The sequence below is a fragment of the Colias philodice genome, chromosome 30 (assembly GCF_061535455.1).
Source record: "Colias philodice isolate Cphi_HAF_F1 chromosome 30, ilColPhil1 Martin Lab GWU primary, whole genome shotgun sequence".
Lineage (NCBI taxonomy): Eukaryota > Metazoa > Arthropoda > Insecta > Lepidoptera > Pieridae > Colias > Colias philodice.
The window spans coordinates 4,081,698-4,203,369 of record NC_143115.1 but is presented as its reverse complement, the minus strand read 5'-3'; the positions used below and the strand labels follow the sequence as shown (position 1 = coordinate 4,203,369).

At 34.5% G+C, this 121,672-nt stretch overlaps 4 protein-coding genes across 6 annotated transcripts; 2 read left to right on the top strand and 2 right to left on the bottom strand.

Moving 5' to 3' along the window:
* The first annotated feature begins 31,659 nt into the window (after positions 1-31,659).
* LOC149475490 (scavenger receptor class B member 1-like) lies at positions 31,660-121,143 on the top strand. Of its 3 annotated transcripts, none has more exons than XM_089713380.1 (11): positions 31,660-31,840; positions 41,137-41,263; positions 103,787-103,878; positions 105,930-106,093; positions 108,166-108,310; positions 114,655-114,855; positions 115,411-115,638; positions 116,252-116,366; positions 117,102-117,252; positions 117,952-118,093; positions 118,623-121,143. In XM_089713380.1, exons 2-11 carry the CDS (start codon positions 41,245-41,247, stop codon positions 119,175-119,177), a joined length of 1,812 nt encoding a protein of 603 aa, XP_089569506.1. In that variant the 5' UTR covers positions 31,660-31,840; positions 41,137-41,244; the 3' UTR covers positions 119,178-121,143. The 3 variants fall into 3 exon arrangements, with proteins under 3 accessions (XP_089569506.1, XP_089569504.1, XP_089569503.1); XM_089713378.1 differs by lacking the exon at positions 31,660-31,840 and adding an exon at positions 37,074-37,159; XM_089713377.1 differs by lacking the exons at positions 31,660-31,840; positions 41,137-41,263 and adding an exon at positions 57,028-57,599.
* Positions 49,847-52,981, top strand: LOC149475493 (uncharacterized). The gene is made up of 4 exons (XM_089713215.1): positions 49,847-49,862; positions 51,710-51,932; positions 52,059-52,120; positions 52,195-52,981. Exons 1-4 carry the CDS (start codon positions 49,847-49,849, stop codon positions 52,233-52,235), a joined length of 342 nt encoding a protein of 113 aa, XP_089569341.1. The 3' UTR covers positions 52,236-52,981.
* On the bottom strand, positions 89,177-91,013 carry LOC149475492 (carcinine transporter-like). Its single transcript, XM_089713235.1, has one exon. The coding sequence runs from the start codon at positions 90,922-90,924 to the stop codon at positions 89,272-89,274; it is 1,653 nt and encodes a 550-aa protein (XP_089569361.1). The 5' UTR covers positions 90,925-91,013; the 3' UTR covers positions 89,177-89,271.
* On the bottom strand, positions 94,100-95,894 carry LOC149475491 (carcinine transporter-like). Its single transcript, XM_089713234.1, has one exon. It carries the CDS (start codon positions 95,801-95,803, stop codon positions 94,151-94,153), a length of 1,653 nt encoding a protein of 550 aa, XP_089569360.1. The 5' UTR covers positions 95,804-95,894; the 3' UTR covers positions 94,100-94,150.
* Positions 121,144-121,672: the final 529 nt, after the last annotated feature.

The window sequence follows — 121,672 nt, the reverse complement described above, 5'->3', positions numbered from 1 at the left end:
ACAGATTTTTTGAAAATATGATAATAGTCTGGAAAAAGGGATGAAAGGAAGATTTGTAAATAAGTAGATCTTGAAATTGAATTAAAATTCTTTATTGCAATTTGATAAATACATACAAATATTACAATACATAACAGGAAGTCTTATAACTGGTTTTTCTTAATTTACATTTCATGAAAATTGGTTCAGACGTTTTGTCCCGTACCTAATAGACTACATGCCCATATACGGCCCAGTGACGGCATAGTGCTGAATCTTATTATTTTATGCTCTTATATCGTTCTAGATAGGTCACCTGGTGGTTCAAATGACCCATAACTTTTTCAACATGGGCCTGTAGTCTATAATTACAAAACATACAATATACTACCGGAATACATTTATTCATTCCTCTTACTTCATTCTCTTACAATATTTTTATGAAAGAAATATATATAGCTATGAGTAGGTACTAAGAAAGGATTAGTCAGAGATTAGTCATTAGTCAAAGGTCAGCCCAAATACGTTCCCACTGCTGGTACACGAGCCTCCTTTAAGGGGAGGCTCCCTAAATTTTATGTGAATTTGCATTAATATTCTGAAACAGGCACACATACAATCAAAATGGAACTTTAGTATATGATTTATTGGGTCTTTTTCTTTCGATGTACAAGACAGTTACGTAATTGTAACATTTTCGCTCGATTCATTTTTTATTCAAAAATTATGCCTTTTTTAAGGATTATTACATTTTTTTAAAGATTTACTTGGACTTTATGTATAAAGTAAATGTTAACAGTAAGAAAATAGAGTTTACTATCGAATCCTAAGATATTTTTTCTCTAGATCAATTATTACTTCACTACATAGTATAAAACAAAGTCGCTTTCCCTGTCCCTATGTCCCTATGTCCCTATGTCCCTTTGTACGCTTAAATCTTTGAAACTACGCAATGGATTTTGATGCGGTTTTTTTTAATAGATAGAGTGATTCAAGAGAAAGGTTTATATGTATAATAAGATCCATTAAGTAGTGGAGAAGTACTGTTATTTTTGAGGTTTCTAATGTGATGTCGTAAAAAATTACATTTATTCCGCTTACATTGCAAACGCAGGCTGAACCCTACGAGTTTTATCAAAATAATGTACTAAGTATTATACACATTGAAAAGGTCTACAGAAAAGTCCGCGATGGTATATGTCTATCTCTTATGGATAACCCACAATAACTTTTTTTTGTCATTTACTTTTTACGACAAATAATGGCTAATTTTCGAAGCGATTTTAACCAATACAGCATTAATCCTTAACCAATTAAATACCATGGATACATTGTTCATTTAATATAGATCTATATGGCCCTTTACACCGTATGATTTAAGTGAATATTTTCGAAGATATTACAGATTTAAAAATTGCGGGACGTAGCGTTTGCGGCCGCCCGGCTATGTAGGTATTTTATACCCGTGCGATGCCGGAGCGGGCCGCTATATTTTTATACCTATACAACGTTCACAATTTTTCTGTAGTGTATTTAGTATCAGCATTGCACCCGTGCGAAGCCGGGGCGGGTCGCTAGTTAGTTATAAACGAAATAAGAATTGAGACTTACTTTTCGAGCTCGAACGCGATCAAAGAGCGCACGCGATATTCAACTTTATTACGGCTGTGTTAGCGTCTAGTACCGTAACCGGTCTCTCAGTGCCAGAAATTATGTTAGGGAGCCTCCTCTTAAGAGGGCGTATAAAGCCAGATAATTCTACGATTAAGCCTCGCCCATTACGCGCCATGCCGCGCGCCCTCACAATACCCTCATACACCCAGCTCATCCAACGTACGTAAAGTTCATCGCACGCTAAATTATACACAATATTCTTCGCTCGTTCAACGCGTATTTTCGGTAGTTAGTAGGTATGTTGTCTAAAATAATTGTATAAAACAGTGAAGTTGAAATCATCACAAATTATGTAATATGTCTTTTTATTATTATTTGTTTATAATTATTAATGATAATCTATACATATTATAAAACAGTAAAAAAACTGTCTGTATGTAATATATAAAAAAAAACAATATTAGGGAAACAGTATAGAGCACGAATCCGTAAAAAAAGTCTGTCGAAATAGCGAGTATAGTTAGATACTATTTTTAAATAAACATACGCAGTCGACGACACAAATTCCCTCCAGAACTTTATTTTGATTAATTTGGTTATAGTCCATTGAATGAGTCCCTCCAAGGGGGGTCTAGAGTGCGTGAGTTAGTAACGTAAGATGTTTCTTCGGAAACATGTCAAGAGTCCCTAGGTAATAAACATACTAAAACCCCGGGACACTAGGAGGAGCCCCGGAGTGGGGGGAGGGGGGAAATGGGTCCATTTTTTCATTTTTCGCTTAAATCTCAAAAACGGTACATGTTTGAGAAAAACTTTCAAGGAAAAATTGAAAGGCCATAAAATTATCTACAAGTTGTACTTGAATCATTTTTTCCTATATCCTACCGTTTCTGAGTTATACGCAGTAAAACATGATTTTGGCTCAAACAATTTCAACATCAATCGATCAAAAAATATTTCTTTCTTCCAAAAAACTCAAATGTGCAACTTGTGACCAGTACTGATAGATTGCTCTTAATTAGGTCTATAATTGGTAAAATAAACACATTCCTCCATGGAAGCCTTTAGGAGGAATTGATTGTCAAAATATTATATTAGGGCAGTTTGAGTTACTGAACTTGATCTTTTTATTTTTTTCTTCCAAAAAACTCAAAAGTGCAACTTTTGACCGGTACAGATAGATTGCTCATAATTAAATAAATAAATAAATAAATCATTTATTCCACTTAAAACATTTTACAAATAAGAGCGACCCAGGCTCCTAAGATAGTAAGAACTGTTTTTCAGGAGCCTGTGTCTTCCATTTACAGTTACATGACACGAAAAAAATCAGAGACAAATTAAATAAAATCAAAAATAAATTAAAAATTCACATGCAATTAAAACTATTAAAAAAAAATCAATAACAAATAAGTACATACAGCAAAACAAAAAACAAAATGTGTCTACTTAGGTATCTAATTACAAATAAAGCACGTCCAAAACAAATTTCGAAAATTATATCATCATTTAAATAAATTCATCTAAAATTAAATAAGTTAGTAATTATAAAATAAATTGAGCAACATATATTAAATCAGCAAAAAATCAATATTAAATCGAAACAATGCAACACTATTATTATAAGTTGTTACAATCAACATAATAATAAAATGTAAGTTAGTAGTACCTAAGTTATTATAGCTAAATATTACAAATTACAATTTCCAATCAATTAAAATTACAATTAAAAGGTAAAATTAAGATTCATGATAAGTATATTAAAATGTAAAAATCAAGAAATGGAAATTAATATTTTAAAAATTAAAATTAATAAAAAGAAAAAAAAAAAAAAATCAATAAGTCCAATAAAATAATCGTAACTACCCTAATAAAATTCAATTCCCCGTAAACGCCTCCGTGGTGGAATCTAGTATTTTTATCAATGATAGACCTAATTATGAGCAATCTATCTGTACCGGTCACAAGTTGCACTTTTGAGTTTTTTGGAAGAAAAAAATAAAAAGATCAAGTTCAGTAACTCAAACTACCCTAATATAGTATTTTGACAATCGATTCCTCCTAAAGGCTTCCATGGAGGAATGTGTTTATTTTACCAATTATAGACCTAATTAAAAGCAATCTAACAGTACCAGTCACAAGTTGCACTTTTGAGTTTTTTGGAAGAAAGAAATATTTTTTGATCGATTGATGTGGAAATTGTTTGAGCCAAAATCATGTTTTACTGCGTATAACTCAGAAACGGTAGGATATAGGAAAAAATGATTCAGGTACAACTTGTAGATAATTTTATGGCCTTTCAACTTTTCCTTGAAAGTTTTTCTCTAACATGTACCGTTTTTGAGATTTAAGCGAAAAATGAAAAAATGGACCCATTTTCCCCCTCCCCCCACTCCGGGGCTCCTCCTAGTGGCCCGGGGTTTTAGTATGTTTATTACCTAGGGACTCTTGACATGTTTCCGAAGAAACATCTTACGTTACTAACTCACGCACTCTAGAACTTTTTATTCAATGGACTATTAGATTGTACGACATTTTTCGACTCAGCAATTATTATTCTAAAAATAAAAATAAAAATTATCCTTTATAAAATATTACAAAGTTCTTCGAAATTTAGAAATTTATAATATATATAAATAAACTATATTTATGTATAGATATGTACTACATATTACTATGTAATACAGATTATGAATATATTATATATATACATATACAGGGTGACTGGTAATTCGACGTGATCCTTCAAAGGGGTTATACTAGAGGTCATTTTCAACAAATTAAGTCCAGTTAACCGGGGGTCAAAAATGGATGGTTATTGAGCTATGACGGATTTTGATATGAAAATTTTCTGCCTTTTTACCAAAAACAATTAATTATGAAAAAACTACTACACTATTAACATTCAATTGATATTTTTTTGAAAGCCGAAGAATGAGCGATCAGTTTAAAAAAAAACTTGCCCAAAACTTGCATCACCTCAAAAAGAAAAGGATCATAGCTCAATAACCATCCATTTTTGACACCTGGTTAACTGGACTTAATTTGTTGCAAATGACCTCTAGTATAACCCCTTTGAAGGATCACGTCGAATTACCAGTCACCCTGTATACATATGTATATTATAAAAAAATACCTATTCAATGTAAGTACAGTTTTGACTTTCGTACGAATTTGTTATACCTATGTATAGATGTTATGTATGATTATCTAATACAGATTGTAAATATAATATATATGTACTATTCACAACCGGTTTACATATTATTTATATTATTATTTACTGGAGCGAACATAGGATCTGCCTATAGTAATAATAATAATATAAATCTTTCTTGACTTGATTGATTGCACCGCGACTGTAAGAATTAGGTACCACTATGAATTTTATTTACCTATCTATAGTTGCTGCTGCTATCGCGTCAATACTCAGCCCGCGGAAATTATTTTACAGAAACTAAACTTTCTCAAATAGGTAAATCAAGACTTATCTTTTTATATTATAATTATTATTTATTAATATTATAACAATACTATTATAACTTAACTTCGACATTTAGTTATCTTTTCAATTTGAATCTTCTTTAGTTCTCGTTTCTTAAGTCTTTTCATTTTGATGTTTACCATTTTCAACAAATCAATATTCGGCGTAATTATAAAACACGGCGCAGCAATTTTAGCGTGGTCTACTCGTCTCAACGGAGCGATAGCGTCTGATGTATGAAATAGAATTATGTTTTTAGCTCCCGGAACGTGCGATGGAAGATGATTTCTTGCGTAATTAAAAATATAGTAAGCGCCAAAAGTGTTTTATCGTGATTAAACCAAAACTAAAAGTAATTACACAAAATGCTCTGACAAATATCTTGCAAATGTTTTAATATAATTGTTTATGAAAAAAAAATCATAATAAGTATTACCATGTCCAGTAAAAAACGTAAAAGTGTGAAATTTAGAGGTAACTTCGTGAATTTTTTCTATCGAGTCAATTTCAATATTTTATGTTTTTGATCTGACAATATAATCGAAAATATCATCAAGTTTTACATATATTTTATTTTTTATATTTGGTCTTGAATATTACACGTATCAACTAAAAGTTGATTGGTGATTTGACTTTATACGCGCCATTAAGGGTTTGAAGATGCTAGATGTTCCACCATTTAGGTAGTTGACCTGAAATAAAAGATACATAAAACATGAAAAACTTTTGAAGTACACTATTTAAAATATAATAGAGTATTAATTTATAAAGAATAGAAAAAAATCGATCACTCAGCGGGACTCGAACCCTCATCCTTTCGCGCCATTCCAGGGCGGATGCCTGACCAACTCGGCCACTCGTGACCCGCCAGAGCGGGTTCGAGTCCTGCCTCGTGATAGATTTTTTTCTATTCTTTATAAATTTATATTTATAAACCATTTTAATGCCATAAAACCAAAAAATATCAAATTCAACATATAATAGAGTCATGATAATATATCATAGCATAATATGTAAATCTAGATTAAATTATTTATTTATTTATTTTTAAGGAAAACGACCAATTCATTAATATAGTGTAGAACACTATATTAATGAATTGGTCTATATAATACTAGCTGGCACTATATAAATGTTAAATTAATATTATATAATGTGTATTAGATAAACTATTTGCCTATTGAACCCGCTATCTCGTGGACTAGTAACTTACGACCTGTGTGGCGACACCTTGCAGGGTTGCTTGTTGAGATATATCTAGATTTAAATTTTAAATTAGTTTATATTGAGTTAAGGAAATGTATGGGATTTTTGTATGATGGGAATGGTATATCTATACCAATATTATAAAGCTTTTGTTTGTTTGTTTGTTTGAACGCGCTAATCTCGGGAACTACTGGTCCGATTTGAAATATTCTTTCGGTGTTAGATAGCCCATTTATCGAGGAAGTTTATAGGCTATATATCATCACGCTACGACCAACAGGGGTGGAGCCACGGGGGTGAAACCGCGCGGAACACCTAGTAAATATAAGTACCTATGTAAATATAATGAGACTGCTAATATAGACTTTTTCAAAAGGGGTCATTAATCAATTCTTGGTTATAATCCCACTTCCAATCCCATCCTATCCTACTAATATTATAAATGCGAAAGTTTGTGAGGATGTGTATGTGTGTGTATGTTACTCTTTCACGCAAATACTACAGCCCCCCTAGTCAAGTGGCTTTCTGTTAGCGTAGCGTTCAATAGAATAGACTACGAATGTTTGAGATTGACGTAGGCTGTAGATAAACGTATCTAGATAAACGTATCTACAGCCTACGTCAATCTCATACATTCGTAGTCTATTCTATTGAACGCTACGCTAACAGAAAGCCACTTGACTAGGGGGGCTGAACTGATTACAATGAAATTTAGCACACATATAGAGGGTATATATAATCGTAATTTGGATCTGAATAAAAGGCTTTTTATTTTATTTTATAGTAACTAGCTTTGCGCCTGCGGCTTCGCCCGCGTTTTTAAAGAAAATCCCGCATAGTTCCCGTTTCTGTGAGATTCAAACTCAAACTCAAACCTTTATTTATTCAATTAGACTTATTTTAGAAGCACTTCCGAATCGTCATTAATTTTATTTTCGGGATAAAAAGTAGCCTATTCTGGGTTTTACATACCAAATTTAAATAATTTTCAAGTAATAAACATCTACCCTCAAAAACTTTCGCATTTATAATATTATTGTAGGATGATATAATAACTTTTTATTACATGAACCAATTTTAATGATTCTTTTTTGTCTATGCGCATGTGGTTCCATTTAAACTTGACCCAAATATAGTTTCGGTGTTATCTACACTAATAATGTCATTGAAATCGGTTCAAACGTTTCAAAGATTCATCTGGACATACAGAAAGACACATATTATTGAAGTGAAACTTCTTTAGGTGCGTCGAGAGTAACATTTAAAGGTCGTTTCATGGCAAGACCGTAACGTCATGGAGTAAGGGAACGATTTTGGTATCTTTGAATTTTGCCAAAGAAGTTTCATTTCTGACACGTGTGCTCGGCATATACGCTCTTTTTATTTATGCATATTTCGTTTGAAAAATATAATGTTACTAGCGGTCCGCCCCGGCTTCGCCCGTGGTACCTAAATGTTTAAACTATCCTAAATCCTAATATCTCTCAAGTTGGATCGAACTGCACATGGTGTGCGAATTTTATTATAATCGGTTTAGTGGTTTAGGAGTCCATTGAGGACAAACATTGTGACACGAGATTTATAATATTATATATTAGAAGATTTTAACATATTTTGTATCAGCACAGATAATAATTATAATACTTTTTTTTATTTACCATGCTATTCGGATTACCATAAGATTCGTAAGTAGAATAACAATATTTTTTTTTGTTGTCAAATAAAGAATTTATTATTTATTATTATAACAAACTTAATATTAACTAGCTTTCCGCCCGCGGCTTCGCCCGTGCAGTCTAAGAAAAACCCACATAGTTCCTGTTCCCGTGGGATTTCCGGGATAAAACCTATCCTATGTCCTTTCCCAGGTCTCAAGCTATCTCTGTACCATGCACTACTTTTTGAGATAAGCCTGGACATACATACAGACAAACAGACAAAATTTCTAAAAACTATATTTTTGGGTTGTAGTATCTATTATAGATCACGCCTCAAGTAGGTATTCTTTAAAAAAATATTCAATGTACTGTTTTGACTTTCCTACGATTTTATTATACCTAATACTAGCAAATCGGGCGAACTCCGTTTCGCCACCAGAGAAACCTTTTCTTTGCTATAAACCTCACGGAGCCCGAGACCTTTCCAACGAATGCAAAGCCGTGGAAATCGGTTCATGCGTTCTGGAGTTATAGCGTCAGGAAGGAAAACCCGACTTATTTTTATATAGTAGATGTATTTGTGTATCATTGATGTATAGACAGATATTAGTAGGCAATTAATGATAATTTTATAGCCTACTTAATAGGTCTACAAAAAACCCACTTTACTTTTGTAAAAAAAATTGTTGTTGTAGTTTCCAAGGTTAAAAGTTTCCCCTGTCTTTTAGTCACTTATTTTACTTATAATTTCATTCGGTCAAGTGCGAGTTGCGTTTACGAAACAGAATTCTACCAAAAAATTTTTTTATATTAAATTGATCTAGTTAAATTAATGACATTAGATAACACAAACGCTTCTATACCTACATAACTTCCGGGTATCATCAAAATTCGTTCAGCATTTTTCGTGTGAAAGAGTAACAAACATCCATCCATTCTTACAAGTTTTCGAGTTTATATCTAATATTAAAGGGACAATAAATATTTTTTCTTTGTAATGTTTGACTTTCAGTCATATGAATTACTAGCTGCGCTCCTGTTGGTCTTAGCGTGATGATATCGAAGAAGGCTTATAGGCTATACCTATAGCCTTCTTCGATAAATGGGCTATCCAACACCGACAGAATTTTTTCAAATCGGACCAGTAGTTCTTGAGATTAGCGCGTTCAAACAAACTAATAAACAAACATACAAACAAACAAACTCTTCAGCTTTATAATATTAGTATAGATTTACGGAACCCTTCAATATCAACATTCTTATTTTTGTTTCTTATACTATTTGCATTCTACGCACAATCACTTGCATTGAGTCATATTATCTATCTCACTCTTAGGGCATGCACCCGGGTTTACCCGGTTCCGAAAAACCCGGGTAAACCCGGGTTTTTTGATGATCTTGAGAACCGGGTCTGAATAGTATGAAACCCGGTTCTCCCGGTTCCGACCAGAATATTAAAATATAATTAATTAATAATTCATTTATTTATTGTAACATCCTTGGTCCACTTGTTAGTAACAATATTCTTATCCTAGGTTAGTAACAATACATAAATTTTTATTCTAGTTAATATGTCAGTACTTATTATGAATTATATTAATTTTCATTAGATAAAATATTTTTTTTTTTCATTAACATCAAGAACATAAAAAAATTAAAAACATAATACTACTCATATATAAAATTTTATTCATATTTTGCTGCATTATTTTAACAAATTTATTCTATCTGGCAACGTCGGACTCACGTGCATCGCGAATTTTCGTACCACGTCTCAAGCTTGGCTCTGATTGGTTGTCTAACCTTAGATGCTATAAGTTTCCTACGGTTGTAAATTACCAAAAAAAAATTTGGCTTCGAAAATTACAAAAATTAGGCTACTGAAATATTTTTATTAGATTTGTCGTGAATTTGAAAAGATTTGATTTAACTGTTTCATATATTATGATCCAGTCATGTTTTTGTTTTTGGTATCAAGCTGAAATTTATATATACTGAATACTCAAGTCTTCGGTCCCTTGATGCTGTGAAAAAGTCAAACTCACCAACGAATCAAAAGATACAGCCGTAAATGCTGAAAATTTTCGAAAATTTCGACATTCGCATTGGACTCAAAATCTACAGGGTACTTCTCATATACACAGAGCCTTTAAATTTGGTAACAGTAACGTCTTATAACACAGATAAAGGAAAATTTAGAAACATAAATTTTAAAGTTACAACATTATAAAAAATAGTGCCCTCGGAGCGCGAGTCCGACTCGCACTTGGCTGGTTTTTTGCTTTACAGTTTGCAGTTAATGAATAAGGTTAAAGTTTATATGTGATATTATGATAACAAGGTACTTTGATAAATAAAGGGAGGAAGGTATTGAAATTTTGTTTCTTTATTAATTTAATAAAATAAGACACAAGCCGCGTAAAATAAAATGCCCATTAGGTACTTTAACAGTTACTTTTGTTTAATTTCGTATTTTTTTCCGAGGTATTATAAAAGAACCGGGTAACCCGGTTCAACCCGGTTCTGAGGTCGATTTGGAACCGGGTTTCAGAAACTTGGAACCGGACTCGGCTCTGCATGCCCTACTCACTCTCACCGAAGAAACTGGGAAGCCCCGGAATAAAGAAATAACTAATAATAATACAGCAGTTTGGCAACATACAATAATATACATATGTACATAGACTTATACAAAACATAAATATCTATTGAAGCTAAAGCAAAAAATAAACTGTGTTCTTATCTTATTCTTAATACTGCGATTCCGTCCGCGCGGAAAAATTAAGAAAAATTAAGATTTTTTTTCTACGTATTTTTCCGGGACAATAAGTATCCTATGTTATGCCCAGGATAATAAGGTATAATTATACCAAGTTTCATCGAAATCGAACCGTTAGTTTTCACGTGATGTCTACACATACAGACAGACAGACAATTTTTTTTTAATCACATAGGTATTTGGTATGCAGTAACACCCCCTGCTATTTATTTTTTCAATATTTTCAATGTACAGAATTGACCCTTCTACAGATTTATTATATGTATCTATAGATTACCTACCTACTGTAGGAAAAAACTCCAAAAACAAAAATTATTGACAGCAAAATTCCGTCGCTTATTTAAAAACAAAAAACATTCCAAAACAGATAAATGTAAAGCAATATTTTATTGCATTGTCTTTTATTAAAAAATAAAATACTTAATACCTGTCACCACAGACTAATAATAATATACTACGTATACAACTGTCACATTGACAGAATTAATTTAATAACCGATTCTGTTTATTTATTTAAAAAAAAACATGCAAAACTATTATGCTATTAATCATAAATATCCATTGTTTATTCAAAAACCAAATAAAACCAAGGTCAAGTGCGGACTCGGAGTGTCGGACTCGGGCACGAAGGGTTCCGTCCTATGGGGAATAATTAATATTTTACTTTTTTTAATTTTTAGTATTTGTTGTTATAGCGGCAACGGAAATACATCATTTGTGAAAATTTCAGCTTCCTAGCTATCACGGTTTATGAGATATAGCCTGGAAACAAACAGACAATGAAGTCTCAGTAATAGGGTCCCGTTTTACCCTTTGGGTACGGAACCCATAAAAAAACACTTCAAAATAGTTACAAGACATTTTAATTTTTAACGTCTTCAAATCGCAACGAATAAATCTTGTTAAAAACCCGTTAAAATGAAATAGCATGTGATATTAAAAACGTGACTGTTATCAGTCAATGACCCAGATACTATATATTAAGATAAAACACGATTTCTGTAAAACGCAATCGTTACATAAATGAAAATAAATAACACTACGTAATTTTTATTTATTTTATTATTTACTAGCTGTGCACCGCGGTTTTACCTGCATTGCTCCGCTCCTGTTGGTCTTAGCGTGATAATATAATATAGCCTAGCCTTCCTCGATAAATGGGCTATCTAACACCGAAAGAATTTTTCAAATCGGACTAGTAGTTCCTGAGATTATCGCGTTCAAACAAACAAACAAACTCTTCAGCTTTATAATATTAAGTTATAGATTTGCCAGTCAGTTCAATTCACGGCATAAACTGACTAGGAGTAGGAATGAGAAGTTATAAATACGGCCTCAGTATGTGTATTTAACCGATTCCTTTTTTAGACTCAATTTTGATCTACTTTAAACATATTTAATTCAAACTTTGTACACTTATCAAGGATCGGTGACAATGCAATAATTTCATGAGTTTAAGCGTGTTATTCATTTATTATGAATTATCCTATCCTATCCTACCTTATCCTATCCTACTAACCCATTGACCACCGAGCGGCCCGATCGGGCCGAGACACAATAGATTTTCTATTGTGTCTGTGATCCGAGGACTGACGGATCCTATCCTACTATCCTACTTAATAATATTATAAATGCGAAAGTTTGTGAGGATGGATGTATGTTACTCTTTCACGAAAATACTACTGAACCGATTACAATGAAATTAAGCACACAAATAGAGGGTACCTTGGATTGACACAAAGGATAGGTTTTATCCCGGAAACCGCAGGCGAAGCCGCGGGCGGAAAGCTAGTTTTATATTTATATATATCTGTATACACAACACGCATTTTTTAAAACGTGTTTTATAACGTGACCCGGCTTATTTTTGTTATATTTATCAATTATCATTTAAATGTTGTATGTTTAGTTAAATCGAGTTGACGATAATATTAAATAATAATTCATTCATATGAATATGAATATTTATTAATTAAATATATTGATTTTAAACGATCGTCTGCAAATATGTCCGAATTATAGATATGAATAAATAATTCAAATTCAAAGTTTATTTATTTTTTCACAATTTTTTACATAATAACAATTATCCATACTAATATTATAACTTATGCAAAAGTTCGTAACAGGCTTACGAACTTTCAGTTTACACTTTCACTACTAAATTGCAGTACCGAATTAGATGAATTTTGGAATAAAAATAGTTCAAGAACCAAAGAAACATAAGAATTTTTTTCCTAAATTTTTATCCTTTAAGGTTTGATATAGCTAGGTTATTGCCCATGGATTTTTCTGCGCGCATAGCTAGTTATATTTTATACTTAATCATTTATTTTTCTACCTTCGCAAATCCGGGTTTTTATAATAAGATTAAAATTCATTCCTCAAATATTAATTTGCATTTTATCATCTAGATCTGAGCGTGAAATATCCAAAAAAATCAATACATATTAATTTTTAAAACATAGATATATTTTTATAGCTTAGAGAATATAGAAGATTTAGAAGTATTATCCTTGTGAAATGTTTACAAATCTTTTTAAGTTCATTCATAGTGAATATGAAAAAATATTTAAAATTAAATCTTTAACTATTACCAAGGATTTACCATTCAGCCAATGGGCAACTCCTAGTATACACAGATGCAGGAACGTTCTTTACGAGTTATATGGTATGAAACAATATAACAAAGACTTGTCATTTCTTAGTTATGTTAGAAATTATTCAAAAACATTTAAAAAAGTTTGTCTCACTGCCAAGAGTTTGTATGTCAGAGATAAAATACGCAACTCTGACAATAAAGTTAAAACGGTTTGGACAATTATTAATGGTGAATTGGGCAAAAGCCAATCGAATGATAGTACCATAAAACTTGTCAATTCTGGTAGGGTCATTGACAAAAGTGCTGATGTTGCGCTTGCTTTTGAAGATTTCTTTAGTAATATCCCTGCTAGTATAACTAAGAATTTAAATTCGTCTTCAGCGCTTGCAGAGTCTTTATTGAGGGATCATGTTGCTGAGTGTAACAAATTATTTGAATTGCGACACGTGACTGCTGATGAAATTGTTAAAACTTTTAAAACATTAAATTTAAAAAAAACATGTGATCTCTGGGGTATGTCTGTAAATTTAGTAAATAATATCATAGAAAACATTGCCAATCAACTGGCGTTTATATTTAATCAGTGTTGTGACTGTGGTATATTCCCTGATTTACTAAAATTTAGCAAAGTTATTCCTTTATTTAAAAGTGGTGACCAAGAAGACAGTAATAACTATAGGCCAATTTCCATATTACCAACTTTGAGCAAAGTCTTCGAGAAACTAATTTTAAACCAATTAAGTAGTCATTTTGCATCAAATGGTTTACTGCACGCCAAACAGTATGGTTTCACAAAGGGGCGCTCTACCACTGATGCCGGAGTAGCTCTTTTGTCACATATATACAAAGCATGGGAAAATTCAAAGAATGCTTTGGGGATATTCTGTGACCTTTCTAAGGCTTTTGACTGTGTAGAACATTCCACTCTATTACGGAAACTAAATTTTTATGGTATCAAAGGTTTAGCTCAGGATCTCATAGCTTCATATCTTCAGAACAGGGTACAAACCGTTGTCGTTAATGGAGAGAAATCTCGCGGTGCGCCGATTAATGACCTACCTTATTATTTGGAGGATATGTGTGAAATAGTACTGTTTGCAGATGACACCTCATTAATTTTTAATGTGGATAGACATGACACAAATGTTGACGAAGTAAACTCTGCTCTTTTACGCATATCCAATTGGTTTAATACTAATAATTTACTATTAAATACAAAAAAAACAAATTGTGTAGAATTTATCCTCCCAAATGTAAAAAAGGTGAAAAGGAATATTATTTTAAACGGGGAGGTATTATACCCTGTGGAATCGACTGTTTTTCTTGGTTTGACATTAGATGAGAAGCTTCAATGGGGGGCCCATGTTACCACCACCGCTGCTAAGCTCAGCTCAGCTGCATATGCAGTTAGAAGAATAAGGCATCTCACCGATGAAGAAACGGCTAGATTGGTTTACTTTAGCTACTTTCATAGCATAATGTCCTATGGAATTCTGCTATGGGGCAGGGCTGCAGATATAGAAACTATATTTATATTACAGAAAAGAGCCATACGCTCTATATATAATTTGCGTGCTCGAGACTCACTAAGAGATCTCTTTAAGAATACTGGTATCCTTACTGTACCGTCGCAGTATATATTTAATAATATTTTATATGTACACAATAACGCTTACTTACACACAAAAGTCGGAGATAGACATTGTTATGACACAAGAAACAGAAATAAAATTGAAATGCCATTTTTCCGGCTAGCTAAAGTTAAAAATTCATTTATGGGTCAAGGTATACGCTTTTACAACAGAATTCCTCATAATATTAAAGAGTTTAGTTGTTCTAAATTTAAAACTTATATAAAAAATGTACTATTCAGAGAGCCTATTACAGTATTAAGGAATATATGGACGATAAAAACCCATGGAGGGTTGTCGCGTAAAAACCACAGGACAGTTCTTTGGCATATTATGTTAATATAATTATTATGATGTTACATATGTAATTTGTAAAATTGTAAAACTGATATGATTAAAAAGAGCAACTATGGAGTTTCTTGCCGATTCTTCTCCGTAGATACTGCTTTCCGAATCGGTGGTAAATGTTAAAAATATGTACCTAATGACGTTTCAAAAGTGCTTCTAGAAGAAGTCTAATTGAATAAATAAATGTTTGAGTTTGAGTTTGAATTAAAGCATAGATTTCTCACATATAAAGAACTAGCATTCCACCCGCGGCTTCGCCCGCGCAGTCAAAGAAACACCCGCATAGTTCCCGCTCCCGTGGGATTTCCGGGATAAAACCTATCCTATGTCCCGGGGTAAAAAGGAGCCTATGTCCATTCTCGGGTATCAAAATATCTCTATACCAAATTTCATGCAAATTGGTTCAGTAGTTAAGGCGTGATTGAGTAACAGACAGACAGACAGAGTTACTTTCGCATTTATAATATTAGTATGGATTTAATAAAACTGTTATTAAATAAACAAAAATAATAATTAATAAATATTTATTAAAAAAAATTATGAGGCGTGCACTTTTGGATTTTCCAAACTATTTAAAAATATATTATTAGTTAACGTTAAAACAAGTTTTTTGACACCTAGTTAGAACTAGTTGTAACAAAATGCATTCTGAAAAAAAAAATATTTTTAAAATCTGGGGGCACGGTAGTGCCCCCGCCAAGACGAGCCAAGCGAAAGCGAAGCGCACGGGCACTACCTACCTTTTCTCGAAGCGCTTCGACGTTTTTTTGAACCCTCATAACTTGGGTTTGGATTATGCTAGATCAACAAAATTTTCGGTATATATTGTCAATAGTGGACTTATTGAAAATATTAAGTTTTAATTACATTAGCTTTTATACTTCAGATTTTATTTATATCTAAAAAACGCAAATTTCGTCACTGACTCACTGATGATCATCAAAATTCTTAAGGTATTTCCTAATGTCCTAGAAAGCTGAAATTTTGTATGCAAGCTAGTATTAGCACACAAACAACAAAAAAATTATAAAACTTGTTACTTTCATCCCCCAACCCCTTAAACTAGGGGATGGGAGTTTGTATGAGACCTGTAATTTTAAATTAAATTTTGATTACGCTAGAGGTCTAATCTAATAATCTAAAACTTGGTTGGTTCCCCTTGGTAATATATAGGGGAACTATATATTTTTAATATATATGTTTGTTAAAAAAAAAAAAAAAAAAAAAAAAAAAATTATCGACATATATTGAGACATACTTCAGATCAGATCATATAAATATGAATGAATAGAAGTGTTGCGAACGTCTCCTGCCTCTGACGTCCACTCAGTAGCTAAAAATAAAAAAAAAATTGTCCTTGACAGCGAGCGCGTCGATTGTCGATTGTCTTGCTACTGATTTAAAAGTGAACATGGATTGTGAAATAGTTTCACTTGAAGTAAATCTTGGACCTTGCCATCATCATGTGTCAGCGAACAGCGAACAGCGAACAGCGAACAGCGAACAGCGAACAGCGAACAGCGAACAGCGAACAGCGAACAGCAAACAGCGAACAGCGAACAGCGAACAGCGAACAGCGATAGCGAACAGCGAACAGCGAAAAGCGAAAAGCGAACAGCGAACAGCGAACAGCGAACAGCGAACAGCGAACAGCGAACAGCGAACAGCGAACAGCGAACAGCGAACAGCGAACAGCGAACAGCGAACAGCGAACAGCGAACAGCGAACAGCGAACAGCGAACAGCGAACAGCGAACAGCGAACAGCGAACAGCGAACAGCGAACAGCGAACAGCGAACAGCGAACAGCGAACAGCGAACAGCGAACAGCGAACAGCGAACAGCGAACAGCGAACAGCGAACAGCGAACAGCGAAAAGCGAACAGCGAACAGCGAACAGCGAACAGCGAACAGCGAACAGCGAACAGCGAACAGCCGATTGTCTTGCTACTGATTTAAAAGTGAACATGGATTGTGAAATAGTTTCACTTGAAGTAAATCTTGGACGTTGCCATCATCATGTGTCAGCGAACAGCGAACAGCGAACAGCGAACAGCGAACAGCGAACAGCGAACAGCGAACAGCGAACAGCGAACAGCGAACAGCCGATTGTCTTGCTACTGATTTAAAAGTGAACATGGATTGTGAAATAGTTTCACTTGAAGTAAATCTTGGACGTTGCCATCATCATGTGTCAGCGAAACATGCGCGCGAACAGCAAACAGCGAACAGCGAACAGCGAACAGCGAACAGCGAACAGCGAACAGCGAACAGCGAACAGCGAACAGCGAACAGCGAACAGCGAACAGCGAACAGCGAACAGCGACAGCGAACAGCGAACAGCGAACAGCGAACAGCGAACAGCGAACAGCGAACAGCGAACAGCGAACAGCGAACAGCGAACAGCGAACAGCGAACAGCGAACAGTGAACAGCGAACAGCGAACAGGGAACAGCGATAGCGACAGCGAACAGTGAACAGCGAACAGCGAACAGCGAACAGCGAACAGCGAACAGCGAACAGCGAACAGCGAACAGCGAACAGCGAACAGCGAACAGCGAACAGCGAACAGCGAACCGCGAACAGCGAACAGCGAACAGCGAACAGCGAACAGCGAACAGCTAACAGCGAACAGCGAACAGCGAACAGCGAACAGCGAACAGCGAACAGCGAACAGCGAACAGCGAACAGCGAACAGCGAACAGCGAACAGCGAACAGCGAACAGCGAACAGCGAACAGCGAACAGCGAACAGCGAACAGCGAACAGCGAACAGCGAACAGCGAACAGCGAACAGCGAACAGCGAACAGCGAACAGCGAACAGCGAACAGCGAACAGCGAACAGCGAACAGCGAACAGCTAACAGCGAACAGCGAACAGCGAACAGCGAACAGCGAACAGCGAACAGCGAACAGCGAACAGCGAACAGCGAACAGCGAACAGCGAACAGCGAACAGCGAACAGCGAACAGCTAACAGCGAACAGCGAACAGCGAACAGCGAACAGCGAACAGCGAACAGCGAACAGCGAACAGCGAACAGCGAAAAGCGAACAGCGAACAGCGAACAGCGAACAGCGAACAGCGAACAGCCGATTGTCTTGCTACTGATTTAAAAGTGAACATGGATTGTGAAATAGTTTCACTTGAAGTAAATCTTGGACGTTGCCATCATCATGTGTCAGCGAACAGCGAACAGCGAACAGCGAACAGCGAACAGCGAACAGCGAACAGCGAACAGCGAACAGCGAACAGCGAACAGCGAACAGCGAACAGCCGATTGTCTTGCTACTGATTTAAAAGTGAACATGGATTGTGAAATAGTTTCACTTGAAGTAAATCTTGGACGTTGCCATCATCATGTGTCAGCGAAACATGCGCGCGAACAGCGAACAGCGAACAGCGAACAGCGAACAGCGAACAGCGAACAGCGAACAGCGAACAGCGAACAGCGAACAGCGAACAGCGAACAGCGAACAGCGAACAGCGAACAGCGAACAGCGAACAGCGAACAGCGAACAGCGAACAGCAAACAGCGACAGCGAACAGCGAACAGCGAACAGCGAACAGCGAACAGCGAACAGCGAACAGCGAACAGCGAACAGCGAACAGCGAACAGCGAACAGCGAACAGCGAACAGTGAACAGCGAACAGCGAACAGGGAACAGCGATAGCGACAGCGAACAGTGAACAGCGAACAGCGAACAGCGAACAGCGAACAGCGAACAGCGAACAGCGAACAGCGAACAGCGAACAGCGAACAGCGAACAGCGAACAGCGAAAAGCGAACAGCGAACAGCGAACAGCTAACAGCGAACAGCGAACAGCGAACAGCGAACAGCGAACAGCGAACAGCGAACAGCGAACAGCGAACAGCGAACAGCGAACAGCGAACAGCGAACAGCGAACAGCGAACAGTGAACAGCGAACAGCGAACAGGGAACAGCGATAGCGACAGCGAACAGTGAACAGCGAACAGCGAACAGCGAACAGCGAACAGCGAACAGCGAACAGCGAACAGCGAACAGCGAACAGCGAACAGCGAACAGCGAACAGCGAACAGCGAACAGCGAACAGCGAACAGCGAACAGCGAACAGCGACAGCGAACAGCGAACAGCGAACAGCGAACAGCGAACAGCGAACAGCGAACAGCGAACAGCGAACAGCGAACAGCGAACAGCGAACAGCGAACAGCGAACAGCGAACAGCGAACAGCGAACAGCGAACAGCGAACAGCGAACAGCGAACAGCGAACAGCGAACAGCGAACAGCGAACAGCGAACAGCGAACAGCGAACAGCGAACAGCGAACAGCGAACAGCGAACAGCGAACAGCGAACAGCGAACAGCGAACAGCGAACAGCGAACAGCGAACAGCGAACAGCGAACAGCGAACAGCGAACAGCGAACAGCGAACAGCGAACAGCGAACAGCGAACAGCGAACAGCGAACAGCGAACAGCGAACAGCGAACAGCGAACAGCGAACAATGTGAATGTGAATGTGAATGTGAATGTGAATGTGAATGTGAATGTGAATGTGAATGTGAATGTGAATGTGAATGTGAATGTGAATGTGAATGTGAATGTGAATGTGAATGTGAATGTGAATGTGAATGTGAATGTGAATGTGAATGTGAATGTGAATGTGAATGTGAATGTGAATGTGAATGTGAATGTGAATGTGAATGTGAATATGAATGTGAATGTGAATGTGAATGTGAACATACACAAACACAAACACAAACACGAACACAAAAACGAACAACGAACAGCGAACAGCCAACAGCGAACAGCGACCAGCGAACAGCGAACAGCGAACAGCTAACAGCGAACAGCGAACAGCGAACAGCGAACAGCGAACAGCGAAAAGCCGATTGTCTTGCTACTGATTTAAAAGTGAACATGGATTGTGAAATAGTTTCACTTGAAGTAAATCTTGGACGTTGCCATCATCATGTGTCAGCGAACAGCGAACAGCGAACAGCGAACAGCGAACAGCGAACAGCGAACAGCGAACAGCGAACAGCGAACAGCGAACAGCGAACAGCGAACAGCCGATTGTCTTGCTACTGATTTAAAAGTGAACATGGATTGTGAAATAGTTTCACTTGAAGTAAATCTTGGACGTTGCCATCATCATGTGTCAGCGAACAGCGAACAGCGAACAGCGAACAGCGAACAGCGAACAGCGAACAGCGAACAGCGAACAGCAAACAGCGAACAGCGAACAGCGAACAGCGACAGCGACAGCGAACAGCGAACAGCGAACAGCGAACAGCGAACAGCGAACAGCGAACAGTGAACAGCGAACAGCGAACAGCGAACAGCGAACAGCGAACAGCGAACAGCGAACAGCGAACAGTGAACAGCGAACAGCGAACAGGGAACAGCGATAGCGACAGCGAACAGTGAACAGCGAACAGCGAACAGCGAACAGCGAACAGCGAACAGCGAACAGCGAACAGCGAACAGCGAACAGCGAACAGCGAACAGCGAACAGCGAACAGCGAACAGCGAACAGCGAACAGCGAACAGCGAACAGCGAACAGCTAACAGCGAACAGCGAACAGCGAACAGCGAACAGCGAACAGCGAACAGCGAACAGCGAACAGCGAACAGCGAACAGCGAACAGCGAACAGCGAACAGCGAACAGCGAACAGCGAACAGCGAACAGCGAACAGCGAACAGCGAACAGCGAACAGCGAACAGCGAACAGCGAACAGCGAACAGCGAACAGCGAACAGCGAACAGCGAACAGCGAACAGCGAACAGCGAACAGCGAACAGCGAACAGCGAACAGCTAACAGCGAACAGCGAACAGCGAACAGCGAACAGCGAACAGCGAACAGCGAACAGCGAACAGCGAACAGCGAACAGCGAACAGCGAACAGCGAACAGCGAACAGCGAACAGCGAACAGCTAACAGCGAACAGCGAACAGCGAACAGCGAACAGCGAACAGCGAACAGCGAACAGCGAACAGCGAACAGCGAAAAGCGAACAGCGAACAGCGAACAGCGAACAGCGAACAGCGAACAGCCGATTGTCTTGCTACTGATTTAAAAGTGAACATGGATTGTGAAATAGTTTCACTTGAAGTAAATCTTGGACGTTGCCATCATCATGTGTCAGCGAACAGCGAACAGCGAACAGCGAACAGCGAACAGCGAACAGCGAACAGCGAACAGCGAACAGCGAACAGCGAACAGCGAACAGCGAACAGCCGATTGTCTTGCTACTGATTTAAAAGTGAACATGGATTGTGAAATAGTTTCACTTGAAGTAAATCTTGGACGTTGCCATCATCATGTGTCAGCGAAACATGCGCGCGAACAGCGAACAGCGAACAGCGAACAGCGAACAGCGAACAGCGAACAGCGAACAGCGAACAGCGAACAGCGAACAGCGAACAGCGAACAGCGAACAGCGAACAGCGAACAGCGAACAGCGAACAGCGAACAGCGACAGCGAACAGCGAACAGCGAACAGCGAACAGCGAACAGCGAACAGCGAACAGCGAACAGCGAACAGCGAACAGCGAACAGCGAACAGCGAACAGCGAACAGTGAACAGCGAACAGCGAACAGGGAACAGCGATAGCGACAGCGAACAGTGAACAGCGAACAGCGAACAGCGAACAGCGAACAGCGAACAGCGAACAGCGAACAGCGAACAGCGAACAGCGAACAGCGAACAGCGAACAGCGAACAGCGAACAGCGAACAGCGAACAGCGAACAGCGAACAGCGAACAGCGAACAGCGAACAGCGAACAGCGAACAGCGAACAGCGAACAGCGAACAGCGAACAGCGAACAGCGAACAGCGAACAGCGAACAGCGAACAGCGAACAGTGAACAGCGAACAGCGAACAGGGAACAGCGATAGCGACAGCGAACAGTGAACAGCGAACAGCGAACAGCGAACAGCGAACAGCGAACAGCGAACAGCGAACAGCGAACAGCGAACAGCGAACAGCGAACAGCGAACAGCGAACAGCGAACAGCGAACAGCGAACAGCGACAGCGAACAGCGAACAGCGAACAGCGAACAGCGAACAGCGAACAGCGAACAGCGAACAGCGAACAGCGAACAGCGAACAGCGAACAGCGAACAGCGAACAGCGAACAGCGAACAGCGAACAGCGAACAGCGAACAGCGAACAGCGAACAGCGAACAGCGAACAGCGAACAGCGAACAGCGAACAGCGAACAGCGAACAGCGAACAGCGAACAGCGAACAGCGAACAGCGAACAGCGAACAGCGAACAGCGAACAGCGAACAGCGAACAGCGAACAGCGAACAGCGAACAGCGAACAGCGAACAGCGAACAGCGAACAGCGAACAGCGAACAGCGAACAGCGAACAGCGAACAATGTGAATGTGAATGTGAATGTGAATGTGAATGTGAATGTGAATGTGAATGTGAATGTGAATGTGAATGTGAATGTGAATGTGAATGTGAATGTGAATGTGAATGTGAATGTGAATGTGAATGTGAATGTGAATGTGAATGTGAATGTGAATGTGAATGTGAATGTGAATGTGAATGTGAATGTGAATGTGAATGTGAATGTGAATGTGAATGTGAATGTGAATGTGAATGTGAATGTGAATGTGAATATGAATGTGAATGTGAATGTGAATGTGAACATACACAAACACAAACACAAACACGAACACAAAAACGAACAACGAACAGCGAACAGCCAACAGCGAACAGCGACCAGCGAACAGCGAACAGCGAACAGCTAACAGCGAACAGCGAACAGCGAACAGCGAACAGCGAACAGCGAAAAGCCGATTGTCTTGCTACTGATTTAAAAGTGAACATGGATTGTGAAATAGTTTCACTTGAAGTAAATCTTGGACGTTGCCATCATCATGTGTCAGCGAACAGCGAACAGCGAACAGCGAACAGCGAACAGCGAACAGCGAACAGCGAACAGCGAACAGCGAACAGCGAACAGCGAACAGCGAACAGCCGATTGTCTTGCTACTGATTTAAAAGTGAACATGGATTGTGAAATAGTTTCACTTGAAGTAAATCTTGGACGTTGCCATCATCATGTGTCAGCGAACAGCGAACAGCGAACAGCGAACAGCGAACAGCGAACAGCGAACAGCGAACAGCGAACAGCAAACAGCGAACAGCGAACAGCGAACAGCGACAGCGACAGCGAACAGCGAACAGCGAACAGCGAACAGCGAACAGCGAACAGCGAACAGTGAACAGCGAACAGCGAACAGCGAACAGCGAACAGCGAACAGCGAACAGCGAACAGCGACCAGCGAACAGCGAACAGCGAACAGCGAACAGCGAACAGCGAACAGCGAACAGCGAACAGCTAACAGCGAACAGCGAACAGCGAACAGCGAACAGCGAACAGCGAACAGCGAACAGCGAACAGCGAACAGCGAACAGCGAACAGCGAACAGCGACAGCGAACAGCGAACAGCGAACAGCGAACAGCGAACAGCGAACAGCGACAGCGACAGCGAACAGCGAACAGCGAACAGCGAACAGCGAACAGCGAACAGCGAACAGCGAACAGCGAACAGCGAACAGCGAACAGCGAACAGCGAACAGCGAACAGCGAACAGCGAACAGCGAACAGCGAACAGCGAACAGCGAACAGCGAACAGCGAACAGCGAACAGCGAACAGCGAACAGCGAACAGCGAACAGCGAACAGCGAACAGCGAACAGCGAACAGCGAACAGCGAACAGCGAACAACGAACAACGAACAACGAACAACGAACAATGTGAATGTGAATGTGAATGTGAATGTGAATGTGAATGTGAATGTGAATGTGAATGTGAATGTGAATGTGAATGTGAATGTGAATGTGAATGTGAATGTGAATGTGAATGTGAATGTGAATGTGAATGTGAATGTGAATGTGAATGTGAATGTGAATGTGAATGTGAATGTGAATGTGAATGTGAATGTGAATGTGAATGTGAATGTGAATGTGAATGTGAATGTGAATGTGAATGTGAATATGAATGTGAATGTGAATGTGAACATACACAAACACAAACACAAACACGAACACAAAAACGAACAACGAACAGCGAACAGCCAACAGCGAACAGCGACCAGCGAACAGCGAACAGCGAACAGCTAACAGCGAACAGCGAACAGCGAACAGCGAACAGCGAACAGCCGATTGTCTTGCTACTGATTTAAAAGTGAACATGGATTGTGAAATAGTTTCACTTGAAGTAAATCTTGGACGTTGCCATCATCATGTGTCAGCGAACAGCGAACAGCGAACAGCGAACAGCGAACAGCGAACAGCGAACAGCGAACAGCGAACAGCAAACAGCGAACAGCGAACAGCGAACAGCGACAGCGACAGCGAACAGCGAACAGCGAACAGCGAACAGCGAACAGCGAACAGCGAACAGTGAACAGCGAACAGCGAACAGCGAACAGCGACAGCGAACAGCGAACAGCGAACAGCGAACAGCGAACAGCGAACAGCGAACAGCGAACAGCGAACAGCGAACAGCGAACAGCGAACAGCGAACAGCGAACAGCGAACAGCGAACAGCGAACAGCGAACAGCGAACAGCGAACAGTGAACAGCGAACAGCGAACAGGGAACAGCGATAGCGACAGCGAACAGTGAACAGCGAACAGCGAACAGCGAACAGCGAACAGCGAACAGCGAACAGCGAACAGCGAACAGCGAACAGCGAACAGCGAACAGCGAACAGCGAACAGCGAACAGCGAACAGCGAACAGCGAACAGCGACAGCGAACAGCGAACAGTGAACAGCGAACAGCGAACAGCGAACAGCGAACAGCGAACAGCGACAGCGAACAGCGAACAGCGAACAGCGAACAGCGAACAGCGAACAGCGAACAGCGAACAGTGAACAGCGAACAGCGAACAGAGAACAGCGATAGCGACAGCGAACAGTGAACAGCGAACAGCGAACAGCGAACAGCGAACAGCGAACAGCGAACAGCGAACAGCGAACAGCGAACAGCGAACAGCGAACAGCGAACAGCGAACAGCGAACAGCGAACAGCGAACAGCGAACAGCGACAGCGAACAGCGAACAGCGAACAGCGAACAGCGAACAGCGAACAGCGAACAGCGAACAGCGAACAGCGAACAGCGAACAGCGAACAGCGAACAGCGAACAGTGAACAGCGAACAGCGAACAGGGAACAGCGATAGCGACAGCGAACAGTGAACAGCGAACAGCGAACAGCGAACAGCGAACAGCGAACAGCGAACAGCGAACAGCGAACAGCGAACAGCGAACAGCGAACAGCGAACAGCGAACAGCGAACAGCGAACAGCGAACAGCGAACAGCGAACAGCGAACAGCGAACAGCGAACAGCGAACAGCGAACAGCGAACAGCGAACAGCGAACAGCGAACAGCGAACAGCGAACAGCGAACAGCGAACAGCGAACAGCGAACAGCGAACAGCGAACAGCGAACAGCGAACAGCGAACAGCGAACAGCGAACAGCGAACAGCGAACAGCGAACAGCGAACAGCGAACAGCGAACAGCGAACAGCGAACAGCGAACAGCGAACAGCGAACAGCGAACAGCGAACAGCGAACAGCGAACAGCGAACAGCGAACAGCGAACAGCGAACAGCGAACAGCGAACAGCGAACAGCGAACAGCGAACAGCGAACAGCGAACAGCGAACAGCGAACAGCGAACAGCGAACAGCGAACAGCGAACAGCGAACAGCGAACAGCGAACAGCGACAGCGAACAGCGAACAGCGAACAGCGAACAGCGAACAGCGAACAGCGAACAGCGAACAGTGAACAGCGAACAGCGAACAGAGAACAGCGATAGCGACAGCGAACAGTGAACAGCGAACAGCGAACAGCGAACAGCGAACAGCGAACAGCGAACAGCGAACAGCGAACAGCGAACAGCGAACAGCGAACAGCGAACAGCGAACAGCGAACAGCGACAGCGAACAGCGAACAGCGAACAGCGAACAGCGAACAGCGAACAGCGAACAGCGAACAGCGAACAGCGAACAGCGAACAGCGAACAGCGAACAGCGAACAGCGAACAGCGAACAGCGAACAGCGAACAGCGAACAGCGAACAGCGAACAGCGAACAGCGAACAGCGAACAGCGAACAGCGAACAGCTAACAGCGAACAGCGAACAGCGAACAGCGAACAGCGAACAGCGAACAGCGAACAGCGAACAGCGAACAGATCATTACTTATTTATTTATTTATTTTGGTAATCCAACAGCTTTACATTTAACAAGACCACTTTTTTGCTGATGAACTGAACAAATAGCCAATAAGGATTACAACATAATATCATTCTCAAGAATAGACTATAAACTAGTAACAATAATATTAATAAAAAACATAACATAATGAGTGTGTGTGTGTGTGTGTGTGTGTGTGTGAGAGTGTGTGTGTGTGTGCGTGTGCGTGTGCGTGCGTGTAGGTGTGTGCGTGTGTGCTAGTGCTTGTTTAAAAAACCATTTTTTTTACATATTTCATTAGCAAAGCGTTGTTTAGAGAGTAGGAAAATGTCAGCACTTGTGTACTCTGCGTTGTATACACGCATAATGCGATTTAACACACCGTTTCGTGCATAATTAGTATTAACTTTAGGGATGTAAAATAAGTTAGTCTGACGCGTACGAAAACCTGGTACATTCAATTGCATCGATTCAAGCAATTCTGAGCAGTCAATGTGGTTATTCCATAATGCGTGAAGTAACATTAGATCACTTCGTTTACGTCGTATTTCTAGCGGTTCTATTTCGTAGCGGACACAAGCTTCATCATAGCTGTCAAAATAAGTAAAGTTTTTAAAGCTTAAAAACCTGAGAAACCTTTTTTGTATTGATTCTATTCTATCTATGTATACGGCGTAGCTGGGAGACCAAATACTCGACGTGTAGTCGAGTATGCTTCGAATATAGGCCGAATATAGAGATTTTATACAATTTATGCTGTTAAAATCTTTACATGATCGCTTTATGAAACCAAGTTGTTTATAGGCTTTATTTACAATGATGTCAATATGTTCCGACGTAATCAATTTTGAATCTAGCGATACGCCTAGATCACGTACACAGTTCACTTCTTTTATCAAAACATCGTTTATTTTATATTCAAATTTTATTGGATATTTTTTCCTACTAAAAGTGATTTTTTGGCATTTATTAACATTTACACTTATACGATTCTTAATATAATATGCTGCCAGTCTATCTAAGTCACTTTGAATTAGGCGGCAGTGTTCGACGGATTCAATTCCGTAGTAAATTTTTTTATCATCGGCGTACATTAAGTAGCGCACGTGTTGTATGCAGGTAAATATGTCAAATAAGTAGGCATTGTACAGCAATGGCCCGAGAATAGATCCTTGGGGTACCCCAGATACTATGCCCACAAAGTCCCTCCTAGCAGAACCCAAAACTACCGCCTGTGTTCTGTTTACTATGTAAGAACAAATCCATCTGTGTAGGTCACCTCTTATACCAAGTGCGTAAAGTTTATTTTGAAGAATAATGTGATCGACATGATCGAAAGCTTTTTCAAAGTCCGTGTAGATTACGTCTACTTGCCGTCCATTGTTCATTTCATCAAAAGTATAATTAATTAAAACGGATAAGTTAGTGACAGTGGAACGTTTTTTCATAAAGCCATGCTGCTGAGGTGGTATAAATTTATAGACAAGTGGTGAGATGCGTTTATGAATAACGATCTCGAAAATTTTACCTAACGAATTCAGGATAGATATGGGCCTGTAGTTTACAATCTGGTTTCTTGGTCCACTCTTAGTGCAGGTCCACACTGCGAGCCTAGCGCGGTTGCGACGGCGGGCGCGAAATATCAAACGTATGAAACGCGCCTTTGTCCACATTGAAATGACTATGGCGGAAGCCTAGTGCGACGGTAATGAGCGAGCCAGCGCGCGTAGTTTTCAAACTCTCCTATCCGCGCGTTCTGGCCACACTACGGGCCCAGTCAGCAAGCGACCCAATGCGCGGACGGCGGGGGTATCAAACCAGTTCGGTCTTGTCGCTCGACTTCTTATATTATATCCTTTATTGTTTTTCGTAAAATAGCGGTAAATACTTAATTGTTGAAGTGAAACTTCTTTATTTATAAGTGCGATTCAATCTAAAACACTTATATACACCACAGTAATTTTGTAGGGTATAATCTCAATTCTTCATATAAGATTCACCCGTTATTCCTCTGTTTTATTTATTTCGTGTACAACTTCTATAATGATCTCATCTCAAAATCGGACTGTCCAGTAAAAATAGCAAATCGTCCAAAGTTTGCAACACCCGAAAAACGTCGAACCGCTACTTGAGCTCGCGCGTCGGTGTGGCCACCGCGAGCGCCCGCTCGTCGCGCCCGCCTAGGCCGCCGCCACCGCGCATTCAGTGTGGACGCACACTTATGTATTGGAACTATAAGTGCCTCTTTCCACTTGGCAGGAAACTCTCCATACTGGTTGACAGACAAATTAAAAATAATAGACAAGGGAAAGCATAAAGAATCAGCACATTTTTTTAAGAACACTGGGGGTATTCCATCACTACCAGCGCCTTTATTTGTTTTGAGACTTTTTAAAATATGTTTAATTTCAGTTGCGTCTATTTTAATTTGAGAAATCAATTCATTGTTCAAGCAAGACGATGGAAGGAGGTAATTTTCATATGAGTTAGCAGGGTTTTTAAAAACGCTTTCGAAATGCTGGCTAAAAGCAGAACATACTTCAGTCGCGTTGTTGTAGCTGCTATTCATATAGGTCATAGTATTGGGGTAACCTTTATTATTCTGTCTAAGTGATTTTATGTGCGTCCAGAAGCTTTATTACCTCGAATTCCTTTTTCTTTACATTTTTTTCTAATTACAATTATTTTTTTAATTTTTGATGTAGAAATTGCATTAATTTTCCCTATTATCCCAACTTTTATAATAACTAATATAATTTCTTGATTTTATTCATCATTATTTTTTATTATTATATTATTAATCGGATTATATAATGAATGATATCAAGAAATATTAAATTGAACTTATTAGGATTATAATAGTTTAAAAAAAACTTTTGATTTGCATTCAAAAAATATTATATAAATAATTTTTCTTAAATAAGAAGCAAATATTGCATTTAATTTCGACTTAAAAATTTGAGTAAAAACTCCTTATTTAAATAAATTAATTGAAACCAAAATAGAGGTATTTCACTGTTAAAGATATCTGGGGGCACGGTAGTGCCCCCGCCAAGACGAGCCAAGCGAAACGCACGGGCACTACCTACCTTTTCTCGAAGCGCTTCGACGTTTTTTTGAACCCTCATAACTTGGGTTTGGATTATGCTAGATCAACAAAATTTTCGGGATATATTGTCAATAGTGGACTTATTGAACATATTAAGTTTTAATTACATTAGCTTTTATACTTCAGATTTTATTTATATCTAAAAAACGCTAATTTCGTCACTGACTCACTGATGATCATCAAAATTCTTAAGGTATTTCCTAATGTCCTAGAAAGCTGAAATTTTGTATGTAAGCTAGTATTAGCACACAAACAACAAAAAAATTATAAAACTTGTAACTTTCATCTCCCAACCCCTGATAGGGGATGGGAGTTTGTATGAGACCTGTAGTCAAAATATGTGGCTTGGCCGTTCGTTACTACAAGAACTATTGTATAACACAAAAGTAATGAACGGTGAATTAATTTTTCACCTTACGCCGATGTGAATGTAGCGAAATGGCCAAGCCACATATTTTGACCAAGGTGTAGAGTTTGTGAAGTTAGGCCTTGTAGAGTTAGGGCGTGTAGTTTTAGAAGCTTGGCTCTACATGAGATCTGATAACTTTTTGACAGTGCGAGTCATATGGGCTCGTCTTGGCAACATTTTACATGAAAATGTTTTTGGTAGGATTTAAGTTTTCTACTAAGGTCATCTTCAAGAAATTGTCACTTGACAGAAAGCATCTTATATAATACTAGCTTACCGCCCGCGGCTTTGCCCGCTTTGTCTAAAACCTAATAAATTACATACTAAAACCTACGTCGAGAATCACTATATAGGTATTAAAAAAAATCCACATCAAAATCCGTTGCGTAGTTTTAAAGATTTAAGCTAAAAAGGGACTTAGGGACAGAGCAAGCGACTTTGTTTTATACTATGTAGTGAAGACTCATACATTTCAAAATACCTAAGCTCATACCTACTTGAAAAACGGCTACTAATACATTTTTTTTAAATAATAAATACAACAATAGGATAATGTTACTTTTTTTTTCATAATCATAATCTATACTAATATTATAAAGCTGAAGAGCTTCTTTGTTTGTTTGTCTCAGGAACTACTGGTCCGATTTGAAACATTATTTCGGTGTTAGATAGCCCATTTATCGAGGAAGGTTATAGGCTATATATCATCACCCTAAGACGAACCAGGAGCGGAGCAATGCGGGAGCACAGGCCACCGCTAATAAAGGTATTATGGGAGGATTTTTTAAAAGAAATAGAGTGGATTACTCTATCTCAAATGTAGTGATGCCAAAGCAAACAAAGCCATATTTTACAACTAGTTTCAAAGCAAATAATGTTTAAAATCAGTTAAAATGCATTCCAACAATTATGTTGTGTAAATGTTTACTTCAAGTTGGCAATTAGTCAATAATCGATATGGGCATTAACTTTGTGACGTCATGTGACCTACTCAAGTACCTAAATAATATGCTATGATATAGGAAAAATTAATATAGTCAAAAGTGTAAGGGAAGTTTTTAACCGACTGCCAAAAAAGCTTGTTTTTAGCGTGTGTAGATACTGTTCAATAGTATTTGCATAAAAGAGTAACCAACATACATACACGAAAGTTTGTGAGGATGGATGTCTATCGGCTATCCTCACAAACTTTCGCATTTATAATATTAGTAGGATAGGATAGGATAGAAGAGGATAGGATGTATTAAATTTTAAAGTGAAACTCAAACTTTTTGGTCTGTGTAGCGCATGTCGCGTGTATCGCGGCTGCCGAGTAGGTATACCTACTCGGCAGCCGACCGTCACGCGACATGCGCTACACAAAGCAGTGTTCGGAACCGTTCGATTTTCGAACAGTTTCACTTTTACCGTGGTTTCATAAAACCACACAACATTTTTTTTAACATAATCTTGAAATCGGTGCTTTATACAATTTTCCAATTTTCAGTAATTTCCTCGATGTTTTGAACTTTAAAAATAGTTGAAAACTACACTTATTTTGTATTGACTTGTTGACTTGTCTTGTTCTTGTTGTATTGTATTGACGTAGGCTTTATTTTTTCAGGTTTTACTACGAGTGGTGCCGGTGCGAGCGTCTAAATTCTTTCGGTGTTAGATAGCCCATTTATCGAGGAAGGATATAGGCTATATATCATCACGCTACGACCAACAGGAGTGGAGCCACGGGGGTGAAACCGCGGGAAGCAGTTAGTGGGAAATAAAAAGCTTGATTTCATATTGTTGTTTAAATTTAAGTGCACATTCCTAATTAGGTGAGATTTGACGTTTTACAAAGAATTTCAAAATAAAGGATGTAATGTACTTAAGGCTGTGTACGCGGTCCGTGCGCTGTTTGGCTCAAATATGTGATTTTTCAAACCAGATTGTCCATCAACCACTTATCTTACAAACATATGAATTACTAATAATTTTAGGAAATTTTATTGTCTATGTAGTTAGTTAAGAGTTTTTTTCAATTAATAAAGTATTTCTGAATACCATCAAGATAACTGATCCGATGATTACTTGATTTCACTTTTAGTGTCAATTTCGAAGCTAAAAATATCTGAAATTGCTGACAGATCTAACACACAATTATTTTTAACTAACTGCAAAAATCCTTATTAAAATAGTTAGTTAAAAGATTTTTTTATTTTGGACTCCTAACTTACGAAATTAAAATCCGAACAATGTGAATTTTTTTAGAAATTATAGTCGACAAAATTATTATTTTCACCAAGATATTTGACTTTATTGAATATAATTTATACATATTGCAATAAAAGAATGTCTTACTTATAAGATAAAATTTAAAAAATCAACTAAGGTACCTCTATTATTTTTCTACAATTTTTTTTAAAGTACTATAAAACACTGCGCGCGACCCGATTAACAGTGTGACCAGATTCAGTATTTTAATACTTTTTCAGTATATTTCATCGACTTTTCCGAACATCGGTATATTTTTAGGTATATTGCTGGAAGTCAGTATTTTTGGGTATATTTTGGTTGACGTTATGGCAACACCGTCGTGCGTGATCGTCTGAAAGTTGCGACAATGTTTGCGGAATTCCCCGGAACGCGAACATTGGGGACTTTTTCGGATTTATAAATGTTATCTATGAGCAAAGATGAGTAAGTTACAGATGTGACAAGAAAGACGGCCGTCGCCGGCGTTGTAGTATTGTAATACTACCTTTACAATTATCAATCAATACATAGTATAAATCAGAGTTGCAGAATGTATGTTCGCCTAAAACTTTACAACTGCTGGACCGATTTTAATGAGGTTTGCACCATTAGATAGAGCGTAATTTCCAGATTGCATACATTGAAATCCCTTGTATTTCATGAATATCAGTTTACCCGGATGAATTCGGGAAGGAATGCTAGTTTATCTATAATTTTCAAAACAAAGTCTAGTTTTTAAGTTTTCAGTTGGATGAATAGATAGTAGTAAAACATATAAGATATTTTATTACTAGTATAAAATCGTCTAATACGGTTCAAGTGAGATGATTGTCTCTTCTGCACTCGACTTAATATTTGAGGACTTTCTTTCGATAATTCGGGAATTTCCCCAAAATAGAAGATGGTTTTTGTCATCATATAAAATATAGAACGCGATTTTCGTTGTTTTTATTTACTTAGTTGCATTCATCAGGACAGCGTATCTAGTTTTCAGCAAAGTTATTTAGCGAAGTGGGAACAAATTCCGGAATTTTCTTTGTGGCTTTCACGTTATATATGGATGATGAGTTCACCGCATTTTGTAAAGCATGCAATGCGAATCTGCAAAGTAGATAAGCATCTATAAAACTAACATTTATTGTGAGGATGAATAATTAAAACGTGTTAAGAAAATCAGTATTTTTATTGGTATATCTGTCATATGTAAGTCGGTATATTTCAGTATTTTTTTGAGGTGCCTCGGTATTTTTGTAAAATTTAATCTGGTCACACTGCCGATTAAAATCAGTCGGCAGCGAGCCTTTCCAGAGAGAGGACATGTTGCTCGGCGCTCTCCTGTGGACCTATGCTGTTCATAGTAAAATGATAGCGCAAGCCGCGATCTATCGTAATAGATCGCGGAGTTTTTGACTTGCGTTAAATAGAATATGCGCTCTTAAGTATATTTTATTAATAGTAAGTGAATAAAAATTGTGGAAAATCTAGTCACTACATAGTATAAAACAAAGTCGCTTTCTCGGTTTCTATGTATGCTTAAATCTTTAAAACTACGCAACGGATTTCGATGCGGTATTTTTTTAATAGATAGAGTGATTCAAGAGGAAGGTGTTTGTATATAATTTATTAGGTTTTAGACAAAGCGGGCGAAGCCGCGGGCGGAAAGCTAGTAAATTAATGAAAATGTAAGGTAGAAATAAAAGTGTTTTTAATTTTGTAAGTATTTATAGTCCATATCAATCATATAGCTAATTATTATTAAATATATAGGTTATTAATAAAAAATATAATATATTCTATTTGACTGTTTGTCGTTAATAATTTTCCATACGGCTGAACCGGTTTTAATAAGACTCGTCTGACAGATACCTAATTTTATTAGAGTAATTTAATATGTTTTTTTTTGCAGAAATATAGGGTTGCCTAAAGCAAATATTATATTTTAATTTAATTTTGTGATATACACATCAGACATTTAGTTTAAAAATTAAAAACAATAATTTTTTAGATAGGTACTATTTATTAAGGTTTATCATGTACTAGCTTTCAGCACGCGGCTTCGCCCGCTTTGTCAAAAATTTAATAAATTATATACCTTCCTCTTGAATCACTCTATCTATTAAAAAACCGCATCAAAATCCGTTGCGTAGTTTTAAAGATTTAAGCATACAAAGGGACATAGGGACAGAGAAAGCGACTTTGTTTTATACTATGTAGTGAAGATGTAGTTATCTATTTAGTATTTACCTACGTATTTACTTCAAAAGAAAGAAAGCATTTTTTAATTTATTTTGTGTACAAATAACGACATATTTAACGTTTTCAAATAAAAACCCGCATAGTTCCCGTGCCCGTGGTATTTCCGGGATAAAACCTTTCCTATGTGTTAATCCAAGTTACCTTCTATATGTGTGCTAAATTTCATTGTAATCTGTTCAGTAGTATTTGCGTGAAAGAGTAACAAACACACATATACACATCCTCACAAACTTTCACATTTATAATATTAGTAGGATAAGATTGACTTATCCTAATCACATTCTATTATAAGAAGATTTAAATAGTTTTTTAACATTTTCACCTATAAAATATGTGTGATTATTGATGGATGTTTGTTACTCTATCACACATAAACAGCATAAGGGATCTGGATGAAATTTGGTACAGAGATAGATTATAGTCTGGATTAGAACATAGGAAACTTTTTGTCCGACTACCAGTACCTACCACACGAGTAAAACCGCGGGTTTATGCTAGTCTAAACTTATTATTTTAATTGATATCTTTTGTGATTGTTACAATTAAAGATGCAGCTATCTAATTGTAAAGGAATTTTTAATTAAGTTGCTTTTTGAGTTTATTGAAGTGAAACTTCTTTATCGGGGTTGGAAAAAAATTTAGTGTAACATTTTTTCGTTACGCGCCATCTTTTTCTTATCCCTACCACGCGTGATTCGACGTATTTCTGTAAAGTTGCATATAGTAAATTATTTTTTGAAAAATAAGGTGATAAAGAAGTTTTACTTCTTACGTGTGTACACTATTATAGTACACGCACACATTTTTTTTAATTCTTTACCAAGTAGGCTCTATTACATTTTCCGGGTCTGTCTTGCAGCTTCTTCTCTATATGTTAAAGGGTAGCAATAAAACGAGTGACTGTAAATTACAGTTCTAAGTGTCAAAATTAATTAATTTGGGTTATAGAATTACTAAGTGAGCGACTGACTTCGAGTGACGAGAAATCAACAGAACAGCAACTTACAAACATTAATTTGAGTTACTTAAAATACAAAATGAGCAGCTTCATAATATTTGAGCGACCTAATATTTGGTTGAGTGTCAACGTTACGTCCTGCATTTTTTTCAATATTTGGCAAATGTATTTTTTATACTGAGCGGCATTTTATCTTAAATGAAGTGTTTCGAATACATAAACCACTTTGAAAAATACACTAATGAGCAGAGTATAATGAGCTCACATTTAAAAAATAAAAATAATATGAAATAACTATTTGAAGAAACACTATTCTATTAGTTGAGCAATTTTATTATTGAAATATAAGGGTAATTAAATAAAACAATGAACTCCGTAAAAATAAAGTAATATGCATGCACGAAATGCGACCATTTTTGTTTGTTTTTTAAAAGCGATTCGCTTCTGGCACTCGCCGGCCGCTGCCGCGGCACGCTCGCTTTGCTCGCTCGGCTCGTGCGTTGTTTATTAAAGTCTAACCTAACCTAACCTAACTGTTTTCTATTGAAAAAACCATTCGCTTCTGGTATTCGCCGGCGCTACCGCGGCACTAACTTAAAATATTCTGAATTTTTAATGTTTTATGGACTCTCTAAGATATTTTATACGATCTGGCCAAATTTAATGTCGATGACCAAATCGACACAATAACGACGATCAAACTATGTTGGCCATTTCATGAAATGAGCAAATCTACGATATGGCCACGACACATACATATCTATTGAAAAATTCGGGACAGTCGCACGATCCTTTTTGCCAGTCGATTCGTCGCCCCGCCCCCATTCGAATTCGCGCGCATTTAAAAATCTGTAGTTTTCATTAAAAAAGCGTATCAAAATAAAAAACATAAGCCCTCAAATAGAATATCAGTAACCAATAATCATTAATAAAGCAGCTTACAAAACTTTGCTCAAAGTGAACTTTTTAGTAGTTCGCTAAGTATAACCTCGCTTAGAAAAATCGAATCTATCTTAATATTGAAGTTGCCCTCTCTGTATTTCCAGTCGCTCACTTAGTAATGAAGTCGCTCGGATAAAATTTTAATATCTGAAATGTATTTATCACAATCCACTTTTTGTAAGCTCGTTCTGGATTTTATTATAAATCAATATTCGTCGTCAGTTTAGTTAATTTTTCGCTTAGTCAAATTCATACCGCTCAAGTTATTAAAACAGTATGTCATCATCAGTCGCAAAGTTTTTTTTGTTCGCTCGTTTTATAATTCCCCTATGTTAAACTAGCCGCTCCGCGCGGTTTCACCCCCGTGGCTCCTCTCCTGTTAGTCGTAGCGTGATGGTATATAGCCTATAGCCTTCCTCGATAAATGAGCTATCTAATACCGAAAGAATTTTTCAAATCGGACCAGTAGTTCCCGAGATTAGCGCGTTCAAACAAACAAACAAACAAACAAACTCTTCAGCTTTATAATATTAGTATAGATAAATTATTTCTTGTGTCGACAACCCTACGTTATATATTAGTAAATATAATATTATATATTATATACTTATCAGTGGACAGTGTAACCTACATTGTTTATTAGTCTTGTAGACCGCGTTGGGATCGGCCATTCGTTATATAATAATATAATATATAATAAATAAATAGTTTGTGTGATTATGTGGTTTGTGGGGAGAGTTTTTACGTGAGTAAATAAAAAGTTTTTTTTTTATAAAAAAAATATTTTTTATTTATGTAAAAAAACTAAAAAAAAGTGTCTGTAAAATCATTAATGTGTAAATACTAATGTAAAAGTGAAGTCCCATGTCCCCTAGTGGGGTAAGGGGCCGATGCATTAAACATCTGTTTCACTGATCGATTTTCTTTAGGGACAAGTAGGTGATCAGCCTTCTGTGTCCTGCCAGACCAAGACATTTCTTTTTTTCTTCATCTCCACGGGGAATCGAACCCAGGACCCCTCGGTGTTACGCTCACGCGTCAACCACTGTACCGAGGAGGCGGTCAAAAATACTAGTGTGAGTAAATAAAAAATAAACAAAATATTTTAATTTTTATGTTTAAAACTTAAATAATAAAAAATCGTAATATTGATACTTGATGAATTTGGAGGAAATTTTTGGCAAATAAAAACATGATGTGAATTGTATCCCAATTGAATTTTCAACACATTTAAAACTTATATTGTAATCGAATTATAAATCCCACATTTAAGACAGATAACGTATAATTTTGAGGAACAAAAAAAAATGGGTGCGAAATATTAGGTTTTTTATTTATTTTCAAACATGTTAAAGTTAAAAGTAAGGCAAATAATTAAAAGTACTTTTTTATTCAACGTTCTGTGTGTGCGTTTGTTTTTTCACCAAAGCTCCTAAACGCCTGAACAGACGTAGTTAAAAAACCGGCCAAGTGCGAGTCCGTAATATCATACGGATTTTTTATCTATAATAGAAAATAATTTTTAATTTTTAGTACATATTTGTTGTTATAGCGGCAACGGAAATACATCATTTGTGAAAATTCCAGCTTTCTAGCTATCACGGTTTATGAGATACAGCCTGGAGACAGACAGACAGACAGCGGAGGCTTAGTAACAGGGTCTCGTTTTACCCTTTGGGTACGGAACCCTAAAAACGATCGTCTAACATATGTTTTTTATATTTTCGAGTTTTTAAATGTACCGCAAAAAATAGTTTTAAGTACATAATAATTTTTATTATGAATCAATTCGTATCGTTTTTTATGACATTTTTGTGTGCGATTTATAAAAAAAATAAGTAAAATAAATGGTTATAATCTTGTTATAATATTTATTATAAAACAACGAGCACATGTCAATATTTTTTTCTTATTATACAAATTTAATATTATAATTTATTTAATCAAAGCTTATTTTTAATAATTTATTGAGTCAAAAGATTTTAGCCTTTAATAAAACGAGTTTTGAATTTATTTGTATTTTAATTAAACAAAACATATCTATAATAACAGTGCATAGTAAGATACTGTATTAAAATCCTACTAATTTTGTTACTCTTTCACGGGTCTTTCTTTGAAAACGCGGGCGAATCCGCGGGCGGAAAGCTTCGCCCGCGTTTTCTTAGAAAAACCAGCATAGTTCCCGTTCCCGTGGGATTTCCGGGATAAAACCTATCCTATGTGTTAATCCAAGTTACCCTCTATATGTGTGCTAAATTTCATTGTAATCGGTTCAGTAGTTTTTACGTGAAAGAGTAACAAACATCCATACATCCATACAAACTTTCGCCTTTATAATAGTATTAAGATTAAGATTTAATCAAAGCTTATTTCTAATAATTTATTGAGTCAAAAGATACTTTAGCCTTTAATAAAACGAGTTTTGAAATTTGAATTTATCTGTATTTTAATTAAACAAAACATATCTATAATAACAGTGCATAGTATGTAATAAAATCCTACTAATTTTGTTACTCTTTCACGGGTCTTTCTTTGAAAACGCGGGCGAATCCGCGGGCGGAAAGTTTCAACTGAAATCTGACCTTTAAAAGTGGGTCTATATCGATATATACACACATGTCGGTTACAAACATACAGGTGAAGCTAATAAGAGCGTGTTAAAAATCAGTTGCGTGTGTGTGTGTGCCCTACCAATTCGGCCCTTTTAAAACCGTCTACTCACCTACCTGCAGCAGGGGAAATATTGGGATTGCACTCTTAATTGGCTCCTTAATTGTGATGTGTATAGGGGCAATTTAGTGAACAGCTGAAATTGCCCCGTCCACCGTGCAACCGAGATTGTTCCAATATTCCCCTGCGGCAGGTAGGTACATGAGTAGCCGGCTTTAGACACAAGGAAGGTTCTTGCGGAGAAAACACGAAATAGGGGCAATAGGGCCGAATGTATTTTGGGGCACTATCAATAAAACTTATACATAAAAATAAAAACAAAAACTACATATTAAGGAAACGAGTATTTAGGTCGCGATATCATTTATCGAATTTAAATGTGTTACTGCGATATTGAGTTATAAAAATAATATTTTGCGATTCACAAAACATACTAGCTTTACACTCGGATTTGTTCAGGTCTTTTCCTAATATTATGCCTCTTGCCTGTTAATGTTTTTGAATTTGAGTTGTTTAAAGTTGTTTAAATCCATACTAATATTATAAATGCGAAAGTAACTCTGTCTGTCTGTCTGTTACTCAATCACGCCTAATACTACTGAACCAATTTGCATGAAAATTGGTATGGAGATATTTTGATACCCGAGAAAGGACATAGGATAGGTTTTATCCCGGAAATCCTACGGGAACGAGATTTTCTTTGAAAACGCGGGCGAAGCCGCGGGCGGAAACCTAGTTCTAAATAAAGAGTTTAAGTACATATTAAGGCTTTTACATGCGCTAATAACCTTGACCATACTTGAGGGATCTCAAACCTCTCCCGCTGCACCTTCTTTTTTCCTCGCATTTTGTATTTAAAAAGATAGGTACTAATCAGTGAAACAAAAAATCCTCGTCAGGGACTGTTGTGTAACTGATAATTTATTAAACATAAAATTTTTAGAGCTCTAAGTCAGCAGGTTACGAAGTTTATAGAGTATTTGCGGAAAAATCGATGACCACGGCACATTTTTTTTCTAGAAATCTATTAACTTTGGAAAAAATTCCTCGCGAGCAATTAAAGATCAAAGACCATTCTATTTTATATATTTTTTTCGGTATTGTGCTTTATGTTGTACCAGACTTTATAGAGGTTGAACATAGTCGAAATTGCCGGGTAACGCCTTAACAATATTATAGAATAGATTTAAGTTTAATATATTTTATATGTATGGCAGTAGGAGGTATTTATTTCATATTATGAGTTAGTTAAGTTGCTGAGCCCTAAGTTAGCTGAAAAAAAAATGCATCTCTTATTTAAAAAGTATTTATAATGTACTATTTAATAGATACTTAATGAATCTATACTCACACTATAAAGCTGAAGAGTTTGTTTGTTTGTTTGAACGCGCTAATCTCGGGAACTACTGGTCCGATTTGAAAAATTCTTTCGGTGTTAGATAGCCCATTTATCGAGGAAGGCTATAGGCTATATATCATCACGCTAAGATCAATAGGAGTGGAGCCACGCGGGTGAAACCGCGCGGAGCAGCTAGTTATATCATAAAATTCTTAACTTGCTAAAATCCTACTAAAATTATAAATGCCAAAGTTTGTGATGATGGATGTATATATGTATGTGTATTGTGTATGTGTTTGTACGCAAATACTACTGAAGCGATGAAAATGAAGGGTAACTTGTATTAACACATAGGATAGGTCTTATCCCGGAAATCCCATGGGAACGGGAACTATGCGGGTTTTTTTTATAACGCGGGGAAGCCACTACTTTCTATAATATAAGCCACCGCTTTCTATACTTACTCTCACTTACTCCTGTGGCGCTAAAACCCCGAAGTGGGTCTTGGCCTCCGAGACGAGAACTCTCCACCTTCCCCGGTCGTGAGCGGTCTCTTGCCAATTGTCATTGGCTTGGAGCTTACTCAAGTCCCTCTCCACTTGATCGCGCCAGCGATACTTGGGTCGACCAACTGGCCGTCGGCCCGACGGACGACCCAAGTATGCTCTCTTCAGACCACCACCGCTTTCTATAATATTTTTTATTTGTTCCAGGTATATAAAAACCAGTGCTACAGTGAACTGTGAAAACGCAAGAAATAACTTTAAATCAGTAAATATTAACTGTTTTATGTGAAACTCGAGTTAAGTGTATCTGTGAAAATGATATTTTCTTTTAATCGTAAGTTTTTATTTTATTTTAATAGTTATTATTTGGTTTTTACCAAATAAAACATGCTATCCTTTTCTGTAATATTAAAAATGCGAAAGTTTGTGAGCATTGATGTAGGTATGTGTATTGTTTATGTATGTTTGTTACTCTTTCACGCAAATACTACTGAACCGATTACAATGAAATTTGGCACACATATAGAGGGTAACTTGGATTAACACATAGGATAGTTTTTATCCCGGAAATCCCACGGGAACGGGAAAACGCGGGCTAAGCCGCGGGCGGAAATCTAGTAATATAATATATTTTACATTATCTTCACCGTGTGTGATGCGCTTAACACTATTCGATAATATTTATAAATAATTTGGAAAATCCAAAAGTGCACGCCTCATAATTTTTTTTTTATAAATATTTATTAATTATTATTTTTGTTTATTTAATAACAATTAAACCACATCGAATCAGACCCTGAAAAATGAAAGGGTTCTATTCCTGAGCATACTCAAGCGTAAGAGAAAAAAAAAGACTCGATTAGTAAAGTATTTCGGTCGCTATCGTGTTAACAAGAAAAAGGATCCGCACATACAGACACACGGACGTCCAAGACAGAACTTTTTTAAACTGTTTTTTAACTAGTTTAAATAACAAAAATGACATCAAAAATATCATGAACGTTAAAAATAGTGTTTTTTCTTAATATGTGTGTGTATGTATTATCTTACAAGTGCAATGCAAAGCAAAGACATTTTAAGTTAGAAAAATCAGATGTTTTGCGCGAAGTGACAGTAGTACCCACCTCAACGCTTCGCTTATGAGGCGTGCAATATCTCAACTCACGTGTAGATTCTATAGCTTGTAACATGTGACCGCATCGGTTGACATCTGAATTTAAATACTGATAAACCGGTCTCGAAATTGGATGGAATTTTTTGCATTCTAAATTGTTTGTCCCATTTTTGTATTTTGATCAAAACATGGGTCAAGAGAGCTTTATTTAGTTCGAATGAGAATTTTCAAGTTATTTAAAGTATCGTGCTTATAAACGAAAGCTTTTTCAAATTAAGCTTTTAATAATTTAATTAGGCCCCGGAATCACAGACACAATAGAAAATGTATTGTGTCGTGGACCGATCGGGCCGTTCGGGGCTCAATGGGTTAATCTATAATATCTAATTCATAAGGTAGAAAATGCTATGCCACAAACAAATTGAAAAATATATAATAATAATTAATTTGGACTGACCGGTTGGCTTGGTTGACAGTGGCCCTGCCTTCCAAGCCAGAGGTCGTGGGTTCGATTCCCACCCGGGGCAAATATTTGTGTGATGAACATAGATGTTTGCTCTGTGTCTGGGTGTTAATTATCTATATAAGTATTTATTTAAAACTAGCGGTCCGCCCCGGTTTCGCCCGTGGTACATATTTACGTTTTCTCCACATAAAAACCATCTTCGTACTTCAAGGAATATAATAAAAAAAGAATTATCGAAATCGGTTCAGCCGTTCTCGAGTTATGCGCTTACCAACACATTTTGCGATTCATTTTTATATTATAGAATTATATTTTATTTAAAATTATATTATGTGTATGTTTATCAGCCATCTGGTTTCCATAACACAAGCGAAAGCTTAGTATGGGATCAGATCGTGCCGTGTGTGAAAATTGTCCTGAAATATTTATTTATTCCTTCATTTGAGCCATACGACCAGAAAAAGTGGCAAAGGGTGTACCTATGTTTTAAAATTTTCGGAAATATCGAATATCTCGGAAACTGAAAACTTTTAATAAAGACAAAATTCATTTTCCTGAACTTCCACGTCCTCCAACTTTGCCAGTTTATCCATTTACTAGCTGCGCTTCGCGGTTTCACCCGCGTGGCTCCACTCCTGTTGGTCTTAGCGTGATGATATTATATAGCCTTCCTCGATAAATGGGCTATCTAACACCGAAAGAATTTTTCAAATCGGACCAGTATTTCCTGATATTAGCGCGTTCAAACAAACAAACAAACTCTTCAGCTTTACAATATTAGTATCTATAGATTAGTATAGATTACGCCACACCCTGTAAAATTATGTCTCAGGTCACATTAAAGGATACATTATCATAATATGTACCTATATATGTATATAAATCTCGTGTCACAATGTTTGTCCTCAATGGACTCCTAAACCACTTAACCGATTATAATAAAATTCGCACACCATGTGCAGTTCGATCCAACTTGAGAGATTGGATAGTTTAAACATGTAGGTACCACGGGCGAAGCCGGGGCGGACCGCTAGTTAGTATATATATGTAAATGCGAAAGTTTGTGAGGATGGATGTATGGTTGTTTGCACGGACATGTATCAAGATAGACTAAGCGAGTGTATGTACTTCCCGTGTCCAAACTAAGATTATGAAACTTACTTGACGCTGGCCTACACTCAGTCCGCGCTTGCAGTTCGCCAAGGAAAGACGTGAAGCTGAATAAAGTAAAATGCCGAATTACGCCGTTATAAACTGTAGAAACTCCACAGCTGTGAGTGGCCGAGTTAGAAGAGATGTTTCCTTCCACCGGTAAGTAATTTTCTAATCAGAATATGCACTATTTATTTTAAAATCAAATAAAGAATATCTGTGGAAAACGATCGTGACAAACACGGATACCAAATCATACGAAATGATTCGGAATACATTGCGGCTTTTACTTGGCACGGTAAAGATCGAGTCGTATGATAACAAGCAATGTATAGCGTCTTCTCATTTTTCTGTTCTCATTTTTCTGTCCAATTTTGTGGTTAGTGATGTTCATTTGATGCAACAGTTCTCGATTCTAATCGATTTTATAATCGAACAGAAAAATGATAATTTGAAGGAGCAATTTTTCAGAAAAAAAGGCATAGATTTTTTTTGTCAAAACTCCTTATTGCTTTGACTATGTTTGTTTTTTCAGTTTTCCAAGTAACCCGAACATAAAAGAAAAATGGATTGATGCAACGGGACATAAAGATTGATTGATTGACAGTTTCATTACTTTCTTTCGATGGCCTCTCTAGTACGTAGTACACGGTAACTCAATGGGCATATGTAAGAAAAAGCTAAAACACATTAGTTTACTTGTTAGAATATTAAAAGGTTTATAAATTTATTTTATCATTCCTCTGTCTATGGTAATTATCATTTTTCTGTCTTGAATCGATTTAGTAATCGATTACGATTCATTTATTTAATTACCTCTTAGACATAGATCTAGTTTGATCTGATTTCTTTCGATTTACTTCGATGGGATAGGACGATACTAGAATCGCCGCGCGAGTGGCGTCCTAATCGATTTAGCGTAAAATGAAATTACCATCACTAAAAAGCGCTCGTGACGTCATAACGCGTCAAGGTCAGTACAAAAAATATGACACGCTTGGTTTTCATACAGATCGCGGTACTTGCGTAGTCTATCTATGTCTGTGGTTGTTTGTTACTCTTTCACAAAAATATTACTGAACCGATTACAATGAAATTTAGTATGTAGGCAGCTGAATACCCAGGATAAGACATAGGCTACTTTTTGATCGCCTCCTTGGTACAGTGGTTGACGCGTGAGCGTAGAACCGAGGGGTCCTGGGTTCGATTCCCGGTGGAGACGAAGAAAAAAAAAATGTCTCGGTCTGGCAGGACACAGAAGGCTGATCACCTACTTGTCCCTAAAGAAAATCGATCAGTGAAACAGATATGAATAATGCATCTGCCCCTTACCCCACTACGGGGACACGGGACTTCACTTACTTACTTACTTTTTATCCCGAAAATCCCACAGGAACGGGAACTATGTGGGGTTTCCTTTGAAAACGCGGGCGAAGCAGCGGGCGGAAATATAGTATATTATAATATTATGTATTGTTGAGGTCAAAAGTCTTACATCCAGGTTCATAAGAGATAATAATATTTCAGATAGTATTGTATTGAATAATTTAACAAAGAATACCGTTTATTTGTTAATAAGAGAAGTAATAATTGTTTTCTTGATAATGAATAATAATGTTTATTATTCGTAGCGTATAACGGTATATGTAATAAATATAATAATATACAATTTGTTCATTGTTCACTATCAGTATTTAATTTTATTTTATACTAGCTTACCGCCCGCGGCTTCGCCCGCTTTGTCTAAAACATAAATTATATACTTAAACCTTCCTCTTGAATCACTCTATCTATCAAAAAAACGCATCAAAATCAGTTGCGTAGTTTTAAAGATTTAAGCATACAAAGGGAAGGGACATAGGGCATAGAAAGCGACTTTGTTTTATACGTTAGTTGCGCTTCGCGGTTTCTCCGCTCCTATTGGTCTTAGCGTGATGATATATAGCACAATATAGCCTATAGCCTTCCTCAATAAATGGGCTATCTAACACTGAAAGAATTTTTCAAATCGGACCAGTAGTTTCCGAGATTAGCGCGTTCAAACAAAAATATTGATCTTCAGCTTTATAAAATTAAGTATAGATAACGTGATACAAAGGCACAACAGCTAGTATTTTATAAAATACCGAGAATCGAACCCACAACCTATGATCGAGTAGTTCACCACTACGCCATCGAGTCGAATAAAAATAATAATAGTTTAAAAAAACTAAAAAACATGCTTTTTATAGAAAACCGAACTAAAAAATAGAAAATTTTATCAAATTAGTGTTTTGTCATCGGTCCTCAATAAATCTACAAAGTTTGAACGATAATCTGGCCGTTTAAAGTGGGTCAAAATCGCGCCCAAAGAAGTCGGTTACAAACAAACATACAAACATACAGGTGAAGCTACTATAAAGCGTGTAAAAAATAATAATTAAAGGCTATTTAAATATTCACGTGACTTCTAATCAGTTGAAAATCTTACATCGATAAAAATCTTTATACGTTCCAGTTTTAACTATTATTAACCGGTTTCTTTATTACTTATAATATCACACATATCTGAAAGTTTGTTGCTCTTTCATGCAAAAACTACTGAATCGATTTGATTAAACTAAACTAATACTAGAATTCCGCACGCGGCTTCACCCACGTTTTCAAATTTCCCACAATTCATACAAATAAATTTTCATTTCATTTCATAATCTCAAGATCCGATTTGAAAAATTCTTTCGGTGTTTGATAGCCCATTTATCGAGGAAGGCTAGAGGCTATATATCATCACGCTAAGACCACAGACTAATATAAATAATATACTACGTATACAACTAAGACCAACAAAAGCAGAGCCACGCGGGTGAAACCGCGGAGCGCAGCTAGTAATCTATAAGTACACTTTTTACTCACTGAACCCGGCCTGCGATTCCGACTCGCGCTTGACCAGTTTTTTCTACGAAATAATTGGTTACTAACCTTTTTTATGAACCATATTGGTACACGAAAACATGTTTTTTTACCTTTTGCAAAACACGTTGTTTTATAGTCATAATTAATTATTATATTATTATACAGTTAATATTAATATGATTTTTAACGGATGAGTTGAAAAATGGAGATGACATCAGATATTGATGTTAACAGATTAAAAACTGGTTTAATTTATGGTTCAAGAGTTATTTAAAAGTTCGTCTGCAAACTTGGCTTTGTTATTTCAAACATTATTAAATGCTCTAAATCCATACTTACTAATATTATAAATGCGAAAGTAACTCTGTCTGTCTGTCTGTTACTCAATCACGCCTAAACTACTGAACCAATGTGCATGAAATTTGGTATGGAGATATTTTGATACGCGAGAAAGGACATAGGCTACCTTTTATTGCGAAATATGTACCACGGGCGAAGCCGGAGCGGACCTCTAGTACTAGAATAAATTAAGTAGGTATGCTATTTATACCATAATACCTTACATGAAAGTTATGTTTTACTTCACAACTAAACTTTCTTTGCGCGATTTACAAACCCAACCTTTCAAAAAAAGAATTGTTGAAATATCAAAAATTATGATTTACATGCATACTGAACTTAAAAAATATTCTTAATACAATTTTCTTTTTATTTTAGCTTCAAAATAGATAGCTTGACTAATAATTTACCAAGGGCTCGTCCCTTTTTCCCATTTAAGGCCGCGTTTCCACCTGCAAGTAGATCACTTGCAAGCTGCTGTCAGACTGCAGACTGTCGGCCATTTCTTGCGGAAGTTTTCTTGCAGATGGAAACGCGGCCTAAGAGTGACTTTCCAAATAAATACTTGAATTGTCTATGCTATAATAATCTTATATATAAAATTCTCGTGTCACAATGTTAGTCTGCATACTCCTCCGAAACGGGTGGACCGATTCTCATGAAATTTTCTGTGCATATCGGGTAAGTCTGAGAATCGGCCAACATCTATTTTTCATATGTACCACGGGCGAAGCCGGGGCGGACCGCTAGTATAGTTATATATGTATACAGGGTGTAATCGTTAAGTGTGCACAGGCGATTTTTCCGTAACTATAACAGTAAATTCCGTAATTATATCGCTGCATTTAATTTGAAGCGTTTAGCGGTTGAAGCGATACTATTGGTTAAACACATTCCTCGCTGCACATCCTCGCACATTATTGGTGGAAAAGCACCCTTAACCCGGTTTCATTAATTACTAGCGGTCCGCCCCGGCTTCGCCCGCGAAGTCAAAGACAAACCCGCATAGTTCCCGTTCCCGTGGGATTTCCGGGATAAAACCTATCCTATTACCCGGGATAAAAAGTAGCCTATGTCCTTTCTCGGGTATCAAAATATCTCTATACCAAAATTCCTGCAAATTGGTTCAGTAGTTAAGGCGTGATTGAGTAACAGACAGACAGACAGAGTTACTTTCGCATTTATAATATTAGTATGGATTACGGAAATAAATAAGAAAGATCACATGTCACACATAAGGAAATGACTCAGAATATTCGTTAATAACAGGGTTTTGGGTTCATTAAAATTTATCAGTCAATTTTGACCCATCTTATTTTATGGGATTCATAAAATTGTATCGATTCTTCATTTACATAACATCCTGCTTCCTATGTATATTAAAATCAAAGTTTATATATCCGTTGGTTGATAACGCTAAAACGGCTGGACCGATTCAGATGAAACTTTGTGATAAGAAAGTTTACAACTTGGTGAGTTAATTTGGCGTGTTAGTGGTAAGTATACATAATAAATATAATACAGTAATAGGTTCATTGGTATTGATGATAATAATTAAAAATTAAAAGTCTACATCATGGTTCGTTTGTACAATCCTTGGTTATAATTTAGATACATGTCCTATAAAATATTGCACAATAATATAAAAAACTAGCGGTCCGCCCCGGCTTCGCCCGTGGTATATGTTTACGTTTTCTCTACATAAAAACCATCCTCGTACTTCAAGGAATATAATAAAAAAAGAATTATCGAAATCGGTTGAGCCGTTCTCGAGTTATGCGCTTACCAACATTTTGCGATTAATTTTTATATATAAGATAATTAAAGAAGAGCCAAATGATTCGAATGGAAAAAAACCTTTGACTTTTTCATGGAAACTAGGTGTAGTTAAAAACTGTTTTATTAAATCATAAATCAAGCCAAATTAAAACATATGTATTGTATACAAAAATACATATAAATTCAGATAACTGTTTTTATTTGAACAATAACACAATTAACCACAAAAAAACTAAGACATCAATAATAATTGCAGCTTCAATAAAAAATGGGTTTTGCAAAACAACTGCTAAAATACCGTTAAATCGATTTATCTCACTCTGGCTTATGCAGGATATGTATGTTAGACAGAGATGGAATTTGGGAATTCCCAATCTTGGAGCAGTGGAAAATAACTTACAACTTTTTGCGTTTATTTTGGTTTTTTTATACAAGCTTTATATAGGATGTAATTAATCTATACTAATATTATATAAGCTGATGAATTTGTTTCGTTGAAGGCCCTTATCTCAGGAACTACAGGTCCGGTTTGAAAAGTTATTTCAGTGTTAGATAGCCCATTTACCGAGCAAGGCTATAGCTATATATCATCACGCTAAGAGCAATAGGAGCGGAGCAATGCGGGCAAAACCGCGGAGCACAGCTAGTTAGTACGGTAACTGCCTGACATTGCTGCGCTTCCGAAAACCATGTTTTGTGTTCAGTAAAACACCTTCTAAATGGAAATCTAAAAAAAATTGCATTCTTCTTTTGAAGTCTTACAACAAGAAATATTTTTTTTAAATGTCGAATATGTATCCCTAAAACCGGGAAAACTTTTGTTGAATACAAAAAAGGTATGAATACACAAGTTTAAAAGTTAATTTTTGTTACAAAAATTACATCAGAATACAATTATTTATGCAATGTAGAGCAAAATACAAATAAAAAGAAGCTCTAAATAGTAACTTAATTAAAGCGAAAAGATACGCAGTAAGCTTGACAGATACTTGTTTGATAAAGGCTCTTCATACGAATATATGAAAAACGCAGCGATTACTATATAAGTATATATTTAGTATTGGTGAGTTAATGATCCATATCTCAATATTTATATTGAATGCATTATACATTACATGAAAATTTAAATCATTTAAGAAGAAAAAGAAAATAAGTAAAAGGTAATGATAGGAGGAATGTTATCTCTGTCTGGTAAGTAGTGCTTAAATATGCCTGAATCCTACATCATATATAACGCTTTTATTGAAACCTATGTGCTCTGTGGAAATTATAGTTGAAAAAAGTGGATAACACTAGTTTAAACTTAAATCGAACACACAAGTAACTAAATTAAATAGGTGAAAATATACTTACGTCATATACTTTAATTATAGATTATGAGGTAAGACTATATTAAACTACATACTAACAATATAGTTACACACCCATCGGATCCGCAAACTTTAAAAATAATTCATATCGAATAACACGCAGCGTTCATAAAACGCAGCGTCACCGCAGCTCGTGTGAAGAGCCATAACGCGATTTCCGGCTCATAATGCACTTACAATATATATGGATTTCCCTGAGCCAACCGCCTTGACTTTTAATACCTTCTAAAGGTGTGTTCATACGATATCTAACGTGACGTTCGACGTTTTTTCTCTCTGACGTGTTTCGTTTGAACTGTGACGTATATTTTGCTAATCGACTAGTTATTTCTAGTCTTTCTTTTTATGGAAAGGTCGTTTTATTGAATGTATGAATACTAATTAGATTAATTAATCGGTCAATGTGTTTCTGAATGTTTTGGGTTTCTTTAATAAATTTGCTAATGACGTTTCAAAAGTGCTTCTAGAAGAAGTCGAATTGAATAAATAAATGTTTGAGTTTGAGTTTCAGTTTGAGTTTAGTAACTTTGTTTGCTTGAAATAATGGACTAAAAACTCTTATTAATAACTAGCGGTCCGCCCCGGCTTCGCCCGTGGTATATTCTCTACATAAAAACCATCCTCGTACTTCAAGGAATATAATAAAAAAAGAATTATCGAAATCGGTTCAGCCGTTCTCGAGTTATGCGCTTACCAACACATTTTGCGATTCATTTTTATATATAAGAAGATAGTGTGTTGGAATCTAATTAAAAATTAAACGCGTAGATTGTAAGTGAAATAAATTAAAAATTAAACTAAATAGTTGCTGTTAGTTATCTACCTAGTTGTATTTTTAAGCTATTGCATAGCTTCTATCGCGGGCCTTAAGCGCGGGGACCGAATCCAGAAATTCCGTAACGAAAAACCTCACGCTCCCCACTCCGACGGGCGCGGAGGTGTGGCTTGAAGGCATAGCATGCAATAGCTTTACCGCGGCAGTCCCCGAGTGACACACGTCTTTTTTTATTGAATTGTTTATTAGTGAAAGTAAGATAATGATGATATTAGTCTTGACGTCATCAATGTCTGTTTAAAATCTCAATATGTAAATGGTGTCTTAGGATAAGGATTTTTGGAAAGCAGAATTATTAATTGAACATTATAGTGGATATTTCCATATGTTAATAATACATAGTTTATTTATATATCAACTTTAAAAATTCACTTGTTGTGCTGTGCGGTTTTACCCGCATTGCTCAGCTCCAATTGGTCTTAGCGTCATATTACATCTCTTATATATGTCACGGCTAAAGGTAGGTGAGAACATAAACTTAAGGTGATGAATTAATTTTTCTAACATTTACGGCCCTTTTCAAACCTTCCTAATTTTTATATTATTAAAGTTGTCGTGATGAAAATTCTTGACAAGAAAGTTCAATAGTAACACAATACGTCTACCGTTTTAGAAACATGATTCCATGATATTTTCTCGATAGAAAAAAAATACAAAGTTATCATTGTTATTTTTTTTTAATCTCTGGCATCTTCAAAATAACAAACGTAAAGTTACGACTTTTTGGATATTAACTATAAAATATACAACCTATACGTCTACCGTGTTAGAATTTTGAAATATGCGATGGTTTTGAAATAAACAAGAAATACTTGAAATTAGCGCGCGACCAGCCAATATAGCGAGAGCCGCCCTGTACCTTCCTACCCCGATCGCTGCACGAGTCATTCCCGCTTCAGCCGTCACACGGGGAACTTGTGTCGCTCGCGCAATCGTAAAAAAGGGTGACAACACGATAAGACAAAATGAGACAAATGGGGACAATAAAGAAAATAAGAAGAAGAAACATAAAGGTTGGAGGAAAAAGAATGCTTACAATTGGAACAAATTAATGAAGTAAGTTGGTTTTATTTTAAATTTGATGATAATTGTATTATAGACGATGTTTGATATGTACCCCTGTTTTAAGTACATAACGAATGTGTAAGATTTTTTCATTTATAGCATAAATAATCTTTTCAGAAATCCGGAATCCAGAAGGAAAATAAACCCACTGATTGTTCACAATGTGAATCCACTCCTTCGTAAGTACCTTTATTCAGTCAAAAATGTATCTTATCAAAGCTCTACTGGTTTTATCGCATGATTCCATTTTTAGCAAAAAGCAACAAAGTGCAAAGAAATAAAAAATCATGGTGAACTTAGTGGAAGTATGGCGGACATAATATGGAACAGGAGCTCATTGGAGTAGTATTATATTTAAAAAAAATACGAAATAATTTCAAGAATTACATTTCTTAGAAGGTGGTAGATAAGTATGTTGTATAAAGAATTTCATGTTGATATTTATTTCATTTATACTTACTACACCTGTGCGGGAAATTGCTTAGTAATAAAACAGGTTTATATTCATATTTACATAGTAGGTAATGTGAGTTTTCATTTCGAAAAATTTTGTGTAAGTATATTAAATTGAGTTCCTGGGTGATCTGGAAACACTATTGGGCCCGGAAGATGGCGCTGCAGTCACTCCTCCTAATGACATGAACCGATTTGGATGAATATTTGTGTGCACATTTCATTTTTGTGTGATGATTGGTTGATTCGCTTTCACATTAGCTAATATTATGTATTTTTGTTGTTAGAAAGTAAACTTAATTTAATGTTTATAATACATTATTATTGGTATAAATAAGCCAGTGTTCGTCTCACATTGCTGTACCTGCCTACCTACCCTACCAAGGCCTAACTTTGTTCTGGCTATTTTATTTTGATTATTTGTAATGAATAATTACAATTATAATAGAGTGCAAAAAATAAATACATGCGTCAATATATTTTGTGTTTTTTTTAAACAATTTTTTTATTTAAAAAAATATCATTCCGACCGCGGCTTTGCCCGCGTGGAATTAGATTATATCGTGAATCCTGTCTTATCCCACAGAAGTGTTCAGTTCGGATAAAATGTATCCTTTGTGTAAATCCAGACAATTAGCTATATTTTATCAAAATTGGTAATGTAGTCTTGACGTGATTAAGTAACAACTAACAAAAAAATATACAAATTAACATCCAAAGTTTCGCATCAGTTTTACTGTATTAGTGATATCTTCCACTCTTGACTTTGACTGAGAAGAATTAGGGTTTATAACTTCTTTCAGAAATATTACCTTTCATTTCTGGGCATGACGTAATATCTACGTCAGCATCAAATTCTATCTAAATCCATTCAGTAGTCCGCGTTATTGAGTACCATTTCATTTTTTCAGAGTAACGTAAAACAATTTTTTCAGAGTAACGTAAAACAAGTACATTACAGTTAATGTTGTTACAGTTAATTGTATTGCAACAATAGTAATATGTTTTCCTAATAATGAACGTAAAATTTATTTATATTTTATTCTATATGTATACGTATTTTACCAAGTTGTAAAAAATATAGTTTTATTATTTAATAATATAATAAATCGTATTTTCCTAATTAAAACCAGTTTTCCCGTTTATTATATTAGGTGTGAAATTTTTGTTAAAAAACAGGATATTTAGTCTGATTAAATTAGTATTTAATATTTTTTGTTAATTTTTTTACGCATTAATTAAAAAAAAACGCATATCCTTATAATATTATAAACTAGCTTACCGCCCGCGGCTTCGCCCGCTTTGTCTTAAACCTAATAAATTGTATACAAAAACCTACTTCTTGAATCACTTTATCTATTAAAAAAAAACCGCATCAAAATCCGTTGCATAGTTTTAAAGATTTAAGCATACAAAGGGACATAGGGACACAGAAAGCGACTTTGTTTTATACCTCTACTACCTAGTGATGACTGATGATGCAGAAGTTAGTATGTTTGTTTGTAACTCCTTCACGAAAAAACTGCTGAAGCGATTTTTATGTAATTTGGCACTCACATAAAGGGTAACTAGGTATACCAATAGGAGCGGAGCAATGCGGGTAAAACCACGCGGCAAAGCTAGTATAGTATAGATCAAAATAAAAAACAAATCGAAGTATTTGCGTGAAAGAGTAACAAACATTCATCCATCCATCCTCACAAACTTTCGCATTTATGGTAGGATAGCAGCTTCCAGTTCCACGATAAATGGGCTATCTAACACCGAAAGAATTTTTCATTTTTCAAATCAGACCAGTATTTTCCGAGATTAGCGCGTTCAAACAAACAAACAAACTCTTCAGCTTTATAATATTAGTATAGTACATAATATAGATTTAAAATTTAAACACACTAGATAATATCGTAAATTCTTAGAGAGCGGCAAACGATACAGGTTTTAGGTCACCTAGGCATCAATTATGGCTCCTATCGCATTACGGTATCTAAAATTGCATGTTTTGACGGTAAGTAATATGGAATTTTCTTGTACACACTTTCGAAAGATAATATTAATCCAATGTGTAGGTAGTAATTAATAAAAGTAAACTAAATAAATAATAATAGTTAAAAAAAACTAAAAAACACGCTTTTTATAGAAAACCGAACTAAAAAATAGAAAATTTTATCAAATTAGTGTATTGTCATCGGTCCTTAATAAATCTACAAAGTTTGAACGAAATCTGGCCGTTTAAAGTGGGTCAAAATCGCGCCCAAAGAAGTCGGTTACAAACAAACAAACATACAGGTGAAGCTAATATAAAGCGTGTAATAAAAATGTGCTTGAACGTATGTAATTGAATTGTCACCGATCCTTGATAAGTGTACAAAGTTTTCGAGTCTAGGAGTCGGTTACATACAAACATACAGGTGAAGCTATAAGTCAAAGCGTGTTAAAAGCTAATACTGATAATAATTTTTCAAATCGGACCAGTAGTTCCTGAGATAAGCGCGTTCAAACAAACAAACTCTTCAGTTTTATAATATTAGAAGATGGTATAGATTACAAATTTTTAAGTCTTGCTTCTTTTGAATAGTTACTATAGGGAAAAATGTTGTGTGGTTTTATGAAAGCACGGTAAAAGTGAAACTGTTCGAACGGTTCCGAACACTGCTTTGTGTAGCGCATGTCGCGTGACGGTCGGCTGCCGAGTAGGTATACCTACTCGGCAGCCGCGATACACGCGACATGCGCTACACAGACCAAAAAGTTTGAGACGATGTAATAAAAGTTTCACTTTAATAAAAGTTTTTCCCTTGGTCGTATTTGCGTGTAAAACCGCGAATCACAGTTTGTCCTATAATAACAAAAGGACGAACCACATGGCATAAGTTATTTATATCTATACACAGACAAATTTATTTATTATTTTATCAGTATTCAATAAATCATATTGTTTGCAAGGGAGCGACTATTGTTTACGATTATTTTAATTATATTATTATAATATATTAATAAACAGGATAGATAATGTAGAAATTAAAAGTTAGTATAAAGGTCACAACTCACATATACCGGGTGTCCCACCGTTGGTATACTAACTACTAAGCTCAAAGGAGGTTATAGTTTTGCATACGCTGAGTACATAAATTACTTAAAAAATTCCAGACACATTCTTTTTTTTAAATATATTAATTCTTAAAACTCTATGTGAACACCCCTAATAAGCAACCCGCCTAACTTTGCCACACGCATGTCGTGATTTCATAGACAAAATGTTCACATTAGCGAAGCGGTATATGCCGGCGCGGTATAGCCTTCCTCGGTAAATGGACTATCTAACAATGCAATAATTTAGTAATATCTTGTGTTAGATTTTACGCAAGTATTTAAAGGTTTAAGACATTTATTTCTCAAAAAAAAAAAATTATATATTTAGAAATTATTATAGGTTTTAACGAATTTTAAACGCGATCGCTGCAAAGTGTGCGAAACGACGTTTATTATAATATATTAGTACTTAATCAACTATTAATATAATATATTACTTATTATTATCATAGACTAATATTTATTATTAACTAACTTATTATTATTATTAAACGCAGATTAAGTTATTACGTGTAAAAGTAATAAAAGTTGCCAAGTCCCTTTATAGCCCCGCGGTTTCACCCCCGTGGCTCCTCTCCTGTTGGTCGTAGCGTGATGATATATAGCCTATAGCAAGCTTATAGCCTTCCTCGATAAATGAGCTATCTAACACCGAAAGAATTTTTTAAATCGGACCAGTAGGTAGATCCCGAGATTAGCGCGTTCAAACAAACAAACAAACAAACAAACTCTTCAGCTTTATAATATTAGTATAGATTATATTATCTATTTTACCTTTCATATTGCATCAACACTAAGTAGGTATATTCCACTGTTTTTATTTCTTGTTTAAACTACACTATTAATATGAAAAGAAGACATAAACAAATTCGACAAAACATTAATCATACGCCATACATCATCGTTTGTTGTTTTGCAAAATTATTACAAACTACATCAGTACATCGAGTATAACTACGCAAATAAATCAATTTATAATGTACCCGCCCCTCTGTAACATTGAAAAACCTGATTCGCTTTTTAATTCATTCATTATCTAAATATAATAATCTTTCATAAATCAACAGATTAGAAAAAGTAGCTGTCAATAGTAATGAGACTGGCTGGTGAAAAAAAAAAAAAAACAATAAATTATTCTTTTAATGCTGTTCCAAGTTTAAAAATATTACATAATTATAAAACAATAACAATACAGTAATTAGGAGGTGGGTGTCTATGGAAATATTTTGAAAAATAGGTAATCTTTTTTATGCCAATTATTAAAATATTTGTTATCATCATCATGCAATTAATTTTTTGTCATGAAATCGTGCCACAGATTATTAAATTCGGATAAGCATCTAACTGATCCGGGTATCCAAACATGACCCTGAGAATTTCTTCCATGAGTGCAACATAATCAATTTTGCGTACCTATAAATTTTCATAAAAAACCAGTTCCTTCACGTCACTCGCTCGCAGGCTTCTACGTCCGATACGAAATGTTATATATAAGCTGAGATTATGTATATGGAGGTTTCATTACATCGCCTGACCGCTGACCGGTGCAGTCACATCGCGAAAAAATAATACGTGCATTATCTGTGGCACGCGATTTATGTTTTGACAGCGCGGGAAAAGAATGTGACATTATTTTTTTTTCAGAGCATCCGAACGTGTTTACAGTTCTATTAAGTGATTCGCATAAATCTTGTGTTGAGAGTTATTATATTTTTTTATTCACGATTCGGAGGCGTGTTACAAATATTACGGAATCGATATTGCTATTAAATAAATATTAAGCGACGTTAGTTGTGCACTAGAAAAGTCTGTCAGTGGTATTTTGTTTGTGTTATGATCAGTGTGTAAATATGAAGGAGTTAGTTCAAATTTGGAGTCGTGTGACGGGGCGAAGGTATTCTTCAGTGAACACAGGAGAGCGGGAACTGAGAGATTTCGGGAACAACAGATTAAAAAATATAGACTTGGACGCTGTTAATTTTGATGCGAATTTATCAGAGTGTGAGGGTTTAAATAAATTTAACGATGAATTGGACTTTAACGAGCGGAAGGAGGCGATTATTAACAGATTGTTCGAGAGAAGAAAGAAAGGGCATGTTACGAGGCAACCAAAATGTAAGTTTTATTAAAATTCTTTGTATTTTATAGGGCGATGTATTTATGTGAGATTTCCGTTTTGATTTTAGGGTATGCAATTATTTTGCGATACGTGAGATAGACGTTTTTATTAATTATTAATAATTAATAAAGTGAGAATCATGAAAATATATTCTATAAAATTGTTAAGTATATTGAAATATTAAAAAATTCCGTTCGTTTATAGCCAAACTAATTTAACTTAATAGCGCAAGCACGTCATTAAGAATCGATCAAAACTAATGTTTATCAACACTAATAATAATATAAACAATTAAATATTTCCAAATAATAAAACTATTCACCTAACTTCCTATATAAATACGAAATTAAGTAAAAATAATGATTCAAAAAGGGCATATTTGTATATGGAACTAGCGGTCCGCCCCGGCTTCGCCCGTGGTACATGTTTACGCTTTCTCTACATAAGAACCATCCTCGTACTTCAAGGAATATAATAAAAAAAGAATTATCTAAATCGGTTCAGCCGTTCTCGAGTTATGCGCTTACCAACACATTTTGCGATTCATTTTTATATATAAGAATTACAATGACACATCCATGACTAAAGAATTAAAGATGTACATGCAAATGGTAATATGGGTTTTTTCAAAGAATTTAATCTTTTATAGTAATGCGTACATTAAACCGGACTCGCAAATACTACTGAATCGATTACAATGAAATTTAGCACACATATGGAAATTTGGTATGGAGATATTTTGATACCCGAGAAAGGACATAGGCTACCTTTTATTGCGAAATATGTACCACGGGCGAAGCCGGGGCGGACCACTAGTTAAATATAAAAATATAATAAAAATGTCACACCAATATAACGAATATAAAACGTATTTTCGTTCGTTTTAACGACCATATTGAATTTCTGGGTTTTTCTACATAGTTAAATTAATTTCTATACATGTATAAGCTAATTATGGGAACCAATTAACATAGTTTACATTATTTATGCGTTCTCAAAGGATCTTCCGGTATTGTTCTTTTTAGGGTTCCGTACGTAAAGAATACGATCCTATTACCGCAGATAATATACTATACTAGTACTATTATTGAGACTTTGTTGTCCGTCTGTCTGTCTGTATGTCACCAGGCTGTATCTCATTAAAACTTAATCAATACAAATATTATAAAGCTGAAGAGTTTGTTTGTTTGAACGCGCTAATCTCAAGAACTACTGGTCTGATTTGAAAAATTCTTCTTTTCTTTGTTAGATAGCCCATTTATCGAGGAAGGCTATAGGCTATATATCATCACGCTAAGACCAACAGGAGCCACGCGGGTGAAACCGCGAAGCTCAGCTAGTAATAATATATACATGTACCTAATAGTGATAGGCAGTTTTCACAGTTAATGCATTTTCTATTGCCGCTATAACAACAAGTAACAAAACATCATAAGTTTTGTAATATAAACTACTAGCTTTCCGCTCGCGGCTTCGCCCGCTTTGTCTAAAACATAATAAATTATATACTAAAACCTTCCTCTTCAATCACTCTATCTATTAAAAAAACCGCATCAAAATCCGTTGCGTAGTTTTAAAGATTTAAGCATACATAGGGACATAGGGACAGAGAAAGCGACTTTGTTTTATACTATGTAGTGATCATCTTTGTATCTACATTCCACATATAATAAAGATATGTAATGAGAATTTGGCACGGTTCCAAATTTTTTGAGTTTGATGTGTGCTTTCCGAATCGGTGGTAAATGTTAAAAATATGTAATGACGATTCGAAAGTGCTTCTAGAAGAAGTATTATTGAATAAATAAATGTTTGAGTTTGAGTTTGACCATTTTGCAGTTGCCTCTTATCTTATTTCTACGGAACCCTGTTGCAAGTCCGACTCGTACTTAACCGATTTTAAAACTAATCTCGTAAACGAGACAACGTGAATAGGCTTCCTTATTCTAAAGTTTAGTCTGTGGTAAAAAACATGTTATCGTTTTGAAATAAAATAATTAATGGTAATAAATTATATTTTTTTAAATTATGTATGTAATTTTGCGGGAATTGGCGTTTTAGTAAATTGTTTGTGTTTATAACGTTGAACATACCGTACGACTAATTAACTGACTTCAAAAAAGGAGGAGGTTCTATATTTTATTTTTCTATGTATGACGAGGTTTCCGAACGGATTTACGTGATTCTTTTGCACGCCTCATAAGCGAAGCGTTGAGGTGGGTACTACTGTCACTTCGCGCAAAACATCTGATTTTTCAAACTTAAAATGTCTTTATGTAGGTATCATACATTGCACTTGTAAGATAATACATACACACACATATTAAGAAAAAACACTATTTTTAACATTCATGATATTTTTGATGTCATTTTTGTTATTTAAACTAGTTAAAAAACAGTTTAAAAAAGTTCTGTCTTGGACGTCCGTGTGTCTGTATGTGCGGAGGATTTTCTTGTTAACACGATAGCGACCGAAATACTTCACTAATCGAGTCTTTTTTTTTCTCTTACGCTTGAGTATGCTCAGGAATAGAACCCTTTCATTTTTCAGGGTCTGATTCGATGTGGTTTAATTGTTATTAAATAAACAAAAATAATAATTAATAAATATTTATTAAAAAAAATTATGAGGCGTGCACTTTTGGATTTTCCAAATTATTTAAATTTATTGTAATGGTTTTTCGTATTGAACAATTCGTAATAAATTTTAATATCTTTACGTAATTACGATATTAAACATACATCATACATATTTTTTCACATGACTTCATAGCTTATTATTTTTTAAACTAAAACGAAATATAACTAACTAGCTGCGCTCCGCGGTTTTACCTGCGTGGCTCCCCTTCTGTTGGTCTTAGCATGATATTATAGCCTATAAGCTTTCCTCGTAAATGGGCTATCTAACACCGAAATAATTTTTCAAATCGGATTAGTTCCTGAGATTAGCGCGTTCAAACAAACAAACTCTTCAGCTTTATAATATTAGTATAGATAAGTCTGACTAGCTGTCTGTTATTCTGTTTTAGGGTGCTTTTCCACCAATAATTAAATGTATTTATGAATTAATTGAATAAAATGTCTTTTCTTTCTTCTTCTTTCTTTCAATAATGTGCGAGGATGTGTAGCGAGGAATGTGTAAAGAACCAATCATATCGCTTCATTTAGTTTGAAGCGATACTATTGGTTATTTACAAACACATCCTCGCACATTATTGGTGGAAACGCACACTTACTCATATCACTTAGAGATAGGACAAGTCAATAACTGCGTTAATCCAACCGACTTCAAACTTGCACTTGCAACATTTACAAATACAGACAAAAATGCTCATTAAATAAAAACTACTGAGCCTATCCGAATAAAATTTTTATGGGACCAATTCGACACCATCCCGTATCGAACAAAAAAAGAATCACGTAAATCGGTTCAGAAACCACGGAGTAATCGGTGTACATACATAAAAAAAAAAAAAACATACCGGCCGAATTGATAACCTCCTCCTTTTTTTTGAAGTCGGTTAAAATTAGGTATATGTTTTCCGACTCTCAGTTCCTCCCTTTGAAACAAAGTGCAAAATTAACAAAACTACACTAATGCCAATAAAAATAATCTCAATTCATTTTATAAACATAATTAAATAATTCTAAATCGTGATGTCAAACCGTTAAATTTTACGATTCATAATAATTTTATTATATTTAATAATTACCACGAAATAATAATTATATACACACCTAGTATATCACCCGGATTTGTACGGAATTAATGACTAAAATCATGTAAGTAATATTTTTTTTTAATATAAAAATGAATCGCTAAATGTGTTGGTAAGCGCATAACTCGAGAACGGCTGAACCGATTTCGATAATTATTTTTTTATTATATTCCTTGAAGTACGAGGATGGTTCTTATGTAGAGAAAACGTAAACATGTACCACGGGCGAAGCCGGGGCGGCCCGCTCGTAATTAATACAACCGGCAAACGTTAATTTTCCATATCAAGAAATAATAGGTTGATAATTAATATTTTACGACCTTATTCCACAATCTATCTCATTTATGTACCTACACAAAAAGTCATCAAAAACACTCCAGCCGTTTCAGAAAGATTTTATAATTAACTAGCTTTCCGCCTGCGGCTTCGCCCGCGTTTTCAAAAAAAAACCCGCATAGTTCCCGTTCCCGTGGGATTTCCGGGATAAAACCTAGCCTATGTCACTCAGAAATGATGTAGCTTTCCAACAGTGAAAGAATTTTTCAAATCTGCCAAGTAGTTTCGGAGCCTATTCAATTCATACAAACAAACAAACAAACAAAAAATCAAACCTTTCCTCTTTATAATATTTGTATAGATGTATAGACAATGCGACAAATCTAGATATTATTAATAATAATATTATGATATAATAATAATTATAGGTAAGTATATCGACTTAAAAACGTGCAAAAATTGTAAACAATCCTACTAATATTATAAATGCGAAAGTTTGTGAGGATGTGTGTGTGTGTGTTTGTTACTTTTTCACGCAAATACTACTAAACCGATTACAATGAAATTTAGCACATACAGACTTTGGAATTCTTTGCCTAATGCTGTTAGACGAGCTTCCTCGAAAACTTCCTTTAAAACTCTTTTATATAAATATTTCTCTAATTTAGCTTTTCCTTCTAAATAAATATGTATGTATTATATTCCCTCTTCTTTTTCATATAATATGTATTTAGTTTATTCTCTATTATCTTTACTTTTATTGCCGCCCGTGTACCTATAAATCATTAATTCATTATCCTTTACCTTGGGCAGCCTGGTAGAGATCGCTGATAAGCGATAAGGTTGCCTTATGTGCTATGCATGTTTTCCATTTCTTTTAATATTATGTAATGTACCTAATGGTACATAAAATAGTTAAATAAAATAAATAAATAAATATAGAGGGTAACTTGTATTAACACATAGGATAGGTTTTATACGCGGAACTACGCGGGTTTGCCTTTGAAAACGCGGGCGAAGCCGCGGGCGGAAATCTAGTACACGCATAATGTTAAAGCATTTTATAAGAATCGTATTATTATTTACTAGCTGCTCCGCGCGGTTTCACCCCCGTGGCTCCTCTCCTGTTGGTCGTAGCGTGATGGTATATAGCCTATAGCCTTCCTCGATAAATGAGCTATCTTACACCGAAAGAATTTTTCAAATCGGTCCAGTAGTTCCCGAGATTAGCGCGTTCAAACAAACAAACAAACAAACTCTTCAGCTTTATAATATTAGTATAGATTAATATTAAAAATAAGTTACCTTCCTATAGAAATAGTATGTAATATGTACATATTACATAGTTATACTAGGTAGGTACATAAATATTATACAACTGGCTTTCCACCCGGCTTCGCGTAGATAAAGGAAAACTCGTACCTACCTAAGAATAGTTTTTCAGGTAAAAAACGCTATCCTATGTCCTTTCTTAGGTCTCAACCTATCTTCCTAACAAATTTTATCCAAATCGGTTCAGTGGTTAAGAGACAACAGACAGAGTTACTTTTGCATTTATTAATGGTAGTCATTACTACCTGGTTGAATCTGCTATTTGATTGAATGATTAGCTAATTCATTTACGACATTTAATTGAATGACTAGACCGAACGTTAATTTAACAAGCTAGCAAGATTCCAATGACATAATATTAAGATGACGGTGCAGTATCCATAATATTATTTAAACATCTAAAATGTGTAAATATTTATTATTATCGAACAAAACCGCGTGCACTAACTAGTATTATTTAGTTTTTTTGCAACGGTTCGTAATTTCGACCTTAACCGGTTAAAAGTTCTGGAAGCTTGCATAACAAAGTGGCCGTGGTGTTAATATTGCACAAATATTAAAATGGAGTTTTATATACGTAGTTTAGTGAATTCATTATATATTAATACTAGCTGTGCCCCGCGGTTTCAACCGCACTGCTCCGCTCCTGTTGGTCTTAGCGTGATGATACATATATAGCCTACTAGCGGTCCGCCCCGGCTTCGCCCGTGGTACATATTTCGCAATAAAAGGTACCCTATGTTCTTTCTCAGGGTCTTAAGATTGTCTGTGCCAAATTTCATCAAAATCGGTCCAGTAGTTTATGCGTGAAAGCCATACATACATACATAATTACAAACCTTTCCTCTTTATAATATTAGTATAGATAGCCTTCCTCGATAAATGGGCTATCTAACACCGAAAGAATTTTTCAAATGGGACCAGTAGAGAATGTCAAAATTGGTGCAGTAGTTTTGATTAAGTATTAACACACAATAAAAAATTGATTGTTAAGTGTTATATTTTGATCCGCTGTAAATACGTTTAACCTAATCTAAATCTATCTTATCAAAAATAGTTCAGTGCATTTGGTGTACAAACGACGTAACAAACAGACAAAGTTAAAAGTTATAATTATATTACAAATCAATACCTAAGAACATAATTTTTAGATCTTTATAGTATACTAGCGGTCCGCCCCGGCTTCGCCCGTGGTACATATTTACGTTTTCTCTACATAAAAACCATCCTCGTACTTCAAGGAATATAATAAAAAAAGAATTATCGAAATCGGTTCAGCCGTTCTCGAGTTATGCGCTTACCAACACATTTTGCGATTCATTTTTATATATAAGAAGAAGAAGATATAGCCTTCCTCGATAAATGGGCTATCTAACACCGAAAGAATTTTTCAAATGGGACCAGTAGAGAATGTCAAAATTGGTGCAGTAGTTTTGATTAAGTATTAACACACAATAAAAAATTGATTGTTAAGTGTTATATTTTGATCCGCTGTAAATACGTTTAACCTAATCTAAATCTATCTTATCAAAAATAGTTCAGTGCATTTGGTGTACAAACGACGTAACAAACAGACAAAGTTAAAAGTTATAATTATATTACAAATCAATACCTAAGAACATAATTTTTAGATCTTTATAGTATATAATTATTAAAAATTATAAAAAAAATTATCATTCATTGAATCATTGAGATGTTTTCAAAAACTTAACATGTAATATTTATTTCGATTATAAAAGATATAATTTCAATCAAATACCTACCTACATTTTTTTTTTAATTTTACATCCGCCGGCACAAAACCCACTATATTCGCTTAGTCGAGATTACAGTCGTTCGATTGCGATTTGGAGGTCAACTCGGAACCGGTTAAGAACGTGTCTGGCCAATTTCCGCGATACGATATATTTAAATTAGTTTTATTAATAAACTAGCGGTCCGCCCCGGCTTCGCCCGTGGTACATGTTTACGTTTTCTCTACATAAGAACCATCCTCGTACTTCAAGGAATATAATAAAAAAAGAATTATCGAAATCGGTTCAGCCGTTCTCGAGTTATGCGCTTACCAACACATTTTGCGATTCATTTTTATATATAAGAAGATATATAAAAATTCCACTCGTTAGGCACATGACGATGATGGTAGTGGGTTCGATGTCGCTAATCAAAAAATGTATTTTTTGAAAAAATAATATTAAAATAATTCGTTTTCTTTTTGTACCACTGAATTTTTTTGTTTTAATTGGAGAGATAATAACAAAAAATGTTTTATTGAGTTTATTTAAAATAGCTTCGCCAAAGTGAAAGCGAAACCAACGAAACAAAAATCATTAAAATCTGTTCAGCCGTTCTTCAGTTATATAATACTAGCTTTCCGCCCGCGGCTTCGCCCGCGCAGTCAAAGAAAAACCCGCATAGTTCCCGTTCCCGTGGGATTTCCGGGATTGCGTCATTTTCCGGGGATAAAAAGTAGCCTATGTCCGTTCTTGAGTATCAAAATATCTCCATACAAAATTTCATGAAAATTGGTTCAGTAGTTTAGGCGTGATTGAGTAACAGACAGACAGACAGAGTTACTTTCGCATTTATAATATTAAATATGGATAGTGAATTTCATCAATGTTTGGTTAATGTTTCTGACTATAATATCTTTGTGTGATTTCCAATAAATCTTTACCAATATTATAAAGCTGAAGAGTTTGTGTTTGAGCGGGCTAATCTCAGGAACTACTGGTCCGATTTGAAAAATTCTTTCAGTGTTAGATAGCCCATTTATCGAGGAAGGCTAGGCTATATAGGTATCATCACGTTAAGACCAACAGGAGCCGAGCAATGCGGGTGAAACCGCGGAGAACAGCTAGTATAAAATATACCTATACTTAATAGATTGTTGTTGTTAAGTGTCCTGGCAGTATGTTTGCCGGGTCAACTATCATAAGATTAATTAACAAATTAAAAGACAGTATAAAACTGTTATTTCACCTATTGGCCTGAATTTATTGAAAAAAAAAATATCAAACTCACTAGAAAGTTCTATTCCGTCACAACATGTTAAGGTATGGGTATTTCAAATAAAGTAATTAATTATATATTTTTTGCACTGAACAAAAAACAAGAGAAACATAATATATATTTATAGCCGGTTTTACAACCTATCCTATCCTATCCTACTAATATTATAAATGCGAAAGTTTGTGACGATGGATGTATGTGTGTGTTTGTTACTCTTTCACGCAAATACTACTGAGCCGATTACAATGAAATTTAGCACACATATAGGTAACTTGGATTAACACATAGGATAAGTTTTATCCCGGAAATCCCGCGGGAACGGGAACTATGCGGGTTTTTCTTTGAAAACGCGGGTGAAGCCGCGGGCGGAAATCTAGTCAAATTATAATCCTAATTTATTACAAAAATCGCAGATGATTTAGTACTATATTACTATTTACTACATTGTAACATCGATCTGTTATTATGTAATCTAATAAGCATTTATTGAGTACGGTCATGGTTAAGTACTAATTAACAAGTACATACTAGACTTAAGTACTTATATAAAAAAATCAAGTCTGTCTGTGATTTCAAAGTAACAACATTATTAATTTACAATCATTTACGATATAAAAGCAAATATGATCAATTTTTTCCGTCTTTCAGTTTCATGTTTGTCACGGCTTAACTATGCAACGGCTAAACAAATTGTAATAAGTAGAACTCAGCATTCATGTCATGATGTTCAATTATTTTTTACGTAGGTATGTATAGTTTTTATTTATTTCTTGTTTTATTTATAACTAGCTTTCAACCCGCGGCTTCGCCCGCTTTGTCTAAAACCTATTAAATGATATACAAAAACCTTCCTCTTGAATCATTCTATCTACTAAAAAACCGCATCAAAATCCGTTGTTTAGTTTTAAAGATTAAAGCATACAAAGGGACATAGGGACAGAGAAAGCGACTTTGTTTTATACTATGTAGTGAAGTGTTATCTTAACGGTTATATTGGCCTTCAATTTCAATACAAGTTCATTCATCTCGATCATATTGACTCATAGATAAATAATTTCACACATTACTTAAGAATATTTATTTTTTAATTATCAGAATCTATATAGTTTACGTAATAACCTTTATGCCTTCCTTTTATTAAACAAATAGAAATCGAATGAAAATGTTACAATTAAAATAAACAGAAGCTAACATATACTGTACATAAACTAACTGAAATAATAATTAAACAAAAACAATTAGTACAATGAAATTTTCAAACTTAGCACTAAGAAATATAGATAGTAAAAAAACACATGCAAACTCATGAAATTATTTTTATTAAGTTTGAATTAAATATGTTTAAAGTGGATTATAATCGAGTGTACAGAAGTCGGTTACATACAAACCTACAGGCATCGTATTATGACTTCTTATTCCCAGTCAGTTTATGCCGTGAATTGAGCTGACTGGCAAATTCATATAATCCATACTAATATTATAAATGCGAAAGTAACTCTGTCTGTCTGTCTGTTACTCAATCACGCCTAAACTACAGAACCAATTTGCATGAAATTTGGTATAGAGATATTTTGATACCCGAGAAAGGACATAGGCTACCTTTTATTGCGAAATATGTACCACGGGCGAAGCCGGGGCGGACCACTAGTACGAAATAAACCATGACTGGCACAATTCACGGCGTAATCTGTCTGGAAATAAGAGGTCATAATACGGCCCCTTAAGCTAATAAAAGCTGTTAAAACACATAGTTACCAAAGTAAAACTAAATCAGATACTAAAACTTTCCGCTTACGCACTATATTCTTCCTGCATGCCATATAATCAGAAGCAACGTCACAATATACGAGTATACAGTTTGTACTTTATTATACAATTATACAACGCTTGTTTACGTGTACGTCACGATAAAATTATAATGAATAGATTGCGCGTTTCCATTGACGGACGCGCCACGTGCATTGAGATTTGACGTGACGTGAATGCACTATTAGAAAGAGGATAAATGACTGTTTTATTACGCTTAATAACGGTTTTAAAACGCGATTTTTAACGATATTTTGACCTATGGTTTTGAATGTGTGTAAAATACGAATCTAGAGAAAAATTTCCATCCCTTATCTCAGTCCTTCCTATTTTTATGTACACGTAAAATTAACGTTCAACAAAAACATTATTCACATAAATCTGCTTAGCGGTATAAAGGTAAAAACATTACAAACAGACAAGGATTCACGTTCGCAAAACATGATAATAATAATTAAATATGGATATAAAATAGACACAATAATATTTAATGTAAATTACTCACAAGAAATTATATTACTGTTAAAACCTACAGTTCCTGCATAAAGCCACAGATAAAGCTATATAATTATACCTACTCGTAACTGTATAATAAAACTTGTAATTAATCAATAATACATTATTTCTTAACATAAATCTGCACAAAGTCCAATTCAATAAATATCAAAACAAATAATTTTATAACGTGTTATTTAAATCATTAAGTCCAAATTCCATCATGACAGATAATTTTTTGTTAAAACAAGAAAAAAAAGCTTAGATTTATTGGCTGTATCATTTTGTGTGAAATATGAAGTAATATTCCTAGCCATATCAAAATGATAATATGTATGTAAATAAAAATAAAATATGTCTATCCTCTACCTACGCTTTCGAAGCATCTAATAAACAATAGCATATTTAAATTGGCAATTTAATAGAAAATTTTCAACGACTTGAATAATAGTCATCATGAATTTATAGCGATTATTAATATTACTTTGCATTAGTGCAAGAAATAAAAAGAGGATCGGTAAATAGTAAATTTAAAATTAGGTACATTGGGGGCTGATTTCTCAATCCTTGGTTAAAACTTATTCGTCGAATAATTTATAAAACTACCATTTTAAAAACGTATTCTAATTGCCCGTATTTGACAGTTTACGTGACATTTTAATATTATCGTGTAATACTTTATTGGACGGATAAGTTTTATCCAAGCATTGAAAAATCGGCCCTTAAATACTTTTAAATCCTTTAAGTTGATGACTATTACATATTTTGTCACATAGCGTTTCGTCTTGTTGAACCAGGATAGCCTATGTTATAAGGTAATGATGTAGCTTTCTAGTACTCGAAACGTTTTCAGAATCGATAGAATAGTTTTAAAGTACAATCGTAAGAAACAAACAAAGAAATAAATTCCTCTGTGTAATCTATATCTATACTTCTATACTAATATTATAAAGAGGAAAGGTTTGTAATTATGTATGTATGTATGGTGTTCACGATTAAACTACTGGACCGATTTCAAAAATTCTTTCACCATTAGAAAGCTGCATCTTCACTGAGAAACATAGGCTATATTGCATTTTCAAAAAAATTAGAGATACTTACCAAAAATGCAATAATGTAACCCAAGGTGTTAAAAATTCCTTAATAAAAATTCTGTCATCGCGTGCGCTGCGGAATCTATTCGGATTCGGAAAAAAAAACGTAAACATGTAGGTACCACGGGCGATGCCGGGGTGGACCGCTAGTATAAGTAATAAACACATATTCGAATCGCGCTTGGCCAATTTATTTTAATAAAGTTTGGAATGTATGTAAAAAGCAGATTTAAAACAAATAATCCGTCTCCTTTTATAATATTTAAATAAAAAATTAGCATATCCCATTACCTAATATATTACTTTTATTTGCATTATGATATTCAGTCTATAGTTTTATATTTGTTTGATTTACATAATAAAAGCTATCAATTATTTAAACTGATTCGTTGACCTGTCGTTGTCTGTAAAATGAAGCATTTTTTTTGTACTTAAATCTTTAGTAAGACTATTTTTAAATTTCAATTGTGTTTAAAACGAAACGTTATTTGTTATTTTATATCCATGTAAAATTATACCTACCGTAAACGCGTATTAAATAATTTCATTATTATTCTTCGTTTCAACTTAACTGATAAAGTTAATAATCACTTTAAAACTATTTTTAAACATTCTACAAATTCAACACCATTAACAAAACACGTGTCAAATCCGCTTTTCGAGATATTTCTATAAAAAACTAATTAAAATTCATACTAAATTATATAGAAAAATTAATATTTGCAGATAATGGAAACGCACACATAGCGACCTCAAGTGCCTCAAGTTATGTCAACAAATATAAGGATTGTCAATCACTTGTAAATAGTAGTTTTTTGCAATTACTGAGTTTAACCACAGACTAATAATAATATCCTACTACGTATACAAGTTTAACTATAAAACTAGCATTCCGCCCGCAGCTTCGCACGCGTTTTCAAAGAAAAACCCACATAATTTTCGTTCCCGTGGGATTTCCAGGATTAAACTTATCCTATGTGTTAATCCAAGTTACCCTCTATATGTGTGCTAAATTTCATTGTAATCGATTCTGTAGTATTTGCGTGAAAGAGTAACAAACATACATACACATGCATGATTGCATCCATCCTCACAAACTTTCGCATTTATAATATTAGTAGGATAGGATATTTAATCATTCTAGAAAACACACATAATAAATAGGTAACTATATCATAATTTTTTTTTAAATTATCATCCTGCGCAAATTATTAAAAAATATTTCCCGCCACGAAACAATGGCAGAGGTGACGTTTAAAATAATTATTTAGTAACGTTATAAAAAATAATGTTCAGTTTATTATGTGTAAACAAAAAATCTGTTATATGCATGGATGTTTCTAGATTTTAGAGATACAGCTAAACTAGGTTGAATCGTTGGTTGCAGAAATCTTATATATAAAATTCTCGTGTCACAATGTTAGTCTGCATACTCCTCCGAAACGTGTGGACCGATTCTCATGAAATTTTCTGTGCATATCGGGTAAGTCTGAGAATCGGCCAACATCTATTTTTCATATGTACCACGGGCGAAGCTGGGGCGGACCGCTAGTTACAGTATCATTTTCTACCGACCTCAAAAAAGGAGGAGGTTCGTATTCGATCGTATACATATTTATTTGGTTACCTCAGAACTTTCGACTGGGTGAATCGATTTTAGTGATTCTATTTTATTTGAAAACTGGTGTCAGGTGCTGGTGAGGACGCCAACCCATTTAAATTTATTTCTGACAATGTGCAGGCTGTTTGATTTTTTATTAAACCTAAATTTATATGAAAATATCAGTTAGCTCAGTATCTTATACCATAACTAACTTATACCATAACTTATACGTAACTTATACCATAGAAAATGTAATACATATTATATTGTTTATTAAGATATAATAGGAAATTATCTACCCACATTTTCTTCATCATTTCTAAAGTGATATACAAACACACAAATTAATTAGCATAATATTTATATTTATAACACTTTCGTATTATTAAATAAAAAATCCTTGTTCAAACCTTGTATTTGATTTATAATTACATGTTTATTTGTGTTATTAAATGTGATAGTTTAACATTGAAATTATTATAAAACAAATCGCAAAATACCTAATTTAAACATATTGTAAAATTTAAAGTATTTGAAGTGAAACTTCTTTATCGGGGTTGGAAAAAAATTTAGTGTAACATTTTTTCGTTACGCGTGACATTTTTCCGTTACGTTACGCGCCATCTTTTTCTTATCCCTACCACGCGTGATTCGACGTATTTCTGTAAAGTTGCATATACAGTAAATTATTTTTTTTAAATAAGGTCATAGAGAAGTTTCACTTCTTACGTGTACGTACACTAGTACACGCACACATTTTTTTTATAAGATTTCATTGATCATGTCATCAACAAAACTGATTCGCCAATCTTGATAGGACTTTGATAGCGTTAGACTAATATACCTACCTATTTAATAAACTAGATTCTCGTCCGCGGCTTTGCCCACTTTGTATAAAACTACTACTTACTAAAAACGTCCCCTTGAACCATCTATCTATTAAAAAACGCATCAAAATCTTTTGCGTAGTTTTTAAGTATTCATAGGGACAGACATACAGGAATCGACTTTGTTTTATATCTACTATGTAGTTACTAGCTGGACAGTGGACACGACATCGCGCGCGTAGACACTAGACAGCCTATGTGCTAATCCAGGCTATAATCTATCTCTGTACCAAATTCCATACAGATCCGATCAGCTGTTTTTGCGTAAAAGAGTAACAGTCATCTTCACACACATTTTGACTGGCCGGTTGGCTTGGTTGGTAGTGGCCCTGCCTTCCAAGCCAGAGGTCGTGGGTTCGATCCCCACCCGGGGCAAATATTTGTGTGATGAACATAGATGTTTGCTCTGTGTCTGGGTGTTAATTATCTATATAAGTGTTTATTTAAAATTATATATGTATGTTTATCAGCCATCTGGTTTCCATAACACAAGCGAAAGCTTAGTATGGGATCAGATCGTGCCGTGTGTGAAAATTGTCTCGAAATATATTTGTCCCGAAATGTTTGCGAAACAAGATATTAAATTATGCAATACAATCTTAGCGATAAAAATGACTTGCAAAAATATAAAATGAAATGAACCTATTTGAATTGGTAATTGACAGCTACAGCCTATCGGTAAATCGATGACTGTATAAAGCCGGCTACTCACGTACCTGCAGCACGGGCAATATTGGAATAGGCATGACGAAAGATTTTCAAAACCTCTTCCATAATGTGTGTATACGTTTATTAAACAAGAAAAACCCTATATTTCGCTAATATACTTAAATTTAACAAAGATAAAAGCCATTTTTCAAAAAATATTTATTAACTGTGCTAAAACAGCTCACAGGTGTCATGGCGTAGGCGTGACGTCACTCTTACGTAAATACGTAATTATCTGTATGCATAGCGAAGTAAAATTAAACAAATATTTAATTATAAAGTGTTATAGAATCTAATTTCAAAGTTTATAAGTGGTGTGCAGTATTGCAATGTGAATCTACATAAAAATAATACCCAAAAAAAGTGTTAGTAATTGTTTAAAGTGAGAAAATAATATGAAATGATTGTATAAATTTGACGCAGAGAAACCCGAACCACATATTCGTGAATTCGCAATTATATTTCTGTTCTGAGTCGATAAAGCATACGTGAAAAAATAGAAAATAAATAAAAATGCGTATTCTCAGCATATTCATAACAACAAAATACACCTGCCGCGAAGTTGTTGTGAGTTGTTTACGTAGACGTGACGTCACGCGTGTTTTAGTCAAAATGGCCAACTGCAGAATTTCAATGTTTTATTTTATTGATAATCTCATTAATCTTAATGTTTTTAAGATTTCTAAGTCACTATATTTAATTTATTTATCATACATTTTCCCTTAAAAACACTAATACGATCATTTATGGATACTGTCGTCATGCCTATTGCACCCTTAATAATAATTACAAAAATGGAGCCACATTTTTGTAATGTGTGCAAGCAGGGGCAATTTAGGGAACAGCTGAAATTGCTCCAACCGCCGTGCAACCGAGATTGTTCCAATATTGCCCCTGCGGCAGGTACACGTGAGTAGCCGGCTTTTCAAATATACCTTTTATTTAATAATCAAAGCAAATAATATAAATGCTAAATCATTGAATTTATATGAATCTAAATATAAGGGAAAACTGACATGACTCACTGAGTGGTTATTTAAATTTTATACAGTAGCGGAAACAAACAATATTAAAATTGTTAAATCCTTGAGTCTTATTAAAAAGCTGTTTTCAATACGACATTTTTTTAATATTAGGTAGGTACTAGCTTTCCCAGCAGGCTTTGTTCTGCCCTATTTGCCTTGTGCCTACAAAAGCTTGAAAAAATGGTCGAATGTTCGAGATGTTCTCGAGATTTATACGCTTAGCAACACATTTGGTGATTCATTTTTATTATTAGGTAGGTATATATAGAAGCCGTATATGATAGACTAGCTTTTCGCCAGCGGCTTCGCCCGCGTAGTAAAAGAAAAACCCGCATAGTTCACGTTCCCGTGGGATTTCCCGGATAAAACCTATCCCATGTCCTTTCACAGATCTCAAGCTATCTACCAAGTAAATCCATGCAGTACTTTTTGAGTTTAGCCCGGTCATACATAGATAAACAGACAAAATTCTAAACTATATGTTTGGTTTCCATGTCGATTGTAGTCTATATATTAACGCCCCGCCCCAAGAAATATTTAAAAAAATATTCAATGTATAGTTTTGACTTTCCTACGACTTTATTATGTGTACATACTGAACTATAACATATCTAAAATCTATTTTTAACTCTAAAAACACCTCTTAGCTTACTAATAAATCTATACTCGAGTTAAATAAATTTAATTTTCTGCCATTCCATCGTCGGCTAATCTAGTGACGCATCTGATTTATTTCCTGAACTATAAAAGTCTGCAGTATCAGATTACATTTTATAAATGTTCGTAAAATCCTTAAAACCCAAAATATGTAAATTATGCACGTGTGTGTGCTCTTTGTCTTTATGTAAATTTATACAAACTTATTGTTTTTGGTCACGTTTCCTAAATCGATGAATAAATGGTATTGTAGGCCACATCTATATACTATACTAATATTATAAAGCTGATGCGTTTGTTTGTTTGAACGCGCTTATCTCAAGAACTACTGGTCCGATTTGAAAAATTGTTTCGGTGTTAGATAGCCCATTCATCGAGGAAGGTTATAGGCTATATATTATCACGCTAAGATCAACAGGAGCGGAGCCATGTGGGTAAAACGGCTATAGCCTTCCTCGATGAATGGGCTATCTAACATCGAAATAATTTTTCAAATCGGACCAGTAGTTCCTGAGATTAACGCGTTCAAACAAACTTTTCAGCTTTATAATATTAGTATAGATAATAAATTAAATTGATAAAATATTCCAAAAAACGTGATCATCTAACGATGTAACTATATCGTCATATTAACCGTTAATATACCACATTATTTCCATACAAATATCATTAATCATTCAGAATTTAATAAAATAAAACAAAGTGGATCCGTCAATTAATTTGGATTTAATTTCCCAGACGTAATAAAGTAATAAATCGCTTTTTTGGGTATATTGGTTTTAATTTTTAAAAATACGCTCGATAAGTTTTTAGTTTGTTACAAAGCGGGGAAAAAAATTGTAGAAAAGCGATCAGTGATATTTCAATAGTATTTCAAATTTCAATGTACTTATCTCGTATTCTCGTCATACATGTAAAAATATTTTTATCTTATTATTATACTAGCTGTATCCCGCGGTTTCACCCGCATTTCTCCGCTCCTGTTGTCGGAGCGTGTCGGAGGTGCCGGATCGTGATGATATAAACGCCTTCCTCGATAAATGGGCTATCTAACACCGAAAGTATTTTTCAAATCGGACCAGTAGTTCCGAGATTAGCGCGTTCAAACAAACAAACTTTTCAGCTTTATAATATTAGTCATGATTAAATTACAACTTGAGAATAATATATTCTATAGATATATCTGTAGAATAATGTGGACGTTTTCATTTTAATTGAACAATAGGTATTCACTTTAAAATTGATAAAAAAATTATATTCCCATACAATTCCAATGATTATTTTTCCGACCCAAATATCGACCAATAGAATTGCACCATTCGACGTCACGTGGTACAACCTACATGGTATTATACTGATAATTTTTTGAAAATTTTCTCTGGTCCTTGACGTCAAACTGACAGGTTCAATTCAATTGTGAAATTAGTGGCCGACATTTGGGACGGAAAAATAATCTCCCGAATACCACACGAGCTTCAAAATTATCTGGCATTTCCCTCAAGGTTCCCTGCAAACAAATAAAGTCGTCAAGTTTTTCAGGAAAAATCATGAAAGTATTTCAGGAAAAAAAGTTTTTCAGGAACGGCTGAACCGATTTCGATAATTATTTTTTTATTATATTCCTTGAAGTACGAGGATGGTTTTTATGTAGTGAAAACGTAAATACTAAATATGTACCACGGGCGAAGCCGGGGCGGACCGCTAGTGTTAGATATTAATTATTATTCTTAGACATTAACCACTGCGCCAAGGAAGCGGTTTGAACCAGTTAAAACCGCTTTGAAATTCGGCCAGTCATATCTAACTACGTATGTATATATAAAATCGACGTATCTGTCTGTAATTTGAAAATAACAGTTCTCTGAAGCGAGTTGTTATTAATACAACAGATAATATACGTACTGTATTATTGGTATGTACTGTACTAAATTACTGTACTAAAAGAGCAGTGGTGGCTCAGCGGTGAGACCTCGGACTTCGAATCGATAAGTCCGGGGTTCGAGACCAGGCGAGCGCGCAGGAAATAAATTGATTTTTCAATTTATCTGCGCATGTTGTAACATCACCACTGCTCGAACGGTGAAGGAAAACATCGTGAGGAAACCGACATGTCGAAGAATCAAAAGTTCGACGACATGTGTCATCCGCCAACCCGCACTTGGCCAGCGTGGTGGATTATGGCCTGTACCCTCATAGGAGGCCCGTGTCCCAGCAGTGGGAACGTATATGGGCTGATGATGAGGTACTAAATACGATGTAATGCCAGAACATAAATTTGTCTGTTCGTTCTTGTTTGTCCCGATCCTAATGTTAGGTATCTGTCTTAAGCGTAATGTTCTATAAAAATTTAAATTAGGTACATATTATTATATCCTACCTTTCCGCCCGCGGCTTCGCCCGCTTTTTTAAAGAAAAACCAGCATAGTTCAAGTTCCTACATCGTTTCCGGATAAAAAATATCTTCAAGTTATCTATGTGTGCCAACTGCCAAAATTTCATTAAAATCAGTTCAGCAGTTGCATGACGGAGTAACAAATAAACGAACATACAAACTTTTGCATTTATAATATTAGTAGGATACTCATAATATGCGGCTGTAGAGTGCGGAAAACCCTGAAGCCTGTACAAGCAAAGCCAAGCACAAAGCTAGTTCGCAATCAAACTTCCTACGTCATATAGACAAAAAATATGTTATCGTTATATCATTTATCTAATTTTGACAGGTAAAAAACTATATTCGTGTATACGCAAGCGTACATCACTTTTTGTTGGTTAATTTTTTGCTGAGCAAAGCGATGGGAGATTATTAGATATTAATATTTTTGCGATTATAGATATAAGTAACTTAAAATGATATTTAAAATCACAATAATGGCGCTTTTCCACCAGAGATGTGCAAGCGTAGGGCGGAATGTGTCATATCAAACTCAAACATTTATTTATTCAATTAGACTTCTTCTAGAAGCACTTTTGAAACGTCATTACATATTTTTAACATTTACCACCGATTCGGAAAGCAGTATCTACGGAGAAGAATCGGCAAGAAACTCCATAGTTGCTCTTTTTAATCATGTCAGTTTTACAATTTAATTTTACAAATTACATATGTAACATCATAATTTATAGTGGTATGCCAAAGAACTGTCCTGTGGTTTTTACGCGACAACCCTCCATGGGTTTTTATCGTCCATATATTCCTTAATACTGTAATAGGCTCAATGAACTAGTACATTTTTTATATAAGTTTTAAATATCTCTTCATTTAGCGTTTGAAGCGATACTATTGGTTCTTTACAAACACATCCCTACGCATCCTCGCACATCTCTAGTGGAAAAACACCCTTAGACCCAACTGCAGAGACAAAAGAACAAATTGTTTGGTTCGCGTATATGTTCCTTCACTGACTGGAGTAGTATCAATCTATGAAGTACTTATATCCCTATACCAACCAATCTTAATATATATATAAATCTCGTGTCACAATATTTGTCCTCAATGGACTCCTAAACCACTTAACCACAACACAAAATTTCGGGTCATTTGTAACAGGATGGCGGTTCTACAGGGGTCTTAGTACGCAATGACAAAAAGAAAAATGATGGTCAGAACGCTGATACCGGATACCTTAAGATACTGTAATATTTGATATTAGAGAATCTTAACATAAAATATTATAGTATCTTCACCGTGTGTGATGCGCTTAAATGTCCTACTAAATATTATGACATTTTACAGTCCGCATTAGGACAAAAAAATATACGTTTTATGTTATGCAGATAAGAACCTATTATCACTTATAGAATTTATCACCTAGATATAAACTACGGAACTCTAAAATGAGCCAAGTTGCGAAAAGGCCCTTACAAGTTACAGTAAAACCCGGAAATTCGAAAGGAATTGATAAAATAAGAATTCGCGGTCAAATCAAAGCATGGCATTGCGAAAGGTTATTGACCTTAACGGGTTTGGTCGTAGGGTTGTCAGTTAATAAAATTGAATGTTTTATTTAAAATTGTGAATTTAGTGTGAGATTTTTATTGATATTAAATACATGTTTTACTACACTTGAATGATAATTGAATTACTGAGGTCTGAACATTTGTTTGTAATGGGAACAGCTTAAAACTTCGGTATATTGGTTTTGAAAATACTTTCTTCAATGGAAAGTTACATTATTGCTCTGTTACATAGCATTTTTATAGTAAGTGCTCAATAAAAAAAAAGATTACTAAATATGTATTTCGCTTTTTTGCCGCTTGGTTGCCTGGCAGAGATCACTGCTTAGTGATAAGGCCGCCAATTGTAATACGTCTTTCTAGTACCATATATCTTATTTTTATTGTTTTTGTTATTTAATGGTTGTACATATTACAATAAAGTGTAATTATAAGTTTGTTAACGGACTATGATATTATTGTACATATTATTGTCTCCATCAGGAATCGAACAAGCACTCGATTTCAACATTTCTCTAAACACTACCCTCAGGCTATTTTAATTAATAGTTAATACTTATAATTATCTATTAGGCAACCCTAACCCATAAATAACTACAGTTCACTTTTGAAAGGGTCACCTATTGTATTTGCAAAGGTATTAAATTAACCGACTTTCAAAAAGTGAGGCTAGTGGGCTAGTTATAACAATAGATTTAGAGTAGTAAACTAAAGAGGATAAATTTATAAAGAACAGAAATAATTCGATCACTAGACCGGGATTCGAATCCCGTGACGAAAATTTTCTATTCTTTTAAAATTTATATTTATAATGCACTAGCTTTCCGCCCGCGTTTTCAAAGAAAAACCCGCAAAGTTTCCATTCCCTTGGGATTTCCGGGATTAAACCGTCCTATGTGTTAATCCAAGATACCGTCTATGTGTGTGCTAAATTTCATTGTAATCGGTTCAGTAGTATTTTTGCGTGAAAGAGTAACAAACATACATCCATCCTCACAATCTTTAATATTAGTAGGAAGTGGGATAGGATTTGAAAGCTATAAAAACTTAAAATATCAAAATAAAAAACGTGCTTTATGAATTTTAATACTTTTTAGCTTTAGACTATTTTTTTATTTTTCATTACATGTATCAAGATAAAACAAAAGAATTAATAATAATAAAACAATTGTTTTCCGCAATAATTTACATCTACAATATTTAGAAGAATATTTTTGAGTCTTTGCATCAAAATGTCACGGTCGACGACCATTTGGATTTTTGGATAAGTTATATATATATACATTAATTACAAGTGTATTTAATAACTGTTAATAAATTAAGAAATTTGGTTTGAAGAAAATAATCAAACATAACCTTTTCATTGACCGCCTCCTTGGTACAGTGGTGAGTGGCACAGAGCAAGTAATATAGTAAGAGACGGCACTCAGTACTTGGATTTCGAGCTCACGCACACATATGCATGTATTGGCTAAGGGCGAATCTTATATACCAACATAAGCTCACTTACGTCAAAAATGACACACATTGCTGCCAACATTTAAAAGTTGACGTGCTAGTGATGTCTTTTTGAGTGCATATTATCGATAAAACTTCATATCGATATCGATAAAATTTAGATGCTGGGTAACATCACTACTAGTTCTCATCCTTATTCAAATTTATAGGAAATTAAAAATAAAACACCAACAATGTAGATCAATAAGTTTATTATAATATAATATTTATAATTATATAATAACATTTTTATATACTTAATATTAGAACTCACTATAATAGGCAAAAATGGTTAATTCCATTTGAATTTTGCTGAATATCTTTATTTAGGCATGTAGGACTTAATTCGGTTAACGGCTTAAATATTATGTGAATACAGTTGATTCACATTTTATACTTTTCCTTGAAACATTTTGCGGGATTTCTATTTTAAAATCTCGTTCTAAATTTCGATACCAATAATATATCGTTGCCGTTCGGATCGCCATATTGGAATTGTATATGAAGAAGCCGTTGTTTTCTTTGGACATAATAATATCTCTCCAATTGATTCTACAGCCAGAACATGACGTAATAGAGAAGTTTTCTCATAAATTGTTATGTAATTATTATGTTTTATCTTCCTTATAGAACAGTCATTGGGTACATATTGCAAATATTAAGTCATAAATCAAATAACTATTAAGTACACACAAAGATTTTAACATTGTTTACACATAACACTTTTTCTTCTTTTTTCACTTTTGGCAGAAATACTACAAATTAACAAATTCAATGTACACTTTGATTAACTGAGTAAATAACAAAATCTACGATTTATGAAGAACAAATTTTGTTTAACTTCCACCAAAACAAAATAAAACGCCATTTTGAATTCAAATTAACAAACAACGAATCAACATCAAGACGTTGTCTATGCTTAAGTCTTAACCATTGACAAGAAATTGAAGAAATAAAGAAATAATTTATAAATGTACTAGCTTAAAATAAAAATGTACAAAAATAAGGTTTAAAAAAAAAGAAGAAATAATAATAAATAATTAAAACTAAAATATTAAATCTTATAATATATGATTACATCGGAGAGGCCAACATTAGAAATATTTTTATTTTTTCTAAATGTTGGCATGCCAGACTCGCCCTTAGGTCTTGGAAAAGTGCAAAATAATTTGAACTCTATGTCAATTGAATGAAGTTTAAAATTGCTTGATAATGGAATCCTAACCAAAACGATGTTCTAAGTGTCGACCCACTGGTGAGTGGTGACGCGTGAGCGTAGAACCGAGGGGTCCTGGGTTCGATAATCGATTCCCGGTGGAGACGAAGAAAAAAAATATGTCTCGATCTGGCAGGACAGAGAAGGCCGATCACCTACTTGTCCCTAAAGAAAATCGATCAGTGAAACAGATGTATGCATAATGCTTGTGCCCCTTACCCCACTAGGGGACATGGGACTTCACTTTTAATTTACATTCAAACATAAACCGCGTCACACACGGTGAAGATACTATAATATTTTATCTTAAGATACGGTAATATTTTATATTATAGTATCTTAAGGTATCCGGTATCAGCGTTCTGACCATCATTTTTCTTTTTGTCATTGCGTACTAAGACCCCTGTAGAACCGCCATCCTGTTACAACTGACCCGAAATTTTGTAGGTCATTTGTAACAGGATGGCGGTTCTACAGGGGTCTTAGTACGCAATGACAAAAAGAAAAATGATGGTCAGAACGCTGATACCGGATACCTTATATTACCGTATCTTAAGATAAAATATTATAGATAGTATCTTCACCGTGTGTGACGCGCTTTACGCATTAACAAAAATGTGTTCTAATTGTCTGTCGTTTGACACTTTCCATAACATTTTTATACAGTCAAAGTTCCTTATTCGCGCTTCCTTCATTCGCGGTTTCACTATTCGCGGGTGGAAAAAATGCGACCTAATTTCTATATTCGCGGCCCAAAATTCTTTATTCGCGGAGCAAATCGGTACATCGGTACATACATATATGTATTTACCTAAATAAAAATCAATTGTTATCCTTAGAAAACGCCTGAACTACAACTACGAATTTATGATGTCGACTAAAAAACGAGTAAAAAGTGCTAAGCCATTGACCTAAACCTGAAGATAATACCTAATTAAATGGTAATTAATAATAATGTATGGTCAAAAATTTCAATAAAACTGATTTCTTTATGTATTTGCTTCCTTTTTTCGTCACCTAGGAACGTATCCCCTACAATCCCATACAAATTACCATTCCATATTCACGGTTTCTCTATTCGCGGCACATTTACGGAACCTATTGCCCGCGAATAAAGAACTTTTACTGTATTATTTTGTACTTTATTTTAATGTTAAGTTTTAACCAGATACATAATACTTAAAAATTAGTACTAGTATAGGTAGCGCATGTAGTAGGTATCTACTACTTCTTGGGAACTTACTATCTCGTTGCTAAGTAACTTTCTCGTTTTATTTTAAAAAATTTATTATCGCCATTTTACTTATTAGGTTAAGTACTTTCGATATCAATTTAAAGTTTTTTGATATCTGTAGGTAATAGTTACGGAATAATCGTCTGTGCACACAACGATTACATCCTGTATAATATATCATCTTAAGACCGGAGCGGAGCTCTGCGGGTAAAACCGCGGAGCACTCTTAGTATAATATATGTGGTATTTAAAATACATTAATCCAAATGCTACAGATAGCCATATTACGCTAGCTTGCCAAATAAATATACAAAATACATACACCCACTTAAAAAAATCATTACATCATCCAAAATATAGTTCCGGAAACTGTCCATAAGATTGGATACTGCTACACTTTTGAATAAAGCGGCGAAGATTTTATACACAAATAAAAACTGAACAATATTATTCATAAGTTCACACACACACACACATACATTATATATAAGCACATTTATTTAAGCGTCGAATAGGTTTAAAGTTCTCACACACATATATAAGTACATTTACTAATCTACTAATTACAGGTTTAAAGATCTATCTAGTCAAATCTTAGGAACAAAAAACTCCACTATACTTCAATTTAATGCCTTAGAGCGAGCGCCCACGAGCAACTTAGTTGCCCGGCAACTATTTTGTCTCTGTCGCTGTCTCCTCGCAAAGTTTTGAACGATGCGCTCACGAAAGCGACAGCAACGCAACTTTTTCTTTAAAATTTTCTTCATTTATCAACATGGTTTTCGAAGAGACGGTTGTGGTCTGTGCTCTTGTCCCGCATAGTTCCCATTCCCGTGAGATTTCCGGGATAAAACCTATCCTATGTGTTAATCCAAGTTACTCATACTTTAGCACACATATAGAGATATGTGTGCTAAATTTCATTGTAATCGGTTCAGTAGTTTATGCGTGAAAACTGAAAACCATACATACCTACAAACCTTTCCTCTTTATAATATTAGTATAGATATGTAATCGTAATTGTAAAAAGTAAAGTAGTTTTTATTTAATACTTTTTAGTGTATTTTTCAACACGAATCAAACGAGCCCAAACTCGATAAAGTTGAGTCAATATATTACTAAGTTCCTATGACCACCTTCCGACTCCATCATTAAATCAGCTCTATGTCATAATAATGTTTCATCGTTATCCAATTTACATGCGTATACAAAATTTCAGCTCAATCGGTTACCTGGAAATGAATCAAAGTTACTTGCTACATTTCAATTAAGTCATCGAGACCAGACAAAAATGCTCATAAAATAAAAACTACTGGGCTTATCCGAATAAAATTTATGGGACCAATTCCACACCATTCCGCATCAAAAAATAAAAGAATCACGTAAACCGGTTCAGAAACCTTGGAGTAATTGGTATACATACATACAAAAAATATACCGGCCGAATTGATAACCTCCTCCTTTTTTTGAAGTCGGTTAAAACTACTGTGTACGAGAATAAATACGTTGACATAAATACGTATTATCGCTACGCCGGTTAACGCGGCAACTGGCCGGCGGCCGCCGACAGGCAACATTTTTGTCGCCGTGCGCGCACTTGCATTGAAACCAATAGATAGGGCGACAGTTGCGTCGCGGGCTTGTCTCCGAACCCGCGGACAAAAAAGTCTCCCGGGAGTTGCGTCGCTACGTACGCGCACTTTCATACTAGCCCATGGCTGGAGAGACAAAATAGTTGCGGAGACAAAATTGTTGCGGAGACAAAGTTGCTCGTGCGCGCTCGCTCTTAGTTTTTATAATTAAAGTCTCTAACAAAAAAGTTACAAAATTACTGTGATATATTGCATTGTATCTAACTTGAAAAGTTTTAATGTAACATAAGTGCCAAAATCAGTCAAGATATTAGATTTTTATTACGCCAAGTTTAGTTTTCACATTACGTATCTAAAATTCCATAGCGGCTGTCTGTCCCTATGTATGATGAGAACTACGCATGTCGATGCATTTTTGAAGTGAAACTTTATCGGGGTTGGAAAAAAAATTAGTGTAACATTTTTTCGTTACGCGCCATCTTTTTCTTATCCCTACCACGCGTGATGCGACGTATTTCTGTAAAGTTGCATATAGTAAATTATTTTTTGAAAAATAAGGTCATAAAGAAGTTTCACTTCTTACGTGTACTAGTATACGCACACATTTTATTATAGACTAGATTTCCGCCCGCGGCTTCGCCCGCGTTTGCAAAGGAAAACCTGCATAGTTCCCGTTCCCGTGGGATTTCCGGGATAAAAACTATCCTATGTGTTAATCCAAGTTACCCTCTATATGTGTGCTAAATTTCATTGTAATCGGTTCAGTAGTTTTTACGTGAAAGAGTAACAAACATCCATACATCCATACATCCATACATCCTTACAAACTTTCGCCTTTATAATATATATATATTAGAATATATTAGATAGAGCCACTAACCACTTAGTATAATAGGTACTTATTTAATTAGGTATTAAATAACTACTTCGTTTCTAAGTTACTTATATTAAATTACTTAGTTACAACTCAACCTTATAAAATGTGTTAAATTAATATAAATGTTAAATTAATAGTTAAAAAACGAAGAAACGAATTATTGTATTGCCACCGATCCTTGATAAGTGTACAAAGTTTGAATAAATCTGTCCGTTTAATGGGTCAAAATGGAGTCAGGAGTCGGTTACATACAAACATACAGGTGAAGCTAATAAACGTGTATATTAACACGAAGGACGCAAAAATTTCCATTCCACATTGCAAAAGCCGTTGATATACCGTGATCGAAACGCTTGAAAACCATATTACCACAGTAAACAGTTACAACCAGTAGGGAAACTTCATACAAACGTTCGAAATGGCCCACGCACACAATTAAGCGTGTTTACGAGAATCGTAAGGCGCGTCACACACGGTGAAGATACTATAATATTTTATCTTAAGATACTGTTATATTTTATATTACAGTATCTTAACGCATCCGGTATCAGCGTTCGGACCATCATTTTTCTTTTTGTCATTGCGTACTAAGACTCCTGTAGAACCGCCATCCTGTTACAAATGACCCACAAAATTTCGCGTCATTGTATGAAGTTTCCCTACTGGTTGTATCTCTATATCGTGATATGATAAAGTTTAAAGATATCTTAAAATCTTCCGTTGGGAAACACCGTTCAAATTAACTTCGATTATTTTTTATTCGTATATCATTTTTATGTTTTTGTCGGATTCCGTGTGATTATGTTTTTTTCGACTAATCTTCCATCAGTATTTTAAGTTATGGTCTTTTAAATGGATTCTTTATTGGACTTTTCAAACTCAAACATTTATTTATTGAATAAGACTTCTTCTAGAAGCATTTATGAATCGTCATATATAAATATAGTTTTACCATTTACCATTAATCACACATTTTGAATTTACATAATAATCGTCCGTCTTCACAATGAGCAGCGTTGGGCAAGTAGAGGCAGTCACGATAGTGTAGAGCCTAAATGTCTATGATCGGCCGTCTTTGTAGTTAGTATCGGTGGTAAATGTTAAAAATATGTAATGACGATTCGAAAGTGCTTCTAGAAGAAGTCTAATTGAATAAATAAATGTTTGAGTTTATTTGAGTTTAGACGTTTATTCATAATCGTCGTAATGGCGGCAAATATCGATATCTATCTGAGTAGTAACCATAAAGTTTTATTTCCTGAAGAGGTTGTGGGGTTTAGAATTATATTCAGACTTATAGATTCAAAAATATAAAACATTGAGTAATAATATGTACATATCATTTACTAGGCTGTGCCTCGCGGTTTTACCCGCATTGCTCCGCTCCTATTGGTCTTAGTGTGATGATATATAGGCCTTCCTCGATAAACGGGCTATCTATAACACCGAAAGAATTTTTCAAATCGGACCAGTAGTTCCTGAGATTAGCGCGTTCAAACAAACAAACAAACAAACTCTTCAGCTTTATAATATTAGTATAGATAATATTAGTATAGATACGCTAATGACGATAAACATAACCTTTTCTCTCAAGCAATTGATTGCTAAAAAACTAAATCTGACAGTTCCATATAATTTATAAGCGCTCAAACATAAACAAATATTAATTTTAAGTATTTGCGAAAAAAACTTGTTTCTTTTATAAGTAATAAAAAGTCGTTTGGAACTGACCTAAGACAACCTTTTATTATATACGGCCTATAAAAACCAACTATTTATTTAAATTTCAAAAACGTAATTAACTTTAATATTTGCAAATCAAAAGAGAATTAATTAATTTAATATGATAATTACATATTTAAACGGTTTTATTTGCAGTTTTTTTTCGTTTTTTTTTATTAAAAATGTCTCATCAATTTTGAAGAAAGCATAATCTAATATTATATTCTACCTACTACATATATTTCTTTGAAATAAAAAATTTTTTTTACTAGCTTTGCTCCGCGGTTTTACCCGCAGTGCTTCGCTCCTGTTGGTCTTAGCGAGATGATATATAACCTAACCTATGATATATAGCCTTCCTCGATAAATGGGCTATCAAACACCGAAAGAATTTTTCAAATCGGACCAGTAGTTCCCGAGATTAGCGCGTTCAAACAAACAAACAAACTCTTCAGCTTTATAATATTAGTCTAAATAAGATTTTGAGATTGACTTACAGAAGAAAGAAGTATTTGTAGTTTTTTACTTTTAAATATCTCATTTCTACAAATATATTTTAAGAAAAAAGCGTGATTTTTACGTCAAAACAGCTGACTGGATTAGTATGAATTTCCGTCACAGAGATAGTTTAAATTCTTTCTCAGAATATAAGCTTTTTATCAGATAACGCGAGCTCATGAATCCAGTTACTAAATTAATTCACATACAAATATAATTAAATATAGATAAGTACATGGAATTGTTCTAACACGATGGAAACAAGATAATTTTTTATGACCAAAAAATAAAATAATTAGCGTAAAAATAAGTTAGTAATGTTAATTTTGATTGACCTTGATTACAGTTCAGACTTCAGAATTATTTTTTATTGAAAATATCGCATTTATTTTTTATCGGTATTTCGCAAATGGTGTAGCAAATATGGTCAGTCAGTACTTTCGTAATGTGTCCTTTTTTTATCAAAAACATGCAATATTGAACAGTGATAACCGATTTTAATTATATAGTCGAAAGTTCGAGACTAACAGAGCGTAAAAAACAATTTTTCAGTTCATAACATTATCAACAATGCTCTAATCGTTGAATAATTAATATGGTTTAAAAAACTATTAAGTACTTTTATACTTTAATAATAACACGCTTAAACTCATGAAATTATTGTATTGTCACCGATCCTTGATAAGTGTACAAAGTATAAGCACGTATAAGTAATACGTATACAGTAATTTGAATGCCATAAAACAAAAAATATCAATTTCAAGTGTACAAAGTTTGAATTGAAAATTTAAAGTCAAAATTGAGTCTAAATGTTACATACAAGCATACAGGTGAAGCTTATAAAAGCGTATTAAAAACATAGTTCGGAATGTGATGTTTGCGAACAAAATAGTTCGACGCCATGTGACATCTGCCCGCACTTGGCCAGCGTGGTAGATAGTGGCCATCTAGGAAGCCTGTGTCCCAAAGTGGGAACATAATATAATATGGGCTGACAATGCAATGTACAAAAGAATTTAATTTTAAAAATTCGATTGTCGAGGCAGATTCACGTGTGGCCGAGAGGCCTTGCCCCGGTATGGCAAAAACACGTGCGTTCTAATCCCGCCTCGTGATCGAATTTTTTCTATCCTTTAAAAAAATTTCATTTATAAACCCTTTGAATGCTATAAAATATTAAAGATACATAATTTTAAAACCTAGGTTCTAAGTTCTTCCATGATATTATTAGCTATAGCAATATTCTGAAATCTGTAATCATAGTTTTAGAATTATAGATCCATCTAGGTTTTACCATGATTCTAGGCTTTAGTTAAATATCAATAGGTAATATAATTAAATATCAGATTTAAACAATGTGGGGGAAAAAAGGTAGGTTAGGTTAAAAACTATTAGGTGTATTACATAGAGATAATTAAAATCAATGTATAGAAAAACATAATCTATTACTTCGATTTTGAAAATTGGGTAATAATTACTTTGGAATGGAAGCAATTTCATTCATCAATACCTACAGATTTATCATTTGCCGGTTCTTCTCCATAGATACTGCTTTCCAAATCGGTGGTAAATGTTAAAAATATGTTATGGCGATTCAAAAGTGCTTCTAGAAGAAGTCTGAATAAATAAATGTTTGAGGTTGAGTTTGAAAAAAATTAATTAGTTAATTGCAATTAATCTGCAATAGCATCTTCTACATTACTTTAGCCATTTTTGAGCGACATGGTAACAAACAATCTAAAAATAATCATTACATAATAATTAATACCATAAGAATAAAAAGCCAATTAAAATACATTGCCCCTAAATAAATATACATTAAGGTGTCAATCAAATTATACATAATTAGACCATACAAAAATATAAGATGAAAAATTTCCTCTAACCTTGAGAAATCTGCTAATGGCTTAACCTTAATGATGACCCCTTTTTGCTTTTAATAAAATCGTATTGACATAACATACATTTCATTATTCTGAAAAAAATTTACCTTATAGTGAATATATATTAAAAACATACATATAAATATGTGTAAATTAATGATCGTCTTATTATATTACTAGCTATGCCCCGCGGTTTCACCCGCGTGGCTCCGTTCCTGTTGGCCTTAGCGTGATGATATTTAGCCTACAGGCTATATAGGCCTTCCTGGTCAAATGGGCTACCTAACACCGAAATAATTTTTCAAATCAGACCAGTAGTTCCTGAGGATACCGCGATCAAACAAACAAACAAAAATACTCTTCAGCTGTATAATATTAGTATAGACATAATATTATCTTGCTTTCAGTCTGATGCTTCGACTACATTAAGTACCATTAAAACAAGGCTCCTGTTCCTATTGGTATTAAAATAAAACACATACACTACAAAAAGACGTTTATTTGTACAACAAATATAAATCTTAACGTCGACATTATACTAAACGTAATTTAATTCAAACAGCACTTGGGTTACATAACTATCTGTTCACTTTTTTATTTAAAAATGGCACATCGAACAACTTCCTATTCAAAATCATATTTTCTGCATCCTCAAAAGTCTGTGGCATAACCCTACCAGCCGTTTCTGGTACGGGTAAAGAACATACCACTCCTACTAATGCTATCACCCCTATTATTGCTAAGGGCAACCATGGTATGAAGTTCCGTAGGTATACTATATACGGAGATATAACTGTAGCTAAATACCCACATATATGTACCACACTCGCTGCTGTTCCTCGCACTCCTGTTGGCATGATCTCCGCACACCATTGCATAGCTGAATTAGTTGACATGTTAGCAGCAAATCTAGCTGCTATTGCACAAAGAACTGATGGCAGACCACCGCCTATAAAAATCATAACGATACAAAAAACAGCGCACACTGAGAGCGTTATTTCTGACATTAATTTACGACCGGTTAGATCTAAAACAAATGACACTATTATAAGCGATGGTAATTCGGTAAAGGAAATAAGAGTAAATGATAGGAAAAAGTCGAAACCCAACGAGCCTATGCTTCGGACGAGCGAATCGAACACTATAGCACAGCACATGTACATTAAACACATACAGATAAATACTTTTCTAGTTAATGGACGCTTAAAAACTTCCACGAAACTGCAGCTGTCGTCATCCTTCTTATTTTTCATTGACAGTTGGAAATCCTCAATCAATTCAGGCGGAATAGTTTTACCGTTTGTTTTTGCTATTTTCTTTACTTTTCCAATAGCGTCGTCCACTCGATTTTTGGATAATAACCAACGTGGACTCTCTGGTAATATGAATGGAGCAAACGCACAGAATGCCATTGGGATACTCGACACTAAACTGAATATTTTCCAGTTGTTACAAGCCAATGCAATCCATGGTATCACAGTTGCACCCAACGTTAAGAAAATTGCGTACGGTACATTTGTTATTATTGTCCTATACTTCGGAGACACGTATTCCAATACTATAAGGTATGCCATCATTATACAAGTGTCATAACTCATGCCCATAATGAATCGGCAAACAGAAAATACAACAATATCCGAAGCATAAATTGAGACAATGCTGGCGAAGCATCCGATCATGTTACTCACTGTGACGGCAGGTATTCGTCCAAATCTGTCAGAAATCCAGCCAATAATGAACCCTCCTACTATGGACCCAAGGAAGAAAACAGACTGCGCGGTCGCTTGATAGCTGTTCCTATCACAGAACCAACCAAGATCACTGGTGATAGTCGGGTATGGGATTTCTGTTTTGTTGTACTCCCAGCCGTATTGGCACGGTTGAACACCCCATGTTTCGTTCGGATGTTGTCCAGTTAACAAGACCTCTGTCCAATTAGCTATATAGGCGGAACATTGCGAATATCCAAAGCGACTGTTTTCATCTGATGGTACAGCCAAGGTTCGTCTTTCAATGGCCGTTAAGTTCTCCAACTCTGGTATCCAACACCAATGGTTCGGTGACGCTTCAGTGATGAATAGCTGACCGAAATAAACACATACATCAGCCAGATAAAAGGGACCGCTTATAAAGAATAAATACCACTGGTATTTGCCAAATTTACCAGCAGACGATAGCAGATCGTCATAATCAACCTCTTGATTGGCATTTGAACTTTTGCAGTCTGTCATTTTATCGATATCGATGTTCCGCTTGTGGTCTATTTGCTATTTTGTTCGTGTTAAAATGTAGAAGAATTACATTATGTATAATACGTCCTATCTTTAGGAACTACGTTAAGGCTTTTCGCTTACGCCTCTTATAGTGAGATTTATCACTTGTGCAAATAAAGTAAAATCATAGGTGTTTATGGCGCTTATAAAAGCATTAAACACAGGTGGATAAACAACTATTTTATTGATGATGTAATATTCGTCTCCCGGCAGTCAGTTCAGTTACTATGGTTGTTATCTAAAGCTATTTTTATCTAATTACTGTCGTTTTAATTATATGAGATATCATCTATATAGATAAGACCAGATTCATCATCTTTTATGAAATTTTCGTATCTCTTTTGCAATCTAATACCTCCGAAGTAGCTTAACCGATTTTTATTTGTTTTCAGTAGTTCTGACTTCTGAGGTTGTGAAGTATATTTACTGCTTAGTGTTTAGGGTGTACTGGTAATACAAATTTTTGCCGGTAGGCGGTAAGTGAGATTTTCTGTATATCAAATACTACTTGTTCAGTCGTTTTTAAGATTTTATTTAGGTCTAAGTCCTGACTCCTGATCTACGAATTAGTAATTTGCGTCTTGCAAGTCAATGTATTCTACTATTATAGAATCTGCTTTTGCTTTCAATTTATACCATACTAGTTGATCGACTTGGTCTACTATCTTTCTTCTCTTCTCTTATTGGTCGTAATGTAAGCTATAGTCTAACTATATCTTTCATTGATAAATGCAGTATCCAAAGATTTTTTTAAATTCGAACCAGTAATCGCCTGTTGTACCTACTGCTTTTGTGTTTAAATTTATTTACTAGATTTCCGCCCACAGTTCGCCCGCGTTTTCAAAGAAAAACCCCCATAGAACCCGTTCCCGTTTCCGGGTTAAAACCTATTCTATGTGTTAATCCAAGTGACCCTCTATATTTAGTACTAGCTTCCGCCCGCGACTCCGTCCGCGCGGATGTCGGTCTTCGCGTGGATGGTTTATTTCTCCATTAACTCTGACAATGACATCTTATTAATATCTATTGGACCCAAATACGGCTAGGCCTATAATAATACGCAACGTGTGTTCGCTGTTCTACAGAACAACGTCTATGGATAAAACTGAAAAATTAAGATAATTTTTTTTCTACGTATTTTTCCAGGATAAAAAGTATCCTATTTTACGCCCAGGATAATAAGGTATAATTATACCAAGTTTCATCGAAATCGAACAGTTAGTTTTCACGTGATGTCTTCACATACAGACAGACAGACAAAAATTTTTTTAATCACATATTTGGGTTTGATATCGATCCAGTAACACCCCCTGCTATTTATTTTTTCAATATTTTCAATGTACAGAATTGACCCTTCTACAGATTTATTATATGTATAGATACATGTACATACACACAAACTTTCGCATTTATAATAATATTAGGAAGGATATGTTCACTTATTGTGTTTCTTTGTGTATAATAAGTATAAGGTATGCTATTATTATCAGTTCTTGAGAACAGCGCGTTCAAACAAACAAAATCTTAACCTTTACGATACTTTAAAACTACTATGGTACCTATTAATATTTGAAATAATTCTGTTCCGTTCCGTATTCACTTACCCAAATTCTTTTCCCTATCCTTATCAATACTAATAATAAAATGTCAAATAAAAGTTATCTAAAATTATGTCACTATGCCACTGTACCGTTTTGGATAAAATTTGGAACCTTAAACTAGTTGAGAAATCCATTTTGCCTTATTTAATAACTAGCTGCGCTCCGCGGTTTCACCCGCGTGTCTCCGCTTCTGTTGGTCTTAGCGTGATGATACCGTCTTCCTCGATAAATAAGCTATTCAACACCGAAAGAATTTTTCAAATCGGACCAGTAGTTCTTGAGATTAGCGCGTTTAAACAAACAAACTCTTCAGCTTTATAAAATTAGTATAGATAATAGTCATAAAGAAAAAAAATGTATCGAATAACTTCATATTATATTAATTAAATGACTTACAATTGCAAAACACTGCAATTGGCAGAGGAGTAGTTAAAAGCCTTGTCCAGTTTAACGTTTTAACTTATTTTTCGTATAACTAGACTCGCGCCTTGGCTTAGCAAAGGTTGACCCGAAATCATACGAAAACGAAGTATAACCTATATCACTAAGGCGTAGGTTTCACTGTAAAAATATTTCAAAACCATTTGAATAGCTTTCGAGTTTATCCATTAAAAATATAGTTAGGTATCGTTAAAGAAAAAAAAACATCGGAATGTATAAAATAAAACCGGCCAAGTGCGAGTCGGGCTCGCGCACAAAGGGTTCCGTAGCAGCAAATATAATAAATTACAGTTAAATCAACCTATCTCAAAAACTATAAGAGATACTTTGATCAAACCAAAAATCGTTGAAAGAGTTAATTAGCATGCATCACCTCTATTTTTTTTAGAATTTTATACCCCGTAGTTATAAAAATAGAGGGGGGGGGACATACTTTTTACGACTTTGAGAGCTGATATCTCAAAAACCGTTCACTTTAAGAAAAATGTTTTTTAGAAAACTTTATATCATTTTAAAAGACCTTTCCATTGATACCCCACACGGGTATGTACATCGAAAAAAAAAATTTCATCCCTCAGTTACATGTATGGGGGGCCCCACCCCCAATTCTTTTTTTTACTATTTAGTGTCATATTTTTGTAGCGGTTCATACAACACATATTCCCATCAAATTTCATCACTGTAGTACTTATAGTTTCCGAGTAAATCGGCTGTGACAGACGGACAGACGGACAGACGGACAGACGGACATGACGAAACTATAAGGGTTCCGTTTTTGCCATTTTGGCTACGGAACCCTAAAAAGATAAAATAGAAGATAATATAGTAACTTTATTTGAATCTTTTAGATCCTGTCACTTATAATTATTCAAACTAATGCAACGTCTTTATCAATTGCTCATAGTTCGCTTCCCTCACTTATATCGGATTCTAGTTTCATAGTAATAAAACAAGTTTTTATAAACACATAATTTTTTATTGTATTAAAATAAAACACACCAACTTCCACAGTACATTTATTTATTACAATCTAACCTAAATCCTAATTATAATCCACGTCACATCAACTAACGTCAAAAAAACGTCAAAAAAAACGTAAACGTCATTTTATTTGCGTTATATACTTCTTATTTACTATTTATCTATGCGTTCAGTCTTTTCTTTAAAAATGGCACTTCGAACAACTTTGCATTCAAAATCATATATTCTGCATCCTCAAATGTCTGCGGCATCTCCTTACCCGCTGTTTCAGGCACTGGCAAAGAAAATAACATACCCAAAATAGCAATCACCCCTATTATTGCTAAGGGCAACCACGGTACGAAGTTCCCTAGATATACTATGTACGGAGATATAACTGTAGCTAAATACCCACATATATGCACCACACTCGCTGCTGTTCCTCGCACTCCTGTTGGCATGATCTCCGCACACCATTGCATAGCTGCATTAGTTGATATGTTAACAGCAAACCTAGCTGCTATTGCACAAAGCACTGATGGTAGACCTCCACCTATAAAAGTCATAACGATACAAAAAACAGCGCACACGAAGAGCGTTACCACTGATATTAATTTACGACCAGACAGATCTAAACAAAAGGCCACTATTATAAGTGATGGTAGCTCGGTAAAGGAAACTAGAGTAAATGATAGGAAAAAGTCGAAACTCAATGAGCCTACGCTTCGGAAGAGCGCATCGAATACAATAGAACAACACATGTACAATAAACACATACAGATAAACACTTTTCTGGTCAACGGTCGCTTAAAAACTTCCAAAAAACTGGAGCTGTCGTCATCCTTCTGATTTTTCACTGACAATTTGAAATCTTCAATCAATTCGGCCGGGATAGTTTTACCGTTTATTTTTGCTATTTTCTGCACTTTTCTAATAGCATCGTCCACTCGATTTTTGGATAATAACCAACGTGGACTCTCTGGTAATATGAATGGAGCAAACATACAGAATGCCATCGGGATACTCGTCACTACACAAAATATTTTCCAATCGTTACAAACCAAAGCAATCCAAGGTATCGCCGTCGAGCCCAATGTAAAGAAAATTGCAAATGGTACATTTGTTATTATTGTCCTAAACTTCGGAGACACGTATTCCAATACTATAAGGTATGCCATCATCATACAAGAATCAAAACACATGCCCATAATGAATCGGCAAACAGAAAACACAATAATATCTGTAGCAAAAATCGAGACAATATTGCCGATGCATCCGATCATGTTACTCACTGTGACGGCAGGTATTCGTCCAAATCTGTCAGAAATCCAGCCAATAATGAACCCTCCTACTATGGACCCAAGGTAGAAAATAGACTGTGCGGTTGCTTGATAGCTGTTCTTATCACAGAACCAACCAAGATCACTGGTTATAGTCGGATACGGGATCTCTGTTTTGTTGTACTCCCAGCCGTATAGGCACGATTGAACGCTCCATGTTTCGTTAGGATATTGACCACTTTTTAAGACCTCTGTCCAGTTAGCGTTATAAGCAGAACATTGTGAATATCCAAAGCGACTGTTGCCATCTGACGGTATAGCCAAAGTACGTCTTTCGATGGCCGTTAAGTTCTCCAACTCTGGAATCCAACACCAATGGTTCGGTGACGCTTCAGTGATGAATAGTTGAGCGAAAAATGCTGTCACATCAGCCAGATAAAAGGGGCCGCTTATTAAAAATAAGTACCACTGGTATTTGCCAAAAGTACCAGCAGAAGATAACAGATCGTCATAATCAACCTCACGAGATGCACTGGAGCTTTTGCGAACTGTCATTTTCTCGATGTTTTGTCGTTTTTCGTCTATCGGTTATTTTGATAGCGTATTTTAGAAATATCGTAGCAGCATCATAATATGCCTTGTCCATATGAACCACATTAAGACTTGTTGTCCCCGTTATCGTGAACTACGCCTCTTATAGTGTGATATTTATCTCTCGTGCATGCAAATAGTATAAAACCATTGGTTTATATACCACATATTAAAGTATTAAATGCAAGTGCTTACTCACTATGTAGCTATTTGTGATGATGTGATTTTGTTTCCCCAGCAGTTCATTCCTGTGGTTGTTATCTATGGTTATTTTTATCTATATAACTAGTGTCGTTTAAATTGAGATATTTCGGATACCATTACAGAATTTGATGTTTAGATTATGGTAAGTCTCAGCTTACTGATTTTGACGATATCTATACTAATATTATAAAGAGGAAAGGTTTGTATGTATGAATGTATGTATGGTTTTCACGCATAAACTACTGGACCGATTTTGATGAAATTTGGCACAGACAATCTTTAGACCCTGAGAAAGAACATAGGCTACCTTTTATTGCGAAATATGTACCACGGGCGAAGCCGGGGCGGACCGCTAGTCTTAAATATTTATATTCGGTTTATCTCAGAATAGAACGTAAACATTGACGTATTATAAACTACAGCTGTACTCACGATCCTGCTCAAAAATCGTCCGAATCAAATGTCTGCTACGCGTATTAGGCAGAGTTTTCGATGTGCGATACAACAGATTTACAACTTTCCTGCCACGAAATAAGGTGTTATTTTAATTAAAGTTCATTTCTGTTTGAAAAGTTATCGACGACCTTTTTGCAATTGTGAGTCTTGTTGTACGTCAATGATCTTAAAGTATACCTATTCCATTTTGCTGCGTAATTAGGGTGTACTGGCAAAATTTACCAGATTATTAGAAGTAGAAATATTTAACCAAAGGATAAATAGCATATACTTAGTGAAAATTACTAAAGCATAATGGTTAAATCGCTAATTTTAGTGTTTTACAACTTTATTAGGGTTAAAGTCCAAGATCTAAAGAACTAGGCCCTGATCTACGAACTAATAATTTGTGTCTCGAAGGTCAATATTCTACCATATAATCTGTTTTGATATTATCATAGTTATATAGGTAATACCTATGCTATTTAATTGAAAGAATGGAATATTCTAGTGTCATTCTAAATGTATGTTTTAATGAATGGAAGCATATATTGATATTTTGATAATTAACATAACTATTGAAATTATGACTGAACTAAAATTCTAAGAGCTTTCTATTATTATAAAGTTGAAGTCCTATATATACTATTTTCGAATAAACAAAGAAGACCATGCACTTTTTCCCTAGTTAATAGTTAGCTAATCATTCTACCAATCAGACCATCATATTATAATTATCCATACTTGATACTAATATTACAAGGCTGAAGAGTGTGTTTGTTTGCTTGCTTGATTGCGCTAATCTCCGGAACCACGGGTCTGATTTCAAAATTATTATTCAAGATATATTTCATACTACGCTCTGCTTCTATTAGTCGATAAAAACATCGACTAATAGGAGCGGATCAATGTGGGTAAAACCGCGGAGCAGTTAGCTACTAAATATAAAGCAAGAAATTCCCACCAAGGGGTCATCGTATTACATAAAATGCAACAAGCCTTGTACAATGTACATATTGTATGACCTCAAAAACGTTTTTAAGGTCGCTTCCGTCGGCTAGGCCTAACGATATCGCGAATTTGGTTTCCGGCACGGTTATTTATTAAAAAAATATTAATTAAGAAATTCTTTGTGTGAAGGGTTGTTAAGTGTTAATTAACACCTTAAAATGATTCTGAAACTTGATAAAACCCATGTCTTAAGTTTTTGTAGAAGCTTCGATTGTTTGAGACTAACAAGGACTAACGTTAGCGTCCAAGATGTGAGGTCCAAGAAGTGCTTTTCTTTTGTATCTACTGTGTTCTGCAGCGCAGCGACTCGTACGATATTATTCAACGCTAGCCCTGCGGTTTTACCCGCATTGTTCCGCTCCTGTTGGTCTTAACGTGATGATATATAGCCTATAGCATTCCTCGACAAATGGGCTATCTAACACCGAAGGAATTTTTCAAATCGGACCAGTAGTTCCTTAGATTAGCGCGTTCAAACAAACAACCTCACAAATATCTATAGTCTACCATAGATCTAGATAACAAAATTGACATAGCATCTCATCTGGGTTTTTTTAAACGACAATCATGAGGAACATGATGTTTGTTTGTGTTAGATAAAGTGAATTATACTTAATCACATAATGTATTTACACTATATTTAAAAAAACAGAGACTTGGTGACACTCTTATATGAATCTTGTGGTTTATCCGATAATACAGACTAAAAAGATTTATATTGTAAACTAGCGGTCTGCCCCGGCTTCGCCCGTGGTACATATTTCGCAATAAAAGGTAGCCTATGTCCTTTCTCAGGGTCTGAAGATTGTCTGTGCCAAGTTTCATCAAAATCGGTTGAGAGGTTTAAGCGGGAAAGCGTAACAGACAGACAGAGTTACTTTCGCATTTATAATATTACTAGCGGTCCGCCCCGGCTTCGCCCGTGGTACATGTTTACGTTTTCTCTACATAAAAACCATCCTCGTACTTCAAGGAATATAATAAAAAAAGAATTATCGAAATCGGTTCAGCCGTTCTCGAGTTATGCGCTTACCAACACATTTTGCGATTCATTTTTATATATAAGATTAAGTAGGGATAGAAAATATGATCATCTTACAAAAAGACAAATTATCTACATTAATCTTCAAAAGGTTATATAGTTCATTTGCCTTCAAACTTACTAAAATACTAAAGACATTCTAAAATATTAGTAGAGAAAAATTTTATCAATTAAAGCGTGCATTATATTCATGCTATTTGCCCTTACTCTATGATCTATTTAAAAACCGCATCGAAATCCGTTGCATAGTTTTAAAGATTTAGACATAGGGACAGACGGGAAGCGACTTAAGCCGGCTACTCGTGTACCTGCCGCAGGGGCGTATTTCCAAACTATACATAGCCAGAACGCAACCATAGGAAACTGCTCGTGTATACTTTGTAATGCTGTTTTTAAGTTTGTTATTACAATATATACACGAATTTTGCGTACTGATCGTGTATACTTTGTAACGCGGATGCTTGCTTCTTCGTTCCAAATTATACACGATCAGTACGCAAAATATAACTAAATATACCTACTACACAATTTACGCTTGAGCGAAATCTATAATAATATAAAAAATGAATCCCAAAATGTGTTGGTAAGCGCATAACTTGAGAACGGCTGAACCGATTTCGTTAATTCTTTTTTTATTATATTCCTTGAAGTACGAGAATGGTTCTTACGTAGAGAAAACGTAAATATGTCCCACGGACGAAGCCGAGGCGGACTGCTAGTAATAAATATAATAGGTAATCAAAGACTTGTACAGCTATATCTATCTACTTTTATTCTTCTTGATTATTATTGATTCAATAAAATATGGAATAAAAATATTATTAGGTAAGCTTAGGAAAATAAATAGGTAACAGATAAGGGTACCTATGGGTTAGGTTAGGTTCGTGTTTTTTTTAACTACACAAAAATAGGAGCCCCAGTCTTCTTCTAGACTTATTAGATTCTTACATTTTTGCACTATTGTCAATTGTAAGTCGTGCAGTATAGTCGGAAACGAAAACACAAGCATCCTCGATACAAAAAATATATGATCAGTACGCAACATTACATACACATGCATTGTAATAATAGATTTAAAAACAGCAATACAATAATATTTAAACGCGAGCAATGGAAAGACGCCGCGCTTACTCCGAAACATTCACCATTAGTCCACATATGTAGGTATTGCGTACTGGCGCTGTATGTTTTGGAGCGCTATTCTTACTTACTTCACTACAAAGTATACGCGAGTATTTGCGTACTACTGTTGTATAGATTGGAAGAACTTTGTAAAAAAGTTATTTCCAAACTATACGTGATTAGTTTCACACCGTTGCGTGCTGGCCTTGTATAGTTTGGAAAGACGCGCCGCAGGGGCAATATTGGAACAGTCTCGGTTGCACGGTGGTCGGAGCAATTTCAGCTGTTCTCTAATTGCCCCTGCTTGCCTATACACATCACAATTAAGGAGCCAATTTGGTGCAATTGCAATATTGCCCCTGCTGCAGGTAGATGAGTTATAGTCGATTTATTAAAAAATACTATGTAGTGATATTTTGTTGCAGACATTTGAATAAAATTAATCCACAACAAAATAGCGGAAGCGATCGGACCAATTATTTATAAAATTCGCAAGGCTCGCATATATTAATATATTAAAAACAATTTGGAGGTTGTTGTTTAATTGCTATATGATATCATATGTGTTTATTTATATACTATTACTTGAGTATTAGAATTCATTGGCTTATAAGTACCTTGTTTTATAATTAGACCGGGGTGAATATGTACTGTTGTATAGATATAATAATTTATGAGTAACTTGCCTTCCGCCCGCGGCTTTCTGCTGGTTCCCGTGGGATCTCCGGGATAAAACCTATCTTATAAGTTAATCCAAGTTACCCTCTATATGTGTGCTAAATTTCATTGTAATCGGTTCAGTAGTATTTGCGTGAAAGGGTAACAAACATACATACACATACATTCATCCTCACAAACTTTCGCATTTATTAATATTAGTAGGAGTAGGATAATAGGACTAGTATTACGAAAATTATACAAAACAGTCCCGACGTATTCGCGTCGCTCGCCATTTCATTTCCTGTCCTATATTATATTTTCATAATATTTCATAATTATTTCAAATGTAGGAACATTATAATAAACTTTAAGACGTACAAAATTATCTAAATCGGTCTGGTAATTTCAGAGATAAGAGTGTACAAACAGAAAAGGTTTATGATTTAATTATATAATAATAGATAAAGAAAATTATAATAATAACCATTAAATATGAGTTTAACGTACCTACTTATGCGTGTTTGTAGACTTTTTAAGTATATTTATATTTTTTTTATTTACTCCAGTTATAGAAACAAAATCTTCATTAATAAGATTACTTTATTTGTCTATTATTATTAAATTTCAATAAAATAATATCTTTATAACCGATAGCTTTTCGAATTCTAGCATATTCGATAAAATGTACATCGTTACAAGGTCAATCAACATCTTATCTGAAATTTATATTCTAGCATATTATAATGCCGTTTTCGTTTTGAAAATTATTTGAAATTCAAATTCAAATTCAAATTATATCTATTTGCAAGAATGTAGTTACAAATTATAGATGTTTTAATTACAATATTATGTGGCTAATACATTCTACCCATTGATTGGGTGTGCAAATATTGAAAAAGAAAGTTGAATATCAGTTTAAATTTGAATTTTCAATTCGATAAATTTGGAATTATTTCGCAAATACATTTTGGAATCTACGCTAATATTATAAAGCTGAAGAGCCCATTCTTCGAGGACCGCTATATATACTAAACTAGTGGCTATATTATATTATACTAGTGGTCCGCCCCGGCTTCGCCCGTGGTACATATTTCGCAATAAAATGTAGCCTATGTCCTTTCTCGGGTATCAAAATATCTCCATACCAAATTTCATGCAAATTGGTTCAGTAGTTTAGGCGTGATTGAGTAACAGACAGACAGACAGAGTTACTTTCGCATTTATAATATTAGTATGGATTATCATAGACGAGCGAGAGCAGTGGTGGCTCAGTGGAGAGACCTTGGATTTCAAATCGATAAGTCCGAGGTTCGATACCAGGCGAGCGAGCAAGGAAATAAACTGGTTATTCAATTTATCTGCGCATGTTATAACATCACCACTGCTCGTACGTTAATCTAACCCCATGTTAAATTCTTTTAGTGTAAACCGGCGTAGAGCATTCTTTCATTGTTCTTAGTGCGTTCGAAAAGATTCTACGCAATGTTCTAATACTGAACAACACTGAATACGAGTTTTCATTACACTAAAAGATCACGAAATAATGCTATATCTCTAGCTCTATGTTCTTTTGAAGTAAATGCACCGTAAGAATATTATAGTTACCTATAGAATAAAAAACCTTCATTCTTAAAAAAGATACGGAACTTTATGTAGAGTAGAACTTGTAAAATTTCTTAAAAATGTGTTTCTTAAAATTTTCACGGTCAAATGTTGTTGACTTTGCCTTGCCATTGAAAACTGTTAATGACCTGTGAGAATTTACAATAAAAATAAATAAATAATATCAGCTTTCCTATTTATGAAATACATTATGTTTACTGAGTATACTTGTATTACTTATGTAATATTTATATATGTATATTTAAACTTATTATAAAGCTGAAAAGTTTGTTTGTTTGTTTGAACGCGCTAATCTCGGGAGCTACTGGTCCGATTTGAAAAATTCTTTCGGTATTAGATAGCCCATTTATCGAAGAAGGATATCATCTCGCTAAGATCAACAGGAGCGGAGCACTGCGTGAAAAACCGCGGAGTACAGCTAGTCTTTAATATAATGAGGACGAAGTCGGGGCACATAATACCCTAAGAGAAAATATAAAAAGTGAATATACCTATTTTATTTCTTATGTATATAAAGTATCCTATCATTTATTATCCCTAAGATTATGGATTCTTTTATATTAATTTTTATTACAATTAATTATACTTAAATAATTTTGAAGACGTTCACACGACATTTTTTTATCCTCAGATTTCGTGACTTGCACATAAATAATTTATTATCAATACATTAATAAAAGTTTATTATTTATTATTATTATAATGGCACGACGGAATTATTTCTTTATTTAAGGATATGACAATATTTTTCACACCCATAATAGGTACTTACTATTTTGACCCTGTTCAAGTTATTTATTTTCAACCGACTTGAAAAAAGCAGGAACTTTATTATTCGACTGTGTATTTGTTTGGGTTTGTTACCTAAGAACTTTCGACTGAGTGAATCGATTTTGATCATTATTTTTTTATTAGATAGGTAATTAAGGAGCTATTCATCATCAATTAATGGTGCAATTCCAATATTGCCCCCGCTGCAGGTATGTGAGTAGCCCACTTTAGGATTCTAAATGAATCACTTGACTAAATATTTCGTGGATTTCAAAGAAAGCCTTGTATTACCGAATTTTATGCAACTCAAGGTCTATGATTCAAATGTTTTAGCACAAACTGACCTTTGCATTTATGCTTATTAATGTTTTGTTTCTGATTAACTTATATATTATGAATTTCTTTTTAATTTCACAAAAAATATCCTTCCTGTTATATCACGTGTTTTTTTTTTTCTTGACAAACGACTACGTATATTAATTGTTATAACAATTATAATTATTCTACCTTGACCAAAATATAAATTATATATTTTTATATAATATGGATATGTGCAACAGTGCAATTAAATATTTAACCATATATATAATTTTATCATACACTAATGATGATAAAAACAAGTTTTAATTCCTATTTATGTTTAATTCATTTCTTAATTAGTCATTTCTACAGGTTACGTCAATTTCATACATTCGTAGTCTATTCTATTGAACGCTACGCTAACAGAAAGCCACTTGACTAGGGAACCTGTTTGCTACTTTTTCGTGTTTTCTCATCGTAAGTAAGAACCTTCGTGCCCTCATGAAAACGTAAAAAATTTGCTGAATTGGTCGAGTTGTTTCAGAGTTTTACGCTTAGATGTTCGAAGCTTTTGTGTTATTCTGTATAAACATTAAAGCTACATCACTGCCAAGTATCATCAAAATTTATTCAGTGGTTTTTGTATAGTGGAGTAACAAACATATGTATGTTTGTTCCTCCATCATCCATTCTCATAAACTTTCGCATTTATTAAATTTACAAAAAAATATTGTTTTTTTTTCAACTTAATGTTAAAATATATTTTTCTTTCTTTCCAGGTTTATTCATCCTGCTGATGATAGGATTCTTCTGTATAGGGGCTGGATTATTCATAGCATTTCTACATCCCTACGACATACTGTTCAGATGGGTAAGTTGGCTTTAAGTTATGATTAAGTTACGTTTAAGTTATATGTTTAAAATATACAGATTTACTTGTAGTGTGCACGTGTGTAGTGAGCAGATGGGTAATTAAGTTAGTTTTAAGTTTTAACTAAGTTTAAGCTATGTGTGAAAAATATATTATAGATGTAAGTGTAGAATTATCATATTTAATACTAATTATTATGACATATTTCATCACTATTTATTTAAAATTGATATTATCTTACTATCAACCGTATATATTATGTGTAGGGAATGCAATCCCGATCCCGCGGGATCCCGATCCCGCGAGATCTCGTGTAATTTTTCGGGATCAATCCCGACGCATTATATGACGAGATCCCATTCGAGATTGACGGGATTGGGCGGCAGTGGTCAGCGACGCAACACACAACCACTCAGGGCGCAAGCTTTTCAATTTTTCCTAATTCCCTTGAAATAAGCTTATTGTTTTTATTACCTAATTTACCTACGTTAATTTCCTTACAACCTGATTATTATTTAAGTTGGTAAGATTAAAGAATAAAGGTTTTTATTTTCTTTCGAGTAATATGTTATTTTAGTTAACCTCACTATATGGATGGCCCCCATAAATTACGTTACACGTTAATAGGGGGGGAGGGTATCATCTTTATGTGACATAATGTGACAAGGGGCAGGGGGGGATCAAAAGCTTTGTAAAATAAAACGAAACGAAATTTGTAACTGAGCAAAAAACTTTGAACAGAAAATTTTTAATCTAGGTACCTACCTATATGTATTTATTAATAATTTCGCTCTCTCGCTATAAGATTATCTCTTACGCAACAAATTTAATTCCTAGAGTCATGCTGTAATGCAAGTGGGACACAAAAATTTACGATTTTTAAAATTTTCGATATTTAAGATTATTTATTAAGTAAAAATAAGTAAAAAAATGAAAATAACTGTTTTCTTTTGTTTATTTTTAGATACATGCATAAGTTTGAAAAATGTGTGATGTCACATTAGGGGGGACGGGGTACTAAAAATGTGACAACCTGTGATAAGGAGGGGGGGAGGGGTTGAAAAGTTATAAAATTCGCGTGACGTAATTTATGGATGGCCCCCTATCACAAACAAGCAGTTATTAGCTTTTTGAGTCATCTGAATTCAACTTTTTTTTTAATTAGACGGGATCCCGAAAATTCCGGGATCCCACGGGATTGATATTTCTAATCCCGCGGGATCCCGAATTTGCAATCTCGAGTCGGGATTGCATTCCCTAATTATGTGCACATCTTTAATAATTAAAAAATTATCTGACACAGAAAGTTAGTGGCCGTAAAGAAAATCGATCAGTGAAATAGATATGAAAAGCAGTTGCTTAAAGCTTCCTCTAATTATTATATTACAATAGGTATAGTTTATTTGTGAATTAATCGTACTAATATTATAAATGCGAAAGTTTGTGAGGATACGTATATGTGTGTGTTTGTAATTCTTTTGTTTTATCCCGGAAATCCCACGGGAAAGGGAATTATGCGGGTTTTTCTTTGAAAATGAAGCCGCGGGCGGAAATATATATAATAAAATATAGTACCTATATTTACAGCAAAAAAATCTGTCTGTCGTAATTTATAAAACTTAGTTATATATGTATATAATTTACCTACGTAGTATGTTACATTGGTTACATTACTAGTAGGTAAGCTTACTAAAGCCGGTTACTCACGCAGCAGGAGCAATATTGGAACAATCTCGGTTGCTCGACAATTTCTGCTTTACTATCGGTGAAGGAAAACATCGTGAGGAAACCGACATGTCGAAGAATCAAAAGTTCGACGACATGTGACATTCGCCAACCCGCACTTAGCCAGCGTGGTGGATTATGGGCTGTACCCTCATAGGAGGCCTGTGTCCCAGCAGGAACGTATATGGGCTAATGATGATGCGTATCATCATCATCAGCCATCACAATTAAGGACCCAATTAAGGGTGCAATTCCAATATTGCTGCTGCAGGTAGGTGAGTAGCCGGTTTTACTTCTATTTTCATAACAAAAATTCTCCTTTACAGAAAATTCTTTTCCAAGATGGCGGCGAAATTTTCGAAATGTGGCGGAAGCCGGAAGTGGAGTTATACGTCAAAGTGTATTTATTTAACGTCACAAATGCTGAGGAATATATGGCTGGGATTGATAAAACTATAAAAGTGAAAGAAGTTGGACCTTTTGTGTACAGGTAAGATATGTATGTATATATTATTATACTAGCGGTCAGCCCCGGCTTCGCCCGTGGTACATATGAAAAATAGATGTTGGCCGATTCTCAGACTTACCCGATATGCACAGAAAATTTCATGAGAATCGGTCCAGCCGTTTTGGAGGAGTATGGTAACTAACATTGTGACACGGGAATTTTATATATAAGATTACCTATGTAGATTATATTATTACTAACTTTACCCGCGACTTTGCCCGCGTACATAAAACTTACAAAATTATATACATAGGTACCTATTTAGGGAGCATCCACAAAATTACGTAAGGTGTTTTTTTTTTCAATATCAACCAACACAGTATAATTTGTTTTGTTTCAATCATAAAAAAAAATGTGTGATGCCGAGACTCATTTCACTCGGTAATATAAAAATCGATACATCACAAAATTAACTTTTTAGTTTACCCGGAACAAAAATTATCCAATTTGAACCAGTAGTTCCTAAGATAGTACAACAAAACTAAAAAACCAAGTAACTCTTCATATCTATTAGAACAGATAAAATTTTCGTATCACAATCCTTTAAAACGACTTCACGGATCTCTGTATTTATTTTTTCTTATAGATCCGTTATCCACTGACGTAATAATAAACAAAAAACACAATCTCAACAACAATATTATTGACCGAACCAATCAATCAATATCAATTATACATAAATAATTACGAATACAATAATTCTAAGCAAATTATTCGCATATAATAGCAACAGGTGTAATAATAACCAGTTATTAAGGTAAAGGAAACCTAACTTAGGTCATAAGTCATTTAGTAGGGTGTGCAAAAAAAATATCTATTAAAAATTATATTTATATACTAATCTATAAAATATTTATACATATAGGTATCTGTACTAATAATATAAAGATGAAGAGTTCTAATTTATGGGCAGATTTTACGACCTCCTCGTATTTTCAGATTTAGTAAATACTTTGTATACTTACGCAAGATCAGACATTTTGAAGGAGTTTAGAACTAAACTCCTTTGCAAATCTTAAGTGCATGCACCGATACAATCGTGATTAATTTAAATTCGATAAAACATAAGCTAATTACAACGATATTATTAAGAATAATGATTTGTTTTTTGTATGTTCGTTACGAGTTTACTAAAAACTAGTAGACAAATTTTGAAAACTTTAAATAAAACAAAAGTAACAAGCCTTTTTACCTTTAAGAAACATCGTCTTTATTAGTATATTAAGATATACAACTTACTGAAGCAATAGTTCTACATTAGTACGTATTTAGTATTAAAATACCTTCCTAAAAGTGTATGTTAATTTTATTCGTCTATCCGTACACACGGAAGTGCGACGATAATTACCATACTAATTGCTGTATCAAGGCAAATGACAGATCACTGATTCATATTCCTTATAGGCTCGACAATTATCGATTTTTTTGTACAAAACCGATAAAAACGTAATTACCGTACTTTTTTGTTACTTCCGATAAAGTATATCCTATGTAGATTGTAGAAATTCCGATTAAATCTAGAACTTAAATAGGTTATAGTTGATTATACTAAGGTGATTAAATTTACATAAAAACACAAATAAAAATATAACCCTATCAACTCATTTAAAGCTTTGTACACTCAGGATATAATGTAGCTTTTATTGGTGAAAGAATATTCAAAATCATACAAACAAACAAACAAACAAACAAAAATACTTTATTTGCACCAGGACATAAAAATTACAAAAGCAAATATGTACATAATTTAAAACTACTTAACTAAGAAGGTTGGTCATTGCAATCAAATCAAACTTTGTTAACATTTACATAAAAAAATACTAAACCTATTAAAAAAAATCCAATTTTTCTCAAGATTTTTTCGTTATAGAAAACGGTATCAGATATACATTTTTTATCCCCCAAAAAGAGTCCCGAAAAGGGAAACTTTAACTCCACACTTTAAAAATATGCTTAAATTTAAACAATATTAATTCCTAAAGGTTTATAGTTTTTTTTATTAATTCATAAATTTAATTTATACAACTAGCATTAAAAACCCGTTATTATTTCAGAGAATTCCTAGAACACAACGTGACAAGATTCAACGAGAACGGTACCCTATCTGCCATCCCCAAACACCCCCTCACTTGGGTGGGGGAACTCTCCGAGGGGAACAGCGAGGACGACGTGCTGTACCTTCCGCATATCGCGCTATTGGTGCGTACACACACACCCCCCCACGTAAATACATATACACACACATACACAAACCTATGTATAAAGTGGTATAAACTTACGCACACACGCATGCACGCACATAGGTATAAACACATAAAATTGTATTACACACAAACATTGATTTCAAATAACATACTCACCTGCCGGTTCTTCTCCATAGATACTGCTTTCCGAATCAGTGGTAAGTAAATGTTAAAAATATGTATTGACATTTCAAAAGTGCTTCTCGAAGAAGTCTATTTCTAATTGAATAATAAGTGTTTGAGTTTAAAACATGCACATACATACACTCACACACATACACATACCTTAATAATACTCGCATACATATTGTACACGTACAAAAACACACACGTACTAACAATAACATAAATAACTAAATTCAGAATAATTAAATAATAAAATGCGCATTTTTAATGATTACTCAAATCTGCGCCTTTAATCTAGATTAAATTCTAAATGGAAATCCCCAGACAGCATTTTTGATTTAAATCTACTTATTGCAAACGTCATTAAAAATATATAAAGTTTTTGATATAAAACCATGAAGTGATAAGGCTCGAAAACATCGGGATTAATTTAAATAATAAATCCTTAATGTTAATTTTATAAATACGAAAATATCTGTCTGTCTGTTTCTTCTTCACGCCTCAACTACTGAACCGATTTCGATGTTGTTTGGTACAGAGATACTTTCAGAAAGGACGTAGGATAGGTTTTATCCCGAAAATACCACGGGCGAAGCCGCAAGTAGGTAATTAATAAATCGCCTTTAACGTCCGTTAAAATATCTTAAATATTAAACGATTTAAATCCGTTAAACTTCGTTTAATTTCAAAACAATGATGTTGCAAACTAAGATTGTTCGAACATTGCAAAAGAGGTCGTTAACCGCAGATTATAAATACCAATGGTCCGGGAGCCAGCAGCAGATTTTATGACCAAGTTCCTCTCAAGCGGTAATTAGTAAAATGCATCAAAGTATTAGTATTATGAAGCCTCGTGAACGTCAGCTGGAGCTCGGTTGGGGGGAAGAGCGGTTGTAGCCTCCCGTATCAGCTGACGGTTTTTCCACCAAGATACAGCCAGCTGACATATATATTTATCCACAGTTACATATAAGCTATCATCAGGTAAATTTTTGTTTGAGAGGAAATAACGGAAAATAAATTTTTCTTTAAATTTAACTTTCATGTTCGAGACACCAGCTGACGTATAATACACCATGTTGTAACCAGCTGACTATTTTTTTTCGTTGAGATATTGGGTTAGCTACAATTTGACAAATTTTTAGCTGAGAGGAAATGAATGAATGAATGTATTTTTTTTCCTATGTGCGTGGGAGGCACCCCCCCAACCGAGCGCCAGCTGACGTTCACGAGGCTTTATAATACTATACTCTCATGCGTCTGACGAATTATCTCTTGAGAGGAAATAGTTAACCAAATTTGCACCTGGCTCCCTAACCACAATATGTGTTGAAACCGTTTCTAAATGCCATTATAAAACTTCACTTAACGCTTAAGTTTTAATTAAGTTTAATCAACGGTTTAATCTATCGATTAATTATTATGGTAGTTAATATGTTGGGAATAGACCAAAAAAGATTAAAAATACGATTTAAAAATAGTAAAGTTCAATTTTCACTAGAAATTTTGCAAAAATACAAATAAACATTTTAATCGACGAAAAAACAAAGGGTTTGTTATACCATTTTAAACTAGCTACGCCCCGCGGTTTCACCTGCGTGGCTCCGCTCCTGTTGGTCTAGCGTGATGATATATAGCCTATAGCCTTCCTCGATAAATGGAACACCTAAATAATTTTTCAAATAGGACCAGTAGCTACTGAGATTAGTGCGTTCAAACAAACAAACAAACTCTTCAGCTTTATAATATTAGTATAGATAATAATTGATAATATTATTTAGAGATTGATTTCGATCATTTCCGAATCGAAATCGAAATTATTTGAATTAATCGGTTTTTTCATAATAATATCTTAATTCTTAAACTATCGCTCTAATAAAAAATAAATTACTTAAATAAATAAAGGCATTATTTTTTTCGTTTAAAAAAATAAAAAAATGCACATGTCATAAATATTTTGAGATAACAAACATTAAAATCAACCTTACAAGTCGGTCAAAAATTAAAAACTTACCTTGTGCACTAACTTATATAATCCAAGGTATACTAACTTGCATACAAAATTGCATTGGCCTTAGCATAACTTAATTTACTTAGTCCATATGTTAATAACTTGAATAATACTTGCATATATTTATATGCTTTTTCGTATGTTACACACATAAAATTTATAAGTATATTATTTTAATTATTTGAATATTTTAGCTAGAAGCATAGCTATAGGTCGAATTTTAAATCTAGGTATACTAACATTATAAAGCTGAAGAGTTTGTTTGTTTGTTTGAGTGAATATGAAAAAATATTTAAAATTAAATCTTTAACTATTACCAAGGATTTACCATTCAGCCAATGGGCAACTCCTAGTATACACAGATGCAGGAACGTTCTTTACGAGTTATATGGTATGAAACAATATAACAAAGACTTGTCATTTCTTAGTTATGTTAGAAATTATTCAAAAACATTTAAAAAAGTTTGTCTCACTGCCAAGAGTTTGTATGTCAGAGATAAAATACGCAACTCTGACAATAAAGTTAAAACGGTTTGGACAATTATTAATGGTGAATTGGGCAAAAGCCAATCGAATGATAGTACCATAAAACTTGTCAATTCTGGTAGGGTCATTGACAAAAGTGCTGATGTTGCGCTTGCTTTTGAAGATTTCTTTAGTAATATCCCTGCTAGTATAACTAAGAATTTAAATTCGTCTTCAGCGCTTGCAGAGTCTTTATTGAGGGATCATGTTGCTGAGTGTAACAAATTATTTGAATTGCGACACGTGACTGCTGATGAAATTGTTAAAACTTTTAAAACATTACATTTAAAAAAAACATGTGATCTCTGGGGTATGTCTGTAAATTTAGTAAATAATATCATAGAAAACATTGCCAATCAACTGGCGTTTATATTTAATCAGTGTTGTGACTGTGGTATATTCCCTGATTTACTAAAATTTAGCAAAGTTATTCCTTTATTTAAAAGTGGTGACCAAGAAGACAGTAATAACTATAGGCCAATTTCCATATTACCAACTTTGAGCAAAGTCTTCGAGAAACTAATTTTAAACCAATTAAGTAGTCATTTTGCATCAAATGGTTTACTGCACGCCAAACAGTATGGTTTCACAAAGGGGCGCTCTACCACTGATGCCGGAGTAGCTCTTTTGTCACATATATACAAAGCATGGGAAAATTCAAAGAATGCTTTGGGGATATTCTGTGACCTTTCTAAGGCTTTTGACTGTGTAGAACATTCCACTCTATTACGGAAACTAAATTTTTATGGTATCAAAGGTTTAGCTCAGGATCTCATAGCTTCATATCTTCAGAACAGGGTACAAACCGTTGTCGTTAATGGAGAGAAATCTCGCGGTGCGCCGATTAACATAGGTGTTCCGCAGGGATCTATCTTAGGACCGTTTTTGTTCTTAGTGTATATTAATGACCTACCTTATTATTTGGAGGATATGTGTGAAATAGTACTGTTTGCAGATGACACCTCATTAATTTTTAATGTGGATAGACATGACACAAATGTTGACGAAGTAAACTCTGCTCTTTTACGCATATCCAATTGGTTTAATACTAATAATTTACTATTAAATACAAAAAAAACAAATTGTGTAGAATTTATCCTCCCAAATGTAAAAAAGGTGAAAAGGAATATTATTTTAAACGGGGAGGTATTATACCCTGTGGAATCGACTGTTTTTCTTGGTTTGACATTAGATGAGAAGCTTCAATGGGGGGCCCATGTTACCACCACCGCTGCTAAGCTCAGCTCAGCTGCATATGCAGTTAGAAGAATAAGGCATCTCACCGATGAAGAAACGGCTAGATTGGTTTACTTTAGCTACTTTCATAGCATAATGTCCTATGGAATTCTGCTATGGGGCAGGGCTGCAGATATAGAAACTATATTTATATTACAGAAAAGAGCCATACGCTCTATATATAATTTGCGTGCTCGAGACTCACTAAGAGATCTCTTTAAGAATACTGGTATCCTTACTGTACCGTCGCAGTATATATTTAATAATATATTATATGTACACAATAACGCTTACTTACACACAAAAGTCGGAGATAGACATTGTTATGACACAAGAAACAGAAATAAAATTGAAATGCCATTTTTCCGGCTAGCTAAAGTTAAAAATTCATTTATGGGTCAAGGTATACGCTTTTACAACAGAATTCCTCATAATATTAAAGAGTTTAGTTGTTCTAAATTTAAAACTTATATAAAAAATGTACTAGTTCAGAGAGCCTATTACAGTATTAAGGAATATATGGACGATAAAAACCCATGGAGGGTTGTCGCGTAAAAACCACAGGACAGTTCTTTGGCATATTATGTTAATATAATTATTATGATGTTACATATGTAATTTGTAAAATTGTAAAACTGATATGATTAAAAAGAGCAACTATGGAGTTTCTTGCCGATTCTTCTCCGTAGATACTGCTTTCCGAATCGGTGGTAAATGTTAAAAATATGTACCTAATGACGTTTCAAAAGTGCTTCTAGAAGAAGTCTAATTGAATAAATAAATGTTTGAGTTTGAGTATGTTTGAGTTTGATCGCGCTAATGTCGGGAACTACTGGTCCGATTTGAAAAATTTTTTCGTTGCTAGATAGCCCATTTATCGAGGTAGGCTATAGGCTATATATCATCACGCTAAGGCCAACATTAGTGGAGCCACGGGGGTAAAACCGCGCGGAGCAGCTACTCATAGATATATTAATTTGTGTATTTTTTTTTATTTTTTTCTTTGTTCTATTGTTGAGTACTATTCCTAAAAACTTAAAATAAGTGAACATAGTTTAAAAAACTCATAAAGCATTATACACTATTTAATTAAGTATATTAAAATAATAAATAATGTTCAAAGCCGGAGGCTCAAGTTATGTTTTCCCTTATTAATATATTTTATGTTTATTTCTTCACTTATGCAATATACATATACTTTTACGATGTATATCCAAAAATATTTCTTAAACAACATCCATGTAAAGCTCTTTGACCATTTATAGTACAAGAGATTTAAAAAAGATATTATTTTAACCTTTTCAAGAAAATAATTTCAAAGATGAGCAAGATAGTACAAACTGACTGATTTATTTTTGTATATATGTATATCCGTATTTATAAGGTTAACATGAAGTTAAATTTGTTTACTTGAATCTAGCTCAAAGTCGATTTTTATAACTATAAGTTAGTAAGTACGATTGTAATAAATTATTATTTATTGCTTGTACATAATATGTCATTAAGTAATAATTGTCAGTAATCAAATACCTTCACGGATGTTGCAATATTTATTTTTATACGAAATGTGATAAAATGTTTTCATTTTTTTATACGGTATTCTTTCTCAGAATAATCCCATAATATTAATTAATAATCGTGTGTTTACTAATTTAAAAACCACATTAAAATTAGTCTAGCTATTTTCGAGTAACAAGACTCACACGCACACATCTTAGAGATAAGCTAGCGGTCGCCCCGGCTTCGCCCGTGGTACATAAATTAGTATGGTGGAAGAATTTTTGAAATCGGTATAAATATACTTCCTGAGATCAACGCGTACAAACAATTCCTTTGCTTTATATTATTACTAGCGGTCCGCCCCGGCTTCGCCCGTGGTACATATGAAAAATAGATGTTGGCCGATTCTCAGACTTACCCGATATGCACAGAAAATTTCATGAGAATCGGTCCACCCGTTTCGGAGGAGTATGCAGACTAACATTGTGACACGAGAATTTTATATATAAGATATATAGATTATTATAGTATAGACAATTTAAATATCCCGGATCCGACAAAATTATTAAAACTCGATTAGCACAAAAAACCATAAACCTAACCGCTTATTAATAATCGATTGAATTCGTTTAATGAACTTTGTCTTCTATTAATTAAAACTACGGCCATGAGATATATCCGCGTTTTAATACATAAATACAATAATATTAACACTATAAACAAACACATTTCAATACTATTCAATTTATTAATATAATAGTACATTATATTATTAAATATAAAATATGGATATAAAATTATTAGATAGAATCTAATTATGAAATACAAAATATATATTTTTACCCATAAATAACATTCTTTTAATATATTTATTATATTAATATATATTTTTTTATTTATAGAGTATTGCCAACGTGGTCTCCCAACAAAGTTTTGTGACCAGATTCGGTCTGAACAATCTAATCAGTCTGACAAACAGTCAACCGCTGGCCAAAATGACGGCTCGTGAATTCATGATGGGCTATAAGTCTGAGTTGATGACTCTTGGCAATACGTTCATGCCTGGATGGATATATTTCGATAAACTTGGTCTGATTGATAGGGTATGTATTTATTTCCTAGCTTGTGAGTAAGTTATTAGTCAAAATTAATACTTTTTAGGATTTTGTCTGTGTCTTTTATTTTTAAGGCTTTACTTTGCATTTGATTTGTTTTGCTTAATTATATTATGTATATACCTTATGTTGCCATAGCAACAATACACGAATGTTAATCACTCAATTAGCTTATTACATTCATAAAACTATTAAATGTATAAAATATTTTGACATAGTTAATAATTATCAATTAAAGAGTTATTCTTACCAGGAAACCTTTAAAAGCCTATTTTTATATATCATATATTAAAACTCATCATAATATAAGTAAAAAGTGAAGTCCCATGTGCCCAAGTGGGGTAAGGGGCAGATGCATTATACATCTGTTTCACTGATCGATTTTCTTTAGGGACAAGCCTTCTGTGTCCTGCCAGACCGAGACATTTTTTTCTTCGTCTCCACCGGGAATCGAACCCAGAACCCCTCGGTGCTCACGCGTCAACCACTGTACCAAAGAGGCGGTCAATAATATAATTACATTATATTTATTTTCGCTCACAGATGTACGATTTCAACGGTGACTTCGAAACAATATTCACTGGGGAGACGGATATAACTCAATCCGGTCTGATCGACACATACCGAGGTTCGACAGACCTACCTCAATGGTCTGGCAAACATTGCTCTAACGTTCAGTATGCGTCTGATGGCACTAAGTTTAAAACTGGTTTGTCAAGAAATGAAAGTGTACTGTTTTATAGAAAGAGTTTGTGTAGAGCTGCTCCATTGGTAAGTTTAAATATCATTTATTGTAGTTTTAGGGCCGATTTTTCAATGCTTGGATAAAACTTATTCGTCGAATAATGTATAAAACTACCATTTTAAAAACGTATTCTAATTGCCCGTATTTGACAGTTTACGTGACATTTTAATATTATCGTGTAATACTTTATGGGACGGATAAGTTTTATCCAAGCATTGAATAATCGGCCCTTAGTTTTAAATTGATAAATAATTTGGGTTTTGTAGTAATAATAAATTAGGTATTGTAATATTAGAGTGGTTCTATTTCATTGCAATAATTAAAAGTTTAAGGTTAAATTTAGAAGATTTTAGTATAGTTATAACTTAAACGTGATTCAGTGGTTTCTGACGTGTATAAATCACATATACAAATCCTTGCGTATAAGATTAATAATATGTATATCTTTTCATTAAAAAAACAGAATATATTATTTCAATTGACATACAATTTAAGAATATACCTATCTTTTTAAATTGTATGTCAATTGAAATCGATTTAACGAACAGACCTTATTCTAAATGTTTTAAATTATGCATTAAAAAAACATACAAAATATCTACAAATATTTCTTTATCCTTATAATTTATAACTTTTCAGGTACCAGTAAAAGATGGAGTTAAAAACGGTCTAAAGGGTCTGATGTATACGTTCCCAGAACATTTGCTTGATAATGGGAAATACCACGAGGAGAATAAATGCTTCTGTAGATTCGGTGAGTAGATCACTAAATACTACTTTATAACTGATAGAATTTTAAAAACATCAAAACTATTAATATCTTATGAAAATATCTTATTTTAAAATATCAAATATCAAATATCTTATTTTCAAATATCTTTATTTTAAAATATTTGACAACTGTAAAATTATACAAATCAACATTCAATTGACTACTTACATTATTTATTTTAACAATAAATACATCCATGCAAAAAAACTAATAATATGTAAAACTTCTAAAATCATTCACCAGTAACAGTACATAATATTTATTTTATTTCCCAAAAACGTACATTTTACGAAAAATACAAGAAAAAATCCACTTAAATAAATTCATTAACTATTACACTTCCAATCCTAGATCCCTTTCAATTATCTCGCTCTAAGTTTACAAAAGTAATACATACTACAGCTTATTGACCAAAATTTGTAAAGATAATCACAAACAACACGCACACACACACACTCACACACACACACTCACACACATACCTACACTCACATTTATTGTCACCTTTTCATTTAACTATAATTATACATATATAATATAATATGAGGGTTTGTAATTGTTAACATCGTATCTTTTATACTTTGCTCACTCACAGTATTATGATTGTTATTGGTGTACCTTTTAATTGGCGTATTGAATTGTTAATGTTATACCTAGTGTAAGTTTAGCTGTAAGGTACCTTTTACATAAATAAATAATAAATAATAATAATTACAGGTAAATGCCTCCCCGAGGGTCTGCTTGACGTGACAGACTGTTACTACGGCTTCCCTATCGCACTTTCATACCCGCACTTCTACAAGGGAGACGAAGTTCTGTTCAATAAGATTGAGGGTCTGGCACCGGATAAAGAACTGCATGAGACTAGGTAAGTACATCAATATCGTTATTATTAAATTATTATTAACAAAATAATATCATTACCATTATCAAATTCTTACTATCAAACTAAATCTTAGTTATAATCGAAACTAAATATAATAAGCGCAAAAGTATGTTTGTTTGTTTGCATTCCTTTCACTTATTAACGTAGCGATTAAATGATATTTATTTTGTTTCTGAAGATATATAGGCGGCAAGGAAGTGAATAGGTATATAGGTACTTTTTACCGCGGTGAAACGTCTTATTTTCATGGAAATTTTCTTTGACTACACTTATAAAAAAAAACCAAAATAAAAAATAAACTAAAATTTGACAATATCTATTAAGTATTAAGTAGTTCTTTTCACTATTATATAATTCAAATAGTTAAAAAATATTAATAATTCATTATATTTTGGTTCCTAAGACACAGGGTTCCTCGAGTTTAGGGGTCAGCGTACATATTTTTGAAAACTTCTTTAGCGGCGTTGGGTATAAAATCTTAAACTCGCGTCAGGACACGTGGCCTGATCGAAAAAGCGTAAGACGGATACCATTCCAAAATATCAAACATGCTCAACGTTAATAATCAAGTTTTCACTTCTGCCGGCACTCCCCCAGTGCAACCCGTCTTTTTTTGTAAAGTTAATGTTTTTGGCAAATAAAGATTTATTTTATTATTTTTATTATTTTCTTATTTCCCAGATTCTGGATCCAACCCGACTCAGGCCTCCCTCTAGACGTGAGCACAAAGTTCCAAATCAACATGGCGCTTGGTGACATCACATCTATAAAGAATAGCGAGAAATTCGCTAACATGTATCTGCCCTTGCTTTGGTTTGATATTGTAAGTATTTTTGTTATTAATAATTATATTAATTTTTTGTGGGTATAGGAAAAATTAATATCAAACTAGCGGTCCGCCCCGGCTTCGCCCGTGGTACCTACATGTTTAAACTATCCTATCTCTCAAGTTGGATTGAACTGCACATGGTGTGCGAATTTTATTGTAATCGGTTAAGTGGTTTAGGAGTCCATTGAGGACAAACATTGTGACACGAGATTTATATATATTAAGATTTACTGAATATTAAGAAAAATCTTTTCTAAAATTATAACAAGCTATGTATTATTCAAAACATGTCCCAGAGATCCATCCATCATTTTGATATAACAATTTTTACGTATTGAAGTGAAACTTTACGTATTTAGGCGCGTTGAGAGTAAAATTTCAAGGTCATGTCAATACCGTCACGTCATGGAGTAACGCGACAATTTTGGTATCTTTGAATCTTGCCAAAGAAGTTTCAATTCTGACACGTGTGCTCTGCATATTATTTTTTTAATTGATTGACTAACTAAAATTTTTGTTTCAGCGCATGTATAATCTCCCGTCCTCAATGGAAATGCGTTTCAAATTGTACCTCAACATTTTGCCCGTCGTCGAACGAGTCATAATGTATCTAACTTTCATATCTGGCGCCATTTTAATTTTCGTCACAATATACATCCTAACATTCAAAATAATGTTCAAATCGTACAAAAAGAATTGGTCCGACGAAAAACGAAACATGAAAAACATTTACGCGCCATGCGAAATACCGCTCAATGATACGGAGTCTGACAGTCCAGACTCTAAATATGAGATCAGACCGTTTAAGTCGCATTCTGACAGAATAAAAGAATTGAGTCAGAAATTGAGCGACAAAGTATACGACACTGTGCGAATATTCGAAGATAGAAAGAATTCGTTGATCGTTCCCGAAGTTTCTACAGAAACGAACGACGCTTTCAGGAGTGAAAGTGACAGCGATATGAGAGAGAAAGAGAGCGACGATGATTGTAAATACTTGGAAATAATCGATGATGGTAGCGGGTTCGACGATTATGTTTATTTGAAAAGCGACAAATTAAGGGAATTGGATAAATAAGAAATTAAAGCCGGTTTCACTTCTTGATAATGTTCCTGATAGCCTATATGACACTTGACTCAAATTATTGATCATGTCAGTATTGTACAGTTAAAATTATCTGATAGATAAGCTAAATGGAACTATCAGAAAGATGTGCCGGTAATGTAATGGATTGAATTTTGAATATATCACAATTTAAATGAATTGTGTTCGAATGTATGTTGGTTTATTCTGAAGTTTTTGACAGAGTTCAAGTATTGTGAGGAATATTTAATTGCCTATATAGACAAAAAATTAATAAATAAGTAAGAATAACTATTTGGAAGGAGTTAAACTCCGAAATTTTATTTTCGACTCTAGTTTATACTTTATACAATTGTAAAATTATCAACTCTATTTCCTTTTAAAATTGAATTTTATTGAAAGTTATCTGTTGTTTTATGGTTGTTTTTTTAATTAATATTTTATAAATATCAAAAAATGATTAGAAAAACCTATTTAAAGTTCCCAAATATCTTAAATTTTTTAACGTAAATATTATTTTATTAAATTTCAAGGGACTTTCAGAATAAACTATATTTAAAAAGTAATAAAGGCTGGTTTAACATTCAACGCTTATCGAATCTTGCCATGAATTTGTTGTTTTCATGCACTGTTTACAGTATTTATTGTTGAAATATGCATTTTTATATATTTCTGGTTATTGTGAAGTAAATTGAATTTAGTCAGACCAATAATAAGCTTTAGATGATTTTCATATTAGACCAGAACATTTAGTAATTACGGTTAAAAAAAGTGTTGTGAATTTTATTTAAAAAATAATAAAAATAATGTGCATTTTGATGTTTATTTTATGAAGAATAAAAAAAATATTAATATTTTTAATACAGTTTTCTTTCTAAGAAGACAGAACAAAAGTACTGTTTCCTATTAGAATGAAACAAAATCCGATTAAATTCAATTTACTTTGACATTATAACCAGGTAGGTATCGGCATTTAGAAACTTTAATATTATCTATAGAGCTCAAAAATAATTGCTCAATTTTTTATACATTTATAATATATTTTGTTTTATAATACGTAAAGTTGGTTATCTTGTTAAATATAACTACAATTTATTTTATTTAAAATATCTGAATAACTAAATTATTATAAAAATGGTTGTAAATTGACGCTAAAATCGACCAATAACATAAAAAAAAAAAACAATTTTAAGTAGGTAGTCATATTTCGTAAAAAATATTATCAAGATTACCACATTTTTTAACAATTTTGTATGACAGTGACGTTTAAAATAAAATAAGTGCAATAAAAACTGTGACAAGACTATTTTGGCTAATAAATAATGATTTATGTACTTATATCAATTTTTATAAAGAATAATGTTTTTTACTTTAAGAATTTGTAAGCACTAAAAATAGTGCTTAGAAATTCTTAAAGATTTAAATATGGCAGTATAAAATACATATTGCTAAATTAAAAAATTAAATAAATTCAAAATGGCAATAGGTACCTACTAATATTTAAAATATTTGCCAAAATAGCCTTGTAGTTAATTCTACTTAATAGTTTATTTATAAGAGATTTAGAGCGACTGTATATTTTATTATTTATCTTAGATAAATAGTCACATGACAATTTTATAGAATATTTCTCAGAAATAAAAATAAAAATTCGTTTATACCAGGTGAGATAGATGTATGCAATCGCTTCGTCTCTTTCTAAATTGTCTCTGTCTTTTTTACAAAAATTGTACTTACCTATGTTTTTTTTGTATTTTTTTTATTAAATTTTGTATTATTTTTGATATTTTTGTATAAAACCTCACCTCACGTATAAATGTTTGTATGTATGTCTATGTGATATTCGAATTTATTAGAACCATTATCTACCTGAATGTGAACAACAAACTAGATTTATTTATATAAGTTGTAAATATAGAATAAGATGGTTTATAAGGAATAAAATTATTATTATTTTATACTTACGTGATTTTTTATTTCACACATTTTCCCTACCAAAAATATGCAGCGCATATAGGTAATTCATAATTCATTTCTAAACAAAGAAATCAATTAAAATCTAAATTTAAGCATAAAACTATCGTTATAATATGTCTCCTTATAGTAACACTGTATTTCTATAATAAAAGTATTTATATACACCTCGAACTCAAACATTTATTTATTCAATAAGACTTCATAGAAAAGCACTTTTGAATCGTCATAACATTTTTTAACATTTACCACTGATTCAGAAAGCAGTATCTATGGAGAAGAACCGGCAAGAAACTCCATAGTTGCTCTTTTAAAGTCATATCAATATTACAATTTAATTTAACATAGTAACTACCTAATATGTAACTACATAATATTATATTCCAAAAAAACTGTCCTGTGATTCTTACGCGACATTAATTTCATCATACGTACATAATTAACAACCCAGTAACTACCTAAGTTTTCACTAGTTATAAAAAAATCCTGTAGGTACAACATATTTTATTGAATTT

Excerpts from the sequence above, each read along its gene's own strand:
- LOC149475493 (XM_089713215.1), top strand. Across the intron at positions 51,933-52,058 it reads AATTGGAACAAATTAATGAA|AAATCCGGAATCCAGAAGGA; the intron begins GTAAGTTGGTTT and ends TAATCTTTTCAG. Across the intron at positions 52,121-52,194 it reads CAATGTGAATCCACTCCTTC|CAAAAAGCAACAAAGTGCAA; the intron begins GTAAGTACCTTT and ends TTCCATTTTTAG.
- LOC149475490 (XM_089713377.1), top strand. The coding sequence starts at position 57,335 with ATGAAGGAGTTAGTTCAAATTTGGAGTCGTGTGACGGGGCGAAGGTAT. Across the intron at positions 114,856-115,410 it reads AACTTGGTCTGATTGATAGG|ATGTACGATTTCAACGGTGA; the intron begins GTATGTATTTAT and ends TTTCGCTCACAG. Across the intron at positions 117,253-117,951 it reads AAAGAACTGCATGAGACTAG|ATTCTGGATCCAACCCGACT; the intron begins GTAAGTACATCA and ends CTTATTTCCCAG.
- LOC149475492 (XM_089713235.1), bottom strand. The coding sequence starts at position 90,924 with ATGACAGACTGCAAAAGTTCAAATGCCAATCAAGAGGTTGATTATGAC.
- LOC149475491 (XM_089713234.1), bottom strand. The coding sequence starts at position 95,803 with ATGACAGTTCGCAAAAGCTCCAGTGCATCTCGTGAGGTTGATTATGAC.